Consider the following 144,179-nt stretch of genomic DNA (forward strand, 5'->3'; position numbering starts at 1 on the left):
AGCAAAGTCTTTCCTGATCCCAGCTCTGTTCATCTTGGCTTCTTTTAAAAACACAGCAAGCAAGGGTTACTCCAAGCGGAGTCTCCCTTTTTTCCAAAAATTGGGCCACACAGACACCCACCCCATCAGTGGCAGCACTTGGGCCCTAGTTGCAAACAGGATGTTTTGATTTGCATCAAGCACATTCAAAAATACGCTATTCTTAGCCGTCCACAGGATGACACCGGGGTAGGTAGCAAAGTCTTTCCTGATCCCAGCTCTGTTCATCTTGGCTTCTTTTAAAAACACAGCAAGCAAGGGTTACTCCAAGCGGAGTCTCCCTTTTTTCCAAAAATTGGGCCACACAGACACCCACCCCATCAGTGGCAGCACTTGGGCCCTAGTTGCAAACAGGATGTTTTGATTTGCATCAAGCACATTCCAAATCCACAAGCATTTACTCTCCCCAGGATGACACAGGGGTAGTAAATTCCTTCTGGATCCATGACTTGTTCATTTTGATGAACGTCAGTCTGTCCACATTGTCACTGGACAGACGCGTGCGCTTATCTGTCAGCACACACCCAGCAGCACTGAATACACGTTCAGAGACAACGCTGGCAGCTGGACACGACAAAATCTCCAAGGCGTAAGTTGCGAGCTCTGGCCATTTTTGTAGGTTTGAAGCCCAAAAGGAGCAAGGCTCCAGTTGCACAGTCATGGCATCGATGTTCATTTGGAGATACTCCTGTATCATCCTCTCCAGCCGTTGACTATGTGTCAGACTTGTTGTCTCTGGTGGCCTTGCAAAAGAGGGTCTAAAAAAATTATGAAAAGATTCCATAAAATTGCTGTTACCGGCACCAGAAAAGGTCCTACTGGTACGGGTAGACTGTTGAAGATGACGAGACCGTCCCATGTTTGTCAAGTTACAACTGGGAGATTCACTCCCTGCACCTGCACGGTTGTTTGGTGGAAAAGCCGAGCTAAGATCTAGTAACAGCTTCTGCTGATACTCCTGCATACGTGCGTCCCTTTCTATGGCTGGAATTATGTCACAAAATTTGGACTTGTACCGGGGATCTAATAGTGTGGCAATCCAGTAGTCATCATCACTTCTAATTTTGACAATACGACTGTCATGTTGGAGGTAGTGCAACAAAAAGGCACTCATGTGTCTTGCGCAGCCATGCGGACCAAGTCCATGCTGTGTTTGTGGCATAGAGGTGCTACCCGTTCTTTCTTCCTCTGACATCTGACCCCAACCTCTTTCAACTGAAATTTGACCAAGGTCTCCCTCATCCGCTGAGTCTTCCATGTCCATGGACAGTTCGTCCTCCATTTCTTCATGTTCTCCTGCACCTTGCTCAACATTTCGCCTGCTACTATGCGCCCTTGTCGATCCCTGTCCCCCATGGTCCCATGCCTGCTGCGTTGGTGATGATGAACGTCTGGACCTTCGTGATGTTGTTGTCCCTTGCGCATATGAATCCTCCTGTAGTTCCTCCCCTTCATGTTGTCCCACCCCCTGACTCCGAATAGTGTTTAGCGTGTGCTCCAGCATGTAAATGACTGGAATCGTCATGCTGATAATGGCATTGTCAGAGCTAAACATATTCGTCGCCATGTCGAAACTGTGCAGAAGGGTGCATAGGTCCTTGATCTGAGACCACTCCATCAGGGTGATCTGCCCCACCTCTGCATCTCGTTGGCCCAGGCTATACGTCATGACGTATTGCACCAGGGCTCTGCGGTGCTGCCACAGTCGCTGTAACATGTGGAGAGTTGAATTCCAGCGTGTCGCCACATCGCATTTCAGGCGATGAACCGGCAGGCCGAAAGACTTCTGGAGCGATGCAAGTCGCTCTGCTGCGGCGCTTGAACGGCGGAAGTGAGCTGACAGTTTTCGTGCCCTGTTCAGAAGGCCATCTAGGCCGGGATAGTGTGTTAAAAATTGCTGCACGACAAGGTTCAACACGTGAGCCATACAAGGTACGTGTGTCACCTTGCCCAGGCGAAGTGCCGCACCCAGGTTTGCAGCATTGTCGCACACGGCCTTACCAGGCTGCAGTTTGAGTGGAGACAACCATTTATTAAACTCGGACCGCAAAGCTGACCACAACTCCTCAGCTGTGTGACTCTTATTACCAAGACATGTCAAGCTAAAGACCGCCTGATGCCGTTGCGCTCTGCTGCCAGCATAGTAATGAGGGGTGCGTGATTCCTTCTGCGCAGTGAGAACGCTGGTGGCCTGACCAGGCAGGCTTGGGGCGGAGGTGGAGGACCCAGATGAGGTGGAGGATGCAGAAGCAGTGGCGGAACTTGGACAGACAGAGGATTGACACACAAGTCGTGGGGACGGCAAGACTTGTGCAGCAGACCCTTCACCATCTATCACCATAGTTACCCAGTGCCCAGTCAGCGACATGTAACGTCCCTGTCCATGCTTACTGGTCCAAGTATCGGTGGTGAAATGCACCCGTTCACACACAGAGTTTCTCAAGGAAGCGGTGATGTTGTGTGCGACATGCTGGTGTAGCGCGGGCACACCTTTCTTAGAGAAGTAGTGGCGACTAGGCATCTGGTACTGGGGCACAGCGACAGACATAAGGTCTCTAAAATCCTGTGTGTCCACTAGGCGGAAAGGCAGCATTTCGGTAGCCAACAGCTTACAGAGGGATAGAGTCAACCTCTTAGCTTTGTCATGGGTCGGAGGAAGTGGCCTTTTATTTGACCACATCTGAGGGACAGAGATCTGGCTGCTGTGTGTAGACGGTGTTGAGTAGGGTGTCCCTGGAAAAATGCAGGTTTGTGAGGAAAGTGCAGGCGGAGACATGATGTTGCCTTCATCCAACGTTGGTGCTATCGATGTCTGAGAGAGCTGTACACACTCACTTGTTTCCCCTTCCAAACCAACTGACGACCTTACAAGCAAACTGCCTGTTGCGGTTACAGTGGTGGAAGTTTTGCGTGGAAAAACAGGTGTGGCAGCTGTCCCCACAGTCCTAGAAGATGAAGAGCGCGCGGATGCAGTGGAAGGGGCGGGCGGTGGATGGTTCGCTCCGCTAGGCCGCATTGCAGCACGGTGAGCTTCCCACCGGGACTTATGATATTTATTCATGTGACGATTCATGGAAGAAGTTGTCAAACTGCTGAGCTTTTGACCTCTACTAAGAGAATCATGACAAATGTTACATATCACATGAGTTGGGCGATCTTTTTCGATGTGAAAAAAGGACCAGGCTAGGCAAGGCTTAGAGGCCATGCGACCTGTTGATCCACCCCGAATAATGCTCATAGGCAGAGTGGTGGCTGAGGATGCAGTTGTAGACGTGCTACCAGTGCTCCGACTCTGTCCAGGAAGGCGCAAGGTAACTTCGTCGTCGGTTGCATCCTCCTCCACCGCCTCTGTTGACCTCCTCGAGTGCCTGACTGGGGGTTGACAGTAGGTGGGATCTAGAACGTCATCATCAATTGTTGTGTTTGCACTCCCCTCCCCCTCAGACCGAGCCTCTTCTTGCCCTGACGGAATATTTAAGTTGTCATCCCAATCGGGTATCTGCGTCTCATCTTCATCAGTATGTTCCTCATTGTCTATAACCACAGGTGTTACAGTTTGTGACAAAGGGTCAACATTATGCTCAGAAACTTGGTCCTCACGGCCTGAATCTGAGTCACAAAGGTTCTGGGCATCACTGCAGACCATTTCCTGTTCTGTACTCACTGTAGCTTGGGAGCAGACCTCTGATTCCCAGGCTATAGTGTGACTGAACAGCTCTGCAGACTCAGCCATCTCAGTTCCACCATACTGTGCAGGGCTGATGGAGACTTCAGAGCTGGGAGAAATCAAGTGTGATTGGGATGACAACTCAGAGGACTGGTGTTTTTTGGATGCGTTACTTGAAGTGGCTGAGAGGGCACTTGTTGGACCACTTGAGATCCATTCAAGCATTTTCCTTTTTTGCCCATCATCTACCTTTCTTCCTGTTGTTCGTGTCCGTAAAAAAGGGAGCACATCGGATTGTCCACAGTAAGTAGTAGACATCTTACTTTTGCTGGTAGATGGTCTATCTTCAGCAGATGATAATGGAGCTTTGCCACCTTCCCCACGGACAAAACCTTTTTTGCCTTTTCCACCACGCCTCTTCCCCTTTCCACCAGCATCTGTCATTTTGCCACTCATGTTGATTGCGACAAGATTGTGGACTGAAAATGTGGTAGTAAAAATTGAGAGGTGGTGAAGATTGCAGTGGTGGTCTAGCTTTATTAACAGCAGAATAATAAAGAATAAATATCCCTGACAATGCAACTTAGTTATAATTAGTTGGAGTGTGCAACGCAGGCAGACGTGCTGCAAATGTCTTTGCACTAGTGGGACTATAGCAAAGTCCAATAGCCACGTATAGGATGCCACTAGGTACACTGAGTGTTTGCTAGTATAATGGCTTGGTTAGAATGAGTTGTAGTGTGCAACGCAGGCAGACGCGCTCTGCAAATGTCTTTGCACTAGTGGGACTATAGCAAAGTCCAATAGCCACGTATAGGATGCCACTAGGTACACTGAGTGTTTGCTAGTATAATGGCTTGGTTAGAATGAGTTGTAGTGTGCAACGCAGGCAGACGCGCTCTGCAAATGTCTTTGCACTAGTGGGACTATAGCAAAGTCCAATAGCCACGTATAGGATGCCACTAGGTACACTGAGTGTTTGCTAGTATAATGGCTTGGTTAGAATGAGTTGTAGTGTGCAACGCAGGCAGACGCGCTCTGCAAATGTCTTTGCACTAGTGGGACTATAGCAAAGTCCAATAGCCACGTATAGGATGCCACTAGGTACACTGAGTGTTTGCTAGTATAATGGCTTGGTTAGAATGAGTTGTAGTGTGCAACGCAGGCAGACGCGCTCTGCAAATGTCTTTGCACTAGTGGGACTATAGCAAAGTCCAATAGCCACGTATAGGATGCCACTAGGTACACTGAGTGTTTGCTAGTATAATGGCTTGGTTAGAATGAGTTGTAGTGTGCAACGCAGGCAGACGCGCTCTGCAAATGTCTTTGCACTAGTGGGACTATAGCAAAGTCCAATAGCCACGTATAGGATGCCACTAGGTACACTGAGTGTTTGCTAGTATAATGGCTTGGTTAGAATGAGTTGTAGTGTGCAACGCAGGCAGACGCGCTCTGCAAATGTCTTTGCACTAGTGGGACTATAGCAAAGTCCAATAGCCACGTATAGGATGCCACTAGGTACACTGAGTGTTTGCTAGTATAATGGCTTGGTTAGAATGAGTTGTAGTGTGCAACGCAGGCAGACGCGCTCTGCAAATGTCTTTGCACTAGTGGGACTATAGCAAAGTCCAATAGCCACGTATAGGATGCCACTAGGTACACTGAGTGTTTGCTAGTATAATGGCTTGGTTAGAATGAGTTGTAGTGTGCAACGCAGGCAGACGCGCTCTGCAAATGTCTTTGCACTAGTGGGACTATAGCAAAGTCCAATAGCCACGTATAGGATGCCACTAGGTACACTGAGTGTTTGCTAGTATAATGGCTTGGTTAGAATGAGTTGTAGTGTGCAACGCAGGCAGACGCGCTCTGCAAATGTCTTTGCACTAGTGGGACTATAGCAAAGTCCAATAGCCACGTATAGGATGCCACTAGGTACACTGAGTGTTTGCTAGTATAATGGCTTGGTTAGAATGAGTTGTAGTGTGCAACGCAGGCAGACGCGCTCTGCAAATGTCTTTGCACTAGTGGGACTATAGCAAAGTCCAATAGCCACGTATAGGATGCCACTAGGTACACTGAGTGTTTGCTAGTATAATGGCTTGGTTAGAATGAGTTGTAGTGTGCAACGCAGGCAGACGCGCTCTGCAAATGTCTTTGCACTAGTGGGACTATAGCAAAGTCCAATAGCCACGTATAGGATGCCACTAGGTACACTGAGTGTTTGCTAGTATAATGGCTTGGTTAGAATGAGTTGTAGTGTGCAACGCAGGCAGACGCGCTCTGCAAATGTCTTTGCACTAGTGGGACTATAGCAAAGTCCAATAGCCACGTATAGGATGCCACTAGGTACACTGAGTGTTTGCTAGTATAATGGCTTGGTTAGAATGAGTTGTAGTGTGCAACGCAGGCAGACGCGCTCTGCAAATGTCTTTGCACTAGTGGGACTATAGCAAAGTCCAATAGCCACGTATAGGATGCCACTAGGTACACTGAGTGTTTGCTAGTATAATGGCTTGGTTAGAATGAGTTGTAGTGTGCAACGCAGGCAGACGCGCTCTGCAAATGTCTTTGCACTAGTGGGACTATAGCAAAGTCCAATAGCCACGTATAGGATGCCACTAGGTACACTGAGTGTTTGCTAGTATAATGGCTTGGTTAGAATGAGTTGTAGTGTGCAACGCAGGCAGACGCGCTCTGCAAATGTCTTTGCACTAGTGGGACTATAGCAAAGTCCAATAGCCACGTATAGGATGCCACTAGGTACACTGAGTGTTTGCTAGTATAATGGCTTGGTTAGAATGAGTTGTAGTGTGCAACGCAGGCAGACGCGCTCTGCAAATGTCTTTGCACTAGTGGGACTATAGCAAAGTCCAATAGCCACGTATAGGATGCCACTAGGTACACTGAGTGTTTGCTAGTATAATGGCTTGGTTAGAATGAGTTGTAGTGTGCAACGCAGGCAGACGCGCTCTGCAAATGTCTTTGCACTAGTGGGACTATAGCAAAGTCCAATAGCCACGTATAGGATGCCACTAGGTACACTGAGTGTTTGCTAGTATAATGGCTTGGTTAGAATGAGTTGTAGTGTGCAACGCAGGCAGACGCGCTCTGCAAATGTCTTTGCACTAGTGGGACTATAGCAAAGTCCAATAGCCACGTATAGGATGCCACTAGGTACACTGAGTGTTTGCTAGTATAATGGCTTGGTTAGAATGAGTTGTAGTGTGCAACGCAGGCAGACGCGCTCTGCAAATGTCTTTGCACTAGTGGGACTATAGCAAAGTCCAATAGCCACGTATAGGATGCCACTAGGTACACTGAGTGTTTGCTAGTATAATGGCTTGGTTAGAATGAGTTGTAGTGTGCAACGCAGGCAGACGCGCTCTGCAAATGTCTTTGCACTAGTGGGACTATAGCAAAGTCCAATAGCCACGTATAGGATGCCACTAGGTACACTGAGTGTTTGCTAGTATAATGGCTTGGTTAGAATGAGTTGTAGTGTGCAACGCAGGCAGACGCGCTCTGCAAATGTCTTTGCACTAGTGGGACTATAGCAAAGTCCAATAGCCACGTATAGGATGCCACTAGGTACACTGAGTGTTTGCTAGTATAATGGCTTGGTTAGAATGAGTTGTAGTGTGCAACGCAGGCAGACGCGCTCTGCAAATGTCTTTGCACTAGTGGGACTATAGCAAAGTCCAATAGCCACGTATAGGATGCCACTAGGTACACTGAGTGTTTGCTAGTATAATGGCTTGGTTAGAATGAGTTGTAGTGTGCAACGCAGGCAGACGCGCTCTGCAAATGTCTTTGCACTAGTGGGACTATAGCAAAGTCCAATAGCCACGTATAGGATGCCACTAGGTACACTGAGTGTTTGCTAGTATAATGGCTTGGTTAGAATGAGTTGTAGTGTGCAACGCAGGCAGACGCGCTCTGCAAATGTCTTTGCACTAGTGGGACTATAGCAAAGTCCAATAGCCACGTATAGGATGCCACTAGGTACACTGAGTGTTTGCTAGTATAATGGCTTGGTTAGAATGAGTTGTAGTGTGCAACGCAGGCAGACGCGCTCTGCAAATGTCTTTGCACTAGTGGGACTATAGCAAAGTCCAATAGCCACGTATAGGATGCCACTAGGTACACTGAGTGTTTGCTAGTATAATGGCTTGGTTAGAATGAGTTGTAGTGTGCAACGCAGGCAGACGCGCTCTGCAAATGTCTTTGCACTAGTGGGACTATAGCAAAGTCCAATAGCCACGTATAGGATGCCACTAGGTACACTGAGTGTTTGCTAGTATAATGGCTTGGTTAGAATGAGTTGTAGTGTGCAACGCAGGCAGACGCGCTCTGCAAATGTCTTTGCACTAGTGGGACTATAGCAAAGTCCAATAGCCACGTATAGGATGCCACTAGGTACACTGAGTGTTTGCTAGTATAATGGCTTGGTTAGAATGAGTTGTAGTGTGCAACGCAGGCAGACGCGCTCTGCAAATGTCTTTGCACTAGTGGGACTATAGCAAAGTCCAATAGCCACGTATAGGATGCCACTAGGTACACTGAGTGTTTGCTAGTATAATGGCTTGGTTAGAATGAGTTGTAGTGTGCAACGCAGGCAGACGCGCTCTGCAAATGTCTTTGCACTAGTGGGACTATAGCAAAGTCCAATAGCCACGTATAGGATGCCACTAGGTACACTGAGTGTTTGCTAGTATAATGGCTTGGTTAGAATGAGTTGTAGTGTGCAACGCAGGCAGACGCGCTCTGCAAATGTCTTTGCACTAGTGGGACTATAGCAAAGTCCAATAGCCACGTATAGGATGCCACTAGGTACACTGAGTGTTTGCTAGTATAATGGCTTGGTTAGAATGAGTTGTAGTGTGCAACGCAGGCAGACGCGCTCTGCAAATGTCTTTGCACTAGTGGGACTATAGCAAAGTCCAATAGCCACGTATAGGATGCCACTAGGTACACTGAGTGTTTGCTAGTATAATGGCTTGGTTAGAATGAGTTGTAGTGTGCAACGCAGGCAGACGCGCTCTGCAAATGTCTTTGCACTAGTGGGACTATAGCAAAGTCCAATAGCCACGTATAGGATGCCACTAGGTACACTGAGTGTTTGCTAGTATAATGGCTTGGTTAGAATGAGTTGTAGTGTGCAACGCAGGCAGACGCGCTCTGCAAATGTCTTTGCACTAGTGGGACTATAGCAAAGTCCAATAGCCACGTATAGGATGCCACTAGGTACACTGAGTGTTTGCTAGTATAATGGCTTGGTTAGAATGAGTTGTAGTGTGCAACGCAGGCAGACGCGCTCTGCAAATGTCTTTGCACTAGTGGGACTATAGCAAAGTCCAATAGCCACGTATAGGATGCCACTAGGTACACTGAGTGTTTGCTAGTATAATGGCTTGGTTAGAATGAGTTGTAGTGTGCAACGCAGGCAGACGCGCTCTGCAAATGTCTTTGCACTAGTGGGACTATAGCAAAGTCCAATAGCCACGTATAGGATGCCACTAGGTACACTGAGTGTTTGCTAGTATAATGGCTTGGTTAGAATGAGTTGTAGTGTGCAACGCAGGCAGACGCGCTCTGCAAATGTCTTTGCACTAGTGGGACTATAGCAAAGTCCAATAGCCACGTATAGGATGCCACTAGGTACACTGAGTGTTTGCTAGTATAATGGCTTGGTTAGAATGAGTTGTAGTGTGCAACGCAGGCAGACGCGCTCTGCAAATGTCTTTGCACTAGTGGGACTATAGCAAAGTCCAATAGCCACGTATAGGATGCCACTAGGTACACTGAGTGTTTGCTAGTATAATGGCTTGGTTAGAATGAGTTGTAGTGTGCAACGCAGGCAGACGCGCTCTGCAAATGTCTTTGCACTAGTGGGACTATAGCAAAGTCCAATAGCCACGTATAGGATGCCACTAGGTACACTGAGTGTTTGCTAGTATAATGGCTTGGTTAGAATGAGTTGTAGTGTGCAACGCAGGCAGACGCGCTCTGCAAATGTCTTTGCACTAGTGGGACTATAGCAAAGTCCAATAGCCACGTATAGGATGCCACTAGGTACACTGAGTGTTTGCTAGTATAATGGCTTGGTTAGAATGAGTTGTAGTGTGCAACGCAGGCAGACGCGCTCTGCAAATGTCTTTGCACTAGTGGGACTATAGCAAAGTCCAATAGCCACGTATAGGATGCCACTAGGTACACTGAGTGTTTGCTAGTATAATGGCTTGGTTAGAATGAGTTGTAGTGTGCAACGCAGGCAGACGCACTCTGCAAATGTCTTTGCACTAGTGGGACTATAGCAAAGTCCAATAGCCACGTATAGGATGCCACTAGGTACACTGAGTGTTTGCTAGTATAATGGCTTGGTTAGAATGAGTTGTAGTGTGCAACGCAGGCAGACGCGCTCTGCAAATGTCTTTGCACTAGTGGGACTATAGCAAAGTCCAATAGCCACGTATAGGATGCCACTAGGTACACTGAGTGTTTGCTAGTATAATGGCTTGGTTAGAATGAGTTGTAGTGTGCAACGCAGGCAGACGCGCTCTGCAAATGTCTTTGCACTAGTGGGACTATAGCAAAGTCCAATAGCCACGTATAGGATGCCACTAGGTACACTGAGTGTTTGCTAGTATAATGGCTTGGTTAGAATGAGTTGTAGTGTGCAACGCAGGCAGACGCGCTCTGCAAATGTCTTTGCACTAGTGGGACTATAGCAAAGTCCAATAGCCACGTATAGGATGCCACTAGGTACACTGAGTGTTTGCTAGTATAATGGCTTGGTTAGAATGAGTTGTAGTGTGCAACGCAGGCAGACGCGCTCTGCAAATGTCTTTGCACTAGTGGGACTATAGCAAAGTCCAATAGCCACGTATAGGATGCCACTAGGTACACTGAGTGTTTGCTAGTATAATGGCTTGGTTAGAATGAGTTGTAGTGTGCAACGCAGGCAGACGCGCTCTGCAAATGTCTTTGCACTAGTGGGACTATAGCAAAGTCCAATAGCCACGTATAGGATGCCACTAGGTACACTGAGTGTTTGCTAGTATAATGGCTTGGTTAGAATGAGTTGTAGTGTGCAACGCAGGAAGACGCGCTCTGCAAATGTCTTTGCACTAGTGGGACTATAGCAAAGTCCAATAGCCACGTATAGGATGCCACTAGGTACACTGAGTGTTTGCTAGTATAATGGCTTGGTTAGAATGAGTTGTAGTGTGCAACGCAGGCAGACGCGCTCTGCAAATGTCTTTGCACTAGTGGGACTATAGCAAAGTCCAATAGCCACGTATAGGATGCCACTAGGTACACTGAGTGTTTGCTAGTATAATGGCTTGGTTAGAATGAGTTGTAGTGTGCAACGCAGGCAGACGCGCTCTGCAAATGTCTTTGCACTAGTGGGACTATAGCAAAGTCCAATAGCCACGTATAGGATGCCACTAGGTACACTGAGTGTTTGCTAGTATAATGGCTTGGTTAGAATGAGTTGTAGTGTGCAATGCAGGCAGACGCGCTCTGCAAATGTCTTTGCACTAGTGGGACTATAGCAAAGTCCAATAGCCACGTATAGGATGCCACTAGGTACACTGAGTGTTTGCTAGTATAATGGCTTAGTTATCAGTTGGAGTGTGCAGAGGACAAGAGGGTACAGTGGCAGGATTGTGGTGCTCTGGGTAGAGGAATGGAAGACTGCCTTTCTATTCCCTCCTAATGGTGAAATGCAGGTAGGAAATCCCTGACCTGGGCTACACAGACGCTGTTGCTGTTTGCAGGACCTGTCACCTATGGCTCTCTGACCCTGCCGGTTGGAGCCCTTAAAAGGACTGCTATAAAGTGCTCTCCCTAAGCTGTCTAACGCTGTGTATGCAGCGCATACAGCTGTATCGGCTATAGGACTCAGGAAGACGGAGCTGCGACAGTGATGTCTGACACCAAAGACGCAGAAGGCAGATAATGGCGTCCGTGAAGAAAATGTCCGGTTTTATAATGCAGGGACATGTGACATGCAGATCCTATCACACATGCCGTTGCTTCTCTGGCTCAAAGTCCACTTAGCTGTGTGTGTGTCTGGGATTGGCTGACATGCTGGCCCGCCCCACAAGACGCGCGCGCTTAGGGAAGGAAGACAAGAAAAAAAAAAAAAAAAAATGGCGATCGCCATTATAGAAACAGCAGTGATCTGAAGGCGCTGTTCACGCACACTATACACTGAAATGTGATAATAGTTTGATTCACAGAGTGACTTACACTATTACAGCAGAAACCAAGCTATGATTTAGCTGTTTTTTGGCTGCTAGAACCGTTCTCGAACGTTTCTAGAACTACCGAGCTTTTGCAAAAAGCTCGAGTTCTAGTTCGATCTAGAACATGCCCCAAAATCACTCGAGCCGCGAACTGGAGAACCACGAACCACGAACCGCGCTCAACTCTACTCCTCACTGCTCATTAGGTGAGTATTATAAAGTCATTGTTATGTTCTACACAGCGGCCTGGCCTCTTATATACAGTATTCTAACATGCTGTATATAAGAGCCCACTGGTGGTGGCCGCAGCTTATAGTCACCAAATCTGGTGACAGGTTCCCTTTAAGGCTATGCACACACACTGAGTATTTGGTGCAGACATTTTCTGCATCATATCTGCATCTTCTAGCCGCAAAAAAAGCACCAAAAACGAGTTGCATGCGTTTTTCATAGTGAAATCATTGGGTCGAAGGGCTGAAAGCATATCAATGCAAGTCTATGAGCGCAAAAATGAGGCCAGAGCGAGGCTCTCATAGACTTGCATTGAGTTGTGACCTCAAATGCTCCATGAAACACTGGAGCTGCTGGCAGGTCACAAATCACCGGTGAAGGTTAAAGGGAACCTGTCACCAGTTTTTTCAGTATTTAACCACAAGTGTCCCCTTCTGCAGCTCCTGGGCTGCATGCTATGAGGGTGCACCTTGTTCCCTGACTCCCCTTGAAGACCCCACAAATACCTTTCTAAAATCTGCCACCACGTATATAAATTAAAGAAGTTGTCCAGTTACCAAAACTGATTTTTTTTTTTTTTTTTTTTTTTTTTTTATTACTGCCTGGGTTGGTGATGTCGGGTATCTGATACACGCCTGACATCACTAACTCCAGGGCTTGATGCCAGGTGACATTACACATCTGGTAGTAACCCCATATATTACCCCGTTTGCCACCGCACCAGGGCAACGGGATGAGCTGGCGCGAAGCACCAGGACTGGCACATCTAATGGATGCGCTACTTCTGGGGCGGCTGCAGCCTGCTATTTTTAGGCTGGGGAGTGTCCAATAACGGTGAACCTCCCTAGTCTGAGAATACCAGACCACAGCTGTCCGCTTTACCTTGGCTGGTGATCCAATTTCGGGGGACCCTGTGTTTTTTGTTTTAAATTATTTAGTTAATTTAAAATAACAGTGTGGGGGGGCCTCTGTTTTGGATTACCAGCCAAGGTGAAGCTGCCAGCTGTGGTTTGCAGGCTGCAGCCGTTTGCTTTACCCTAGCTGGCTACAAAAGATAGGGGGACCGCATGTCTTTTTTTTTTTTTTTTTTTTATTTATTTTTTGGCTAAATACAAGACTAAGCACCTTAGTGCCACATGAAAGTCACAAAAGGGTGCCAGCTTAGAATATGCAGGGGGGTGGGACATTATATATGTCTTTCTTATCTATCTATCTATCTATCTATCTATCCAGCCCTCTATTTATTCATTCATTCATTCATTCATTCATTCATCCATCCCTCTATCCCTCTGTCTCTATATCTATCTATCAATCTCTATATCTACTCATCTATTTATCTTTCTTGCTGCTTCCGTTTTTTGCGGTCCGCAAAAAAACCCGGAAGGCACGCAGATGTCACACGGATGCCACTAGGATGCATCCGTGAAACAAAAGGACTGTTTTTTTTGTGGCCCGCAAAAACGGAACGGTCATGTGAATGTAGCCTTAACAGCAGTCGCTGCCTGCTGCCGATCACATGTGACCGTGTGCGGGCTGTGTGTACAGGAGTTCAGCTGAGTTCAGATCAGCTGACTCAAGTGTCGGCCGATCAGGCTGGGGTCACACGGGGATTACTGCGATCCCCTCGCATTACACTCGGCTCACGCTCAGTACAGCAGAGCTGAGTGTCATGCGTGTGTCCCTGCGACTGAGGTCCGACTGTGCGAGCAGACCTCAGCTGCGGGGGGCGATCCGGCACTCGAGGGGTGGGCCAGCACTGAGGGGTGGGAGGGATTTCTCTCCCTCTCTCCTCCGTAGTCCACCGATGTACCGCAAGTGCAGTGCGATTTTTCTCTCACCACATACACTTGAATGGGTAAAAGAGAGAGTCTTGCATTACAGTGGCAGCATGCTGCGATTGTTTTCTCGGTCCAATTAGGGCGGAGAAAATAATTGCTCATGTGCGCTGACACACAGGCTAATATTGGTCCGAGGGGAATGCGATGTTTGATCGCACTCCACTCGCACTGTTTTTCTCGCAGTGTGGCTTAGACCTTACTTGTTCTATGTCCCCCTGCATCCATCGCAGCGTGTGCAGGCTGGAGTTCAGCTGAGTTCAGATCAGCTGACTCCAGTGCTGGAGTGAACTCCGCTGACCTCACAGCCCGTACACGCTACAATGGATGCAGGGGGACACAGAACAAGTAATCGGCCGACACTGGAGTCATCTGATTACTTGGGATGAATTGAGCAGTAAAATGCTCTGGTGCTCGATGGGCGAAGCCCATGTCGATTTTTTTTTTTTTTTAAAAATTCACTAAAAAAACCCACAAACAAACAAACAATCACATTGTTTCTGGGCTCCCGCTGCATTTTTTATTGCTAAGGGTAACCCAAGCAGCTACTGGCTGCTAACCCCAGCTGCTTGGTGTTACTTTCACTGGCAATAGAAATCCAGGGAAGCATTTTTTTTTTATAAAGGTTTTTGCCTGAAAACTTTTTTTAAAAAAATGACGTGGGCTTCGCCATATTTTTGTATGCTAGCCAGGTACAGCAGGCAGCTACGGGCTGCCCCCAACCCCCAGCTGCCTATTTGTACCCGGCTGGAAACCAAAAATATAGAGAAGCCCTTTTTTTTTTTTTTTTTTTTTTTTTTTTTTTTTTTTTTATTTTCATGAATTTCATGAAATAATTAAAAAAAAAAAAATGACATGGGCTTTGCCGAATTTTTGAGTCCAGCCAGGTACAACTAGGCAGCTGGGGATTTGAATCCGCAGTGAAGGGTGCCCAAACTTTCTGGGCCCCCCGCTGCGAATTGCAGTCCACAGCCGCCCCAGAAAATGGCGCTTTCATTGAAGCGCCATCTTCTGGCGCTGTATCCAACTCTTCCAGTGGCCCTGGTGGCAGGTGGCACGCTGGGTAATAAGGGGTTAATACCAGCTATGTTTTACCAGCTGGTATAAAGCCCGAGATTCTTAATGTCAGGCCAAGTTTGACTTGGCCATTAAGAATCTCCAATAAAGGGTTTAAAAAAAAAAAAAAAAAGACCACACAGAGAAAAATACTTTATTAGAAATAAATACACAGACACAGTAGGGACTCCATGTTTATTACTCCCTCTCACCCCTCCACGATGGAGACATTTCTGTACTGACCATGCCAGGAGAGAGCGAGGGAAAAGAGAGAGAGCGAGGGGGGGGGAGGAAAAGAGAGCGAGGGGGGGGGAGGAAAAGAGAGCGAGGGGGGGGGAGGAAAAGAGAGCGAGGGGGGGGGAGGAAAAGAGAGCGAGGGGGGGGAGGAAAAGAGAGCGAGGGGGGGGGGGAGGAAAAGAGAGCGAGGGGGGGGGAGGAAAAGAGAGCGAGGGGGGGGAGGGAAAGAGAGCGAGGGGGGGGAGGGAAAGAGAGCGCGGTGGGGGAGGGAAAGAGAGCGCGGTGGGGGAGGGAAAGAGAGCGCGGGGGGGAGGAAAAGAGAGCGCGGTGGGGGAGGGAAAGAGAGCGCGGGGGGGAGGAAAAGAGAGCGCAGGAAAAGAGGGGTGAGAGGGGGATAAGAGGGGGGCAGAGAAGAGGGGGAAGAGGGAGAAGAGTGGGGGGAGAGAAGAGAGGGGGGAAAGAACGGGGGGGGGGCAGAGGTGCTCTGTCACCAACTGCCTCCACTCTGTGACTTGTGGTGCAGGTGACAGAGTGCAGACAGTTGGTCCCATGCAGCAGGACAGATGGCAGAGCACAGCGGTGACATGCCTGTCAGCGTCTTGCTGCTGGGAGGAGCAGATGATCACACTGCCCGACACCGGCCGCTCTCCTGACATCGCAGCAGAGCGGGCGGGTGGACAGTGTGATCACATACTTACGTGCAGGGGGGGATTCAGCTGAAGAACTCCCCCTGTACTGCACACTGGCGCCCCGTGCCTCACCATCTGCAGGACGCCGGCTCCACACTGACGTCCTCCGGCTCCTCCCCTCGATGCTGGGCTGTGATGTGCGGTAGTTACAATCTGAGTGGTGCCAGCCTCCTCTGACGTACCCGTCTTGTTTGAGAGCCCGGAAATGCCGGGACGTCAGAGGATGCTGGCGGCCACAGCTCCAGGGGGTCATGTGACAGGCACTGAGCGTGCAGGATAGCGCCGCTCAGTGCCAGAACTGGAAACAGAAGACAATGGAGAAAACGCCTAGAACGGTAAGTAGAACTCCTACAGAAAATAAAAAAAAATGGGTGAACCACCCCTTTAACCGTTCTGGTTGTATGGGCATTCTCTTTTTGCCACTCTTCGCCGTCCTCCTTTGATGATTGATGTGGACGACGCCTCCATCATCATCCATGTAGCTGGGCAAAATCGCGTGTCTGTGCAGAGTCATTCCCGGCTCACGCAGGCGCACTTCGCTCTGCCCCATTATGGGCAGAGCTGAAAACATAGGTGCGCTTGCGCGAGCCCGTGAACTCTCTGCGCATGCGCGATATTATGGGAGCTTACAGGTTTATAAAAACTGGTGACAGGTTCCCTTTACGACAGTGGGAAGTGAGTATAAGGCTAAGTATTTGCAGAAATTTCTGCACCAAATCTGCATCTTCTGGGACAAAAAAACCCTCCATGTTTTCTGTGCATTTCGTGTGGAAAAATATCGGCAAAAAACGCATCGAGAATGGACACGCTGCATATTATTTTCTGCACCAAACCTGCAAGGAGAAAATAAGTGACGTGCGCACTACCCTTTAGAATTTTCATTGACTTTGCTGGCATAAGGATAGGCATGCAAATTTGTAACAAAACTGCACCAAAAACACATACAAAACGTACTGTGTGCACAAGGCCTTAAACATTTGTTACATAGTAATGATTTTTTAAAACCAGAAAGAAATTCATATATGGCAGAATTTGGCTTTATTAAGGGGGTTGTCTGGTAATAGAAAAGAGGAATCTTTTGTAAACGGCGCCACAACTGTCGAGAGATTGGGTGTGGTATAGCAGCTCACCTTTGTTTTGGTTTTTGTAAACCTGCAGCTTGGCCCCATTCCCCTTCAACAAACAACAAATTACCTCTGTTGAAGGGGAATGGGGTCAAGCTGCAGGTTTACAAAAACAAACATTTCTTATCGGCCATGTTGTCCTGGAAACGCAGGGTAATTTCCCGTTTTACACGTTCTTATCATAGCATTTCTGTATGCAAGGTGTCGATTCGTATTGAATTGATGATGCCCTACAACTTTGTAATTCACTTTTTTTTCTCTGTCTCGTTCCATTTTTGAGATAAAAATGTTAACTCCGTTGTTTTCCACCAGGTGGCGCTATAGGTGGTTTCATTGCATAGCGCATGACTACTTTACTATACCTAGACACCACTTCTATGCCCATAGCTGCTGCCGTTCTCAAGTGAATGGCGGTGGACAGGATATGGGTGGACACACTGTATAGCAGTTTCCTCTTTCTCCTCAGGGTTCTACTGGACCGGACTTGGTCACCTTAGAACCCCAAGATCCATACTTAGATATTCCTGGGGCGTCTGACCGAAATGTTTGGAACTGTGATTTTGCCAATGGAATCAAACAAAAATGGTTTCATAGTTTTAAGGGTGAAAAACAAGTCTAATCTGACATGTTCATGTAGAGGTAACACAAAACCCCATGAGGGCTGTAAGTAACCCATATTACTGGAAAAATTCCTGCCTGATTCCTCAATCAGGCTAGTTCCCTGGATTAATGTCCCAGCACAGGATCCAGTATGGCCAGTTTAATAGAGCATCGGCTACAAGAAAATGAAGTTTTAGTCGCTTCTAGTCATTAGGGAGAGGTTACTGTCACTGCTCAATATACAGTGAGTGCTTTAATCCCTCCCCAACACATTGATTGACAGCTGCCATTGCTCACACTCGCTCCAGAGCAGGCTGTGATCGGTTCCGAACAGCTTTCTGCACCATCCTGATAACTGGACATGAGCGGCTTAAGGGAGAATAACACTTTTTCTCCCTGCAGCTGCTGCTTCAATATGCCGGTCAGACATGATACAAAAGCGGAAAGGGATATACGGATAATTCTGCTGCATTGCTGGTCAAGAAGATATAAAATAGAGATTACGGTATTGAACAAAAGAGAAGTTTCATTCATCTATGCGTTTCAGAGGTGAACAAACTCCGCTCTCTGTAAGGCCTCTTTCACACGTTCGTGAAAATCACGCACGTTTTTCACGGACGTGTCAAAGATGCATATTGGCCTCGGTGAGCCGTGTGTATGGCACACGTGTGTTATCTGTGATAACACACGGAGAACGGGAACTTTCTACTCACCTGTCCCTGGCGTCGCTGTCCGTGGTGCTGGTCTTCGGTCCTGCCGAGTCCCCGCTGCTGCTGCTGCTGCTTCCGGCCCACAGTGAAGTGAATATTCAATGAGCGGCGGTAGGCAGCAAGTGACAGCAGCGGCAGAGACGGGAGGGCTGGAGAAGGTAAAGATTTGGGTTTGTTTTTTCTTTTCTCACAGACACATGTCTTTTCTCCGGTGCGTGTCACACGGAACACATCCGTGTGGTCCGTTTGCGTTCCGTGTGACACCCGTGATGCCGGAGAAAAACGGACATGTCGGTGTGACAAACACACGTAAGTACGGAACAGACACGCGTTCCGTGCGAAAATAGTTACGTGTGTCCAAAACCATAGGAAAACATAGGTCTACGTGTGTACGTCAGAAAACTGCCAAACACGTACCGAAGGCACGTACGTGTGAAAGAGGAATAAGACACTAGGAAGGCTGCACATCTATTTTGTGGATATGTTCTGTTTTACTGCCCTCTGCTGGACATTAGTATGTACAACTACTCAGGAACATGTGGGTACAACCGAAAGCTTTACTATTTTGTTGCTTAGATATATATAATTTGAAAACATTAAAAGTGTTTGTAACATCACTTTATTAGGGGATTTATCATAATTCTTGTAAAAAAAAACCCCAAAAAATGTATCTGTCTTCCAAACCCTTGCTCATCCGCATACTGCACTGCAATTCACATGCACTAGTCTGACCTGCACATCAGGCTGAAGTAGCGCATGCTGTGATTTGTAGAAGAAAATAAGACCTACGCTGAAAATAAACCCTAGCATGATTTAACCGGACTTCTTGAGTATGCTTGAAATATAAGCCATGCTCCAAAAATAAGTCCTAGTAGTTACAGTCAGAACCTGCACTAGGGAATGTCAAACTGCCCAATTTTTCAGGGCCCCACTACGTCCCACATAACGAGTGAGTTTCTGTGACGCAGTAGCGATCCCGTTAGCGATCTCGTTATGTGTGACACTTACCAGCGATCAGGCCCCTGCTGTGAGGTCGCCGGTCGTTACAGAATGGTCCAGGCCATTTTCTTCAAAGGCAATGTCCTGCTGGGCAGGACACATCGCTGTGTGTGACAGGGTCACAGTGACTGCGGAGATCGCTATACAGGTCGCAACTAAGATCTGACTGTGTGACATCTCACCTGCAACCTCCCAGCGATCCCTATCAGGTCGCATCGTTTTCGGGATCGCTGGTAAGTCGTTGTGTGTGACTGGGCCTTTAGGGACCCCAACGTTTGTATTCCAAGGTTAAGGACCTTTGTTGACTTCAGTGATATGACTAAAGGTCTCTTAATTTTAGGAGTCTAAAGGGTGCATTACACGCTGTGACATCGCTAGTGATCTCGTTAGCGATGTGACACGCCAGATCGCAGATGCGATCTGCCAAGGTCGCACGTAGGTTGTGTTTTATAGCGCCGATCACGTGCAATCTCTGCAGATCACATCTGCGATCTGGTGTGTCACATCGCTAACGAGATCGCTAGCAATGTCGCAGCGTGTAAAGCACCCTTAAAGCTGAAGTGGAGACAGGCTGGTGTATGCATGCGTATAAAGAGATGGATGGATAGAAGATAGATACACACGTGTTACACACAGGGCTTGGAGAGTTATGTTGATATTCCAGAATGCAATATTATTATTATTTACTAGAAGGTGGCCCGATTCTACGCATCGGGTATTCTAGAATTTACGTATTGTGTAGTTCATGTATGATTTTTGTTATATATATATATATATATATATATAATGTTGTTGTGTGTAGTTACCAAGTGTTTGTGTAGGGGCTGTACATGTTCTGGGTGTTGTCTGGGTGTAGCGGGGGGTGAGCGCGGTGTTTTGTGTGTTGCGTTGTGTGTTGTTATTTGTGGAGCGCTGTGTGTCTGTATCGTTGTGTATGTGTGTTGTGTGGTTGGTGGGGGTGTGTGTTTTGGGGGGAGGTATGTTTTGTGCAATGTGTGTGTTGTGCGGTATGTGCGTATATTTGTGTGTGCCGCGGTGTTTGTGTGTTGGGTGTTGTGTGTCTGCTGCGTTGAGTGTGAGTCTGAGTCGCGGCCAATCCGTGCGGGGGGGGCGGATCCGAGGCAAGCGGCCAATCCATGCGGGGGGGCGGGGCCATGGCGAGCCCAGCGGCCAATCAGCTTTGTGTCACCGTAAGGACATAATTTTGGAGCAAGACAGACAGACAGACAGACAGACAGACTAAGGCAATTATATATATAGATAGAGCACCATTGATTCCATGGTGCTGTACATGGCTCTTGCATGGCTTCTGTCACTTCCCAGTCACCGGCTGCCGTGAAAAGAAAATATAGGTGCTCCAAGTGTGTTACCCCCAATATAAGACACAGCGAGCAATCACTTGTATAAGCTCACCTGCCTGCGTTGTGACCTGGCACCACTCCGTATTTGCAAGAATGAAGGTCTGCTGCTCTCACCGCTTTATTCATACGTGTTTCGGAGTCAGGTTGACTTCTTCATCCACGTGATAGTTGCAGCCAGTCACCAGCTGCAGCGGTCTTGTGCAGTACATGCTAGAATCACTACTGAGGGCAGTGATTGGCTGCAGCGGTCATCTGGATGTTTGTGATATCATCACTGCAGGTAACTAAACAAGGTCTGGGGTAAATCAGAGCATCGGTGCTATTGGTTATTTGTTGGGATCTTTTATTTCATCACACTTCCTGCTGTTAGCCAATTTTTGGACAATGCCATTAACCATGGTTTTGGTAATCTTATCACATCTAAGCCCCATGTGAATGTTTTCTGTGTAGACGTGGAGTGCTAGCATGTCAGTAAGGCCTCGGTTCCACTTGCGTTTTGCACAGGCGAGTGCAGTCCAATAGAACTTTGGATTCCTCTCACTCTAGTGCAAAACTATGGGGCAGTGTCCATCTACGATTGATTTCCCATGCCATGAATGAATCGGAGCATGCTGCGTTTTGCAGCGAGTCTCGGCTCACACACCCCCATACAAGTCTACGGGAGCGTGTGAAACATCGCACTCGCATGTCATCTGACCACAGTGCGATGTACGCAGAGACAGGCAGCGAAGGAGATGGGGAGAAAGTGTTCCCTCCCTCTTCTCCACAGCTGTGATCCGATCGCAAGCTCACATGACCCTCGGCTGATGCTCACCGTAGAGGCTATTAGCATATTACTTCTGATGCTCTTGCATCGGAAGCTATACACTAGTGGAACTGAGGCCTAATATGGATTATATAACTCATATTTTAGGTAAAGTCTTCGGTCCTTGACATCGCACATATGCTTTAAGCCCCCCATACACATTGTATAGTGGTCAGCTGAACGACTGTTTGGCCGGCAGCTATCTCACCCAACTGTCCCATACACAAGAGCCCTCACTCCTGTGTCATCTATTATAGAGCCGCTGCCCGACTGCTGGAGGTGGCTTTTCTTGCAAGGAACAAAAGGACTATCAGTCTGAAATCGGACTTGCTGGATGAGTCGCTCCATGGCTATCGGAATGGAGGTCTATCCTTTTCAGCAATGACTCCTGCCTTTGTCTTGGATGCAATGATAGCCGGAGATCGGTCTGGAGACCACATGGGCATCGTCATGGTGTTGCCCACAAGGTCTACAGACCAATCTCTGGCTATTTAGACAAAGGCAGGACTCATTGCTGAAAAGGACAGCCTTGCACTGCCCGCCTTGCTACGTGAGAGTGGTGACACAAGATCAATGAAACACCTGTCGCTGGACGTCTGGCTCGTAGCCCAATATTTTGCAAACGCCTTCTGATGGTTTGCATAGACTCTGATCCTTTGGCCCAGTATGTGACGTCCAATTTCAGCTATTTAACAGAATGGATCCATTGTTTGACAATACCATGAAGAGAGAACGTCACACTGGACCTAAACCTGGGATCATGGTGTGCGATGGCTTAATCTTCAGTAGCTGGACCCGTCTAGTCTTCATTCTAGGGGCATAAACAGTTTAGTATTAGACTGATTTAGTTGTGGAACCAGTGAGTGGTGCAGCCATTTCTCCAAAGTGTCCCAGGAGCAGTTTTTCGACAGGCCAACTTCAGGCCACATGTTGCTCGTCCTACTTGTAGTGACCTAAATATACTACCATGTTCTGCAGAGTCTCTGGACTTGTCTCCCACGAGCACACCTGGGTCATTATTGGTTGGTGATTACACAGGAGCTGCCAGCAGTGGATCTTGATGATTTTTCCAAGTGTAACCTTCCTCAGCCGACTATTAATAACCTTATTGACAGCAGCCAAGACGGCAAAGGGGGCTTTACACGCTGCAACATCGCTAATGATATATCGTCGGGGGTCACGTCGTTAGTGACGCACATCCGGCGCTGTTAGCGACATCGCACCGTGTGACACCGAGCGCAAAAACGTGAAAAATCGATGCTCGTTGACACGTCGCTCCTTTTCATAAAATCGTTGCTGCTGCAAGTACGATGTTGTTCGTCGTTCCTGCGGCACCACACATCGCTATGTGTGACACCGCAGGAGCGACGATCATCTCCTTACCTGCGTCCACCAGCAATGAGGAAGGAAGGAGGTGGGCGGCATGTTCCGGCCGCTCATCTCCGCCCCTCCTCTGCTATTGGACAGCTGCCGTGTGACATCGCTGTGACGCCACACGAACCGCCCCCTTAGAAAGGAGGCGGATCGCCGGCCACAGCGACATCGCAGGGAAGGTAAGTAGTGTGACGGGTGTAAGCGATGTTGTGCGACACGGGCAGCGATTTGCCCGTGTCGTACAACCGACGGGGGCGGGTGCGCTTCGCTAGCGATATCGGTACCGATATCGCAGCGTGTAAAGTACCCTTAAGTGCCGGGATTTCTGGGATGGCTTAGTCTACATTAGCTGGACCCCTCTAGTCTTCATTCCAGGTACACAAACAGTTTGATATTACACTAATTTAATCATGGAACCAGGGGTGCGGCCATTTCTCCAAAGTGTCCCAGTAGCCATTTTTCGACATGACAACATCAGGCCACATGTTGCTTGTCCTAAATGTCCATGTTCTGCAGCATCTCCGGACTTGTCTCCCATCGAGCATATCTGGGACATCATTGGTCAGAGATTACACATGAGCTGCCAGCAGAGGATCTTGATGATTTTCCCAAGTATAACCTTTCACAAACGACCATTAATAACCTTATTGACAGCAGCTAAGGCAGTGTCAGAATTTCGGTATACTCCAACTGAATATCTCGAGATGTTATTTCCATTTTTTTCATCATTTGCAGATCATTAAAGGAAACCTATCACCAGATTTTGGCCTTCTAAACTAAAACTGGCACCTTAAGCAGCGCCTGTGTTGCATTCCATAAAGGTTCACATTACCCCCTGTAGACCCCAAAAATCTAATATATAAAGCTGAGTGTATGTGTGTCCGCAAAAGGAATCCGCACCGTTGCATTTACAATCACAAAATTTTGCAGACACCCCATGTAACTCAGGGAACATCATAGACTATGTTTTGACAAGAAAATTTAACCCCGCACTTTAAAGTTACTCTCCAAAAAACATGCCTCCATTAAAGTGAATGGAGCTGCGAGCTCCAGGCTATTAATAGGAGCTATGATTGGTTGCTGTAGGAACAAAGGACATTCATAGTATAAGAAGCTTATGTGTGAGGTAATATGATGTCGGGTGAGAGACATGCACAGACAGACATAGATTGACAAACAGAGACAGACAGAGAAAGAGACACACAGGGAAAGAGACACACACAGAGACAGATAGGAAAAAAAAAAGCCAGAAAGAAAGTCACACGGGAAAAGAGACAGACAGAGGCAGATGGGGAAAGAGGTACACAAAGACAGATGGGGAAAGAGAAAGAGACAGACAGAGAGAGAGATAGAGACAGACACACAGACAGACTAGGAAACAGACAGAGACTGGGAGAGAGACAGTTACTATCCCGGGCAATGCCCGGGTACTACAGCTAGTACCTATATAAAATCTCCCTTCCTCTATGTAAATTGTCTGGTCTGATGGGCGTCCTAATCTGCGCCTCCTGTCCCTCCTTTTGGCTTCCTCCTGTGCTCAATGATGTGAATAACGCCTTTGACGCCATCCACGTAGGTGGGCAAAATTTCCATATTCCCAACTCGCGCAGGCGCACTTCGCTCCACCCTCTTGCGGGCAGAGCCGAAAACATAGGTGAGCATGCGCAAACCGGTGAGTTCTCTGCACAAGCGCGAGATTTTGCCCGGCGAAGTGGGTGATGTCATCCACATCCTTTGGCAAAATCTCGTGCCTGCGCAGAGAAGTCGCCGACTCGCGCAGGTGCACCTATGTTTCCGGCTCTGAGCGAGATAGGAATATATCTGCGCAGATTTCCTTTAGCACATTTATCTGTGATTTCCAGAATTCTCCAACTTTCCCTTCTCGGTGTTACAATTTCACTGTTGCGGACTTTACTTTTCACTCTTACGCCACCATTTCTGTTTTCGTATATAAACTGGGGCATTGTGTATGTGAAATGCAACAGACCCCAGATGTAATTTGGGTCAAGAGCTGTTTTTGTTTTTTTTTCACTTGCGCCACATTTACTATACAATTTAGCCCCTTTCTACACCTTGTCTATTAAGGGAACGTGCAAAAGGGACGTAACCGAACACTCAACACTACGCATCAAAAGTGTAGCAGAAATTTCAGGCACAAAGTAAGACGACAACTAACAGATGGACTTAACTAAATAGTCTTAAGGCGAGTCCGTCAACCCAACTGACAGTATAAATTAGGCACATAGGCTTGTAGGGGGACATAGCCCCTATATAAATTGCACCTTTAGTGCTCTAATCGCTGCCTCTGTTCTACATTAACTGAAGTTTAATCAAATCTTCTAATTAGTGTGCTCAGTGCACCTTGGGTGTGGCCAAGAAGCTGGGTGCACCGTCTTACCCACTGGTTCTGCATGCCCCCACCTCCTTCACTGGTGATTGACAGGTGAGAGCAGTGTCTGCAGAGTAAACTTAGGCCAGCACTGTCACTTGCCAGTTAGGTTTGCATGTCCTCACATACCTAAGGGGTGGAACAGCGCACAGAGCTTCTTAGCCACACCAAGGGTACACAAGGCCGCTAATTAGCATATCCATTTCTGTAGGACAGATGCAGTGATTAGATTACTAAAAGTCATTCGATGAGACCAAGGTCAGCAGAGGATTGTGGACATGTTGAGTTTCAAATTGCCCAATCTGTTGTTTTGAAGATTGATACGCTGCCATCAGAGGGATCACTATGTGCAGAGTGCCTTATGATCTATAGTCTTGTACTTAGTATTGACTTTAACAGGGCATGATACAGTCTTAAAGGGAACCGGTCATCAGATTTGGCCCCTATAAGCTGCGGCCACCATCATAGCTCTTATATACTGAATTCCAGAATACTGTATATAAGAACCCAGGCCACACTGTATAACGTAAAAATCACATACTCATCTATGGGACGGACCGGTCTGATGGGTGTTGCTGATCTTCCGTCCGGCGCCTCCTCTCTGCGGCATTCTCAGTCCTTCTTCTACCCAGCCCAGCATTGCGGTCCTGCGCAGGCGCACTTTGATCTGCCCTGCTGAGGACAGATCAAAGTACTGTAGTGCGCATACGCGAGGAAAGGTTAAGATCACCCGCGCATGCGCACTACAATACTTTGAACCGTCTCACTTCTACCCATCCCAGTATGGATGACTTGGCCTACGTCATCCACACATTCCGGCATTGCGGTCTTGCACATGCGCACTTTGATCTGCCCTGCTGAGGACAGATCAAAGTATTGTAGTGCACATGCGCATTACAGTACTTTGATTTGCCCTCAGCAGGGAAGACAAAGTGTGCCTGCACTGGACCGCAATGCTTCCCTGTGTGGATGGAGTAGGACACGTCTTCCATACTGGGCTGGGTAGAGGGAGGACAGGGATCGCTGCAAAGAAGAGGTGCCGGACCAGAGAGCAGCGACCCCCCCCATCAGACCGGAAAGCAGCGACAGCCATCGGACCGGACCGCCCCCTAGGTGAGTATAATAAAGGTCTTTTTTATGTTATACACCGTGGCCTAGACTCTTATATACAGTTTTCTAGAATACTGTATATAAGATCTCACTGGTGGTGGCCGCAGCTTATAGGCGCCAAATCTGGTGACAGGTTCCCTTAAAAAATGTAACATAATGCTGGCAAGCTGATAGTTGGCGTCTTGAGATAATCTCCTAATATTAAGGAACAAATAAAGTGCTCTTGGGCTTAGTGGGTGACAGATTGGTGCTTTGTGGCCTCCTACGAGGTCCGTCGGCCCTAGTAGGGTCCTGCCCCCATGAACTACTAGACTTTTGTAACTTAAGAAACCGAGTGATCAAATAAAATGACACATTACACACAATCTTCATTATTTACTCCAAATGTCTCACATTAAAATGCACTGACTGGTACACATTTTTACCAAAAATATATATTACATTTACTAGTTTTTATATTTAGATCAGTTTACGAAATAAAACTCTTGGTGAATAGAAAAATCTGTAATAGAGGCACAAAGATACGAGGCGGATGCAGAAGTCATGACCAACTTCAATTTTGGGAAGCAGCAAGGTCTTTGATCACATCCAGTAGATGAGCGTTCATGTCCGGCAGTAGTTTCCAGTTATCAGTTCTGACCTGAAACTGAGCGGTGCCATCCAGAACTTGGGTGGACATCAATATGTGGAACCTCGGGGGCAGGACTATACCAATCTTGTATTTATCACCATGATGTGACACCACAAATTTGGAGAAATGAGACCGCACAACTTCATGAAGAGACAACTCTGACATCTCGTAGCAGAACGTGCTTTCTTCGTTAGGTTTCCCATCATCTGGCTTTAGGGCAAGCCAAAGCTTGTCAAACAGTTGGCATCGGACATCCGGTTGGCAAGACGTGGGCAACGGAAATCGGACAAAAAGTTCTGGGAATGATATAGGTATTGGATCAAGTTGCGTATGATAAGTCAGTCCGTTCTGTGTGGTAAACGTGGCATTCACAACTAAGCAGGATGGATGAGGGTCTTTTGGGACCAAGTTGATGGTGACTACAGGTGGCTTTCGACCAAAATAGAGACAGGGAACATGGATATTGCCTAATGGTTCACAAAAAACATCTGCTACCTCAAACTGGAGAATAATACAGAGTAATTTTTGGTACTTTTCTTCAACATCACCTTTGAAAGTCAAATGATACTTCAAGGCAAGCAAGGAAGTTTGATGATCGGCAAGATATTGGCAATGTTCTTCGATGGTGTATTCAGTCTCCTTAGATGCTTCCGGATAAGTTGGTAAAACCTTTGTAGGATTGTCAACCGGACATAACTGGAAAATGGCCTTTGCCGCACTGTGAACAGTTAATAGGGTGGAGAAGTTCTCACTTTCTGACATAATTGAAGACAAGGATCTTTCTTTGGTTTGGCCTCCGGTAGGAGACATGTTGAGAACTTTCCCGAGCTTATCCTCAGAGACGTTGGTAAGGAGAATATAATACAAGCGCGATCGGTCTTGAATGTCAATGTCTGAAAAATGATGCGTTAGATATTGTAACAGATCCGCCAAGGACATGAAGACGGTATTGAGATGTTTATGCTGGAGGACATGTTTGCACACAGACAATAGAGCGCTACCCAGTCGCCAGTCTCCTTTAAGACACAGATCAGAGTGAGTCACCACCTTCCTCAGGAACTTTACTGTACGAGTTTGGGGAATGGTGTTCTCCTGAGCTACTCGAGAGAGAACCTTAAGATGCCAAGGAAGATTCTTCAGAGTCTTCCGATCCACAGGAAGGTCCACGATTTGGTTCTGTAAGGCTTTGGTCAGCGATACTGGCCAAATCTGAAACTCCAGCAGGATCTGAGTCTCATTAATCAAGTTGATAAAATAAGGGGCCAAGGTGCTGTTGTTCTTGTAAAGGTCGAGGAGACTTCTGGTCAGATTGTCCACGTGTTGCTCGCAAAAATGAAAGTATCGAACAAATAGGTAGGCGGCGCGGAAAAAAGTGGCAGTGATCTCTCTACTGGCGTTTTTGTCCACCATGCCATAGAGAGACATTAGGTGTTCGAATAAGTATCCGATGCCCCGCTCGGCATGAAAGCCTTCATTTTCAAGGTAGACCATGCTCAGTAGGTTCTGTCTGCAGAGCATTGTTTGGCAATCGTCAAAGATGTTGGGGAACAGGGATGAGGTCATTTGGACGGTGAGAAGGACGGGCAAGTTCTCGCCAGGGTTGGAGTTGAGGGGTCTGTTTTCTGGAAAGTGCAGTAGGCAGTCTAAATAGAATAACTTGATGGGCGTAGGTAGCAAAGGGTGTAGCGTCATGCCCACCAGCCTCTGGAGGAGGAAGTGCTCGTCCTCCGCTGTGAACAGACTGTCCGTAAACACTGCTTTCATCTGCAGGATGCTGTGAAAACACGCTATATCCTTTGTGCCAAATAACCGGACAAGTTGCGATTTAAAGATGGCGGGGGATATGGTGCGAACCATGGCCACCACCTGTATGACCTGCCAGAATAGAGTGTTTTGGCCTACGGATGTAAGGAGATAAGAGTCCTCTAATAAAAGAGCCAGGGTAGATTTTAGTTCTTTGGTCTCGCTGGTGGACGGAAGCAGGAACAGTTGGTCACCCGACGCGGCTCGTAATTCCTTCATGTCTTTTGTAGCGCTCCATAGGAAGCTGCCATTGCTCATTAGCATCTGTTTTATGGTTCCAGTAGACGGCCCGTCTGTGTGTGCCAAGAGCTGAACAGCGTTCTTCAAGGCTATGCTGTACAGTACTACGTACGACTGATGGGCGCTGCTGACCTCTTGTTGCTGCAGGGTGTATAACTGCTCCAGTCTCTGAGAAAGCAGCCCGGGGTAGCAATTTTCCAATTCCCGCAAGCATTCGCAGGCCGTGACCCGCAGACCCCGGTTAGTTGCCCCCTGCTTCTTGTCATTGACGTCCGACGTGATCTGCATCAGCAGCGAGGCGAACTCTTGTGCGGTTTTGCAATTCCAATTGAAGTTATCAGTGGTGATCAAAATGGTCTCGATGGCTAACAGGAGTTGGCATCTTAAGGGTATACTCTTCGAGGACGATGACATCTGTTGTAAAATATTCAGCAGGATCTCAGAGGTGACTTCGCCCGATGCCTTGTCTGGGCACAGGATTGTCGGAAATTCTAAGAACAGACTCAGCATTGACACCTGAAACATGAACAATGGATTTATTAGCACCATCACTGAGACTTACAGGTCAGATGGATAGGTTATAATTAATAATAAAAATAATTAGACAGATGAGATCTAGGGAGAGGTTTGTTGTCTTAGGTCTTCAAACTTCATGGCCTAGACGCCCCTATGCCTGTAGCTGGGGAGGAATCTCGTGCCTACACATACACATCACCGGCTGGCGCATGCGCACTTTGCTCTGCTGTACTGCGGACAGAGCCTAAGCCTTATGTGAACATGCGCAAGTTGGCGATGTGTCTGCGCCTGTGCAGGAGTGAGATTTCACCTGGCTACGTTGTCATTCACATAGCTGGGGAAAATTTCGTGCCTGCGCATATACATCACTGGTGAGCGCATGCGCACTTTGCTCTGCTCTACTGCGGACAGAGCCTAAAACATAAGTGCACAAGCGCGAGCTGGCAATGTGTCTGCGAAGGCATGAGATTTCACCAGGCTATGTTGTCATCCACACAACTGGAGAAAATCTGGCGCCTGCGCAGACATATTGACGGATTGCCCATACGCACTTATGTTTTATATACATCACTGGCTAGCGCATGCGCACTTTGGTCTACCCTACTGCTGGAGAGCCTAAAACATAGACTCTACAGCAGTAGGGCAGACCAAGGTGTGCATACGAGAGCCGGAGATGTATAAGCGCAGGCGCAAGATTTCCCTCAGTTTTGTGGCTGACAAGGTAGCCGGGCGAAATCTCACACCTGCGCAGACATATTGCCTGGCTCACTCATGCGCACTTATGTTTTAGGCTGTACCCGCAGTAAAGCAGGTCCAAAGTGCGCATGTGTGAATCGGTAATGTGTATGCACAGGTGTGAGATTTTCCACGGTTATGTGGATGACACAGGAGGAGTCATCCGCATTTTTTATCGTTTTATTTTTAATGGGTCAAAAGGGGATGATCTTTATTTTTTTTTAAAACTTATTACTGTGATGTGTGAGCACTACCATGCTCTGGTGCTCAGTACTCGTAACTAGTGATGAGCGGGCACTACCATGCTCTGGTGCTCAGTACTCGTAACTAGTGATGAGCGGGCACTACCATGCTCGGGTGCTCAGTACTGGTAACTAGTGATGAGCGAGCACTACCATGCTCGGGTGCTCAGTACTCGTAACTAGTGATGAGCGGGCACTACCATGCTCGGGTGCTCAGTACTCGTAACTAGTGATGAGCGGGCACTACCATGCTCGGGTGCTCAGTACTCGTAACTAGTGATGAGCGGGCACTACCGTGCTCGGGTGCTCAGTACTCGTAACTAGTGATGAGCGGGCACTACCATGCTCGGGTGCTCAGTACTCGTAACTAGTGATGAGCGGGCACTACCATGCTCGGGTGCTCAGTACTCATAACTAATGATGATCAGGCACTACCCATTTTCAAGAATGGAAGGACCCCCACCTGACATATCCATCAATGTCAATGACTGCTCACTTTCCCCAGTGCCACGAGCTCGCTGCCTGGGGGTACCTCTAGACTCTGATCTCTCTTTCAAGCCACACATCCAAGCCCTTTTCACCTCCTGCTGCCTCCAACTCAAAAATATTTCCCGTATCTATGCATTTCTTTCCCAAGAAGCTGCAAAAACCCTAGTGCATGCCCTAATTATCTCCCGCCTGGATTATTGCAACCTCCAGCTCTGTGGCCCCTTTTCTAACACTCTCGCAGCCCTACAATCTATTCTAAACTCTGCTGCCTGGCTAATCCACCTGTCCCCCGCTACTCCCCGACCTCTCCTCTCTGCCAATCCCTTCACTGGCTTCCCATTGCCCAACGACTCCAGTTCAAAACACTAATCATGACATACAAAGCCATCCACAACCTATCTCCTTCTTACATCTGTGACCTAGTCTCCCGGTACTTACCTGCACGCAACCTCCGATCCTCACAAGATCTCCTTCTCCTCTTCCCACCATCGCATCCAAGATTTCTCCCGTGCCTCCCCCATACTCTGGAATGCTCTACCACAACACATCAGACTCTCACCTACCTTGACAAGCATCAAAAGGAACCTGAAGACCGACCTCTTCCGACAAGCCTACAACCTGCCGTAACCCTCTGTCTGATATAGCACTAAACGACCAGTTCTACCCTAACCTACTGTATCCTCACCTATCCCTTGTAGACTGTGAGCCCTCGCGGGCAGGGACCTCTCTCCTCCTTACCTGTTTGTGTCTTGTATTGTCTATGATTATTGTACTTGTCCCTATTATGTATACTCCTTTCACATGTAAAGTGACATGGAATTGATGGCGTTATAATAATAATAGTAATATTTTAATTCTATAGTTTACAGCCTATTACCAGGGTCAGTGGTGGCCAGTTTCCTAGGCAACGTTTGCAAACTCTTTCTATAAAGCTTGTAAGAGCTGCTGAACCCATCCAGCCTCGGTGCCACCGCTTTAAGCATGGCGGAGCGCACAGTCCGGATCAAATCCTCAGTGAAGCCACTAGTCTGAGCTGTCAATCATGCTACTGAAAACAAATGATGAGACCCCCCCCTTTCATAGCCGATGGTGCACCCAAGCCCCTTCATTGGCACCGGACCAGTAACATATACAACAGTGGTAGGATTCCCGCAGGGACTAAGTCCCCTATATCATTACACTGCTGGTATAATATGCATTTTGGGAGTGATGAGCGCCTCAGTACAGAGCCGCTCCCAGTAGCTGAGTCTTATGGAACAGGGATATGCTGGAGGACCGGAGGAGAGCGGCGCTGGAGGACCGGGGGAGAGTGGCGCTGGAGGACCGGGGGGGAAGAGGCGCTGGAGGACCGGGGGGGGGAGGAGGCGCTGGAGGACCGGGGGGGGAGAGGCGCTGGAGGACCGGGGGGGGGGAGGAGGCGCTGGAGGACCGGGGGGAGGAGGCGCTGGAGGACCGGGGGGAGGAGGCGCTGGAGGACCGGGGGGGGGGAAGAGGCGCTGGAGGACCGGGGGGGAAGAGGCGCTGGAGGAGAGGCGCTGGAGGACCGGGGAGGAGAGGCGCTGGAGGACCGGGGGGGGAGAGGCGCTGGAGGAGAGGCGCTGGAGGACCGGGGAGGGGAGGCGCTGGAGGACCGGGGGGGGGAAGAGGCGCTGGAGGACCGGGGAGGCGCTGGAGGACCGGGGGGGGGGGGAGAGGCGCTGGAGGACCGGGGGGAAGAGGCGCTGGAGGACCGGGGAGGCGCTGGAGGACCGGGGGGGGGGGGGAGAGGCGCTGGAGGACCGGGGGGGAGAGGCGCTGGAGGACCGGGGGGGGAGAGGCGCTGGAGGACCGGGGGGGGAGAGGTGCTGGAGGACCGGGGGGAGGAGGCGCTGGAGGACCGGTGGGGGAGAGCGGCGCTGGAGGACCGGGGGAGAGCGGCGCTGGAGGACCGGGGGAGAGCGGCGCTGGAGGACCGGAGGAGCGCTGGGGATTATACTCCCACTTTATAGACCGATGTACTAACCTTAGTTTGGTCACTCAGACTTTCACTTTGAAGATCTTTTAAGAGGTCGTCCACAAAACCCTCCGAGGTCGCACCGAGTACGAAGGATTTGGGATTGGAAGTAAACATCGCCACATCCTTAATCCAACTGCTGTTACTTCTCTCCGCCATGATGCTGAAGAGGCGTCCGGATCAGAAAACCAGACCCTGAAAGTTAAAAAAAAACAAAAACAACCCACAAAATGTAAAGAGCTGATGCATGCTGGGAGTTGTAGTTCCCCTGCTACACACCCTTATGCCATATTTACCACTTTACCTATTATGTCAGCGCCATTCAGCTGTGATAATCACTGTATGCCTCGGAGGATAACGCAGAACGTCCCTTCACATGGCTGCGCCCAACACACTCTCTCTGTGATACCCGAAAGTAGCTAAACAGGAAGCTGCCTACCAATGACCGGAAATGATGCACACTGTCGGCCATCTTTGATGCGGGCAGATCGGTTTTATTTCTCTATGGGTTTATTTCCAAGTACAGAGATAAATATGCCATTTTTAACAAAAGCAAATGTAATACAGAAATGTTAACTAAAGTTCTGGGTGATAATGCCCTTTACGTTTTTTAAAAGCCTTGACTGCCCACAGTAAAGATGGCGTCCTGGATACTTTTTCTTTTGAAAATAGACTGCAGTCTCAGCCCATTCGAGCGCGGTGACGTAATGACGCTCTGCTTGCCCCTGCCCATCAGCCGAGGAAACCCTGTGTAGAGCTGCCAACGCCCGGTGGAGAGACGGGGAGAGAGTGAGGTAGGTGGGCGCCGTCACCCGCCGGTGAGAAGTCGGGGGGAGACTGGGGAACGGGCCGGTGTGAGTTGGCCGACTGTACCGGAGGTGAGGCCCGGGACGGCGCATACAGGGCGCCCGGCAGTGGGTGTCGGTGATCCGGGACTCCCGACTTCGCCCACAGAGGGGGTAACAGTCTTATTGGCCCGGTCTGTGCTCCCCCGGTCCGCCCCGGGCTCTGTTTGTGTCTGGGCCGCGCTCTCAGTTCCGGGTGTTGAGGTGGCGCTCGCAGCGGGTGTGTGGTGACCCGGAATCTGCGGTGGGCCGGCGGGAGGACTGAGCGGCTCTGATACTGCCGGTGCTCAGCAGGATGTGGCTGGATGGACGTGTCTGCCGCTGTTTCGGGGGTGACAACGCCCTGACATCTTGTTTGGGGGGAGATCATGATGCCCACGGCCCCAGAGGGGGGCAGAGGCCAGAGATTGGGGCGCAGCGGGGGTGCGCTGCACAAAAGAGGGGCATAGCTCGGGGAGGGCCCTGCACAAAACGGGGGCACAGCTCGGGGAGGGCCCTGCACTGAATCTGGGGATCAGTGTCTGCACATCAGGAATTGGGGGGGTCAGAGGCCTCCAGCAGTGCTGTGCCCGCAGGGTGGGGGGCTGTGCGTGATCTGGGGGTCTGTACCATGAGATTGACATTCATATTCAGCAATTATGGATCAGGCAGTGGATGGAGACTATAGGGGGGATGGGGAGCAGGGCGGAAATGCAGCAGGGAGGAGGCTGCAGGGGGGGAGGGAGGAGGGGCAGCTGCCTGCTATATGTCACCCTGCATCCAGACACTACGTCTATATGATGGGCCGTGTAGCGCCTTCTGGAGTGATGCTGCTGACGACCTGAGCACTGCTAATGCCATCTGCCAGGATGTGTATAGATAAGAAAATATACAAGATGCAGCGTCTTCAGTGGTTGATGCCTTTTAATGGCGACCTGAGAAGATAGTTACCGTTTTTTTTAATTTTTTTTTTATCTACTGGATAACACTGTACAGAGATTATTCCTGTATATATGAATGATTATTGCTTTCCAGATACAAAATGCTTTTGCTTAAATTTGATCTTCAGGTCTATGAATTTGGGCTGTAGACTGCAAAATAACTAAGTTATACTTAAACATTCTGGTCTGTGTAGTGACACGGCCACAGGGATGACTTGTCAGGTGGCCGCGGGGGCGCAGCGCTGTGGACGTCACATCGGTGCGTATATTATAGCGTTTGCTTTTGCATTTTGGACCCAGATTCGGAGATTTGTATTGTAAAGAACTCGTACAATTGCCGTTTAACAAGAATCCTCCACATCAGGATATTAGACACTTGATGTTATTATTGTTCATCCATTTTCTGTGCATGCTTTATTTTTCTTTACCCCCCCCATTCCTTACGTTTTTCTTTACCTCCCCCATTCCTTACGTTTTCTTTGCCCCCTTCCTTCCTTCCTTCCTTACCTTTTTCCTTCCTTCCTTCCTTACCTTTTTCCTTCCTTCCTTCCTTACCTTTTTCCTTCCTTCCTTACCTTTTTCCTTCCTTCCTTACCTTTTTCCTTCCTTCCTTACCTTTTTCCTTCCTTCCTTACCTTTTTCCTTCCTTCCTTCCCTTTTTCCTTCCTTCCTTCCCTTTTTCTTTATAACCTTCCTTCCTTCCTTCCTTACCTTTTTCCTTCCTTCCTTCCTTACCTTTTTCTTTATTCCCTTCCTTTCTTTCTTTCTTTCTTTCTTTCTTTCTTTCTTTCTTTCTTTCCTTCCTTCTTTCCCTTTTTCTTTATAACCTTCCTTCCTTCCTTACCTTTTTTCTTTATTCCCTTCCTTCCTTACCTTTTTTTCTTTATTCCCTTCCTTCCTTACCTTTTTTTTCTTTATTCCCTTCCTTCCTTCCTTCCCTTAGATTTATTTTTAATGAAAAAAGGTATCTGCTGTGGTAGTCAGGCCATGTAGAAAAAAAAAAGCTATATATGAACATACTTTATTTTTTCTTCCCTCTTTTATCAGTTTGTCCTGTTCTTATTCATATTTCCTGTATAAATAGCAGACAAATGTCTACCATTCATTGGGCAAGATTAGAGTTGAGCGAGTACCTGACTATTCGTACCCGCTATGCTTATATCGAGTACTGTCTAATACTCGCGTATTCATTCCTAATGCGTGTGTAATGCAAGTCACTGGAGAACACTCGCAATGTAACGAGTAACCCGAATCCTGTATTATTCGTGCGAGTAGCGAATAGTGCTGCATTCAGGTTACTTGTTACATTGCGAGTTTTCCCATTGACTTGCACACCTTACTCGGAATGAATACGTGAGTATTAGGGTATGTGCGCACTAGGCGTTTTTTTCACGCTGCGTTTTTATGTGCGTTTTTGTCTCAAAAAACGCACCCGCGGCTAAAAAACGCGACAAACTCATGCGTTTTTGCCGCGATTTGGTGCGTTTTTTGCTGCGTTTTTGCTCACTGCGTTTTTAATCAGCGCACAATGCCATTAAAGATTGTTGATGAAAAAAAAAGGTCTGATGTCATTTCCTTCTTCAAAATGTTCATTGTATGCAGGAGAGCAGACAGACAGCTGCAGAACTACAAGGCTCAGCATCCTCCATTCACTAGTGTATGCAGGAGAGCAGACAGCTGCAGAACTAGTGTATGCAGGAGAGCAGACAGCAGCTGGAGAACTACAAGTCTCAGCATCCTCCATTCACTAGTGTATGCAGGAGAGCAGACAGCAGCTGCAGAACTAGTGTATGCAGGAGAGCAGACAGCAGCTGGAGAACTACAAGGCTCAGCATCCTCCATCCAGGACTGTATGCAGTTTTTTGGCCAAAAAGAAAAAAAAAATGACATGGGCTTCGCCATATTTTTGTATGCTAGCCGGGTACAGCAGGCAGGTACGGGCTGCCCCCAACCCCCAGCTGCCTATTTGTACCCGGCTGGGAACCAAAAATATAGAGAAGCCCTTTTTTTTTTATTTCATGAATTTCATGAAATAATTAAAAAAAAAAAAAAAAAAATGACGTGAGCTTCGCCTAATTTTTGAGTCCAGCCGGGTACAACTAGGCAGCTGGGGATTGGAATCCACAGTGCAGGGTGCCCAAGCTTTCTGGGCACCCCACTGCGAATTGCAGTCCGCAGCCACCCCAGAAAATGGCGCTTTCATAGAAGCGCCATCTTCTGGCGCTGTATCCAACTTTTCCAGCTGCCCTGATGCCGGGTGGCTAGCTGGGTAATAATGGAGTTAAGGCTAGCTGTATATTATCAGCTAGCCCTAAGCCCGAAATTCATGGTGTCACGCCAATATTAGACATGGCCACCATGAATTTCTAGTAATGATAAAAAAAAAAACACAACACACAGAAAATTTTTTTTATTAGAAATAAAAACACAACACAATTAGTGACTCCATCTTTATTGAAACAAAGAACCCCCCTCCGCAGTAATCCTGGGTTAGGGTCCCGCGCCGTCCAATCCGGATCCAATATCATCTGATCGGTTTGCTGGAAGGCAAAGCGATCAGATGATGTGTCAGGATCCAGGATGTGAATCACATCACACATCAGCTGATTGTATAAAAGCCGATTATACAATCAGCTGATTCATCAGTAGAAAAAAAAAAATACTCGTGTGCTGTGCTGATTACCGGCAGCCCCTGCGGCGATCGATTGGACAGGAGTCTGATCCCGTCCGATCGCTGCAGGAGCTGCCGGTAATCAGCTGATGAAGTCCCCTGACGGCAGGATCAGCTGATAGCCGGCCGGGCAAGAAAAAGCCGGCGAGACTACGATCAGCTGATGCGTTAGGTGACTGCATCAGGTGATCCACCGCCAGGTCCTGCAAGCAAGGTTCTGCCCCGGGGAGACTCACACAGCCAGAGCGGCGGTACCGGGAGGAGATGGGAGCGGGCATGGCACCGGGACCCTGCAGACAGGTGAGTATATATGACATTTTTTTTTTTTTCTACTGTTCACTTTTGTTTTCGCCGCTGCCTCCACCTCCCGCCCAGACATGGCGCCGCCCGGCAGCATACATGCCCAGGACGGGAGGTGGAAGCAGCGGTGACGGTACCGGGAGGATTCACGCTTCTGTGTTTACCAACAGAAGGAATCCTCTTCCTGTACACGTCACTTTACTGCCCACCCCTTGCGTTTATAGCTGAGTTTTTAGTCATAGAAAACGCGGCTATATGCGTTTTTCATTGCGTTGTTGAACATCTCATTGAACTCAATGGGTGAAAAACGCAGAAATAATTGACATGCTGCATTTTTGTGGTCACCACAAAAACGCAGCTACAAAAAAAACGCTGTGTGCGGACAGCACTTATGAAAACCCATAGACATTGCTGGGGAAGCAATGTCACTGCGTTTTCAGCACAAAAACGCGGTAAAAACGCCTAGTGCGCACAAGGCCTTAGACAGTATTCGTTATGAGTATAGTGAGTGCGAATAGTCAGGTACTCGCTCAACTCTAGCCAAGATTGATAAATTACATAAGGAAAACAATCCCCCTGTTCTTGAGTTACTTGTTACTGGCAATCCACCATGTGGGTCGTGAAGTGGGACGTGTGATTATCCAAAATCCAGCTTTTCTGGGTCCTAGAAAGAGGAGTTTCTGCACTTATAGGAGCTAGAACGGCTGCTATGGGAGCAAAATGGATAAAGAAACGTGGGTGACTAAGCTACTGTCAGGGTATGTGCGCACTAGGCGTTTTTTTCACGCTGCGTTTTTATGTGCGTTTTTGTCTAAAAAAACGCACCCGCGGCTAAAAAACGCAGCAAAAACGCATGCGTTTTTGCCGCGATTTGGTGCGTTTTTTGCTGCGTTTTTACTCACTGCGTTTTTAATCAGTGCACAATGCCATTAAAGATTGTTGATGAAAAAAAAAAAAAAGGTCTGATGTCATTTCCTTCTTCAAAATGTTCATTGTATGCAGGAGAGCAGACAGCAGCTGCAGAACTACAAGGCTCAGCATCCTCCATTCACTAGTGTATGCAGGAGAGCAGACAGCTGCAGAACTAGTGTATGCAGGAGAGCAGACAGCTGCAGAACTAGTGTATGCAGGAGAGCAGACAGCTGCAGAACTAGTGTATGCAGGAGAGCAGACAGCTGCAGAACTAGTGTATGCAGGAGAGCAGACAGCTGCAGAACTAGTGTATGCAGGAGAGCAGACAGCTGCAGAACTAGTGTATGCAGGAGAGCAGACAGCTGCAGAACTAGTGTATGCAGGAGAGCAGACAGCTGCAGAACTAGTGTATGCAGGAGAGCAGACAGCTGCAGAACTAGTGTATGCAGGAGAGCAGACAGCTGCAGAACTAGTGTATGCAGGAGAGCAGACAGCTGCAGAACTAGTGTATGCAGGAGAGCAGACAGCTGCAGAACTAGTGTATGCAGGAGAGCAGACAGCAGCTGCAGAACTAGTGTATGCAGGAGAGCAGACAGCAGCTGCAGAACTAGTGTATGCAGGAGAGCAGACAGCAGCTGCAGAACTAGTGTATGCAGGAGAGCAGACAGCAGCTGCAGAACTAGTGTATGCAGGAGAGCAGACAGCAGCTGCAGAACTAGTGTATGCAGGAGAGCAGACAGCAGCTGCAGAACTAGTGTATGCAGGAGAGCAGACAGCAGCTGCAGAACTAGTGTATGCAGGAGAGCAGACAGCAGCTGCAGAACTAGTGTATGCAGGAGAGCAGACAGCAGCTGCAGAACTAGTGTATGCAGGAGAGCAGACAGCAGCTGCAGAACTAGTGTATGCAGGAGAGCAGACAGCAGCTGCAGAACTAGTGTATGCAGGAGAGCAGACAGCAGCTGCAGAACTAGTGTATGCAGGAGAGCAGACAGCAGCTGCAGAACTAGTGTATGCAGGAGAGCAGACAGCAGCTGCAGAACTAGTGTATGCAGGAGAGCAGACAGCAGCTGCAGAACTAGTGTATGCAGGAGAGCAGACAGCAGCTGCAGAACTAGTGTATGCAGGAGAGCAGACAGCAGCTGCAGAACTAGTGTATGCAGGAGAGCAGACAGCAGCTGCAGAACTAGTGTATGCAGGAGAGCAGACAGCAGCTGCAGAACTAGTGTATGCAGGAGAGCAGACAGCAGCTGCAGAACTAGTGTATGCAGGAGAGCAGACAGCTGCTGCAGAACTACAAGTCTCAGCATCCTCCATCCAGGACTGTATGCAGTTTTTTGGCCAAAAAGAAAAAAAAAAATGACATGGGCTTCGCCATATTTTTGTATGCTAGCCGGGTACAGCAGGCAGGTACGGGCTGCCCCCAACCCCCAGCTGCCTATTTGTACCCGGCTGGGAACCAAAAATATAGAGAAGCCCTTTTTTTTTTAATTATTTCATGAAATAATTAAAAAAAAAAAAATGACGTGGGCTTCGCCTAATTTTTGAGTCCAGCCGGGTACAAGTAGGCAGCTGGGGATTGGAATCCACAGTGCAGGGTGCCCATGCTTTCTGGGCACCCCCACTGCGAATTGCAGTCCGCAGCCACCCCAGAAAATGGCGCTTTCATAGAAGCGCCATCTTCTGGCGCTGTATCCAACTCTTCCAGCTGCCCTGAAGCCGGGTGCCTAGCTAGGTAATAATGGAGTTAGGGCTAGCTGTATATTATCAGCTAGCCCTAAGCCCGAAATTCATGGTGTCACGCCAATATTAGACATGGCCACCATGAATTTCTAGTAATGATAAAAAAAAAAAAACACAACACAGAAAAATATTTTTATTAGAAATAAAACACAACACAATTAGTGACTCCATCTTTATTGAAATAAACCCCCCAAAGGCAAAGCGATCAGATGTGTCAGGATCAAGTGCCTGAATCCCATCACACAGCAGCTGATTGTATAAAAGACGATTATACAATCAGCTGATGCATCAGTAGAAAAAAAAAAAAAATACTTATGTGCTGTGCTGATTACCGGCAGCTCCTGCAGCGATCGATTGGACAGGAGTCTGATCCTGTCCGATCGCTGCAGCAGCTGCCGGTAATCAGCTGATGAAGTCCCCTGACGGCAGGATCAGCTGATAGCCGGCCGGGCGCGAAGAAGCCGGCGAGACTACGATCAGCTGATGCGTCAGGTGACTGCATCAGGTGATCCACCGCCAGGTCCTGCAAGCAAGGTCCTGCCCCAGGGAGACTGCATACAACCAGAGCGGCGGTACCGGGTGGAGCTGGGAGCGGGCATGGCACCGGGACCCTGCAGACAGGTGAGTATATATGACATTTTTTTTTTTTCTACTGTTCACTTTGGTTTTCGCCGCTGCCTCCACCTCCCGCCCAGACATGGCGCCGCACGGAGCTGACATGCACAGGACGGGAGGTGGACGCAGCGGTGACGGTACCGGGAGGATTCATGCTTCTGTGTTTACCAACAGAAGGAATCCTCTTCCTGTACACGTCACTGTAGTGCCCACCCCTTGCGTTTATAGCTGCGTTTTTAGTCATAGAAACGCGGCTATATGCGTTTTTCATTGCGTTTTTAACATATCATTGAATTCAATGCGTGAAAAACGCAGTGGAAAACCCAGAAATAATTGACATGCTGCGTTTTTGTGGTCGCCACAAAAACGCAGCTAAACAAAACGCTGTGTGAGGACAGCACTTCTGAAAACCCATAGACATTGCTGGGGAAGCAATGTCACTGCGTTTTCAGCACAAAAACGCGGTAAAAACGCCTAGTGCGCACAAGGCCTCAGTGTTTTAGACCGGATACACACTTCTACATTATGTCCTATTCATACTAAGTACAATGATGGATGGTTTAAGCTGCTGCTGTTCTTGGAGCTTCTTCCTATAATTTTTTATGATGCAGCCCATTCAACGCAATGCTGGAGAAGTGTAGTATCCTTATCCACACTGATATGAAACTAATCGCTGTCAGGGCATGCTGGGAGTTGTAGTAGACCTTGAACATATTAGATTTCCCTTGGTGACCCTGCGGCCTATGGCCGGGCTCCGGTATTGGCAGCTTGTTCGCTCTTCACTTCCTGCAGCCCCTCCCGTTCTTATTCACAGTCGGCTCTGACGTACTGGGCAGGACCCGGGACAGTAAGAGAAGAGGAATGTCTTTTCTCCCCGGCTTGTGTGTCCACTGTCATTTTCATACAGTGAGCACAAGATATGGCTGTGATTTATCGGATCGGCGCTGGTAACGTGCGAGGTTCTTAGTTTACCGTTTGTGTGTGTTTGTGTGTGTTTGTGTGTGTTTGTGTGTGTTTGTGTGTGTTTGTGTGTGTTTGTGTGTGTGTAAAATCTCGTCACGGGTCACTAGTCACCTTTCTGCGATTATATTGCAACGCAGGTGACCATTTTTGGAACAGTCTTAAAAGTGAATGTATATTGGACAATAATCCTAGTGTCTGCTCTGGTTTGTATTGATCCCTCTGATCTGCCAGTTTTGTCTGTAGAAAGGATTGTGGTAGGGGAAACCTGAAAGGAGGTGATGAAAAAAATCAGAGACTTAGTATTGATGGATTATTTGTAAAGGGTTATCAGTATTAAAGGGAACCTGTCAGGTGCAATATGCACCCAGGACCACGAGCAGTTCTGGGTGTATATTGCTAATCCCTGCCTAACTGTCCCTGTATACACTAGCATAGATAAAGAGATCTATAGAAAAAGGATTTCTAAACATCTTTTACTGTATGCTAATGAGCGCAGGGACTAGTCCACTGGGCGTTGGTTCCCCTTTCCGGTCGGCGCCATTAGAATGTTAGTACGCCCCTGTGGGCATGAATAAATGTTAATGAATACGCAGCGTCACAGGATGATGACCTCTCCGCCAACATCATGTCTGACGGGGGATTTCTGCTCAGTGCGCATGACCCCGGAGTTACGTTCATTGCGCACTATGAAGCCGGGTGTACGTGTCCTGGCTTCACACTGAAGTAGTGCGCATGACCCAAACTCCGGGGTCATGCGCACTGAGCCGAAATCCCCCGTCGGATGCGATGGTAGCGGAGAGGTGAGTGAGATCATCCTCTGACGCTGTGTATTCAGTAGCATGTTAGCATACCCACAGGGAGATACTAACATGCTAAGGCTATGTGTCCACAGTAAAAGGTCCCTGCGGATTTTTTTGCCTGAAAATCCGCAACTTTCGCGGCAAATCCGCACCCGCGGATTTGCCGCGGATTTGCCGCGGATTTACCGCGGATTTACCGCGGATTTGCCGCGGATTTTGATGCGGATTTTTTTTTTTTTTTTTTTCCCCATTCAAAACAGAAAATCCGCACCAAATCCGCACCAAACAATTGACATGCTGCAGTTTGTTCCGCATCAAAATCCGCGGCAAAATCCGCAGCGGAAAAATCCGCAGCATGGGCACAGCATTTCCAAAATGCCATTGAAATGGCTGGGGAGTAGCTGTGCTGCAGATTTTCGGCAAATCCGCGCTAAATCCGCGTCAAAATCCGCGTCAAATCCGCGATAAATCCTGTAGCGTGGGCACATAGCCTAATGGAGCCAACCGGCAAGAGGAACTAACACCCAGGGGACTAGCCCCCTCGCTCATTAGCATACAGTAAAAGATGTTTAGAAATACTTTCTATAGATCTCTTTATCTATGCTAGTGTATACAGGGACAGTTAGACAGGGATTAGCAATATACACCCAGAACTCCTCGCGGTTCTGGGTGCATATTGGACCTGACAGGTTCCCTTTAAATAGCCAGTCTGACACCCTCATCCATCAGCAGTTGTCAGATCTGGCTGGCTGTAAACACCGGAGTCTGGTACCGCCGAGATCCTGACGCCGATACATACTGCCTGATCCACGGGCATGGAGTCACACTCAATGTACAGTTTCAGACTGGTATGTTTGACTCTGAAATGCTGCGGTGTTTCAGAAAAAATAGCCACCGGGGACAGAGGTGCACTATAGACTATTCAGACAGGAGGGTCCTAATCCCCTGTAGACGGGTCTCTGCCTATACACGGACAGACCTGCCGGCCATTGCCAGCGGGAGGGAAGAAGCTGTGGTCGGGCAGCATGGATCAGCCGTGAGGTTCCCTTTTAAATAGTAGCTGATCTGCGGTGCTCAGGAGCAGCCGCTGCACAATGAACCGAGCTGCGCAGCTCCTCTCAGTTCAGTCTTTACATCCGGTCACAGCTAATTTCACCTTTTTGTGAGGTTGCTGGGGCGCTGGATAGGGTATCAATATTGTATCCCCGTTACACAGGTTAAAAATCAGCCAAATGGGCGATTGTAAGAACTTGTTCTCATTCATGTGCTGCAAAATCCTGTCCCGAATACCTGACGAGTAAGGAAGCCGTCTCCATAGGCTGGTCGTGTCATGGGCTCTGAAATGAATGTTTCCTGTGGCACATTGCCCATGTACAGGGGTAATGCTGCCTCTATTGCTGATGCTGTATGGGGACTGAGCCATCATCATAAGGATTTCGCAGCCCCCATGCAGCTTGTAAGGCTACTTTCACACATCAGTTTTTTGCCATCAGGTTCAATCCGGAAAAAAACGGGTAAAACGGATCCAGTACCGCATCCGTTTTTTCCCCATAGACTTGCATTGTTACCGGATTGTACCGGATGGCTTTGCGGTGCATCCGTTTTTTTCCGGATGCGGCAAAATAAATAAATGCGGCGGCCGGAGGCAACGTAGCTTGCAACGTTTTTTTGTCCGGCAAAAAAACCGCATCGCGCCGGATCCGGCGCGATACGGCGTGTTTTACAATAGAAGCCTATGGACGCCGGATCCGGCGTAATGCGGTAAAAAACGGATGCGGCCGCCGGATCCGTTTTTCTAAACTGAGCATGCTCCAATGTAATTAACAAAACGGATCCAGCCAAAAAACGGATGAAAAGGATGCAAAAACGGATGCAAACCGTATCCACCGGATCCGTTTTTTAACGGATCCGGCATAACGGATCCGTTAAAAAACGGATCCGGTGGATACGGTTTTCACCTTTTTTTCAGGATCCGTTGGATCAGGAAAAAAAAGGACTGTGCCTGAATACAGAAAACTGATGTGTGAAAGTAGCCTAAGTAAAAAAAATGGCCTTAAAGGGACTCTGTCACCAAAGCTGCAGCCACCACCAGTGGGCTCTTATATACAGTAATCTAACATGCTGTATATAAGAGCCCAGGCTGCGCTGTAGAATGTAAAAATGACTTTATAATACCTAAATGGTCACTCCGGTGCAGATGGGCGTCTCCGTTCTCATGCGGCGCCTCCTCTTTCGGCCATCTTTGTCCTCCCTCTTCTGAAGCCTGTGTGCATGACGCGTCCTATGTCATACACACTCGCCGGCATTGAGGTGCCACTTTAATCTGCCCTGCTCATGCTTGACCTCCGTCTCCATTCCAGTCATTGTCTATAGGACTGACAGAAATAGCCGGGCACTGTAGACAGTAAAGCCGTATTTGAGAATGAGCACCCTGTCTTTCAGGATGGGGGTCCGCACAGTAAGGTTCCTGAGCCCTGTTCTTGTGATCGTCTGTCCCAGCGGTCAGACTTCTAGAGAGTAAAGGCCCCGTCACACGCAGCGATATCTCTAGCGAGCGTACCCGCCCCCGTCGTTTGTGCGTCACGGGCAAATCGCACAATATCGTTAAGAGCCGTCACATGGACTTACCTGCCTAGCGACGTCGCTGTTGCCGGCGAACCGCCTTCTTTCCTAAGGGGTTGGTTCGTGCGGTGTCACAGCGGCGTTGCTATGTGGCCGCCCAATAGAAGCGGAGGGGCGGAGATGAGCGGCCGTAACATCCCACCCACCTCCTTCCTCCCTCGTTGGCAGCGGCCGCAGAAAAGCTGTAGTTCGTCCTTCCCGAGGTGTCACACGTAGCGGTGTGTGCTGCCTCGGGAACGACAAGCAACCTGCGTCCTCAACAATCAACGATTTTTTGAAAATGAACGACGTGTCAACGATGGACGATTTGGTGAGTATTTTCCATCGTTAACGGCCGCTCGTCTGTGTCACACTCAACGACGTCGCGAACGATGCCGGATGTGCGTCACGGAATCTGTAACCCCGGCGATATAGATCGTTGCGTGTAACGGGGCCTTAAGTTATCCCCTTTCCATCGCATAAAGAATAATGTTTGGTTCTCGGAATAACCCTTTAAGGCCCTGTGTGCACTGGGAAATGACTTTTTCTTAAAAAAAATCCGCACCCTCTGGCAGAATTCCACACCCGCGGTTTGTTGGGGGTTTTTCCCGTGGGTAGGTCCCTGCGGTTTTTAACAATTATGTAATGGCAAAACCACAGGTACCTGTGGGGAAAAAAGTGACATGTTTCTTTTTTTTGCTGCAGAAATTCTGCAGCAAAAACCTATAGGTAAAAAAAAAAAACCTCAGTGCGCACGCAGCATTTTTAATTTCCCATAGATTTTGCTGGGGAAGGACGACAGGAAGGTTATCAGCAAAAACAGCACCTATTCTGCAGCATAAACAGCGTCAAAAAACGCAGTGTGCGCACAGGGCCTTAAGTTCGGAAATCCCCCCCCAAGGATCTGAAATGTAAATATATGCAATATTTGTGAATGCTTTAACCTCGGGACCCCAAGCTGTGCTGCAGACGAATCACAGGCGGACCCCGGCGGCTTCTCCCCGCCCGCTGACAGTGACTGACAGGCCTACCTATGTGCATTCACTATTGGCGGACAGGAAGAAGCCGCTGGGGAGCCGCCTTTCCGACTAGTCTGCCACATGGCTCGATCCACGGCGGTTATTAAAAGTATGTGCCCCCCCCCCTCTGAATTGCTGCAGCATTTGAGTCAAGCATACCCGGTTGTGATAATACAGCTAGTGGATATGGTGCATGTATCCACTATCAGGTTCCCTTTAATTCCACCCCTTGGGGCTTCATTGTGACAGCCGGCATCTGCCTCTGCCCCTGAGAACGGTCTCCTATGTGTGAGCGGGTAAGCTATTGCTCGTTGGCATGGGCAGCTGGCACCACAATGACGGCAGTTATTGCGTACAGTCACTGCAGGTCATTCACACACAGAGGACTAGCAATGAATGATAATATTGAGATGGCCCCAGAAGTAGTAATCCTGTGAAAGTTCTTATTGTCTGACGACAGCTCAGAGCCAACTGGCTGCAGCCGAGATCTGACCGGATTATTAGCCTTATCCATTGCCCGGTCTGCTTGGGTTTTGGTTGGTGACTTACTGGTTGTACCCTCCTGTTGCAGAAGATAATCCTGACCATTGTCTTCCCTGAACAGCGCCACTCTTGTCAGTAGTCTGTGTCTGGCATTGCAGCTCCGCTCCTCTCCCTTGAATAAGTGATCTGCTGCTTCTGAGTTAAAGGCATGTCTATAAGACAACCCCTTTAAAAAACGTATTAAATTATACAAATGACCTGTATGGCTCATTTCACAGCACCTGAGCGGTGATCATGGAGGCGTTGCAGCTATATGTGGTCTGTGCCAGTGAATTGAACAGGACACTTGTTACCACCACTTCATTCAAATTGCACTGCTGTGGAGGGACGGGGGCTGTGGATACCGCCTTTTAAAAGACCACCCCTTTATCCACACTCTGACAGAAATTCCGTTTGTTTAGATACGACTTTTGGATTGCAATTTTTCATTTGCGCTCATAGACAGGAGTAAAGATTCAGGAGTTTCTTTGGTCTTTGCTTCACACGGCAGGGAATGATGGGCCTCTATGGCATCTGGCCCGCTTCATATCCCCCTGTGTACTGTTAGTGGAGTTTACCTCTCCACTGATCTGGCAGCCTTTTTCCTGTTTTTCTCCTAGAATTACCGTAATCATTGTACATCCTGATGCTCCTTGTATTCCAACATCCCAAGGCGCAGCCCAATACACAATCTACATATCATATCTCATCTATAACCTTAAAGGGAACCTGTCACCACTTTTTAGCCTATAAGCTGCGGCCACCACCACCGGGCTCTTATATACAGCATTCGAACATGCTGTATATAAGAGCTCAGGCCGCTGTGAGAACATAAACACTTTATAATACTTACCGAATGGTTGCTGCGGTGGATGAGTGCCTAATGGCTGTCTCTGTTCTCCGATGCCGGCGCCTCCTCTTTTGGCCATCTTTGTTCTCCTTCTCTAGCCGCGGTGCATGACGCGTCCAACGTCATCCACACTCGCCGGCATTCAGGTCCTGAGCAGGGCAGATCAAAGTATTGTAGTGCACCTGCACAGGACCGGCGAGTGTGTATGAAGTAGCCGCATCATGTACACAGGCTTCAGAAAGAAGCCGAAGATGGCCGAAAGAGGAGGCGCCGACACCGGACAACGGAGGCGCCCATATGTCCAACCGCAAGACCGTTAGGTAAGTATGAAAGTGTTTATGTTCTGACAGCGGCCTGGGCTCTTAGGGCCCGGTGGTGGTGGCCGCAGCTTATACGCCAAAAAAGTGGTGACACGTGCCCTTTAAATATGGCAGGAACACTGAGAACCCACTATGCTTCATCTGGACAGGTGGCCGCAACCTGTGGCCCTCTACCTCTTGCAGCACATGCTTGGAGTGGTAGCTTTGCATATAATGTTGTGAGCAGTCCTCAACGCCAACATTTTGCAACCTCAGACCTCAAATACATGTAATTTGATGTATAAATGTCCTGTAGAGAGGACAGATGTTGTATTTCTGGGGCACTGACAATCACTGCATTGTTTTCTCATTGTTATAAGAGCGACGGAGCCAGACGAGGATTCCTACAGATTGTCCTTGCAACCTCAGGCCTGACCTCTCCAGAGAAATACTCATTGCTTGGTTGCAAACATGAAGATAAATTGTATGAGCAAAGCCGAAACGGCATCGGAAAGGCTTGACTGCTGCTGCACACCTCTTTGGATGTGCCCGATCCGCAGCATCTCTGCAGATTGTGTCCTCCTGAGAAGTGTGTGGCGCTCCAGCTAAACCCTACCCCCACGGCAGACTCGTTTTTTCCGCCATATGTAACTGGGGTTTTCACGTGTGCGGTACATGCAGCGTCAGAACGTTGGTTTATCTTTTGTGTTTTGGGTTCTTCTTGGTATAAAACAGCCATACTGTGAGCATTGGAGTCAGTCTGTTTTTCTTTTTTTCCTCCCATCATGTTTTATTGCAGCTTTTGGCTTGGAGAATTGAGATTATAGAGTTTCCATTGTAATGAGAACATGGAAATAGAATTGTGTCCATCACAAGTGATCATTTTACATCCAGACAAGCATAGACCGTAGGGATTACTGCAATGTGTAGATCCGTGTCCCTGCGGAGACTGTCATTGAGCATGTGCGGGTGATTGTCATGGACCCTTTGGACTGGAATTTACCTCCATGTGAAATTGGTGACGACTCATTGAGCTTTTCCCTTGTGGCTGAATTGTGAAATCCGCTCATGTGATTTCCAGCGGTAGATAAGGATTTCCCATGGTGTGGAAAGGAATTTCCTGCGTCTCGGAGCAATTTCTAGCAGATGGTCGGGATACTTTAGGGGTACTTCTCACATAGCGAGATCACTGCTGAGTCACAGGTTTTGTGACGCACCAGTGACCTCATCAGCGATCTCGCTGTGTGTGAAAAGCAGTAGCGACCTGGCCCCTGCTGTGAAATCGCTGATCGTTACTCACTGTTCTGGTTCATTTTTTGGTCGTTGGTCTTCTACTGTGCAGCACACATCGGCGTGTTTGACGGCGGGAGACCAACGAGCACCGACTCTGTGTAAGCAGTGTACGCTGGTAACCAGAGTAAATATTGGGTAACTGAGCAAAGCGCTTTGCTTAGCAACCCGATGTGTACCCTAGCTATGTATATAGGGAGCCAGCGCTTGCAGCCTGTAAGCAGTATACGATGATAAATATCGGGTAACCAAGCAAAGCTCTTTGCTTAGTTACCCGATATTTACCCTGGTTACCAAGCGCAGCATCGTTACACGAGTCGCTGGTGAGATCTGACGCTTTGACAGCTCACTAGCAACACTGTAGCGACGTACCAGCGATCCTGACCAGGTTGTAACGTGGTCGGAATCGCTGGCACGTCATTTAGTGAGACTGTACCCTTACTCCTGGGACTCAAAGTGATCGTACTTTAGTCAGCTCTCCTATGGATAGAAAAGTGTCTTTCAAGAGAAAGTGCCTTTAAAGGCAACCAATCACCAGGATTTTCGTATATAAGCTAAAGCCAGTGCAAGAATAGCACTATCAGGCTGATTCTATATACCTATAGTGGTCAGCTCAGATGTTTAGGCGTTCAAATCCAAGAAAGAAAATTAAAAAAAAAAAAAAATCAGCTACTTGATTGGCATTTGCAACGGAGCAGATCATATCTGGGTGGGTATTCAGATGGATTCCCGCCCCCCTGCCTGTTCCTCCCTCTCTCTGTTAAGTATTATACAAACGATTCACTGTGCTCAAGGACCTGTGTGAGGTCATACCCATGTGACCTGGTATCCAACTTTGTTGGCGGAGGCCCCACCACTTGTGGTCACATGGGTATGACCTCACACAGGTCCTTCAACAAAATGAATTGTTTATATAATACTTACCATAGAGAACAGAGAGGGAGGAAAAACAGGCGGGGGGGGGGGGGGGGGGGCGGGAACCCATATTCATACCCACCAAATATTGTCTGCTCAGTTGCAAATGCCAATCAAGAAGCTGATTTTTTTTAAAGTTTTTACTTTCTTGGATTTGAAAGCCTAAACATCCTAGCTGACCACTACACGTATGTCTAGAATCAGCCTGATAGAGCCAGTATAGCCCTGACTTTAGCTTGTATACGAAAATTCTGATGCTTGGTTCCATTTAAATGTTAAATATCCTGATTGAAAATACAATGCATTACTTTTACAATACATGACGATTTCTTGTACGGTTCCTAAGACTCCCCATATGCATTAGAATATGGACAGGTCTGTGCATTGGATCCCCTGACTCTTTCCCCCCCCCCCTCCGACAGATGTCAGGTGAGATAAGCATCTGGTATTCTCAATTTTGGACTGGCAATCATTTTGTAAGATATTCCACCCCTGGAGATGTCTGCCTCTTTCATGGAGAACATGGGCTCTCGGCAGAGTGAACGTTCCTGTGTAGAGTTGGGTTGGGCAAGATGGGTCTCGGCTAAACAATTGTTGGATATCAATCTAATGTGTAGAGGGCTTTAGTTTAAAGGGAACCAATCGCCAGGGCTTTCCTATATAACCTAAAGCCAGTGCTATACTGGCACTATCAGGCTGATTCTATACATACAGTGCTATACTGGCACTATCAGGCTGATTCTATACATACAGTGCTATACTGGCACTATCAGGCTGATTCTATACATACAGTGCTATACTGGCACTATCAGGCTGATTCTATACATACCTGTAGTGGTCAGCTTGGATGTTTAGGTTTTGAAATCCAAGAAAGTAAAGTTTATAAAATCATCAGCTTCTTGAGTGACAGCAGCTGAGGATCAGATATCTGGGGGTATTCATAGTTATCCCCTCCCACTGTTTGATTGTATAAGAATTATGCTAATTCTATGTAACTTTTCTCTTCCAGGACCTGTGATGAGGTCATACCCATGTGACCAGAAGGGGCAGGGCCTCAGCCAACAAAGTTATGAAGCAACAATTTCCTATTGGCTGAGGCCCCACTCTTTCTGGTCACATGGGTATGACCTCACCACAGGTCCTGAAAGAGAAAAGTTACATAGAATTAGCATAAGTATTATACAAACAGGGGGAGGGGATAACTATAAATTCACCCCCCCCCCCCCCCAGATATTATCTGATCCTCAGCTGCTGTCACTCAAGAAGCTGCTGATTTTATAAACTTGGGTTTCAAAACCTAAACATCTGAGCTGACCACTTAAGGTATGTATAGAATCAGCCTGATAGTGCCAGTATAGCACTGGCTTTATGTTATATAGGAAAATCCTGGTGATTGGTTCCCTTTTTGAGCTGGGGTTTTATGTAACAGCTGCATTCACAATTCTGCAGACTTCAGATCTAAAATTTACAAGTGGTCTTTGTTTTCTTGGCATCTGCTGAGAGCTGACTACAGTGATCTGCATTCTGAGAAATATAGTATGTATACCAGGAACTGTACAGGAGAAATCCCCTGCCCCACTGCACTGTCACGGGCAACTGACTATTCTCTCCTTAGGAGCAGGTTCATAAAGACTTTACCATTAATGGATCCTCATTACATAAATGTTGGGTGAATCTTATGGGAAAAGCAGCCTTCCATCCTTTAGGGATGGACATAGGGCGGGAGGGGAATTAAGGGTGGGCATATTTCATTTCAATGCGCCAGATCATTTGTTCTCACTATAGGAGGTGGGGAATAGAGCTGGAGTGATAGAGGGTTCAGATCTACAAATAGCTCTTCAGCTCATTTACATAGTCAAATACTGATTTCTTAGTAACTGAGGAATGACAGGCCATGAACGGTGTTGCTGGACTTGACTACTACCCTAGATGACAACACATGGACTCAAGGAACGGAATTCCCCCTCCACCCCCTTTTGCCTTTTTCCTTGCAAAACACAGTGAAATGACCCCTTTATGAAATTCGGTTGAAGTGATGAAGTCCTGACTGGTCCTATATGTTATCCATAGAGGATGACACTGGATCCGGCCATAGGGGCTTTAATTATTTTGATCTTTCAGCTTGTATCAGTCTGTGACCTGCACCATATTAATTTCTGCATCCCGAGTCCCTGCACAATTGATAGGTTTTGGCTTCCCCATTCCTACCTACCTGACCACAAGGAAACGGGTGAGAACATTTTTGGTGGGGTAGCAGCCTTTTTTTTTTTTTTTTAGAAGCCAATCAAGAAATCTCGGCGCTCTATCGCCAGTATTTGTATATAGTGCTCATATGGCCTCGTGCTTGTTGTACCTGCTAGTGTTGGGTGTGAACAATAATTAGGAGGGGCGTTCACATAGTTTTCGCCGTGTAGAATAACATAATGTCACACTTACATTGTTATTTTAAAGTCCTTGCAGGTTGTGTTACATAATGGTTACAGATATGTTTACGAGCTGGTTAGTGGAGCATTTGTGCTCTGCTTCCACCCTAGCTTGGTGTACGGCTAGATATATACTGTGTGTGTGTGTGTGTGTGTGTGTGTGTGTGTATATGTATATAATATATATAATTGCCTTATTCTGTCTGTCTTGCTCCAAAATTGTGTCCTTACGGTGACACAAAGCTGATTGGCCGCTGGGCTCGCCATGGCCCTGCCCCCCGCACGGATTGGCCCCTCGCCTGGGCTCCGCCCCCCCACGGATTGGTCGCTCGCCTCGGCCTGGCCCCGCCCTCCTCATGGATTGGCCGCTCGCCCCGGCCTTCCGCACGCATCGCCAGACATAACCTTGCGCTGCTGGGATCGTGACGGAGCCGGTGAACGCTGGTAACCATTATACACATCGGGTAACTAAGGTCCTTAGTTACCCGATGTGTATCATAGTTACCAGTGTACACCGGCTCCGTCACAATCCCAGCAGCGCCAGACATACCCTTGCGATGCTGGGATCGTGACGGAGCCGGTGAGATGTAGCAGGATGGGGGGTGCGCAGCATGGGGGATGGAGCACGATGGGGAGTGCGCAGCCATGGGGGATGGAGTACGATAGGGAGTGCGCAGCATGGGGGATGGAGCACGATGGGGAGTGCGCAGCATGGGGGATGGAGCACGATGGGGGGGTGGGCAGCATGGGGGATGGGGCACGATGGGGGGTGCGCAGCATGGGGGATGGGGCACGATGGAGGGTGCGCAGCATGGGGGATGGGGCACCAGGGCTGTGGAGTCGGTAAGCCAAACCTTCGACTCCGACTCCGACTCCTCAAATTCTCTTGCACCGACTCCGACTCCGGCTCCGACTCCGACTCCGACTCCTACATATATTGCTTATAGTTAGGTGAAAAATTTATTGTAGTACATGAATATGTGTATGTGAACATCAGACATTTAATAATTTTTATGATACAATAATCAAGATATTTGGATAGAACATAAATATATTTATTGGAATACAACTTTAGAACACAAAAAACTGTAATAAATTGTAAATATGTAATACACTATGTAATATACAGTAGATTACATATATATCTTGTGTGTATATACACTGTGTGTGTATATATATATATATATATATATATATATTACATATTTAAAATTTATTAGTTTTTTGTGTTCTAAAGTTGTATTCCAATAAATATTTTATGTTCTATCCAAATATCTTGATTATTGTATCATAAAAACAATTAAATGTCTGATGTTCACATTGTACTACAATAAATTTTTCACTTAAATATAAGCATTATACTAAATGTTATTATTTAGTAAAATATTCAGCACATTCTGCATTGCACTCCTGTCCCCAATTTATTATATATTTTAGGAGTCGGAGTCGGTGCATTTTATACCGACTCCGACTCCGACTCCGACTCCACAAAATGAGCTCCGACTCCGACTCCACGACTCCGACTCCGACTCCACAGCCCTGTGGGGCACGATGGGAGGTGCACACCTCCCCCAACACACACACACTGGGAACCGCAAACACCGCCCTACACAGACACCCACACACACAGACAACGCCGCGCGCACACACACAACACCCAACACACAAACACCGCGGCACACACAAATATACGCACATACTGCACAACACACACATTGCACAAAACATACCTCCCCAAAACACACCACACCCACACAAACCGCACAACACACACACAACGCTACAGACACACAGCGCTCCACAAACTACGCAACACACATACAACACCGCTCTCACCCCCCCGCCACACCCAGAAAACACCCAGAACATGTACAGCGCCCTACACAAACACTTGGTAACTACACACAACAACATATATATATATATTATAAACAAAAATTACACACACATTACACACACATATATAGTGCCTACAAGTAGTATTCAACCCCCTGCAGATTTAGCAGGTTTACACATTCGGAATTAACTTGGCATTGTGACATTTGGACTGTAGATCAGCCTGGAAGTGTGAAATGCACTGCAGCAAAATAGAATGTTATTTCTTTTTTTAAATTGTGAAAAGTTTATTCAGAGGGTCATTTTATTATTCAACCCCTCAAACCACCAGAATTCTGTTTGGTTCCCCTAAAGTATTAAGAAGTATTTCAGGCACAAAGAACAATGAGCTTCACATGTTTGGATTAATTATCTCTTTTTACAGCCTTTTCTGACTAATTAAGACCCTCCTCCCAAACTTGTGAACAGCACTCATACTTGGTCAACATGGGAAAGACGACAAAGGAGCATTTCAAGGCCATCAGAGACAAGATTGTGGAGGGTCACAAGGCTGGCAAGGGGTACAAAACCCTTTCCAAGGAGTTGGGCCTACCTGTTTCCACTGTTGGGAGCATCATCCGGAAGTGGAAGGCTTATGGAACTACTGTTAGCCTTCCACGGCCTGGACAGCCTTTGAAAGTTTCCACCCGTGCCGAGGCCAGGCTTGTCCGAAGAGTCAAGGCTAACCCAAGGACAACAAGGAAGGAGCTCCGGAAGATCTCATGGCAGTGGGGACATTGGTTTCAGTCATACCATAAGTAACGTACTCCACCGCAATGGTCTCCGTTCCAGACGAGCCCGTAAGGTACCTTTTCTTTCAAAGCGTCATGTCAAGGCTCGTCTACAGTTTGCTCATGATCACTTGGAGGACTCTGAGACAGACTGGTTCAAGGTTCTCTGGTCTGATGAGACCAAGATCGAGATCTTTGGTGCCAACCACGCACGTGACGTTTGGAGACTGGATGGCACTGCATACGACCCCATCCCTACAGGTTCAAGCATGGTGGTGGCAGCATCATGCTGTGGGGCTGTTTCTCAGCCAAGGGGCCAGGCCATCTGGTCTGCATTCATGGGAAGATGGATAGCACGGCCTACCTGGAGATTTTGGCCAAGAACCTCCGCTCCTCCATCAAGGATCTTAAGATGGGTCATCATTTCATCTTCCAACAAGACAACGACCCAAAGCACACAGCCAAGAAAACCAAGGCCTGGTTCAAGAGGGAAAAAAATCAAGGTGTTGCAGTGGCCTAGTCAGTCTCCTGACCTTAACCCAATTGAAAACTTGTGGAAGGAGCTCAAGATTAAAGTCCACATGAGACACCCAAAGAACCTAGATAACTTGGAGAAGATCTGCATGGAGGAGTGGGCCAAGATAACTCCAGAGACCTGTGCCGGCCTGATCAGGTCTTATAAAAGACGATTATTAGCTGGAATTGCAAACAAGGGTTATTCCACAAAATATTAAACCTAGGGGTTGAATAATAATTGACCCACACTTTTATGTTGAAAATTTATTAAAATTTAACTGAGCAACATAACTTGTTGGTTTGTAAGATTTATGCATCTGTTAATAAATCCTGCTCTTGTTTGAAGTTTGCAGGCTCTAACTTATTTGCATCTTATCAAACCTGCTAAATCTGCAGGGGGTTGAATACTACTTGTAGGCACTGTGTATATATATATATATATATGTATATGTATATATATATATATATAATATATATATATATATGTATATAATTACAAACTGCACCAGTGCACCCATCAGAAAAGGACCACAGATTGGCATGTGAGGCTCCCAGACCACAGCACAGTGGGCGCGCCTGTCATTTACTAATGCACTTAATCCAGCGTCTTGGCATTGTGTGCAAGAAACATGAGTGTGCACTGTGACCTATTTACAAGTAGGAATCCAGCCATGATGGGATTTGCAATTTTGGAGACCATTGTTGAGAGTAAACAAGGGCCACAACTTGATAAAACTTCGCACCCCCTTTTTAAGAGACCTATCATGAGGTCAAGTGTCCAGTTTTTGGTCTTATTATACTTTGGCTGCTCCCCTGAGTAATGTGTTGTTGTTTTTTTTTTTTTTAATTTATTTTTTAAATCCAGAGATTTTTTTTTCTTATTTACTGATCGTTGTTATGCTCTTCACCGGTGGGCATGGCGCTCAGGTTCCTCAAGGGTGTTTCATTAGACTGCTTTTATATACCGTAATTACCTGTTGAGCCATGCCCACTAGGTAAAAAAACGCTAAAAATTACCAGTAAATAAAAAGGCTCATATCTCTGGAACCATATGACGGATTTAAGAAAGAAAAACAAAAAGCGGAATACATACTCTAGTGAGAACAAAAGCTGACTACTTTTGATCTGGTGACTGCTCCCCTTTTGAAGGGGTTATTCAGTAATCGGAATTATTGATGATTGCCTTTTTAATAGGTGCTGATCTGCTGTACTCCAGAACGACCACTATGGTTTGCAGACCCTCGCTATTCCAGCTCTATACACTATGTATATCCCGCCGATGGGTGACCTACTAACAACTGATCGGTGGGGGGGGCAGGTGTCTGACACATCACTGATCCGATAGCAATAACTCACCCTGAGGAGAGCGCATCAATATCTTGGTCATCTCCTTTAATAAGATCTCAGGAGATCTTGTTGCTAGTGCTTTCTTGATAACTCTGTCGTGAGTGTGTGAGTGTGTGAGTGTGTGAGTCCAGTACTTTTGCACCATGACCGCTCCGGTATGAAAGAGGAAGCGATGACGCAGTCTTGGTGCAGAGAGGAAATGAACACTGGAAATATAAATATATATATATATTTATTTTTTTTTTATGTATGGGGTTTAGTGTGTCTGCTTCTGGTATGACCCATCCGGTCATGCACAGATGTCACTCCGCGATGAGTATCTGCTATATACGAGAACTTCCTTAATAAATGTATGATGGAAGAACCTCTAACAGGACAGTCCTGAGCTGTGGATATCCTGGACATGTGCGTAAGGTGGAGTAAGTGGGGAAAACTGTCAGCAGGAAAGTCTGTGACTCCAGCGTCTCCTCACTATAGCACTCCTTCTTATTGGAGTCACCTATATGTAGAGACATAAAGGCTGGATCTATAGGCGAAGGGGATAGATGAGAATCTAGCAGTATTTGAAGACTTGTAGTAGCGCCATTAATGGGGTTTTCTGGTTCCCATACTGCTGTGTGTTTAAACCCCTTCCCTCATGGCTTTACTTCACATCACCAGGTCAAGCGCTGAGTCTCCATTGCTGCTTCCGGTGTCTGTAAGGCCGGGGCCACATGGGGGGGGGGGGAACTAATGCGATCCTCGCATGAAACTCTGCTCACGCTGGCAGCACAGCGGGAGCAGCAGAGTGTCATGCGAGTGTCACGGAGACTGAGGTCCGATCATGCGACTGGACCACAGCTGCAAGGGGTGGGCTGGCACTGGGGAGGAGAAGGTTGGCTCTGAGGAGGGGAGGGCCGGCGCTGAGAAGGGGAGGGAGGGATTTATCTCCCTCTCTCCTCCGTTGCCGGCTATTGCCATTCTCACCCTGCACTTGCAGTACACCGGTGTTCTGTGAGTGCAGTGCAATTTTTCTCTCGCCCCATTGTTTTGAGTGTGTGTGAGAGAAACAAGGATTGCATTGCACCCGCAGCATGCTGCGATTGTTTTCTCGGTCCTATTAGGACTCTAATAATAATCGCTCATGGGTGCTGACACACAGGCTAATATTGGTCTGAGTGGAATGTGATGTTTTATCGCATTCCACTCGCTCCGATTTTCATGCCGTGTGTCTTAGGCCTAATTGTTTGCAGCGCTGACGTCACATCCACAGAGCTGCAGCCAATCTGTGTGGTCAGCGGCTCGTGCCGCCAGCTCGGTCATAGTTATTGGCTGCAGCACTATCGCTGTACCATCAGCGTTGCAAACAATAGCAACAGAGCACAGTTCAAAACCTTTTTAAAGGGGTGTTTCTTTTTTTTTTTTTTTTAGCTATCAGTGTAACTTACCATTTCAGTTGTCTTCTTAATTACCTTCTATTTCCAGTTCTGGCACTGAGCGGTGCTATCCTCCTCGCCGATCACATGACCCCCGTGTACTTTAGCTGCCCTCAGGACTAGTCCCTGCGCTCATTAGCATATAATATATGATCTTTAGAAATACTTTTTCTGAAGATCTCTTTATCTATGCTACTGTTTACAGGGACGGTTAGACAGGGATTAGCAATATGTATCCAGAAGTGCTCGTGGTTTAACCCCTTTACGACCGCCGATACGCCTTTTAACGGCGGTAAATAAGGGTACTTTTTCCGATCCGCCGCTTTTTAACGGCGGTCGGAAAAAAGGGTCTAGCGCCCCCCAGAGTCAGAAAATATCCGGGGTCTCAGCTGCCGGGGGTAGCTGAGACCCTGGAGATCATGATTCGGGCTGGTTTTTCCGGTCCCCGCTCACCTGATGATCGGTATACACCGTATACCGATCATCAAGTTATAGTAAATGACCGCGCCGGTAAAAAATGATTTATCTCCCATCTGGCATGATCAAACATGCCAGATGAGAGATAAATCTTTTTCCCGGTTCCCTCCGGTCCCCCGGTGTCCCCAAAGTGCCCTCCCCGACCCCCAACCCCCTCCCGAAAATCCAAGATGGCCGCGCGCACCGGCGATCACAGCAGCGCGCCGGCCGCATTTACAGTGTTCCTATGGTTTCTGTCGTATGTGCCATAACACATACGACAGAAACCTGCTCCCTAGGCCCTGCCGGGTCCCCCCCTACCCCCCCCCTGGTGTTCCCCGGTGTCCCCCGGTGTCATACATACCTGTCACAGCTCTGATCCCCCGCGGCCCCCTCCTCCGGCTCCTTCTCTGCAGACTCCGGTCACATGAGCAGAGCGCAGCTGTCAGCTTCCTGTGTTCAGGACGCTGGCTGCTCGCACTCTGCAGCTGTGACCCGGGGAGGGTGGGTGCAGATTCTTTGCACCCACTCTCCTCAAATGGAGGGTCTGCCCTCCTAGAAAATGAGGGATACGTTCCCTGAACGTGTCCCCCATATTCTAGAAGGTCCAGAGGCGACGTGGGACGTCCAAATGGATTATTGTGGATTTTTTTTTTTCTTTTCAATAAATTGGTCAATCAGGGAATGTTTTGGGGAGTGTTTTTTCAAATAAATTTTTTTTTGTTGTCAATTTTTTTTTTTTATTACTGTCAATTAGTTATGTCGGGTATCTGATAGACGCCGTGACATAACTAATTGCTGGGCTTGATGCCAGGTGACATTACACACCTGGTATCAACCCCATTCATTACCCCGTTAGCCAACGCACCAGGGCGCGGGATGAGCTGGGGCGAAGCGCCAGAATTGGCGCATCTAATGGATGCGCCACTTCTGGGGCGGCTGCGGCCTGCTATTTTTAGGCTGGGAAGAGTCCAATAACCGTGGCTCTTCCCATCCTGAGAATACCAGACCCCAGCTGTCAGCTTCACCTTGGCTGGTGATCTAATTTGGGGGGACCCCACGTTTGTTTTTTTTTTTTAATTATTTATTTATAAATAATTAAAAAAAAAAAAACAGCTTGGGGAGCCCTCCAAATTGATCACCAGACAAGATGAAGCTGTCAGCTGTGGTTTGCAGGCTACAGCTGTCTGCTTTACCCTAGCTGGCTATCAAAAATAGGGGGGACCCCCCACGTCATTTATTTTAATTCTTTTTTTTTTTTTTTTTTTTTGGGCTAAATACAAGGCTAGGCATCCTTTAGTGTCACATGAAAGGCACTAAAGGGCGCCAGCTTAGAATATGCAGGGGGGTGGGACGTTATATATGTTTGACATCTATCCATTCATCCATTGTAGCATTTTACGCTGTGTGCCCACAATCAGGGTTTGCAACGTTTTGGGCGCAGAGTGTTTTCCCTGCGTCCATAACGCTGCGTTGTGCAGTAGAAGCACAGTGGCAGGATTTTTAGAAATCCCGTGCCCACTGTGTTTCTTTTCTCCGCAGCATAAATCGACCTGTGGCGCAGCTTCCCGAGCCTCAGGATGTCAATTTATGCTGCGGAGATGAGTGTTCTCTGCACGTAGAATAGAACTAAAGTCCACAGCAGCCTGAACCCAAATCGTGGGCATGGGCAGCTGCGTTCTCCCCGTGGACAACACTCACATTTCTGCAGGAGGCTGACACTGGGTACTAGACGCCGTGTCGCTGGATCATGGCCACATAGCCTAAAGGCTACTTTACACGCTGCGATATCGGTCCCGATATCGCTAGCGTGGGTACCCGCCCCCCATCTGTTGTGCGACACGGGCAATCGCTGCCCGTGCCGCACAACATCGCGCAGATGCGTCACACATACTTACCTGCCCGGCGACGTCGCTGTGACCGGCAAACCGCCTCCTTTCTAAGGGGGCGGTCCGTGTGGCGTCACAGTGACGTCACTGAGCGGCCGCCCAATAGAAGCGGAGGGGCGGAGATGAGTGGCCGGAACATCCCGCCCACCTCCTTCCTTCCTCATAGCGGCCGGGAGGCAGGTAAGGAGAGGTTCCTCGTTCCTGCGGCGTCACACATAGCGATGTGTGCTGCCGCAGGAGCGACGAACTACATCGTTACTGCTGCAGTAACGATAATCGAGAATGGACCCCCATGTCACCGATGAGCGATTTTGCACGTTTTTGCAACGATGCAAAATCGCTCATCGGTGTCACACGCAGCAACATTGCTAATGCGGCCGGATGTGCGTCACCAATTCCGTGACCCTAACGACTCCGCATTAGCGATGTCGCAGCGTGTAAAGCCCCCTTAACAGTGAGAAATTTTTTGCTACAGCAACAGTTTTGTGAAGTACCTGTGGATTCAAAATGTTTACTATACTCCTGAATAAAATCCTTGAGGGGTCCAGTTTCCAAAATGAGGTCACTTGTGGGGGGTTTCTGATGTATAGGTGCCCAAGGGGCCCTGCTAATGTGACATGGTGCGCGCAATTTACTTCAACTTTTCCAAAATTCAAATGGTGCTCCTTCCATTCCAAGCCCTCCCATTTATCCAAACAAAGGTTTTTGGCCACATGTGTGGTATCCCTGCGCTCACAAGAAATTAGATAACAACCTGTGGGGTACACGTTTTGTTGTTGCCTCTTGAAAAAGTGAAAAATGTGTCGCTAAATCAACATTTTTGTGAAAAAAATGAATATTTCAATATGGCAACCTAAGCTTATCAAATTCTGTGAAGTATTCGTGGATTCAAAATGCTCAATATACACCTAGATTAAAGCCTTGAGGGGTCTTATTTCCAGAATGGGGTCACTTGTGGTGGACCTCCACTGCTTAGGCACCTCAGGGGTTCTCCTAATGCAACATGGCGTCCGCTATTGATTCCAGCCAATTTTGCAGTCAAATTGCACTCCTTCTCTTCTGAGCCCTGTAGTGTGCCCAAACAGTTGATTTCCACCACATACAAGATATCAACAAACTCAGGAGAAATTGCGCAATAAATTTCATGGTGATTTTTTTCCTGTTACTCTTGTGAAAAAAAAGCTACCTGGTTGAAGTAACAATTTTGTGGTAAAATTTTATTTTTTTATTTTCATGGCTCAACGTTATAAACTTCTGTGAAGCACCTGGGGGTTCAGGGTACTCACCAAACATCTAGATAAATTCCTTGAGGGGCCTAGTTTCCAATATGGGGTCACTTGTGGTGTTTTTTTGCTGTTTACGTACCTTAGGGGTCCTACAAATGCGACATGGTGCCCGCAATCTTTTTCAGCCAAATTTCCTTTCCAAAATTCAAATATTGCTCCTTCCGTTCCAAGCCCTCCCATTTCTCCAAACAAAGGTTTCAGACCACAAGTGAGGTATCACCGCGCTCATAAAAAAGTGGGTAACAAACATTGGGGTCACATTTTTGGAATTACCTCTTGAAAAAGTGAAAAAATTGATGCTAAAGCAACATTTTTGAGAAAAAAATGAAAATTTTCAATGTGACAACGTAACGTTATCAAAATCTGTGAAGTACCTGTGGATCCAAAATGCTCACTATACCCCTAGATAGAAGCCTTAAGGGGTCTAGTTTCCAAAATGGTGTCACTTGTAAGGGGTTTCTGCTGTTTAGGTACCTTGGCGGACATGTAAATGCAACATGGTGCCCGCAATCTATTTCAGCCAAATTTGCTTTCCAAAATTCAAATATTGCTGCTCCTGTTCCGAGCCCTCCCATTTGTCCAAACAAAGGTTTCTGACCACATGTGGGGTATCGGCGCGTTCATAAGAAAGTGGGTAACAAGTTTTGGGGTTCATTTTGTTGTGTTATTTCTTCTAAAAGTGAATAAATTTGGGGTAGAGCAACATTTTAGGTAAAATTTTATTTTTTGCTTTTTTTCATTCCACTTTGCTTTAGTTCCTGTGAAGCACCTGAAGGGTTAATAAACTTCTTGGATGTGGTTTTGAGTACTTTGAGGCGTGCTGTTTTGAGAATGGTGTCACTTTTAGGTATTTTCTGTCACTTAGGCCTCTCAAAGTCACTTCAAATGTGATGTGGTCCCTAAAAAAAATGGTTTTGTGAATTTTGTTGAAAAAATGGGAAATTGCTGATGAACTTTGACCCCTTCTAACTTCCTAACCCCAAAACATTTTGTTTCAGAAATTGCGCTAATGTAAAGTAGACATGTGGGAAATGTTATTTATTAACTGTTTTGTGTGACATAACTCTCTGGGTTAAGGGCATAAAAATTAAAAGTTTGAAAATTGCAAAATTTTCATCAAATTTCCGATTTTTTTTCACAAATAAAAGCAAAAAATATCGTTCTAAATTTATAACTATCATGAAGTACAATATGTCACGAAAAAACAATGTCAGAATCACCGGGATCCGTTGAAGCGTTCCAGAGTTATGACCTCATAAAGTGACACTGGTCAGAATTGCAAAAAATGGCCTGGTCATTAAGTACAAAACTGGCTTCGTCCTTAAGGGGTTAAAGGGACCTGACAGGTTCCCTTTAAAAAAAACAAAAAACAAAAGCAGCTGTGCTTCTCTTATTAGCGTGTGTGTGTGTGTGTGTGTTATTGTTTGCGTAATCTGATGGCTTTTATTCTGCGACACTAGAAACCAGCCCCCCCCCCCCCCCCATGATTGACACCTGACAGTCATTGCACAATCTATTGATGACCTGGTGTGAGCGCGAATTGTTTGTCAGAACGGCTGCACCCAGTAATCTGTGTGATACATCATTGGATTCAGAATCTCTCCTTGCCTACATTATGTAGCTGTCAGATGAGATAGCAAAAACCTGCTGACAGATTCCATTTAAGTTTCCGCTGCTGCTCTTGCGGTCTGTTATTGGCGATAGTACTGCAGCCAATCAGTAAGCTCAGTGGCTCGTGCTCAGTTATTGGCTGTCAGTTAGAAGAGACGCAGGGAGTAGCAGCAGAGACTCGGTGCTGGTGCGGTTTTCCGATAATGAAAACCCTTTAAGTCTAGCCTGTGGAGTCCATGCCCTCCTTCCAGCGTTGCCATTCATCTGTAAGCTGTAATTGCACCATTGAGGCATTATGAGGGCTGGTCCAGCCATAGACTCTCTCAGCCGGGTGCTGGAAATGTGGTGACTCACGTGTGATCGGCTGCCGCGTCACTGTTCATCTCTGTTTGGGCAACGGCTGCAAGTGAAGGCAGATTGGGCTGTGTCTGCTGACCTGTGCTGGGGATGTGACAGGCCTGCAGGGCACGCGCATGTAGGAGCAGGGAGCCGAGGCTCTGCAATCTGCTCCCCGCCTGCCGCGCTCCGCAGAATGCCGACATGTTCTGCAAGCTCATCGGGGATTTGCTGCCGTCAGATACTTTTTATTCGGTGTTGTTGATGACGAGTAGGCGATACTTAAAGGATACTGCCAGTAACTCATTATCTGCTGTCAAGGAGAACCCCTTTAATTAACCCTTGGTGTCATGCTGCCGAGCGCCCCTCATACTGGAATGGGAGGTTCCGCTGACATTATAGGATTTCCTGTACACGGGCGAGGTTTGCATGGCTGGAATCCCCCTGATTTAGCGCCACGGTGTCTATAAATGTCCCCATGGGGCGGTGACATGCTCAGCACCGCCACAGATGAGAGAACTGGAGATTTATTTTTTTTTCCCATCCATTGCATTGTGACTTTGCTCTTGGTGTATAGAAGGATATATTGTGCAGAAGGCATTGCGGAGCGATTACTTTGTTGTTGGTGACGTCAGATTTTACAGGACATTGATATTTTTACTGTATATGTGCTGGAAACTTCCATAAGTTTGTTGTATCCATAAAATGGCGTTTGTTACTCTGTAAAGCATTTACTGTTCCGATCGCTGACGCTCAGTGGAGCGCTCGTTTGTTCTGACTGAGCGCGGGCGGCCTGTGTACATTGTAGTCGGCTGGTTTGTTCATCTGGACATTAAAGGGGGTGTCTGACTGTAAAATTTTAGTCCATGGGTGGTTTGAAAATCAACAGACATAAAGGTGCTTTACACGCTGCGACATCGCTAGCACCCGCCCCCGTCGTACGTGCGACATTTGGTGCTTGCTGCTGTAGTGAACATTATCACTACGGCAGCGTCACACGCACGTACCTTGTCAGCGTCGCCGCTGTGACCGGCGAACAATCCCTCCCTCAAGGGGGAGGTGCGTGCGGCTTCACTAAGCAGCTGCCCAATAGAAGCGGAGGGGCGGAGATGAGCGGGACGTAACATCCCGCCCACCTCCTTCCTTCCACATTGCCGGTGGACGCAGGTAAGGAGAAGTTCCTCGCTCCTGCGGTGTCACACATAGCGATGTCTGCTGCCGCAGGAACGACGTACAACATCGCACCTGCAGCAGCACCGATATTAAGGAAAGGAGCGACGTGTCAACGAGCAACGATTTTGAACAATTTTGCGCTCGATAGTCGCTCCTTGGTGTCACACGCTGCTTATGTCGCTACCGGCGCTGGATGTGCGTCACAAACACCATGACCCTGACTATATACCATTAGCGATGTCGCAGCATGTAAAGCCCCCTTTGCTCTCCTTCCCATTCTCTCTACCCCCCCCCCCAGAACCTGATCCAACTCATGCGGCTACACAGAAAGCGCTATCTGCTCTGGAGTCACAAACCTGTGATTAATCAGCTGCAGCGGTCAAGTGATTAGTGACTTCCTAATGGGGTCCAGATCACTTCCGGAGCCCTATAGGAGGGGATGGCAGTATACGGTGGCTGCAGTGTCCTGCTGTATAGAGGGGCAGCATGCTTCGCTTTCCTATACATTAGAAATAGAAAAAAAAGTGTTTGCTGGCATATCCGGGCCTGACAGAGGCCACGGAGGGGGGCACTCCTTTTTGGCTTTGGGCCCATGAATAGGGTCTTCTGGCTGCGTTTGCGGTTTACACTGGGACGTTCACTGTGATGTGGCCCGAGCTTTACATTGTCCATTTTACAGCTGAAAAGAGGAAGAAAAAAATGAGGAAATGTTAAATGGCGATTTTATTTTAGTATTTGTGAATAGTAATGAACATAAACAGTAAAAAAAAACAAATGAGTTTCTGGATGGCCAATCAGGATATCCTTCCTGGAATACTTTATTTTTGGGCCTCAGTATTTACATCAATTAATAAGTAAAAATATATACAAATGACATTAGTAATGAATGGGCTGAGACTGGCTGCGGCTATGTGCGGCACGGGCATTCCCGTCGGGTCAGTATCATGTGAACGTACGCGGATATATTGATTCATACTTCATTCCCGGCGGTAATTGATGCAGGGAATGCGCTCGCTCAGGCATAAGTGCCTTACCCATATGTCTGCATCCAAATGTAGGTCATTCTGCGGGTCTGGGATGGAAGAGGGATGGCAGTTATGTCCATGATCACCCCCCCCCCACCTCCCCGATGCCTGTGTGCCCTGATAGAGCAGATGATGGGACATTTCCACTCTTGGATTGCTTTTGGATTCTGATCAGCTGAGGTGTTTTTTTTTTTTGTTTTTTTTTTTTTTTTTTTTTTTTTTTTTTTTTGTACCCCCCCCCCTCTTATTGCACAAGAATAATCTTTTTATATGGCTTTGTGACTTTATTTATTTTTTTAATTTTTGCTTCTTACCATTTTCTGATTGATCTTGGAGAAGACTTTCAACCTCAGCGACTATTATCCCATTTTCCTTTCATTCCTGTCAGTAATCTCTTGAAATGAAAGTCACACCTGAGCCCTTGATCACACGGAAACATGCAAAGTGTACATTACCTGGGAGGAGGCAGAGTTCTGTGCGCTCCTACCCTGTACCGATTGTAACGTAAGGGGTGCAATGTGTACATTACCTGGGAGGAGGCAAAGGCCATCCGTGCCCTCCTACCCAGCACTGATCGTAACGTAAGGGGGTGCAATGTGTACATTACCTGGGAGGAGGCCAAGACCACCCGTGCCCTCCTACCCAGCACTGATCGTAACGTAAGGGGTGCAATGTGTACATTACCTGGGAGGAGGCCAAGACTTCCCGTGCCCTCCTACCCAGCACTGATCGTAACGTAAGGGGTGCAGTGTGTACATTACCTGGAAGGAGGCAAAGACCATCCGTGCCCTCCTACCCAGCACTGATCGTAACGTAAGGGGTGCAATAAAGCTGACAGTTGTTTCCCACTTTCAGGGACTCCCAATCTCTTGTTTTTGCCCATAAAGGGAGTCTCACCAGATTTTTTTTTTTTTCCTCCCCATATGAGAGCTGGATAATATAGGGACAGAGACCCTGATTCCAGCGATGTGTCACTTACTGAGCTGTTTGCTGTCATTTTGAATGTTTTCTCTGGCAGCGCGCCAAGTAGTCCTGTAATGATGATCTGATGCTGATTTAAATAGTGGTGTTATGAAAACTACGCTAAGCAGACCAGTAAGTAACACATCTCTGGAATCAGGATCTCTGCCCCTACGCTATGCTTCTCTCAGATTAGGTAGCAAAAACCTGGTGACAATTTCCTTTAAATACATGTATTTTGTGGCATAAGAAATCATGTTTGCAATTGGGCTTCATTAAGTTTTGCAGTCTGGATTTTACGGACTCTTGATGCTTCCTTGTACATGAAACTTTGATGGGGTCTATGGTCATAAATGGGCTGCAATTAGCCCAAAGGACAGAAAAGAGTTACAAACGCTTGGCAGGATGAGCTCACTCACAGGTTCTCAGAAAACTCCTTCTGCAGCCAGCAATATACCACACAATACAGCGGCTGTAGAAGGCAAACTGTGCAACATTTTTGATGAAACTAAGATGCAAAAGTCATATTTAGTTCTAAATATATGCATTTAAGAAAAATAAAAGGCCCCTTGAAACTCTGAATAAACCTGCTGACTTTTGGGAGCCTAGTTGGCAATATACCATATTTTTCGGTTTATAAGACACACCCCAAGTTCAGAGCAAAAAAAGGTGAACCCCCCCCCCAAAAAAAACCCCAAAACAAAACATAGGGTGGTCAGTATTATAATCCAGTAGTGTCTTACCGGAGGGGGCAGCAGTGGTGGTGCAGTTGAGGGTCACGGGGCAGTGGATGTCCCAGAAACTGTCGGCTGAACTGGGGCAGCGGTGGCTTGTTCTGGGGGCAGCGGTGGCTTGTTCTGGGGGCAGCGGTGGCTTGTTCTGGGGGTGGCCGGGCCGGGGCAGCCCCAGCCCGTGCCATGGGCTGGGGGTGGCCGGGCCGGGGCAGCCCCAGCCCGTGCCATGGGCTGGGGGTGGCCGGGCCGGGGCAGCCCCAGCCCGTGCCATGGGCTGGGGGTGGCCGGGCCGGGGCAGCCCCAGCCCGTGCCATGGGCTGGGGGTGGCCGGGCCGGGGCAGCCCCAGCCCGTGCCATGGGCTGGGGGTGGCCGGGCCGGGGCAGCCCCAGCCCGTGCCATGGGCTGGGGGTGGCCGGGCCGGGGCAGCCCCAGCCCGTGCCATGGGCTGGGGGTGGCCGGGCCGGGGCAGCCCCAGCCCGTGCCATGGGCTGGGGGTGGCCGGGCCGGGGCAGCCCCAGCCCGTGCCATGGGCTGGGGGTGGCCGGGCCGGGGCAGCCCCAGCCCGTGCCATGGGCTGGGGGTGGCCGGGCCGGGGCAGCCCCAGCCCGTGCCATGGGCTGGGGGTGGCCGGGCCGGGGCAGCCCCAGCCCGTGCCATGGGCTGGGGGTGGCCGGGCCGGGGCAGCCCCAGCCCGTGCCATGGGCTGGGGGTGGCCGGGCCGGGACAGCCCCAGCCCGTGCCATGGGCTGGGGGTGGCCGGGCCGGGGCAGCCCCAGCCCGTGCCATGGGCTGGGGGTGGCGATTGCTGTGGGCGGTGAGGGCTGCAAAGAAATGGCACTTGGAGTCAGCGCAGATTGAGCACTTGGCTCAATGGCAAAAGGAGACCTCATCGCGCCACCTCCGGGCGTGATTTTCCTTAAGTCCGCAGCTGGGAGATCAACGGGCGGCGCATGAGCAGGTGAGAGCTTGAGCCGAGAGCTCAGTCTTTTCACGTGCCAACTCCAGGCTCCATTATTTAAGTCCTCACCAGAGACCCTGTACAGCTTCCGCAGACCCCGCACAGCCGCCCCAGCAGCAGCCGGCCTCTTGTGACCCCTCTCCATTTCCCTGGTAAGCTACATTCAGATTATAAGTCGCACCCCTCACTTTCCTCCCAAATTTCTGGTAGGAAAAGTGCGTCTTATAATCTAAAAAATACGGTAATATATAAGGGGGGGGGGGGTCTCCAGACTCTGATCCGATGAAAGATGTTTGGGGGAGATGAATGATGATGGATCCTTTTATTCTTCAGGGAGAGCCTCATCTTCCTATTCAGATAATGTGTACAGGGGTCAGGAGGAATTACCGCTCGCATTGCTTTTATTGTTTGGGGGTCATCTGTTACTCTATGGTGCATTGTGGCGCTACCTCTAAAATATTTCCTTATTGTGGGGAATGCCCTGGTTTTCCATTGTTCTGGGCAGATATGCAGAGGGCATGGCTGTGGATTTTAGATTTATTAGCAGTGACGACAGTGTAAATATTTGTACAAGTGGGTAACACAGAAGTGATTGCTGCATGTATTCTGTCATGATTCCCTGTGTGCATTGCGTGGCCTCTGTACTTCATCTGATGTCTGTTTTCCAAATGCATGTACCGTACATCCACGTTTCCAATTAATGTACTGTTGTAGCTTTTTTTTTTTCCCCCCCCCCCCCTTTAATTTGTTTTTCGGATCTTTCAGGTCTGCATTACGTCATCAGTGTGGAGACTGACAACACAAGATTGCAGCCATGCAGACTATTAAGTGTGTGGTCGTCGGGGATGGTGCCGTTGGTAAAACATGTCTCCTAATTTCCTACACAACAAACAAGTTCCCTTCAGAATATGTCCCAACGGTAAGTTCAGGCCAAGCCTCAGCCTAATATAATTTTCATCACTACGCACCAAAAGTGTAAAATTGCTTTATGGAAAAGCTGAAATCGCATCTACAAAACGGGATATTTAAAAAACCATCCCATTGAAAAAAAATAAGAAAATGTGGTATACAAGTGCCTGCACCAGTAATATCTGTAATTGACAATTTGGGTGAGCAAGGTTTCCATTCTGAAGCAATGCACCTCAAATGTACCTCGGTAGTAAAGGGGAGCGATGTAGCGTGGAGACTGGGGTTCTAGCATCTTCCGTGGAGCAGAGTCGATTTTCCGGCCCAACGGGACTCCCACGCAATCCAGCGGGGAAGCGGCTCATCGGCATCGGCCATCTTGGATGCTCAACGTCACGGAGCTCCAGCCACAGCAGAGAATTCCCTCCCCTCCCCCCCCCCCCCCCCCCCCCCCCGCGGTTGCGGTGTTACAGGAGACCCAGTGTGGGGTCCAGTTCCAGAGGAGTAGACCCTGGATACATGTTGGATGCCACTGACACTGGAGCAGTTTGTTGCTCTGCAGCACCTGGCAGACTATTTTGCCATCCCCCTGCTGTGCTAGATTATAAAGGAAGGGGGGAGGGGTTGAGGGCAAAATACCCCCCCCCCACCCCACCCCCCAATGTCTCCTACTCGGCTGGAATACAGGACTGAATATAACTTGGTCCCTCACCTACATACTTAGCTGTCACCCGGTGCCCTGACCCCTCTATCTGCTAATAGGACTGAGGTACTTCCTTGCTCTTAAAGGGTCACCGTCACATCTGCTCCTCTACTACGATCATTACTTGCCATGTGTCCTGCCAAAAATAAAAGCACAGATGATAAACTCAAGGAGTTTGCCAGAGGGGAACCCCCAGACACACCATGGACCCTGAGAGGCAGCCCGTCGACAACCGAAATCACGGACGGTCGCTGGTCTCACCCTCCTGATAGTGGGGAGCAGGTGAGGAGGACCTGACCCTTAAACAGGTTTTTGAGCAGCTACTCCAGGCCATATCCCTATGCAAGTAATCGCTGTGAGGGAAAATAGATGAGATGCACTCTGAAGTGGGACTGCTCCGATAAGACCTGCAGGACTTGAGGGGCTGAAACCAGAATAACCCACTTCGTGGACACTAATGCCTATGTCCTCCAAACTAACCAAGGTTGGCTGAATCCATGAACGCCCAACGACAGAAAGTGGATGACTTATAGAACAGCATGCGCTGGAACAACATCTGCGTTATAGGACTTCCGGAGTGCTCAGAGGGTCAGCAACCTGAGTGGTTTTGACCAATTACTCCAGAAACCGATCTGGGCACTGATTTTTCCGCAACCATTTCAGTGGAGTGGGCTCGCAGAGTTCCTACATAACCTCTTCCACCTGGAGCGCCCCCCCCAGACCCTTCCTGGCACGGCTCCTTAACTGCAAGGACAGGGGTACAGCTCTGCGTCTGGCCAAGCAGAAGGGCCCCGCTCAAGTATGATAAAGCCACTATTTCCATCTTTCCTAACTTTTCAGTAGATCTTCAGAAACAATGAGCCTGGTTTGTGGACGTTAATAAATCTCTTAAGGAGCGTGGCATCCTCTACTCGATAGTCTACCCTGCTCTCCTCCGGAGTATCCACGAGGACAAGTCTGTGTTTTTTTGTTTTTTTTTCTCTACCCTGGATGAAGCTTGTTAGTGGCTTTCATTGCACCCAGGATGCAGGGGGAAATGATTGGGCCTTTCTTTGATCAACTTCCCTGCCTTGACCAGCTATCTTTGTTCTCCGGGACGGGGAGGTGGAGCAAGTATCCTCCTTCTGTTCCCTCCGGTCGGTTGTACCGCGAAGCTACCTGGATAAAGGAACTCTCCGTCACTATGGAGGCTACAACATCTATACCTCACCATGATTGCAGTGGTGGTATCTCCTTGGTTGTTTGAACTGGAAGGCACAGGGCATTGCTCTTGTTTTTTCGTTCTTATGGTCACATGTTTGATTGTAGTGCCGGCTTAATGTGCTGTTGTCCGTTGTTGTTCTGCCAGTGACCGTGGCGCTAATCCTCTTCTTTAGCAGGATACGGTATGGAATTAGAAGTATTGGCGCACTGTCCGGTCTGTGGCCGCGGTTATCTGAGGATGGAGGTCATGGTCATGTTGGGTTCCGGCATTAAGTGCATGGTTCTCCCTGCTGATCCATAAATCTCTACGCTGGGACCTTCGGACCACTTGCAAGGACCATAAGGGGCGATTTGTCTTTGTGCACGCTGCCATTGACTCTTGTGAATATGTTGTCTTCTGCATTTCTAATCCTCCGCCTGCCAATTTAGCGATTTATTAAAGGGGCAGTCAGCTTCGCGTTAAACTATCCAAATGCCTATGTACTGTGCATGGGGGATTTTAATTTGGTCATTGTCACGAACAGCCGGGGAAGTCCCTCAGAAATCCGCAGCTGTTCACTGATTTGTTACACACGACTACTCTCTAGCGCCCCCCTTGTCTGCAGGCCACTTTTGGTACTGCAGGACAATGCATAAGATGAGGCTGCTGAGCTGATAATGCCAAATATTGGAGGTCTCACAGCAAGGGTAAATGTATATCTCTGATTCCTGCTAATGGAATATTTATATACCTCGGTACCCTTAATGATAGCACTCCAATAATTCTATGCAATAACAATTACGCTGCCACCACCCAGACTTTCTACAGGTAGCTGGGAACCCGTTTCAGATAGCATAAGGCCCTTCGGGGTTTTGGATTCGTATATAAAGCATAAGGAAAGAAACTCTTAAATTTTTATATATTTAATCCGAAAATAGGCAGTGTTTAAAGAATATACAGGAATTTACAAAAGGGAACAATACACATTACGGCATAACAGTTACATAAAATAAAAGGTATAAACGTGAAACTTACTAAGCTTGTGCCATAGAAGTGACGTCTGCTTATGGAGGGAGGGTCTCCAAGAGATGTTAGAATCGGCCAGCATCACCCTTCATGATGCCCTCCTCGTGCTGACTGAGCCCCAAAAGACAGGAACTGTCTCTTATGCTCTTGCTAGCCCCCCTTGCCTGTGACATCATTTTACAGTCACTTGTGGGCTGGGCTTGAGATGGTCACAAAGTTCCATAATTCTAGGGTTTTTCATATCTTTGCCCCTGGGTCACACAGGTGAAAGATATTAGCGTCATATTTAATATCTCGATTTTACAGTTACATTGATACCAAACACAACGCCTCTAGCACAATTTTACTGGCCAATACTAATTTGTCGTGATTCCGTCGATCTCCTCGTCAGGTGAGACGGTGCGCTGGGTTCCGCACGACGCAGGGATTCTGGCAATGTGTTTTTCATCTTTCTAGCATTAAAGTCGCACTTCAAAACCTGCTTTGGGAGTTTTCCCGCCAATATTACAAAGAATTGTCTTTCTCTGCAGCTTTTGGCTTTGGTTCTACCATCACCCAAAGTCATAAATACCTTAAGCTTCCAGGCCAATCAGATAATCGCCATGACGACCTGTGGCTGGTGAAGAAGAGGGGGATTAAGTCCCTTCAACAGCTCTACATGACAGTCATGGATAATGGTCTGGATAGATTTCGCTCTGAAAATATCCCCAATGTGGTACCCTTGAACCCCCCCACCCCCACCCCCCCAACTGCGCTCTGTTTATATGATTAAAGCCAGGAAAACAGGAGCTTTATAGGCAAAAATACATTTTTATTGATCACAAGTTTAAAAACAGCATATAATTACACCAATTGTGAAAAATAATTAAAAGTGCTATAGATGTTAGGGAAGACACCCACAAGCATGCAAGAGACAGGGGTCAGGAAAATTACTCCAAGAAAAGTAATGGGTAGCCCAAACAATCAGGGATCATAACAATGGTGCAGCCATTTGTATAACCTGCCCTTCAATCATCCAAGGTGGCTTAATAAATTTTAAGACGTTAGCTTAATAAATTAATAAATCATAATGGCTTACCCATGATTAATTGACCTCACACCTCGTCTCACACTTGAACAAAAACCCTCAACGCGCGTTTCGCGTCAACACTGACACGAAACGCACGTTGAGGGGTTTTGTTCAAGTCTGAGATGAGGTGTGAGGTCAATTAATCATGGGTAAGCCATTATGATTAATTTATTAAGCCAACGTCTGCCTCTAATTCACAACTCTTAAAAGGCAGAAAAGGTGTATATATCCAACCCCTCTGAGAACAGGCTACATTGGTTGCAGTCGCATTGGCACGATGTGCAACACTTGGACGCAAAATCTAAGCGCAAATTATTTTTTACATGGCAGTCATACTTTGAATTGGGGAATCAGTCCAGTAAGCTTTGTGGTCAGACAGCAGAACTTCTCTAATGCCATACTTCCAATTCGGAAACCTGACAGAAGTGTAGTCACCTCCCCGGCGGATATGCTTCAATACTTTAGGGAATTTTATAGCTCCCTGTATAAATCTAGGTGTGGGGCATCGATGGACGACTGTTTGGTGTATCTAGCTGATGTGGACTTCCCGAGGTTGACCACTGCTCAACAATCCTTTTTAGATGCTGACAGTTACTTTAGATGAACTTAAACTGCGATTGCTGATTTGGCTGTGGGTAAGGCCCCGGGACCGCATGGATTTCCTGTAGAATTTAACGGGAGGTATCAACTTTCGTCACCACCCCCTGCTAGACTCTCTAGAGGGTCTTGTGCAGACCACCCGGGGAGCTTCCCTTCCAGAATCCTGTTATGAAGCAGTCATAGCACTTTTAAGAGGGGAAGGACCCCCTGGAGTGCGGATCTTGTCGTCCCCTCTCCATCTTGTCGTCCCCTCTCCATCTTGTCGTCCCCTCTCCATCTTGTCGTCCCCTCTCCATCTTGTCGTCCCCTCTCCATCTTGTCGTCCCCTCTCCATCTTGTCGTCCCCTCTCCATCTTGTCGTCCCCTCTCCATCTTGTCGTCCCCTCTCCATCTTGTCGTCCCCTCTCCATCTTGTCGTCCCCTCTCCATCTTGTCGTCCCCTCTCCATCTTGTCGTCCCCTCTCCATCTTGTCGTCCCCTCTCCATCTTGTCGTCCCCTCGTCAATGTGGACTACAAGATCTGTACTACAATATTGACGACTAGGCTGAACTCTGTAATTCTGGATATTGTTAACCCAGATCTAACGGGCTTTATGCCTGGGAAGAATACTTCCATTAATATCAGAGGAGTTCAGTCGGTTGTCCAATATAGTACCATAGTGACTGACAACAATGGGTCTTGGCCTCGCTGGATGCGGCTAAGGCATTAGATTCCCTGAAGTTTCGGAACGTCCTGCTGGCCTGTCTTCAGAACTTCAGTTTTGGTCCCCCGATTCTGTGCCTGGATCCGGATGTTATACCGGGCCCCTAAGGGCAGAATGGTGGTCAATGGGATCTCGTCTGAATCTTCTTTACTAGAATAGGGGACTCGTCACTGGTGTCCCTTTTCCCAGGCGCTCTTTGCCATGGCCTTTGAAGCTTTAGAAAGTAAGATACTCTGACAGACTGATTAAGGGTATCCGGATTGCTGACCGGGTGGATACAATCTGCCTGTATACAGACGATATGACTTATATTTATGGATGAAGTGGAGCTGGTCACTTTGGTAAGAAGAGGTGAGGGCTACTGGTTCCGAATATGCAATGCTCCCCTATGAACGGACAGTATCAAAATAGAGGATGCCCTGAAATTTAATAAGGTTTGGGAGATTTGGCACTCCTCTCCTTTGACGTTAAGTGATAATTTTCTGAAGTGCCCGTTATCTCTTATATTATAGTAAGCCTAGTATGGTCTAGTTCTAATGTTGAACGCTTCTTGGTTGGCAGACACTGTCACTGATATTTTTTTTTTTTGTTCTCGGTCTTGTTAAGGTGTATTTGCACCTCAAGTACCTGGAATATGTCTTCTCCTTGTACGGAACTCTTACGTTTTGCAAGTTTGCATTATACATGTACTTATTTGTACCTGGTTGACTTCAGTTACTTAATAAACTAATTAAAAAAAGCCTTGGTAGTGAAGTACTGATAGAAGAAACTTCCCCCAACAACCTACCAATAAAAAAAATAAAAAAAGTTCGGGCCTATACCTACCAAATTCCATATTACTTTTTCACGCGTTTCGCACACTGCTTAATCAGGGGATGCAGGAACAGTATTGCTTACCACCGTGTGTATTTGTTGGGAACAACCTACAATGAAAAGGAAGTCGAGGCCTATGCCTACCAAATGCCATATTATAGTACAGTACGTTTTCACGCGTTTCGCATACTGCTTAATCAGGGGATGCAGGAACAGTATTACCATTGTGTATTTATTTTTTGAGAACAACCTACCATGAAAAAGATGTCCAAGCCTATACCTACCAAATTCCATATTTTAGCACAGTACTTTTTCACGTGTTTCGCACACTGCTTCATCAGGTGGTTTTGGAGCTGTATTAGTTGCCACCATGTGTATTTATTTGTTGACACCAGTTTATAGTTAAAAGACACTTCTAATAAGTAGCTATTGGCTATGGCAGGGAACCCCTTTGAAATCTATAGTGTTTTCAGCATCCATAGATTCGTGGATGATTTATTCCCAATGCGGTTTGTTGGTGGGCAGCGCTCTCCTCCCCATGTGATCAGATTCTAGTCTGCAGTCTCCAGTATTTCTACAGATCAGTCCTATGTCACTGCTTGTGGGATGTTCCTCTGTGTCACCGCACGATGGATAATGGCTGCATTCTGTATTCACAGGTATTTGACAACTATGCTGTCACAGTTATGATCGGCGGAGAACCTTACACCCTAGGACTATTCGACACAGCAGGTAAAATAATTCTAAATGATGAAGTACAATTGTTTAGATTGTGAGCCCCAATGGGGACAGCGTTCCTGATGTATGTAAAGCGCTGCGGAATATGTTAGCGCTATATAAAAATAAAGATTTGATTTTGTGACGTTCATGTAATCTGATAATCCAACAGCTGTTTGTAGCCACATTGAATATAGTGCAGAGGCTCACTCACCTCTGAGTCGTCCTCTTATGAAAGGGCATCTGCCCCTACATCATACAGCTGATGGGGGTAGGAAAAACCTGGTGACAGAGACCCCGATTCCAGAGATATCAATTAATAAGCGGCTTGTTGTAGTTTTGATCAAATCCGCTATTCTGCTGCAGACCTAGCAGTTCTCTGAATGCGGAGCCCTGTATAACCCGGCCCACACCACTGATGGCTTTCTGTGTACACTGTGCATAGGCAGCTGCCAATCAATGGTGGGGGTGTGGTTGGACTAACTGGCAGCAGATTTACTAGCCCTCTAGTGACTTAAACAGGGATTTTATCAAAACTACACTAAACAAGTAAGTGACACATCGCTGGAATCAGGATCTCTGCCCCTACATTATCCTGCTCTCAGGTTAGGTGGTAAAAACCTGGTGACAGATTCCCTTTTTAAATGTCCCTTATTGTATAATGCGAGGATTGTCAAACTGTACAAGGCTGAGATACGGGAAATATAAACTGTAGCCGACCCCAGTCCCCCTGCGGAGTATGTACCCGGAGTCCTGTGCTGCGGCCGTGCACGGTATATGGAATTACAGTGAATAATGAACGCTGAACTCTGCTTACAGGGCAGGAAGATTACGATAGATTACGACCCCTTAGCTATCCTCAGACAGATGTCTTCCTTGTCTGCTTCTCCGTGGTGTCTCCATCTTCATTTGAAAATGTGAAAGAAAAGGTAATGCGGTTTTCTATATTGTTCTATTGCACAATGCATTATCAGCTTGATGTAGTTTCCACTTTTTGTACTGGGGGTTTGGAGATGGCAGAATGGCTCCGCATCCATCAGAGAATGATCACAGGATGGGCCCGTCTGATTTGGTCGCTCTTTTATCCTCTGTAGAGAGCGGTTACATAGCGTCCCCCGTCGGTGACTGCGACGTACCACCATCCTGGTCCCCTATTGTGCCATTCCACACACGCATGTGGCGCCCCTGAGGCTTCCGTCGCCACAGAGGTACTGCACCTCAGCCAGAGGTGTGGTATCCCATCCTGAGTAAGAAGGGGGTCATCTACCGGTTCACAGACACCAACCTGCACACACCAATTGTTAGGACACACTCCGGGTCAGGGTTTAAGGCAGGTACTCACTTACTGCTGAGAGTAGCGACCAGTATACCTGGTTATGGGGCCTTCAGGCCAGTGAATGGGACTTAAGGGGTGGAGCTTGGCAGGGGGGAGTGTAGGAGGAGTCAGTAGGAAAAGTGGGCGGAGCTAGGCTTAAAAAGTGAACAGTTGAGAACTGGTTAGGACCAGTTAGGGGGAGTTCAGTCAGGTGAAGATCTAGTCAGTGAGGAGTGTAGCCAAAAGGAGGTTTTAGGTGAAGATCCTGGGGTCTTGCTAGGCCCAAGTGACGCCAACTGAAGGGATCCCAGAGTGCCACGGATGTGCGGGAGGCCTCCGTGGACTTGTTCCACCAAGAACACCTGGGTGGAGGGATCTGGTCGCAATAACGGAGAGGCTAAAGAAGAAAAACATTTCCTTTAGCAATCCAAAGGCCCAGGAGGTTGCTTCAGGCACCCGAGGCCACAACCTGCCACCCCTCACCTGCAAGGGGGAGCAATAAGAGGACCGAGGTCAGCCACCCTTTGGACAGGCTCGGTGGCGGAGGCGCAGGACAGTCTAGTGAAGGTCGGCGCTAGTGAGACTGCCAGGAAGGACACATTGAGGGGTGCACCGGTACTGACCCTTGAACTATTCGGGATCGGCGGAGGCCCACGACAGTGAATCCGGGCATACCACGGGTCAGCTGCAGTGTTTGAACAAACAGGGAGTAAAAACATCTTAACTGCAAGTCCCGTGTCGTCTGCCTTGTCCTGCACCTCGTCAACATCCACCATAGACTTTTCTAAAGGTAGCCCCGGGGTACCCGCTCCACCTGTGGAGAGCAAGAAACACCTCAGCTGCCACAACACCAGTCCCGGAGGTCCCATCCAGCAGCTGCGGCTCCAAAGCCGCAATCCACAGGTGGCGTCACGAATTTTACTAAACATTAACTACAACTCCCGTCATAATCTCCCCTTTATTATTAAAAGACACAACCAGGGTCACGGACCCCCACCACCGCTGACATCCCCATACTAGTCCGGCCCGGTTCCGAGTGTCTCTGGCCCTGCGGTGGGCGTGTGTGACACACACACACACACACACACACACACACACTCACACTCACACTCACACTCACACTCACACTCACACTCACACTCACACTCACACTCTCACTCTCTGTCCCCAGCCATGCAGACCGCGGCACTAACGTCCTCAGCTCCGCCCCCCGCACACCGGAGTCCGACAAAGAAATTCTTTTCTTTGTCACTGTTGTCATCCGTTGTACAACGCATCAGTCACGTGCGTCAAGCAACGCATGTGACTGATGCAAAACAACGGAAATGTGAACTTAGCCTTAAAGGATTTTCAGACTGCATTAAACTTTTCAAAATATCTAAAATGTTCATTTAAAATGAATGGAAAGTCTCCTCCTCTCCCCGTGTGATGGGGGCGTGATCAGCAAACTCATGTCAGCCGATGCAGCAATTAAGACTGGATGGCCGGCCAGCCTCCATCACATCCATACAGGAGGGGATGAGGCTCTGTCAGTGTTATCATAAGACGTCTGTAATTGGGTTGTCGGATCAGGTTTAAGAAAATGTATTAGGTTTTTACTCCTTTACATTATTGAACCATGCAGACTTTTTTTTTTTTTCCCCCACTTTTAAGCAACTTGATCCTTCCTGTGATTCGTAGATGTGACTGACCTGTTTCGTGACCCTTCTGTTTTGCAGTGGGTACCAGAAATCACTCATCACTGTCCCAAGACTCCATTCTTGCTCGTGGGGACGCAGATCGACTTAAGAGATGACCCCTCCACAATCGAGAAACTTGCAAAAAATAAACAGAAGCCAATCACTCCAGAGACAGCCGAGAAGCTGGCCCGAGACTTGAAGGCAGTGAAATACGTGGAGTGTTCTGCACTGACGCAGGTAATGAGGCCTTGTATATCGGGTGTGCAGGGACCGTTTGCACCCTCCACCCCTCCCATCTTCCTCTACACCTATTTTGAGGGAACAGTCCATATATCTAAAGTTTCCTAAAATTACAACCCTTAGTAGTGCCCCTACTAGCCGCTGATCCGCCGCGCCTCCCTCCAGTGATTAGCCCTGGCAATTGCACTACAGCTGCAGGTACTAGGGGTGCATTACACGGTCTACAATGGACTCCATGTCCTGCAGAGACCAAAGCAGACCTCCGGAGAGGACGTTCCCATTTGCAGTGGTGTAAAATAGAGATGACCAAATAAATTAAAGTGGAATTCGGATTTCTATTCTTCCATGCTGATCAAAATGTTGAGTTGTCCCCTACTTGGACAACCCCCTTCTCATTCCCCTTGTTCGCCCCCCGTAAAAATATGTAAGCCTATACTCTCTTCCGGTGTGGCCGCGGTTCCATCGATGTCTGAAACCGGGGTCCATGTGACATTGACATGTGGGCCCTGTGACCAATCAGTGCCGCCTTCCTTCTCCCCGCTTTTGGACATTTGAGCAGGAAGTCAGCGCTGTACTCACCTCCGGCTCATATGTCCGAATGTCTGACAGCTTGCGCTGAGAAGAATAGGCTCACAGTAATGACAGGTTTATAGTGATGACCTCCCACTATCCCTGTCAGAGCGGCTATGGGGCAACATGAAATAGGCCCTTGGCACTGCCATTGGGAACCTCTCTTTCTTCAGCGCTCTATTGGGAGACCCAGACGATTGGGGTATAGCTACTGCCTCCGGAGGCCACACAAAGCACTACACTAAAAAGTGCAAGGCCCCTCCCCTTCTGGCTATACCCCCCCGTGGTATCACGGGTTCTCCAGTTTTCAAGCTTTGTGCGAAGGAGGTCAGACATCCATGCATAGCTCCACAGATTTTAGTCAGCAGTAGCTGCTGACTATTTCGGATGGAAGAAAAGAGGGCCCATATAGGGCCCCCAGCATGCTCCCTTCTCACCCGTTGATGGTGTTGTAAGGTTGAGGTACCTATTGCTGGTACGGAGGCTGGAGCCCACATGCTGCTTTCCTTCCACATCCCCCTGGGGGGCTCTGAGGAAGTGGGATCCTGCCGGCCTCAAAGCTCTGACGCCGGGCTCCATCCACAGACCCATTTGAACCTGCTGGATACGGAGCTGGAGTACCGTTCAGGGACATGGCCCTGCACCATTACAGGTACTCTGTGTCCCCGTACACACAGGCACAGCACACTCCAGACTTGCTGGGTGTGCTAGTGCGCCGGGGACAGTAAAGGGTTACAGTCACTGCAGCTTTGCTGAGTGACTTTGTGTATTGGGAACTACCGCGCCGGACGCTCCGGGAGCGGCGGCGCGGCTGGGACTTGTAGTCGCCGGGGACTGGGCGCCGACCGCGCTTTTACGGCGGCGGCGCTTATAAATCCAGTCCCCGGCTTCTGCGGCCTAGTGCCGCTTCGTTCCCGCCCCCTCCCTGTCACTCAGGGAAGGGGACAGACGCTGAGCAATCAGCAGCGCCGAGGGCTGGAGCCTTATTTACATGCTCCAGCCCTCTCACTGCACACTGTCGGACGCCGGATTCCCGCTCTGACTTGGGGCACGCCCACGGCCCGCCCCTCCTCACACGAGCTGGGGAAGAAGCCGGCAGCCATTACTGCAGTCCGAGCTCGGACTTTCGGCAACCAGGCAGGACGGTGGCGACCATACACCCGCTTATAGGCGGGCGGTAAGCGGCACACATAGTGCTGACCCCAATATATACTGCAGTGTGTACATGTGTATTTTAACTGCATAGGTCGCTATATGCCCGCTTGGAGAGCGACACATCAGCAGCAGGAAAGCAGGTGTGCTAAGGCACAGGCTTTCTAGGCTGCTTGTATTGCACGTACTGAAGTGTTCATTTGTGTTTATGCTTGTATGCTATACACTGCACTGTACAGTCGCTAGTCTTAGCTATATTCTCCTGGAATGGCTAGACTACAGCAGCAGAAAACCAAGGGTGCTGGGGCACAGGTTTTCTATGCTGCTTGTATTGCAGGGGCTGCAGTGTGCATTTGTACTTGTGCTTGTATGCTATACATTGCACTGTATGGTCACTCTTCTGGGCTATATTCCCCTAGATGACTAGTCTACAGCAGCAGAAGAGCAGAGGTGCCAGGGCATAGGCTTCTATGCTGCTTGTATTGCTTGTGCTGCAGTGTTCATTTGTACTTTATGCTTGTATGCTATACATTGCACTGTACGGTCACCAATCTTGGCTATATACTTCTAGATGGCTAGTCGGCAGCGGCAAAAAAAGCAACACAGATTTTCAGTGCTGTTTTTACTACATGGGATGCTGTTCATGACACCGTCCCATTGTGTGCATGCTCCCCTGTAGCACTTCGTCTGCCGGGGTCTCTAGCACTTCGTCTGCCGGGGTCTCTACTAGTCGTGGCCAAAGAAACCACCTGTCATCCCTGTCCAAGGACAGGGACGGAGTTGCAGTTTCGACAGATATATTGTCATAAGATAGAGACTTGCAGTCCAGACAGGCCATGGGCAATCTTCCTGACCAACCTCATTTGGAACGGGGGGGTCCCAGGAGGACTCTCTGTATGATAAGGCAGCTCTCCAGGACTTTGATCCTGACATCGCTATCAATCCGGATACACCGGATGGTAACGCCATACGGAATGATCCTATAGCGTCCATCAATGGAAGGTTGGATCTTTCTCCCTCAGCTCCCCCAGTGGAGGAGTCAGCTTCACAGCAGGAGAAGTCCCTTTTCAGTATCTCAAACGGATATTGAGTATTTTTCTGGCCACGCTGACTTCAGAGAAGCAGTCCAGAAACACCACGCTTACCAGATAAGCGTCTTCTCCAAACGTTTTTAAGATACACGTTATCCCTTTTCCCCTGACGTGGTCAAGCGCTGGACCCAGGGTCCAAAGGTGGATTCTCCAATCTCCAGGCTTGCGTCTAGAGCCATAGTTGCACTGGAGATGGGGCTTCACTTAAAGATGCCATTCACAGACAGATGGACTCTGGTTGAAATCTGTCTAGGAGGCTATCGGCGTGTCGGTTGCTCCGGCATTCACAGCCGTATAGGCAACCTAACCTTTTCAGCTGTTCTTGCGCAGCTGGCCTTGAGCACATGTACATCTGTACCGCAGAGGCGTCCGTAACTCCGCAATGTCTGCACTGCGACTTACCCTATTAATGCTGTCCTAAAAGTACAGTCGAGGTTTCGGTCCTTCCCAAGCTCGGGCAGGTCCCAATTGTCCTCGTGCAAAAGGGCTACAAAACCTCAGACGGGCTCAGATTCCGGCCGGGCTCAATCACGCCCAAGGAAGGCAGCCGGAGGAACCGCTACCAAGGCGGTCTCCTCATGACTCTCAGCTCTCTCTCTCTCTCTCCGCATCCGCGGTTGATGGCAGACTCCCCCGCCTTTGGCGACATTTAGCTGCCACAGGTCACAGACCGGTGGGTGACGGACATTGTGCTCACGTGCACAGGACAGTGTTCTGTTCTCGTCCTCCGACTCCATTCTTCAGAACGGCCCCACCTCCCCACCGAGCAGATGCCCTGCTGCAGGCGGTGGACGCTCTAAGAGCAGAAGGAGTGGAGATCCTTGTCCCCCCTCAGGAACGAGGGCGAGGGTTTGTACTCCAATCTCTTTGTGGCTCCAAAAAAGGACGGCTCCTTCCGTCCTGTTCTGGACCTAAAACTGCTCAATAAGCATGCGAACGCCAGGCGGTTCCGGATGGAATCCCTCCGATCCGTCATTACCTCAATGTCTCGAGGAGACTTCCTTGCCTCAACAGACATCAAAGATGCCTATCTCCACGTGCCAATTGCTACGGAGCACCAACGTTTTCTACGTTTTGTGATAGGAGACGACCATCTTCAGTTCGTAGCTCTGCCATTCGGTCTGGCAACAGCCCCACGGGTGTTCACCAAGGTCATGGCAGCAGTGGTAGCAGTCTTGCACTCTCAGGGACACCCGGTGATCCCTTACTTGGACGATCTACTCGTCAAAGCACCCTCCCTCGAGGCATGACAACGCAGCCTGAATGTTGCGCTGGAGACTCTCCAGACTTTCGGGTGGATCATCAATTTGGCAAGGTCAAATCGGTCACCGACTCAATCACTAACGTATCTCGGCATGGAGTTCACACTCTATCAGCGATAGTGAAGCTTCCGCTGAACAAGCAGCGTTCACTGCAAACAGAGGTGCAGTCTCTCCTTCAAGGCCAGTCGCACCCCTTAAGGCGCCTCATGCACTTCCTAGGGAAGATGGTGGCAGCCATGGAAGCAGTTCCCTTTGCGCAGTTTCATCTGCGCCAACTGCAAGGGGACATTCTCCGCCAATGGGACGGGCAGTCAACCTCCCTGGACAGGAAAGTCTCCCTTTCCCAGACGGCCAAGGACTCTCTGCAATGGTGGCTTATTCCCACCTCATTGTCACAGTGAAGATCCTTCCTACCCCCATCCTGGGCAGTGGTCACGACAGATACGAGTCTGTCAGGGTGGGGAGCAGTTTGTCTCCGCCACAGGGCTCAGGGGACGTGGACTCAGCAGGAGTCCACCCTTCAGATCAATGTTCTGGAAATCGGGGCAGGGTATCTTACCCTACTAGCTTTCCAGCAGTGGCTAGAAAGAGAGCAGATCCGAATCCAGTCGGACAACTCCACAGCGGTGGCATACATCAACCACCAAGGAGGGACGCGCAGTCGGCAAGCCTTCCAGGAAGTCCGGCGAATCCTCATGTGGGTGGAGGACACAGCATCCACCATATCCGCAGTTCACATCCCGGGCGTAGAAAACTGGGAAGCAGACTTCCTCAGTCGCCAGGGTATGGACGCAGGGGAATGGTCCCTTCACCCGGACGTGTTTCAGGAAATCTGTCGCCGCTGGGGGGTGCCGGACGTCGACCTAATGGCGTCTCGGCACAACAACAAGGTCCCGGCATTTATGGCACGATCGCGCGATCACAGAGCTCTGGCGGCAGACGCCTTAGTGCAAGATTGGTCGCAGTTCCAGCTCACATATGTGTTTCCACCTCTGGCACTCTTGCCCAGAGTACTGCGCAAAAAATCAGATCCGATTGCAGCCGCGTCATACTCGTCGCCCCAGACTGGCCGAGGAGATTGTGGTACCCGGATCTGTGGCATCTCACGGTCGGCCGACCGTGGTCACTACCAGGCTGGCCAGACTTACTGTCCCAAGGGCCGTTTTTCCATCGGAATTCTGCGGCCCTGAACCTGACTGTGTGGCCATTGAGTCCTGGATCCTAGCGTCTTCAGGATTATCCCAAGGGGTCGTTGCCACCATGAAACAGGCTAGGAAGTCCACCTCTGCTAAGATCTACCACAGAACGTGGAAGATTTTCTTAACCTGGTGCTCGGCTCAGGGAGTGTCTCCCTGGCCATTTGCATTGCCTACTTTTCTTTCCTTCCTGCAATCGGGGTTAGAAAAGGGCTTGTCGCTCGGCTTCCTTAAGGGGGAAGTCTCGGCACTATCCGTGTTTTTTCAGAAGCGTCTAGCACGTCTTTCTAAGGTGCGCACGTTCCTACAGGGGGTCTGTCATATCGTACCCCCGTACAAGCGGCCGTTAGATCCATGGGATCTCAACAGGGTATTAGTTGCTCTCCAGAAGCCGCCTTTCGAGCCTCTGAAGGAAGTTTCCTTTCTCGCCTGTCACAGAAGGTGGCGTTTCTCGTTGCGATCACATCGCTTCGGCGAGTGTCTGAGCTGGCAGCTCTGTCATCCAAGGCTCCCTTCCTGGTGTTCCACCAGGAGAAGGTAGTGCTGCGCCCCATTCCGGAGTTTCTCCCTAAGGTCGTATCCTCATTTCATCTTAATCAGGATATATCCTTGCCTTCCTTTTGTCCTCATCCGGTTCACCGGTATGAAAAGGACTTACGTTTGTTAGATCTGGTGAGAGCACTCAGACTCTACATTTCCCGCACGGCGCCCATGCGCCGTTCCGATGCACTTTTTGTCCTTGTCGCTGGTCCGCGCAAGGGGTTGCAGGCTTCTAAAGCCACCCTGGCTCGATGGATCAAAGAACCAATTCTAGAGGCCTACCGTTCTGCGGGGCTTCCGGTTCCTTCAGGGCTAAAAGCCCACTCAACCAGAGCCGTGGGTGCGTCCTGGGCATTACGACACCAGGCTTCGGCTCAACAAGTGTACCAGGCAGCTACCTGGTCCAGTCTGCACACTTTCACCAAGCATTATCAGGTGCATACCTATGCTTCGGCGGATGCCAGCTTAGGTAGAAGAGTCCTGCAGGCGGCAGTGACACCCCCGTAGGGGAGGGCTGTTTTGCAGCCCTAACATGAGGTATTTCTTTACCCACCCAGGGACAGCTTTTGGACGTCCCAATCGTCTGGGTCTCCCAATAGAGCGCTGAAGAAGAAGGGAATTTTGTTACTTACCGTAAATTCCTTTTCTTCTAGCTCTTATTGGGAGACCCAGCACCCGCCCTGTTGTCCTTCGGGATGTTTTTGTTGTTTGCGGGTACACATGTTGTTCATGTTGAACGGTTTTTCAGTTCTCCGATGTTACTCGGAGTTAATTTGTTTAAACCAGTTATTGGCTTTCCTCCTTCTTGCTTTGGCACTAAAACTGGAGAACCCGTGATACCACGGGGGGGTATAGCCAGAAGGGGAGGGGCCTTGCACTTTTTAGTGTAGTGCTTTGTGTGGCCTCCGGAGGCAGTAGCTATACCCCAATCGTCTGGGTCTCCCAATAAGAGCTAGAAGAAAAGGAATTTACGGTAAGTAACAAAATTCCCTTCATACGCAACATTCAGCTGGAGAACCACAGGCTTCCGGCTGTTGGTATATAAAGTGTGCGGGGGGCCCCAACACCACGCATTAGTCCCTCGCAGCTGCTAGCGTTGCAAAGCTGTTACCCAACTTCCACTTATCAAAATTCGGATGTCCGGTTGCAGCTCTGACGACCTGGAAAACAGAAGTAAGTGGTGAGACGTGAAGTTATTGCAAGAATTGTGAAATGATACCAATAAGAAATGGTAAAAATATGCACAGCATAGCCGAGCGTGTCCCTCCCTGCACTATTCAGGACATGGAGCATCACACCGGATCCTGTCCAGCTCTTAGGCTATGTGCGCACGTTGCGTACAGTTCACTGCAGAAGTTTCTGCAGCGATCTGAAGAGCACATGTGCGCTTTAAATCGCTGCAGAAATGTCCGTAGTGAAGCTGATTCCATGCGCTCTGCCTGCAGCTCCTCCCATAGACAGAGCAGGAGCTGCCGGCAAAGCGCAGGAAAGAAGTGACGTCACTTCTTTGAACGCAGCGCTTCGGCAGTAGCCGAAGCGCTGCGCTCTAAAACGCCACGTGCGCACGGCCCCTGCACAATCTCCATAGACTGTGCAGGGGACGCAGGACACATGCAGTTACGCTGCGCTACAAAGCGCAGCGTAACTGCATGTATTTACGCAACGTGCGCACATAGCCTTAGTGTCTTTATGTGCTGCACTGCCCCCTACAGGCCCTGCACATGCACACACATGCCGCATCAGTTGTGCCCTTTAGTGCCCCTCGATGAGTTGCACCAAAAATCACCTTAGCTCTGCTGCATCTGTACCATAATCCGTGAATGTACATGTCCTATGTATCGTACTTTTTTGCTTCATTGGTACCAAAATACGACTGCTAAAAATGTAATGGGTTGTATGATCCAAACGTCACTGATGCTCCTTCCTATCAGCCAAAGGCACCCACCGAATTTAGGAGAGTCCAGTTAGTACCTTTTGATTGACATGTCACGCTTTTTCTTATGTTCTCTAATTTTGGCTTTATTTGTTTTTTGTTTTCTATGGCTTTTGTGTTCAGCAAACCCTCGTCCTGAGCTCCGGCTATTTCCTTCTTCTTCTTTTAACTTTATCTGTCAATTCACTTTTGTCATCAACCTTTTATGTTTGTTGCTTCTTAACAGTGTAAGATTTTCTCATGATTGATTTTATTTTTTTTTTTATTTTTTTTTAACTTTTAGCCCCCTAACCCCTTTTTTCCTTTAAACCTTTAGCCCCTTACCCTTTTTTTTAACCTTTTAGTCCCTAATCCTTTTTTCTTTTTTAAACCTTTTAGCTCCTAACCCATTTTTTTTTCCTTCCCCATTCTATACGTTTATCAGATTTAATTTGCACATTTCTTGAAGTTTGGTACAGTCCGTCACACTGGACACATCTTTGGTAGAAGGGCTACTAATAATACATGTAGAGGAGAGCTGGCGATAATTTGGCATCCCCTTGCCTCCCCCACACCAATTACTGGTTGCTGCACTCTCCAAACAGTTCAATGCTCACTTCATTGTTCTACTCGCCCATTTCCGTAGACTTTAGGTGAACTGTTTGTTGAGCGAATCGGCTGGAAATTAGCGAACTGTAGTCTCCAAACTCCTGTTCCCTGGATAGGTCGACATCCAACAGGACGTCCTCACCCTTCGGACGTTTGACACATTATGTATAACATATCCACATTGATTTCATGAAATTATTGACCATTTTAAGGGAATTCGTTATGACAAAAATGTACCTATCGTATAAATTCTTTTAACTATATATTTTTTTTTTTTTTCAAAAAATTGGCACTGTTTTTTTTGTTTTTTTTTTGTATGAGCACAATCTATATTTACACCTTTTTTACACTTCCTGAATTTTCAGCAGTTTCCTTATCAGCAGAGGCAAAATTACAATGACAGGTAACACCTCTATACACAGCTGATAACACTGGATCCAACAAACCTAACAGGCGATGACACAACTAACCCTGCTTAGATAGCCAGAATAGTCAGACGCAATACTATGTACATGTGGTGTTTCCTGCAACCTAAAGTTATAGCCTACAAAAGCCTCAGTGGCCAGTGTGACAATTGCAAAATTTTATAAAAGATATGGTTCCATATCACAATCTGTATTAAAAATGATACAACTTGCTATCATTTTATTTTTAATATAGATTGTGATATGGAAATCTTATTTTTTTTTTATTTTTTTTTTTTTATAAAATTTTGCATTTGTCACACTGGCCACTGACCAGGCTTTTGTGTACTCTAACTTTAGGTTGCAGGAAACACCACATGTACGTAGCCAGAATAGTCAGATGACAATACTATGTACATGTGTTGTTTTCTGCTACCTAAATTTAAAGTGCTCAAAAGCCTGGCGAGTGGCCAGTGTGACAATAGCACATTTTTATAAAAATTAACATTTTCATATCACAATCTGTATTAAAAATAAAATTAAGTTTATATAATTTTATTTTTAATACTGATTGTGATATGGAAAATTTATTTTATAAAATTTTGCAATTGTCACACTGACTAGGCTTTTCTGTACTCTAACTTTAGGTTGCAGGAAACAACACATGTGCCTAGTATTCGTAGTTGACTATTTTGGCTATGTACATATGTTGTTTCCTGCAACCTAATGTTAAAGTAGACAGACTGGTCAGTGGCCAGTGTCACAATTGCAAAATGTTATAAAAAATGTTCATATCACAATCTATATTAAAAATAAAATGATAGCAAGTTGTATAATTTTATTTTTAATGCAGATTGTGATATGTAAATTTTTTTTTTTTTTATAAAATTTTGCTATTATCCCACTGACCCCTGAGGCTTTTGTGTATTCTAAATTTAGGTTGCAGGAAACAACACATGTACATAGTATTGGTGTCTGACTATTCTTGATATCTGAGTGAGTGCAAAGGTGATTGTGATAGGAGGAGGGAGGGGTGCGAGGTCAGTTGTCATCACCTATTGTGAATGGATGCTGTGTATACAGATATTGCCTGTCCTTGTAATCCTGCATGTGATAAAGAAACTGCTGAAAAATCTTCCTAAAAAGATAGGAAGTTTAAAAAAGGCTCATGTACCATTGTGAAAATTGCAAGATTTTTTTTTCAATTATATTTTACCACAAATCTGATTTTTAAACTGTAGGTCTTTTTCTGATGACTCCTTCCCTTTTAAAGCGAGTCTGGATGAACCTCAGAAGATGGATAATCTTTGGGGTCTATGAAAGGTCTTGTCCAGCTTCTAAGTCAGCTTGGCTCCTACAGGGGTGTATCTGGATTGCAACGTTTTCAGTGTGTGGTTAAAGGGAACCCATCAGGTCCTGTATTCAGGGTGCATGTTTCTACTCCCTGCCTAACCGTCCCAGCCTATAGTAGCATACTTTTTTTTTTTTTTTTCTAAAGATCTCTATGTATTTGTAAAGATCCTTTATGATATGTTAATGAGGCTTGGAAGGGTGTTAGTTCCCTTGGCTAGTTGGCCCCCTTAGCATGTAAGCACGCTCCTGGGGGAGTACTAAAATGCTAATGAATGCGCAGCGTCAGAGGATGTTGCTCTCGCCTCTTTGCTGTCACTGCGCCTGACGCTGGATTGTGGCTCAGTGCGAATGATCAGAAGTCACCGGACTTCCACTCATGCGCACTATGAAACCGGGTGTACGCATCCTGGCTTCAACTGGTGTAGTGTGCATGACTAGAAGTCCGGGGACGTTCTGATCGTGCTCCCTGAGCCGAAAACCAGCATTGGACGCAGAGAAGCGAGAGCGACATTCTCTGACGCTGTGCATTCATTACCATGTTAGGGGCCTACTTACATGCTAAGGGGGCTGACTAGCCAAGGGAAGTAACACCATTGTGACTAGTCCCCGCGCTCATTAGCATATTATAAAGAATCTTTAGAGATACTTTCTTTGTCGCTCTATTGGGAGACCCAGACAATTGGGTGTATAGGCTATGCCTCCGGAGGCCGCACAAAGTATTACACTAAAAAGTGTTAAGCCCCTCCCCTTCTGCCTATACACCCCCCGTGCTCCCACGGGCTCCTCAGTTTTTTGCTTTGTGCGAAGGAGGCACAGCTCCACAGATTGGTCAGCAGCAGCTGCTGACCATGTCGGATGGAAGAAAAGTGGGCCCATATAGGGCCCCCAGCATGCTCCCTTCTCACCCCACTCTTGTCGGCGGTGTTAAGGTTGAGGTATCCATTGCGGGTACGGAGGCTGGAGCCCACATGCTGTTTCCCTTCCCCATCCCCCTCAGGGCTCTGGTGGAAGTGGGATCCTATCGGTCTCCAGGCACAGGAGACCGTGCTTCATCCACAACTCCTGTGGAGCCTGCTGGATAGGAGCCGGGTATCGTTCAGGGACATGGCCCTGCTACTTGGAGGTACTCTGTGTCCCCGTGGGGACCGCGCACAGCAACACTCCAGCTTGGCTGGGTGTGCTAGTGCACCGGGGACCGCGGCGCTGACCGGGTTAATATGTGCCATTACACACTCAGCGTTCCTGATTGTGTTTATGTATAGGGACTGCCGCACTGACCGCCGCTGCCATGGAAACACTGCGGCGCGGCTGGGACTTGTAGTGCGCCGGGGACTTCCACGCCGGCCGCGCTTTTACGGCGGCCGCGTTTATTACTAGAGTCCCCGGTTTTTTGCGGCCTAGTTTCCTTTCCTCCCGCCCACAGCCCTGACAGGCAGGGGAAGGGCGGGACGCTGCACAGAACGAGCAGCACTGAGGGCTGGAGCATGCTTTGCATATTCCACTCCCCTCACTGTGCACAGTGCAGGCACCAGTTCCCGCTCTTTCTGGGTCACGCCCACGGCTCCCTCCTCTCCTCAGGACGCATTCCTGTCAGCTCCTCGGACGCTGCAGAGGGGGACAAAATCTGGGAGACCCAGGCAGGGACTCTGGTGGCCTCACAACCGCTTTAAGCGGGTGGTAAGCAGCACCTGTGGTGCTAGCCCCATTGTGCAGTAGTGTAACATTATATGTTTATTTTACACCGTATAGTGCACAGTTGATTTCTGGCTATATACCCTATTGTGTTGCTCAGGGAAGATAATAGCATGGCGCCCACGAAAGGCAGGGGTGCCAAAACACAGGCTTATTATGTTGCCTGCGCCGCATGTACGACCCCGCTACCGGCAGGTTCCACTGACCCTCATTGTAGGCACTGTTCGGCCCCTGTGGCACTTACTCAGCCAGAGCCTCTGCTAGGGGGGGCCCAGGGGGAGCCACCTGCTAACACTGTTCAGGTGACAGGGACGGAGTTTGCAAAACTCTCTGAGACTATGGCTAAGATACTGGAAGCCTTGCAGTCCAGACCGGTATCTCAGCACAGGGACTCTGTTGATTCTTTGTTCCCTGGCCCACCTCAGCTGGACCAACAATGTCCTCCCGGGGTATCTCATGGATCCCAAGCTGAGGGTTCTGACACAGACCCCAGCCCCAGACCGACTAAGCGAGCTCGCTTAGATTTTCCCTCGACATCATCATATTGTTCAGGGTCTCAGCGAGGGGAATCGCTGGTTGATGACGCGGAAGTAGCTGATCAGGATTCTGATCCTGAGGCCGCTCTCAATCTTGATACTCCGGACGGGGACGCCATAGTGAACGACCTTATTGCGTCCATCAATCGTATGTTGGATATTTCTCCCTCAGCTCCTCCGGCGGAGGAGTCGGCTTCCCAGCAGGAGAAATTCCGTTTCAGGTTTCCCAAGCGTACACCGAGTATGTTTCTGGACCACTCTGATTTCAGAGAGGCAGTCCAGAATCACCATGCTTGTCCAGATAAGCGTTTTTCTAAGCGCCTTAAGGATGCACGTTATCCCTTTCCCCCTGACGTGGTCAAGGGTTGGACTCAGTGTCCCAAAGTGGATCCTCCAATCTCCAGACTGGCAGCTAGATCCATACTTGCAGTGGAAGATGGGGCTTCACTCAAAGATGCCACTGACAGGCAGATGGAGCTCTGGTTGAAATCCATCTATGAAGCTATCGGCGCTTCTTTTGCCCCAGCATTCGCAGCCGTATGGGCGCTACAAGCTATCTCAGCAGGTCAAGCGCAAATTGACGCAGCCACACGCACGTCCGCGCCACAGGTGGCGTCCATAACCACTCAGACGTCGGCATTTGCGTCTTACGCTATTAATGCTATCCTGGACTCTGCGAGCCGTACGGCGGTTGCAGCCGCCAATTCGGTGGTACTCCGCAGGGCCTTGTGGCTACGGGAATGGAAGGCAGATTCTGTTTCCAAAAAGCGCTTAACCAGTTTGCCAATTTCTGGCGAACGATTGTTTGGCGAGCGTTTGGATGAAATCATCAAACAATCCAAGGGAAAGGATACATCCTTACCCCAGCCCAAACCGAACATACCCCAACAGAGGAAGGGGCAGTCGAGGTTTCGGTCCTTTCGGGGCGCGGGCAGGTCCCAATTCTCCTCGTCCAAAAGGCCTCAAAGATCAAAGGAACTCTGATGCACGGCGGTCTAAGTCACGTCCTAAACAGACCACCGGAGGTGCCGCTACCAAAGCGGCTTCCTCATGACTTTCGGCATCCTCACTCCGCATCCTCGGTCGGTGGCAGGCTCTCCCGCTTTTGCGACACCTGGCTGCCACGGGTAAAAGACCGTTGGGTGAGAGACATTCTGTCTCACGGTTACAAGATAGAGTTCACCTCTCGTCCCCCGACTCGATTCTTCAGGTCATCCCCGCCTCCCGAGCGAGCCGAGGCTCTTCTGCAGGCGCTGGGCATTCTGAAGGCAGAAGGAGTGGTGGTCCCTGTTCCTCTTCAGCAACAGGGCCACGGTTTTTACTCCAACTTGTTTGTGGTCCCAAAGAAGGACGGGTCTTTCCGACCTGTCCTGGACCTGAAACTTCTCAACAAACACGTAAAGACCAGGCGGTTCCGGATGGAATCCCTCCGCTCCGTCATCGCCTCAATGTCCCAAGGAGATTTCCTTGCATCGATCGATATCATTGGACGATCTGTTGATCAAGGCACCCTCTCTAGAGGCATGCCAACACAGCCTCGACGCTACCCTGGAGACTCTCCAGAGTTTCGGGTGGATCATCAATTTTCCAAAGTCAAATCTGACACCGGCCCAATCGCTGACATACCTTGGCATGGAGTTTCATACCCTCTCAGCGATAGTGAAGCTTCCGCTGATCAAGCAGCGGTCACTACAGACAGGGGTACAATCTCTCCTTCAAGGTCGGTCACACACCTTGAGGCGCCTCATGCACTTCCTGGGGAAGATGGTGGCAGCAATGGAGGCAGTTCCTTTCGCGCAGTTTCACCTGCGTCCTCTTCAATGGGACATCCTACGCAAATGGGACAGGAAGCCGACGTCCCTCGACAGGAACGTCTCCCTCTCGCAGGCGACCAAAGCTTCCCTTCGGTGGTGGCTTCTTCCCACTTCATTATCGAAAGGGAAATCCTTCCTACCCCCATCCTGGGAGGTGGTCACGACGGACGCGAGTCTGTCAGGGTGGGGAGCGGTTTTTCTCCACCACAGGGCTCAGGGTACGTGGACCCAGCAAGAGTCCTCGCTTCAGATCAATGTTCTGGAAATACGGGCAGTGTATCTTGCCCTGAAAGCGTTCCAGCAGTGGCTGGAAGGCAAGCAGATCAGAATTCAGTCAGACAATTCCACAGCGGTGGCATACATCAACCACCAAGGCGGCACACGCAGTCGGCAAGCCTTCCAGGAAGTCCGGCGGATTCTGCTGTGGGTGGAAGCCACGGCCTCCACCATCTCCGCAGTTCACATTCCAGGCGTGGAAAACTGGGAAGCAGATTATCTCAGTCGCCAGGGCATGGATGCAGGGGAATGGTCCCTTCACCCGGACGTATTTCAGGAGATCTGTTGCCGCTGGGGGGTGCCGGACGTCGACCTCATGGCGTCCCGGCACAACAACAAGGTACCGGCGTTCATGGCACGGTCTCAAGATCCCAGAGCTCTGGCGGCAGACGCCTTAGTTCAGGATTGGTCGCAGTTTCAGCTCCCTTATGTGTTTCCTCCGCTGGCTCTGTTGCCCAGAGTGTTACGCAAGATCAGGGCCGACTGCCGCCGCGTCATCCTCGTCGCTCCAGACTGGCCGAGGCGGTCGTGGTACCCGGATCTGTGGCATCTCACGGTCGGCCAACCGTGGGCACTACCAGACCGACCAGACTTGCTATCTCAAGGGCCGTTTTTCCATCTGAATTCTGCGGCCCTCAACCTGACTGTGTGGCCATTGAGTCCTGGATCCTAGCGTCCTCAGGGTTATCTCAAGACGTCATTGCCACTATGAGACAAGCTAGGAAACCAACGTCCGCCAAGATCTACCACAGGACGTGGAAAATTTTCCTGTCATGGTGCTCTGCTCAGGGTATTTCTCCCTGGCCTTTTGCCTTGCCCACTTTTCTGTCCTTCCTTCAATCTGGACTGGAAAAGGGTTTGTCGCTCGGCTCCCTTAAGGGACAAGTCTCAGCGCTCTCTGTGTTTTTCCAGAAGCGCCTAGCCAGACTTCCACAGGTACGCACGTTCCTGCAGGGGGTTTGTCACATCGTCCCTCCTTACAAGCGGCCGTTAGAACCCTGGGATCTGAACAGGGTGCTGATGGTTCTTCAGAAACCACCATTCGAGCCAATGAGGGATATTCCTCTCTCACGCCTTTCGCAGAAAGTGGTTTTTCTAGTAGCAGTCACTTCACTTCGCAGAGTGTCTGAGCTAGCTGCACTGTCATGCAAAGCTCCCTTCCTGGTGTTTCACCAGGACAAGGTGGTTCTGCGTCCGGTTCCGGAATTTCTCCCTAAGGTGGTATCCCCTTTCATCTCAATCAGGATATCTCCTTACCTTCTTTTTATCCTCATCCAGTTCACCAATGTGAAAAGGATTTGCACTTGTTAGATCTGGTGAGAGCACTCAGACTCTACATTTCTCGTACGGCGCCACTGCGCCGCTCGGATGCACTCTTTGTCCTTGTCGCTGGCCAGCGTAAAGGGTCACAGGCTTCCAAATCAACCCTGGCTCGGTGGATCAAGGAGCCAATTATCGAAGCTTACCGTTCCGCTGGGCTTCCGGTTCCCTCAGGGCTGAAGGCCCATTCTACCAGAGCCGTGGGCGCATCCTGGGCTTTGAGGCACCAGGCTACGGCTCAGCAGGTGTGTCAGGCGGCTACCTGGTCGAGCCTGCACACTTTCACGAAGCACTATCAGGTGCATACCTATGCTTCGGCGGATGCCAGCCTAGGTAGAAGAGTCCTTCAGGCGGCGGTTGCCCACCTGTAGGAAGAGGCCGTTTTACGGCTCTCTTACGAGGTATTATTTTACCCACCCAGGGACTGCTTTTGGACGTCCCAATTGTCTGGGTCTCCCAATGGAGCGACAAAGAAGAAGGGAATTTTGTTTACTTACCGTAAATTCCTTTTCTTCTAGCTCTAATTGGGAGACCCAGCACCCGCCCCTGTTTTTTTGTGTACACATGTTGTTCATGTTGAATGGTTTCAGTTCTCCGATATTCCATCGGATTGAAGTTACTTTAAACCAGTTTATAATTCTTTTTCCTCCTTCTTGCTTTTGCACCAAAACTGAGGAGCCCGTGGGAGCACGGGGGGTGTATACGCAGAAGGGGAGGGGCTTAACACTTTTTAGTGTAATACTTTGTGCGGCCTCCGGAGGCATAGCCTATACACCCAATTGTCTGGGTCTCCCAATTAGAGCTAGAAGAAAAGGAATTTACGGTAAGTAAACAAAATTCCCTTTTGTAAAGATCCCTTTATCTATGCTACTATAGTCTGGGACTGTTAGGCAGGGATTAGTAATATGCATCGTGGTCCTGGGTGCATACAGGACCTGACAGGTTCCCTTTAATAACTACTATGCAGAGCGCTCTCCATTAATTTCTATGGGAGCTGGGAAACCTTGCCAAACCTACCTCTGCCATACATTTCTGGCCTGTTTTATGAGTATGCTATAAATGCAATAGACTGTATAACCCGTCCATCCAGTATGGAGAAAGTCGGGATATCTTGATTCAAAGCGCTGATGATTCTACTGTACTCGGAGGGCACCACCGGAGGGGTCTGGCATTGGCCTCCCTTCTCCACATTGAGAACACATGCACGCCCAGTTGAACCCACCGTGCATGGAATAGAAAGGAATATCTTTTTGCCTTTCCAGTTTTGGAAAAACTCCTGTCCCTCCCTAGGCTGCAATTTGTTAAAAAAAACAAACAACAAACAACCTGTCGGTCTTACATCTCCTCCCCTGGTCCAGCGAAGTCTCCACCGCTACTTCCTATGTCCCTTATAGTCTGCAATGCTGAGGTCATGGACAGCGCTGCAGTCAATCAGCGAGCTCAGTAGATGGCACACTGCTAAAGCTCGCTGATCGGCGGCTAGGTGATTCAGAGCTGGACCTGGGGAGGGTGTGTAGCACTTTTTTTTTTTTTTTTTGGGAGGGGGGGGGGGGGGCAAGCATGATGAATGTATCCCCCCAGCGAGGATGTCCACCTTCTACTCTAATCATACTAACAATAGCATGACGTCTCTAATCATTTACTTTCTGATGAGCAGGAATGACTTCATTTTTATTTATTTTTTTATTTTAATATCTGCTGCTAATTTCTTCCTAATCCTCTAACCTGGCTGCTCTTCTCTTTCCTTCCCTGTGTCTTGTAGAGAGGTCTGAAGAATGTGTTTGATGAGGCTATCCTAGCTGCCCTCGAGCCTCCGGAAACTCAGCCAAAAAGGAAGTGCTGTATATTCTAAACTCTTTAACCGTTTCCTCCCCGCTCTCTTTCTTTTTCTCTCGATGCTGCTTATTATGTTCATCTTCTGTAGCAAATCGAATTATTTAACAAGAACGACACAAATAACAAGCAAAAAAAAACTAATAAAAGCAAGATGTTGGCAAAACCTGTGCGTCTTTCCTTACCGACCTCCCCTCCCCCGTCCTCCCCTCCTTGCTGTGTTGCCTGCATTAGTTTTCTGCTTAATTGCTCACAAGGCAAAAATTGGACTCTCTTAACGGTTTCTTGGGTGGCCTAAATATTCACCCCTTTAAAAGTTGGGGGAAAAAAAAAAAATCTTAACACTTTTTATAGAATGCCTTTTAAAATTTAAGTATTACAGATCTTATGTGTAATCTTTTTGTTGGTAGGTGCATGTCTTGAGGGTGGACTGGTTAAGGAATGGTCACTGAATCCCTAAAGGGAATGTCCACCTGTAATTTTTGATACTGTGTCTTTATAGTGATCGGTGCTCCATATCCGATACAAAATAGCTGCTTACCTGCAGCCACCACTAGAGGGAGCTCAATGCTTAGTTACACATGGACCCTGATGATAGTAGGCTAGTAGGCTCCCTCTAGTGGTGACTATAGGTACAGCAGGATATTAAAGGTATGTCCATTGGGGGAAAAAAAGTACGGAAATACGCTTACAGTAATAAATTATACAAATCTATACTGTACTTCAGTTATCATAGGTGGTCTGATCATCAGCCTCTGAAGTTGTGTATTTTGCAGCTACAGCCTTGTACTTAGAGGGCGTTTCTTGTGCTGTCACCTCTTCTGGCTCCTTTTAATAATTCACAACTGTGAAATCGTATGGAGCTGCTTGACTGAGTAGCCAGCCAGCCCCCTTCAGCACTGATGATGTGACAGCCCCCTTTGTGTACGGGGCTGATGAGGTGACTGCCCCCTTTGTGTACGGCGCTGACGAGGTGACGGCCCCCTTTGTGTACGGCGCTGACGAGGTGACGGCCCCCTTTGTGTACGGCGCTGACGAGGTGACGGCCCCCTTTGTGTACGGCGCTGACGAGGTGACGCCCCTCTTTGTGTACGGCGCTGATGTGACGCCCCCCCTTTGTGTACGGCGCTGATGAGGTGACGGCCCCCCTTTGTGTACGGCGCTGATGAGGTGACAGCACAGGGCACCCTGTTGCATCAATCACAACACTTGAGAAGGGGACATTTTAGAATGGACTTTTTTTTTTCTCCAATGGACAACCCCTTTAAGCATCAGCTATTCAGGCACCTGGGATAGAAGACACACACACCATTGTAGAAACAGGAGCTGTGTATTGGGAGTAGAGTGCTAGAGGCAGAGGGTGCGATGATGTGTAAAGCATAGACTGACATGTAGATATCCTCTATATAAAGCATCACATCACTTTTAGCATTTGGTAATGTGATGCTGTGGAACTTGTGATGGGCTGGATTCATGGACCGAGTATAATAGAAGTCAATGGGAAGATCTTCGGGGAAATGCTCCTCCTTGACTTCCATTATACTTGGTGCTGAAGTGGAGCCCCCGTCCTAGTGTCTTTTGGAGTACAGCGCGAGGTCGTGCTCGCTCATCACTAGCTGTCATTTTTTCATTCTGGTGAATTATGGAGCTGCCATACCAGACACAGCCTGTGCATAAGGGCTCGTGCAGACGGTCCGATCTTACCCGTCCACATCGGAGCATGAAGCAGTCCTGCTCCGGTGGAGATTGCCGCAGCCAGTCTGAGATCAGACCCATGTGAATGCATGTGTGGAACAGCTTTTAAACAAAGCTCACCCCACTCCGTTGACTTCTGCATCTGGAGGTGTTAAATGTGTGCATATCATCCGCCTGGGTCATGTATGTGAGTGGCATGTATTCTAATGAATAGGACTGGTGCGCGATGCTTGCCTCCAGCACCTGCACCACGGCAGATCTCTCTAGAGGTGATGTCCCCGGTCCTGCTGATCTCCTCATGCAGAAGGGAGCAAAACTTGGACTAAATCATTAAAGAGTAGGTTCTCTACTCTGCAATAGTGGTCACATCTCTGTAAAACTGATAGGGAAGGCATTTTCGAAATATCTTTAGCCAATTCTGCCCCTGAGCAGCGCTATTGCAGTCCACTCATCCCCATGAAGGAACCTCCCCCTTCTTGAGCTCTGTGACCTCTGACACCCAATGAGGTTAGGTCAGGTCAACTTTTCGTTGACCCGACACCACCCAAGGTTGTCCGCAGTCTTCCTGAGTGACTGGGCTGTGGGTGGCTTTTCACCGCTCATCACAGCGCAGCATGTCGCGCACTACCCCCCCCCCCCACTGCAGAGCACCAAAAGCAGGAGTGATGCTGGGCTGTGACAAGCGGTGAGACACCGCCCACAGCCCATCACTCAGGAAGACTGGGGCTGGCTGTGGTGATGGCAGGTCAAGTGGAAGTTGATGTGACCTCACCGGATCCCAGAGATCACGGACCCTGGGGGTCACTTCATGGGGATGAGTGGACCACAATAGCACTACTCCGTGGCAGAATTGACTGAACAAGGCATTAGGGAAGGATTTGTCCAATCAGTTTTGCAGCAATGTGGCCACTATTAAAGAGGTGGCTTACTACTCTGCAAGTCCTGACCCCCAAGTATCTTGTGACTTTGCTGACTTGTAAAAAGGTTTTATTCTTTAGAGTTGGGGGGGAGGGGGGGGGCAGAGATTTTCTCTTTGGACTCCCCCCTGATGGGCACTCCTAGAGGATACAATTTCACCAGTTAGTTTAGCCTTGCTATAACATCGTACAAGTGATCTATATGGAGTCTTTAGGGGGGAATGTTGGAGATTATTTTGGCAGGACCGTCTATATTTTTGTTCCAAACCTTGTAAGCTTCCCTTTGTATATATGGCTCCTGTGTTACTGCTCTGTACTTGTATCCCCTCCCCGGTGGCCATGTCTGCACCCTCTGTAAATCACACCGTGAACATGGAGAGCTATGAAGGACTTGGTTGAAGAGATTTCTCCGAAATATGAACTGGTTACAGCCAAGGACTTTGGAGCGTTGTGCCAGTGTTCCCTCCGTGTGACACTCCCTCCCCGTCTCCCGGAGTCGTCCTCGCAGGTTGCCCATTCTGCTTGCCGCTTCCTTTTTTGAACTTTTGTTATTGACTGCGTCCCCATTCCAAAAATACACATAAGCCAAAATGTGACTGTGCAGAGACCCCTTTGTGAGCGGTGGTGCCACCCCGGCCCTCTCTGATGTGCCATATCGTAGATGGGTTAAGTTCTTCTTTTTTTTTTTTTTTTTATTTTTCACTATTTTGTGTTGCAAAAAAAAAAAAATCCTAAAATGAGATCGCCCATTTCTCTCTCTTTAACCCCTTCCAGAAAGGCCTAAAGAATGTATTTGATGAAGCGATACTGGCCGCACTGGAGCCTCCGGAGCCCAAGAAGAAACGCAAGTGTGTGCTGCTATGAACGCCCTTCAGTTCTCCTCCCCCCCCCACCTTCCCGTTTATCGTCCTCCAAAGCTGGTGTCGGCGTCAAACTAAAAAAATAAAATAAGAAAAACGACAAAAAAATAAACAGAAAAACACAAAAAATTAAAAAAATGTTTAAATCAAACTAAAGATTAAATATAAACTTTTTAATTTTTATTTTTCTTCCCCCCCCCTCCTTGCAATGATAACAAAGGACCCTTAGAGTAAGTGGTCTGGTCTGAATATTGCACGCCCAGCGACACTGATTTTGTTAGATTAGTGTGTATGCAGGAGAGAGAGAAAAAAAACTGATCATTGCATTTTTCCCTTTTTTTTTTTTTTTTAATTTTATTATATTTACGGTTTCTAATGTCTTATATTAAGAGCAAGGCATGCTTCATCCATAACAGACTAATTTTTTTAATCTGTTTATTTGGCCCACCTTTCCTTATACTTAGTAATAAAGGGACATTGCCTTAACGTCCTATATTAGACCCTTCCTCTTATTAGCAATGTTCCACGAAAAACTAATACCGCCGTGCCCAGGTTTGCTTTGGCGATGCATTCAGGGATCCTTTTTTTTTGGGTGATTCATTATTAAAGGGGTTGCCTCTTTAAACAGCAATCATCTCCTTTATAGGACGGTTACTAAGTGTACGGTCCCTGGGGATCCAGATCCCAACTAAGAATGTAGTTCCAAAGGCCTCTGAGTAAAAGCGATACTGACCATGTGCCCGCACATGCTCAGTACGATGCCATTCAAACAGGACTTTGGCACCCCTTTCCTTGTGGTCGATGCATGTCCTAGGCATCATACACTTATTACCAGTCATTTGGATATAGAGGGTATTTGTTTGTCATCCTCCACCCTCTTGGGCCTCTGTGAATAAAAGCGATACTGAGCATGTGCAGCAACCACGTGCCCGCACATGCTCAGTACGATTCCATTCAAACAGGACTTTAGCACCCCTTTCCTTGTGATTGGTGCACGTCCTAGGCATCATACACTTATTACCAGTCATTTGAATATAGAGGGTATTTGTTTGTCACCCTCCACCCTTTTGGGGTGAGCTTCCCTGGCGTCTCCTTTTTAGACTAAGGGCGCCCATTCGATAGGTTTGATATCCTAACCATTTAATACCCACCCGTTACTGGATAGATATTTCTTCCTTTCCACCATTACTAATCCCATCATCTCTACTCAGCGCCCCTGAGAATTTTTACAAAATATGGCGTTCTATGTATTTTTTTTTTTTTTTTTTTACCACTTTAAGGGACCAGTCAAGCTATTATTACCCATATAATGTACATTTTTTGCATGCAGATATTACCCGCGGGTCCTCGGGGGTGGGGTCCCAATCTGAATAGAAACAGGTAGACACCAGTGTTAAGGATTTTTACCAAACGCCCACTTTTTTTTTTTTTTTTGGTCCAGAGTTCTTTTTAATATGTAGGGAATATATTCCAACTTCCCAAAATTAATAACTTGTAGACTCATTAGTATTGAACCAATGCTTTGTTCCATGTTTCAGTTCTTTGTATATGCATACTTTTCAGATGTATTAAACATAAAATACCTTCACACATCTGCTCTGCCGCCTCTTATTCACCGGATACTGTTATGTGACCAGCGGAACGTAGCATGCTATGGTAGCAGCACACTATCAGGCCTGCACACTGTGTGCTGTCCTCAGGTAGGTACTATATGTACTGTAATATCACTCCACACAAGCAATTCTTCTGTTTACCTCTGTACACATGACCAGTAATGGAGACCACGGCAGCCACAAGTAACCTAACCACTGGAAAGAATTGGGACGGTGCTAATGTCCATTAAAAAACCCTTTTTTTTAATTTATTGGCAAAATGTAAAAACATCTATACATACATTAGCTATAAACTAGGGTCAATCTTTCTTTGTCGCTCCATTGGGAGACCCAGACAATTGGGTGTATAGCTATTGCCTCTGGAGGCCACACAAAGTATTACACTTAAAAGTGTAAGGCCCCTCCCCTTCTGGCTATACACCCCCAGTGGGATCACTGGCTCACCAGTTTTGTGCTTTGTGCGAAGGAGGCAACACATCCACGCATAGCTCCACTTTTTAGTCAGCAGCAGCTGCTGACTATGTCGGATGGAAGAAAAGAGGACACATATAGTGTCCCCAGCATGCTCCCTTCTCACCCCACTGTATGTCGGAGGTGTTTGTAAGGTTGAGGTACCCATTGCGGGTACGGCGGCAGGAGCCCACATGCTGATTCCTTCCCCATCCCTTTTTACAGGGCTCTGGGTGAAGTGGGATTTACCGGTCTCCAGGCACTGAGACCGTGCTCCATCTACAGCCCCTGGAGAAGATGCTGGATGGAGCGGAGTACATCAGGGACATGGCCCTGCTTCCTCAAGGTACTCTGTGTCCCCGTGCATTTGGCGCTCACACCGCAGCATGCTGGGTGTTGTAGTGCGCCGGGGGACATCAGCGCTGCGGCGCCTGTGCCATGGCCTCATTCAGCTTTGCTGAAGCAGGCTCACTTATGGGAATTGGTCGCGCCGGCCGCTGGGACTGCGGCGCGGCTGGCACTTGTAGTGCGCCGGGGACTTCAGCGCGGCCTGCGCTTTTACGGCGGCCGCGCTGATAACTAGAGTCCCCGGCTTTTGCGGCCTGCTTCCGTTCGTTCCCGCCCCCAGACCTGCCAGTCAGGAGAGGGGCGGGACGCTGGCCACTTCCAGGAATCGGTCGCGCCGGCCGCTGGCAGCGGCGCGGCTGGCACTTGTGGTGCGCCGGGGACTTCAGCGCGGCCCGCGCTTTTACGGCGGCCGCGCTGATAACTAGAGTCCCCGGCTTTTGCGGCCTGCTTCCGTTCGTTCCCGCCCCCAGACCTGCCAGTCAGGAGAGGGGCGGGACGCTGGCCACTTCTATGAATCGGTCGCGCCGGCCGCTGGAACTGCGGCGCGGCTGGCACTTGTGGTGCGCCGGGGACTTCAGCGGGCCCGCGCTTTTACGGCGGCCGCGCTGTTAACTCGAGTCCCCGGCTTCTGGGCCTAGTCTCCCTTCATTACCGCCCACAGCCCTGACAGTCAGGGTAGGGGCGTGACGCTGCATAGCACAGCAGCGCTGAGAGCTGGAGTATGTTTTGCATACTCCACCCCTCTCACTGTGTGCACTGTGAATCCGGATTCCCGCACTTTCTCAGCCACGCCCACGGCTTCCTTCTCTACAAGGACACCGGCAGCCATTAGTGTCAGTTTCTGTACGATACAGAGACAAGTGTGGAAGACCCTGGCATTCTGATAGTCACACAATCGCTGTAACAGGCGTTAAGCAGCACCTGTGGTGCTAACCCCACTAGTGCAGAAGTGCACTTATAGATATGCTTGTACTATATACATTGCACTGTTTGGTCGCACGTTGTATATACCCTCCTGGATTATGCGGAGGAGTTATCAGCATATTCTCTGTGTAAAACAAAGGTGCAGAACCACATGTTTTTCTATACAGCTGGTACAGCATGTACGGCTATACGGCCGGCAGGTACATAGACTCCCATTGTATGCACTAATGGCCAGGGGATGAGGACGGTGTCTGCAGTATTTACTGACAGTTTTTCTGAGACTATGGCTATGATACTAGAAGCCTAGCAGTCCGGACATGTCTCTCACAATATGGGCACTGTTGAATCATTGATCCATGGCCCCCCTCAGTGTGAATAACTAACAGCTCCGGGAATGTCACACGCATCCCAGAGTCACGGCTCTGCACGGACGTCAGTCCCAGACAGCCTAAGTGGGCTCGCTATGAGCGGCCTCGGTTTCATCAGGGTCCTAACAGAAGGACTCGCTGTGTAATGAGGCGGAAGTAGCGGCTCAGGATTCTGATCCTGAGACCGCTCTCAATCTGGATACACCTGATTGTGACGCCATAGTAAATAATCTTATAGCGTCCATCTATAGAATGTGGGTTATTTCTCACAGCTCCTCCAGTGGAGGAGTCAGCTTCACGTATTTTTCTGGACCACTCTGCCTTCAGAGAGGCAGTCCAGGAACACCACGCTTATCCAGATATGCGCTTCTCCAAACGGCTTAGGATACACGTTATCCCTGTCCCCTGACTTGGTCAAGGACTGGACCCAATGTCCCGAGCGGCATCCTCCAATCTCCAGGCTTGTAGCTAGATCCATAGTTGCAGTGGGAGATGGAACTGCAAACTCAAAGATGCCACTGACAGACAGATGGATCTCTGGTCGAAAGCCATCTATGAGGCTGTCGGCGCACCGTTGGCTCCGGCATTCTCTCCCTTGGGGCACTCCAAGCTATTTCAGCTTGTCTTACACAGATTGACACGGTTACACGTACATCTGTGCCGCAGGTGGCATCCTTAACCTCTCAAATGTCTGCATTTGTTTCTTACGCGATTCAGGTTGTCCTGGACTCTGCGAACCGTGCGGCGGTAGCCTCCGCTACTCCGTGTTTTTAAGCAGAGCCTGGTCTGCTCGTTAAGTGAATGGAAGGCAGATTCTGCTTCCAAAAAAGGTTGCCTAACCAGTTGCCTTTTTCTGCTGACCGACTGTTTGGTGAGCGTTGGATGTAACCATCAAACAGTCCAGGGGTAAGGATTCATCCTTTCCTCAGCCCGGACACAACAAACCCCAACAGAGCAAGAGGCAGTCGGGGTTTTCGGCCTTTTCGAGGCTCGGGCAGGTCCCATTTTTCCTCGTCCAATGTGGACTCAAAAGGATCAGAGGAGCTAAGATTCTTAGCGGGCTCAGTCTCGCCCAAAAAAGCGACAGTCTGAAAACCCGCTTCCAAGGCGGCTTCCTCATGACTTGCGGCCTCGGTCGGTAGCAGGCTCTCCCGCCTTGGCGATATTTAGCTGCCATAGGTCAATGACCATTGAGTGTGAGACATTCTGTCTCACGGGTACAGGATAGAGCTCACTTCTCGTCCTCCAACTCGATTCTTCAGAATTTCTCCACCTCCCGGCCGGGCCGCTGCTCTTCTGCAAACAGGGTGCACTCTATAGGCAGAAAGAGTGATGACCCCCGTTCCTCTTCAGGAACAAGGTCACGGTTTTTACCCCAAATTCTTTGCGGTACCTATAACAACGGGCCGTTCCGTCCCGTTCTGGATCTAAAAATGCTCAGCAAGCTCGTGGACACCAGGCGGTTCCGGATGGAATCCCTCCGCCATGTCATCGCCTCAAGGTCCCAAGGATATTTCCTAGCATCATTAGGCATCAAGGATGCTTATCCACACGTGCCGATTGATCCAGAGCACTAGCGTTTCTACGCTTCGTTATAGGAGACGAACACCCTCTGTTCGTAGCTCTACCTTCCGGCTAGCGACAGTCCAACTGGTCTTCGCCAAGGTCAGGGCAGCAGTAGTCACAGTCCTGCACTCTCAGGGTCACTCTGTGGTCCCGTATTTAGACGATCTACTTGTCAAGGCACTCTCTTAGGAAACATGCCAACACTGCCCGAACGTTGCGCTGGAGACTCTCTAGAGTTTTGGGTGGATCATCAACTTTTTAAAGTCAGATCCGACCCCGACCCTATCGATAACATATCTAGGCATAGAGTTTCTTACTCTCTCAGCGATAGTGAAGCTGCCGCTAGACAAACAGCATTCACTACGGGCTGCAAGCTCTTCTTTAAGAACCAGTCGCACACATTGAGACGCCTCATGCACTTCCTACGTAAGATGGTAGCAATGGAGGCAGTTCCTTTCGCGCAGTTTTACTGCGTCCACTACAATGGGACATTCTCCGCCAATGGGACGAGGAGTCGACGTCCCTCAACAGAGTCGTCGTTCTTTCTCAGGCGGCCAAGGAATCTCTACGGTGGTGGCTTCTTCTCACCTCTTGGTCAAAAAGAAGGTCCTTCCTATCCCCGTCCTGGGCGATAGTTACGACAGACGCGAGTCTATCAGGGTGGGGAGCAGTTTTTCTCCACTACAGCGCTCAGGGTACGTGGACTCAGCAAGAGTCCACTCTTCAGATCAATGTTCTTGAACACAGAGCAGTGTATCTTGCCCTACAATCCTTCCAACAGCGGCTGGAAAGCAAGCATATCCGACTTCAGTCGGACAGCTCCACAGCGGTGGCATACATCAACCACCAAGGAAGAACGCGCAACCGGCAAGCCTTCCAGGAAGTCCGGCAGGTTCTGATGTGGGTGGAAGACACGGCATCCACCATATCCACAATTCACATCCCAAGTGTGGAAACTAGGAAGCTGACTTCCTAAGTCGCTGAGGTGTGGCCGAAAGAGTATGGTCTCCTCACCCGGACGGGTTTCAGGAGATCTGGCGCCGCTGACAGAGGCCGGACGTCGATCTAATGGCGTCACGGCACAACAACAATGTGCCAGCTTCATGGCACGGTTTCACAATCATCGAGCTCTGGCGGCAAACGCCTTAGTTCAGCATTGGTCGCAGTTCCAGCTACCTTAGGTGCCACCTCTGGCATTGTTGCCCAGAGTACTGCGCTAGATCAAGACCGACTGCGGCCGCGCCATCCTCGTCGCTACAAATTGGCCGAGGATGTTGTGGTACTCGGTTCTGTGGTGCCTCACGGTAGGCTAACCGGGGGCACTACCAGACCAATCAGACTGGCTGTCTCAAGGGCCATTCTTCCATTTGAATTCTACGGCCCTCAACCGGATGGTGTGGCATTGAGTCCTGGAACCTAGTGTCGTCAGGATTACCTCAGGACGTGGTTGCCACCATGAGACAGGCTAGCATACCAACGTCCGCCAAGATTGACCACAGGACGTGGAAGATGTTCTTATCTCGGTGCTCGGCGCAGGGTGTTTCTCCCTGGCCGGTTGCATCGTCTATGTTTCCTTCCTTCCTGCAATCGAGGTAGGAAAATGGGTTGTCGCTCAGTTCCCTTTAGGGACAAGTCTCAGCGCTATCTGTATTTTTTCAGAAACGACGACTTCCTCAGGTACGCACGTTCCTACGGGGAGTTTGTCTTCTCAGCACTCCGTACAAGCGGCCGTTAGAGCCCTGAGGTCTGAACAAGGTTCTAATTGCTCTCCAGATGCCGCCTTTCGAGCCTTTGAAGGATGTCTCCCTTCCCGTTTTTCACGGGAAGTGGCCTTCTAGTAACGGTCTCGTCTCTTAGGAGAGTTTCCGAGCTAGCAACGCTCTCATACAAACTCCCTTCCTGGTCCTTCACCAGGACAGGGTAGTTCTGCGTCCGGTTCCGGAATTTCTCCCTAAGGTGGTATCCCATTTTCATATCAATCAGGATATCACCTCACCTTCTTTGTGTCCTCGTCCAGTCCATCAATTTCAGAAAGATTTGCATCTGTTGGTTCTGGTGAGAGCACTCAGGTTCTACTTCCCGCATGGCGCTCCTGCGCCACCCGGATGCACTCTTTGTCCTTGTCGCTGGTCGGCGTAAACAGTCGCAAGCTTCCAGATCCACCCTTGCTCGGGGGCTCGAGGCACCAATTCTTGAAACCTACAGTTCTACTGGGCTTCTGGTTCTCTCAAGGCCGAAGGCCCATTCTACCAGAGCCGTGGGTGCATCCTGGGCATTACGGCACCAGGCTACGGCTCAGCAGGTGTGTCAGGCACCCACCTGGTCGAGTCTACTTACTTTTACCAAGCATTATCAGATGCATACCTACGCTTCGGCAGACGCCAGCCTAGGTAGATAAGTCACTCAGGCGGCGGTTGGCCACCTGTAGGAGAGGGCCGTTTGACGGCCCTATCATGAGGTATTCTTTTACCCACCCAGGGATTGCTTTTGGACATCCCAATTGTCTGGGTCTCCCAATGGAGCGACAAAGAAGAAGGGAATTTTGTTTACTTACCGTAAATTCCTTTTCTTCTAGCTCCAATTGGGAGACCCAGCACCCGCCCTGTTTTCTCGGGGTTTTTCTGTTTTTTCGGGTACACATGTTGTTCATGTGGTATGGTTCAGTTCTCCGATGTTTCCTCGGATTGAATTGGTCTTTAAACCAGTTATTGGCTTTCCTCCTTCTTGCTTTGGCACTAAAACTGGTGAGCCAGTGATCCCACTGGGGGTGTATAGCCAGAAGGGGAGGGGCCTTACACTTTTAAGTGTAATACTTTGTGTGGCCTCCAGAGGCAATAGCTATACACCCAATTGTCTGGGTCTCCCAATTGGAGCTAGAAGAAAAGGAATTTACGGTAAGTAAACAAAATTCCCTTCTTTCCACACAGGGACAGAGCAAATGCTCTATAATAGTTCAATCAATATCAGCTTCACAATACAAATATAAACAATTCTGGTATGATAACTAAATAGCATATTTTATTATTAACCACTAGGCAAATGTCTTGGTGTATCATGCCTTCTAATTGGTTACTGCAACCTAAATCCATTGTAACTATATTTGTAACCAGTTAATGTAGGTTATAGCCCATCTAAGATATATACTTGCCTGTGGTTCAGATAGTCAAATTACATTACCGTGTAATGTGAAGCGTGCAGGCCTGTAATTGTTGTGCTGAGCCTGGCTGTCCTATATCCCGACGCGCGTTTCACTCAAGTGACCTGTAATACGATTTTGTGCATGAGGCTCCAAGGATTACATTTTTTTTTCTTTCCTCCCCATGAAATGGTCACTATGGACTGAAGGATTGAACATGGGTGTCCAGGAATAGAAAAAATGCACCTATACTACCCATAGGTTGTGTGTGATATTGCAGCTCTGCTCTATTGAAGGGTATGGGAGCTGAGCTGCAAACCACTCACAACCTTTGGAATGTGGTGCTGTGCTTGGCAGAAAGTCTTTTTGGGGGGAGGGGGAGAGGAGGTAGGACTGCTCTAAATACAAATTATGACATTGCATGTACGCAACAAATGAGCAAAGTTTATGCCACTTTTCTAAAGTCCTTCCTACCATTTTTAAATTTTTTTTATTTTTAATTTACCATTTTCCTGCTGCAAAGTGTCTTTTAAACCCTCTTGTCTAGCTGAATACTACTTCAGAATTGGTACGTTATCACAGATTCTGTTTAGTTCTGACAACTTGCCTTTTTTTTTTTTTTTGGCCGTCTGTGTTGGAGATGCCACTGGGAGAGACATCCACAGCTCACATCCAGCCTATCTTATAGTAAGAGACAGCCGGAGCTCACATCCAGTCTATATTACTGGGAGAGACAGCCGGAGCTCACATCCAGTCTATATAATAGTAAGAGACACCCAGAGCTCCCATCCAGCCTGTATTACTGGGAGAGACAGCCGGAGCTCACATCCAGTCTATATTACTAAGAGACACCCAGATCTCATTTTCAGCCTATATTATGGGAAGAGACCTTCCCAGAGCTCCCATCCAGCCTATATTAGAGAGAGAGAGAGCATGCACGATCGCTCATATCCAGCTTATTTTACAATAAGAGACCCGCACAGAGCTCACATCCAACCTGTATCACAGTAAGAGACCTGCACAGAGCTCACATCCAATCTGTATCACAGTAAGAGACCTGCACAGAGCTCACATTCAACCTGTACCAGAGCTCACATCCAACCTGTATCACAGTAAGAGACCTGCACAGAGCTCACATCCAACCTGTATCACAGTAAGAGACCTGCACAGAGCTCACATCCAACCTGTATCACAGTAAGAGACACGCACAGAGCTCACATCCAACCTGTATCACAGTAAGAGACCTGCACAGAGCTCACATTCAACCTGTACCAGAGCTCACATCCAACCTGTATCACAGTAAGAGACCTGCACAGAGCTCACATCCAGCCTGTATCACAGTAGGAGACCTGCACAGAGCTCACATTCAACCTGTATCACAGTAAGAGACCTGCACAGAGCTCACATCCAACCTGTATCACAGTAAGAGACCTGCACAGAGCTCACATCCAACCTGTATCACAGTAAGAGACACGCACAGAGCTCACATCCAACCTGTATCACAGTACGAGACCTGCACAGAGCTCACATCCAACCTGTATCACAGTAAGAGACCTGCACAGAGCTCACATCCAACCTGTATCACAGTAAGAGACACGCACAGAGCTCACATCCAACCTGTATCACAGTAAGAGACACGCACAGAGCTCACATCCAGCCTGTATCACAGTAAGAGACCTGCACAGAGCTCACATCCAACCTGTATCACAGTAAGAGACCTGCACAGAGCTCACATCCAACCTGTATCACAGTAAGAGACCTGCACAGAGCTCACATCCAACCTGTATCACAGTAAGAGACCTGCACAGAGCTCACATCCAACCTGTATCACAGTAAGAGACCTGCACAGAGCTCACATCCAGCCTGTATCACAGTAAGAGACCTGCACAGACCTCACATTCAACCTGTATCACAGTAAGAGACCTGCACAGAGCTCACATCCGGCCTGTATCACAGTAAGAGACCTGCACAGAGCTCCCATCCAACCTGTATCACAGTAAGAGACACGCACAGAGCTCACATCCAGCCTGTATCACAGTAAGACCTGCACAGAGCTCACATCCGGTCTGTATCACAGTAAGAGACCTGCACAGAGCTCACATCCAACCTGTATCACAGTAAGAGACCTGCACAGAGCTCACATCCAATCTGTATCACAGTAAGAGACCTGCACAGAGCTCACATTCAACCTGTACCAGAGCTCACATCCAACCTGTATCACAGTAAGAGACCTGCACAGAGCTCACATCCAGCCTGTATCACAGTAAGAGACCTGCACAGAGCTCACATCCAACCTGTATCACAGTAAGAGACCTGCACAGAGCTCACATCCAACCTGTATCACAGTAAGAGACACGGAGAGTGATAGAAGAAGGGTCTTAATTCCGCGCCAAGGACACAATGGATCCAGGAAGAGATTAATGCTTCTTTAATAACATGCACAAGTCTACGCGTTTCTGGAGACACAGCTCCCTTCATCAGGACATTGGCAAGAGAACATCAAATCGTGAGATTTGATGTTCTCTTGCCAATGTCCTGATGAAGGGAGCTGTGTCTCCAGAAACGCGTAGACTTGTGCATGTTATTAAAGAAGCATTAATCTCTTCCTGGATCCATTGTGTCCTTGGCGCGGAATTAAGACCCTTCTTCTATCACTCTCTGTTATCAGCCAACTTTGGGACTGCTGCCTGGACCTGGATCTTATATATGCCTGTATAGTGGTTGTGACTGGCACAACCATTATAGGTGAGTGTGTTTTTATTACATATCTTCCTCCCTTTTTGGGGTAAGACCCTATTGCGCTTTTCTTTCCACAGTTTCTCATCTACAGTAAGAGACACGCACAGAGCTCACATCCAACCTGTATCACAGTAAGAGACACGCACAGAGCTCACATCCAACCTGTATCACAGTAAGAGACACGCACAGAGCTCACATCCAACCTGTATCACAGTAAGAGACACGCACAGAGCTCACATCCAGCCTGTATCACAGTAAGAGACCTGCACAGAGCTCACATCCGGCCTGTATCACAGTAAGAGACCTGCACAGAGCTCCCATCCAACCTGTATCACAGTAAGAGACACGCACAGAGCTCACATCCAGCCTGTATCACAGTAAGACCTGCACAGAGCTCACATCCGGTCTGTATCACAGTAAGAGACCTGCACAGAGCTCACATCCAACCTGTATCACAGTAAGAGACACGCACAGAGCTCACATCCAGCCTGTATCACAGTAAGAGACCTGCACAGAACTCACATCCAATCTGTATCACAGTAAGAGACCTGCACAGAGCTCACATTCAACCTGTACCAGAGCTCACATCCAACCTGTATCACAGTAAGAGACCTGCACAGAGCTCACATCCAACCTGTACCAGAGCTCACATCCAACCTGTATCACAGTAAGAGACCTGCACAGAGCTCACATCCAACCTGTATCACAGTAAGAGACCTGCACAGAGCTCACATCCAGCCTGTATCACAGTAAGAGACCTGCACAGAGCTCACATCCAACCTGTATCACAGTAAGAGACCTGCACAGAGCTCACATCCAACCTGTATCACAGTAAGAGACACGCACAGAGCTCACATCCAACCTGTATCACAGTAAGAGACACGCACAGAGCTCACATCCAACCTGTATCACAGTAAGAGACCTGCACAGAGCTCACATCCAAGCTGTATCACAGTAAGAGACCTGCACAGAGCTCACATCCAACCTGTATCACAGTAAGAGACACGCACAGAGCTCACATCCAACCTGTATCACAGTAAGAGACACGCACAGAGCTCACATCCAACCTGTATCACAGTAAGAGACACGCACAGAGCTCACATCCAACCTGTATCACAGTAAGAGACGCGCACAGAGCTCACATCCAACCTGTATCACAGTAAGAGACCTGCACAGAGCTCACATCCAACCTGTATCACAGTAAGAGACACGCACAGAGCTCACATCCAACCTGTATCACAGTAAGAGACCTGCACAGAGCTCACATCCAACCTGTATCACAGTAAGAGACACGCACAGAGCTCACATCCAACCTGTATCACAGTAAGAGACACGCACAGAGCTCACATCCAACCTGTATCACAGTAAGAGACGCGCACAGAGCTCACATCCAACCTGTATCACAGTAAGAGACCTGCACAGAGCTCACATCCAACCTGTATCACAGTAAGAGACACGCACAGAGCTCACATCCAACCTGTATCACAGTAAGAGACACGCACAGAGCTCACATCCAACCTGTATCACAGTAAGAGACACGCACAGAGCTCACATCCAACCTGTATCACAGTAAGAGACGCGCACAGAGCTCACATCCAACCTGTATCACAGTAAGAGACACGCACAGAGCTCACATCCAGCCTGTATCACAGTAAGAGACCTGCACAGAGCTCACATCCAACCTGTATCACAGTAAGAGACCTGCACAGAGCTCACATCCAACCTGTATCACAGTAAGAGACACGCACAGAGCTCACATCCAACCTGTATCACAGTAAGAGATACGCACAGAGCTCACATCCAACCTGTATCACAGTAAGAGACACGCACAGAGCTCACATCCGGCCTGTATCACAGTAAGAGACCTGCACAGAGCTCACATCCGGCCTGTATCACAGTAAGAGACCTGCACAGAGCTCCCATCCAACCTGTATCACAGTAAGAGACACGCACAGAGCTCACATCCAGCCTGTATCACAGTAAGACCTGCACAGAGCTCACATCCGGTCTGTATCACAGTAAGAGACCTGCACAGAGCTCACATCCAACCTGTATCACAGTAAGAGACACGCACAGAGCTCACATCCAACCTGTATCACAGTAAGAGACCTGCACAGAGCTCACATCCAACCTGTATCACAGTAAGAGACACGCACAGAGCTCACATCCAACCTGTATCACAGTAAGAGACACGCACAGAGCTCACATCCAACCTGTATCACAGTAAGAGACACGCACAGAGCTCACATCCGGCCTGTATCACAGTAAGAGACCTGCACAGAGCTCACATTCAACCTGTATCACAGTAAGAGACCTGCACAGAGCTCACATCCAACCTGTATCACAGTAAGAGACGCGCACAGAGCTCACATCCAGCCTGTATCACAGTAAGAGACCTGCACAGAGCTCACATCCAACCTGTATCACAGTAAGAGACACGCACAGAGCTCACATCCAACCTGTATCACAGTAAGAGACACGCACAGAGCTCACATCCAACCTGTATCACAGTAAGAGACACGCACAGAGCTCACATCCAACCTGTATCACAGTAAGAGACCTGCACAGAGCTCACATCCAGCCTGTATCACAGTAGGAGACCTGCACAGAGCTCACATCCAACCTGTATCACAGTAAGAGACCTGCACAGAGCTCACATCCAACCTGTATCACAGTAAGAGACCTGCACAGAGCTCACATCCAACCTGTATCACAGTAAGAGACCTGCACAGAGCTCACATCCAACCTGTATCACAGTAAGAGACACGCACAGAGCTCACATCCAACCTGTATCACAGTACGAGACCTGCACAGAGCTCACATCCAACCTGTATCACAGTAAGAGACCTGCACAGAGCTCACATCCAACCTGTATCACAGTAAGAGACCTGCACAGAGCTCACATCCAGCCTGTATCACAGTAGGAGACCTGCACAGAGCTCACATCCAACCTGTATCACAGTAAGAGACCTGCACAGAGCTCACATCCAACCTGTATCACAGTAAGAGACCTGCACAGAGCTCACATCCAACCTGTATCACAGTAAGAGACACGCACAGAGCTCACATCCAACCTGTATCACAGTACGAGACCTGCACAGAGCTCACATCCAACCTGTATCACAGTAAGAGACCTGCACAGAGCTCACATCCAACCTGTATCACAGTAAGAGACACGCACAGAGCTCACATCCAACCTGTATCACAGTAAGAGACCTGCACAGAGCTCACATCCAACCTGTATCACAGTAAGAGACCTGCACAGAGCTCACATTCAACCTGTACCAGAGCTCACATCCGGCCTGTATCACAGTAAGAGACCTGCACAGAGCTCACATCCAACCTGTATCACAGTAAGAGACCTGCACAGAGCTCACATCCAACCTGTATCACAGTAAGAGACACGCACAGAGGTCACATCCAACCTGTATCACAGTAAGAGACACGCACAGAGCTCACATCCAACCTGTATCACAGTAAGAGACACGCACAGAGCTCACATCCAACCTGTATCACAGTAAGAGACCTGCACAGAGCTCACATCCAACCTGTATCACAGTAAGAGACCTGCACAGAGCTCACATCCAACCTGTATCACAGTAAGAGACACGCACAGAGCTCACATCCAACCTGTATCACAGTAAGAGACACGCACAGAGCTCACATCCGGCCTGTATCACAGTAAGAGACCTGCACAGAGCTCACATCCAACCTGTATCACAGTAAGAGACACGCACAGAGCTCACATCCAGCCTGTATCACAGTAAGACCTGCACAGAGCTCACATCCGGCCTGTATCACAGTAAGAGACCTGCACAGAGCTCACATCCAACCTGTATCACAGTAAGAGACCTGCACAGAGCTCACATCCAACCTGTATCACAGTAAGAGACACGCACAGAGGTCACATCCGGCCTGTATCACAGTAAGAGACACGCACAGAGCTCACATCCAACCTGTATCACATTAAGAGACCTGCACAGAGCTCACATCCAACCTGTATCACAGTAAGAGACCTGCACAGAGCTCACATCCAACCTGTATCACAGTAAGAGACCTGCACAGAGCTCACATCCAACCTGTATCACAGTAAGAGACCTGCACAGAGCTCACATCCAACCTGTATCACAGTAAGACCTGCACAGAGCTCACATCCAACCTGTATCACAGTAAGAGACCTGCACAGAGCTCACATCCAACCTGTATCACAGTAAGACCTGCACAGAGCTCACATCCAGCCTGTATCACAGTAAGAGACCTGCACAGAGCTCACATCCAACCTGTATCACAGTAAGAGACACGCACAGAGCTCACATCCAACCTGTATCACAGTAAGAGACACGCACAGAGCTCACATTCAACCTGTATCACGGTAAGACCTGCACAGCTCACATCCAGCCTGTATCACAGTAAGACCTGCACAGCTCACATCCAACCTGTTTCACAGTAAGAGACCTGCACAGCTCACATCCAACCTGTATCACAGTAAGACCTGCACAGAGCTCACATCCAACCTGTATCACAGTAAGAGACACGCACAGAGCTCACAACCAATCTGTATCACAGTAAGAGACACGCACAGAGCTCCCATCCAGCCTGTATCACAGTAAGAGACCTGCACAGAGCTCACATCCGGCCTGTATCACAGTAAGAGACCTGCACAGAGCTCCCATCCAACCTGTATCACAGTAAGAGACACGCACAGAGCTCACATCCAGCCTGTATCACAGTAAGACCTGCACAGAGCTCACATCCGGCCTGTATCACAGTAAGAGACCTGCACAGCTCACATCCAACCTGTTTCACAGTAAGAGACCTGCACAGCTCACATCCAACCTGTATCACAGTAAGACCTGCGCAGAGCTCACATCCAACCTGTATCACAGTAAGAGACACGCACAGAGCTCACAACCAATCTGTATCACAGTAAGAGACACGCACAGAGCTCCCATCCAGCCTGTATCACAGTAAGAGACCTGCACAGAGCTCACATCCGGCCTGTATCACAGTAAGAGACCTGCACAGAGCTCCCATCCAACCTGTATCACAGTAAGAGACACGCACAGAGCTCACATCCAGCCTGTATCACAGTAAGACCTGCACAGAGCTCACATCCGGCCTGTATCACAGTAAGAGACCTGCACAGAGCTCACATCCAACCTGTATCACAGTAAGAGACCTGCACAGAGCTCACATCCAACCTGTATCACAGTAAGAGACCTGCACAGAGCTCACATCCAACCTGTATCACAGTAAGACCTGCACAGAGCTCACATCCAACCTGTATCACAGTAAGAGACCTGCACAGAGCTCACATCCAATCTGTATCACAGTAAGAGACCTGCACAGAGCTCACATCCGGCCTGTATCACAGTAAGATACCTGCACAGAGCTCACATCCAACCTGTATCACAGTAAGACCTGCACAGAGCTCACATCCAACCTGTATCACAGTAAGAGACCTGCACAGAGCTCACATCCAGCCTGTATCACAGTAAGAGACACGCACAGAGCTCACATCCAACCTGTATCACAGTAAGAGACCTGCACAGAGCTCACATCCAACCTGTATCACAGTAAGAGACCTGCACAGAGCTCACATCCAACCTGTATCACAGTAAGAGACCTGCACAGAGCTCACATCCAACCTGTATCACAGTAAGAGACCTGCACAGAGCTCACATCCAGCCTGTATCACAGTAAGAGACACGCACAGAGCTCACATCCAACCTGTATCACAGTAAGAGACCTGCACAGAGCTCACATCCAACCTGTATCACAGTAAGAGACACGCACAGAGCTCACATCCAACCTGTATCACAGTAAGAGACCTGCACAGCTCACATCCAGCCTGTATCACAGTAAGAGACCTGCACAGAGCTCACATCCAGCCTGTATCACAGTAAGAGACCTGCACAGAGCTCACATCCAGCCTGTATCACAGTAAGACCTGCACAGCTCACATCCAACCTGTATCACAGTAAGAGACCTGCACAGCTCACATCCAACCTGTATCACAGTAAGACCTGCACAGAGCTCACATCCGGCCTGTATCACAGTAAGAGACCTGCACAGAGCTCACATCCAACCTGTATCACAGTAAGAGACCTGCACAGAGCTCACATCCAACCTGTATCACAGTAAGAGACCTGCACAGAGCTCCCATCCAACCTGTATCACAGTAAGAGACCTGCACAGAGCTCACATCCAGCCTGTATCACAGTGAGACCTGCACAGCTCACATCCAGCCTGTATCACAGTAAGACCTGCACAGCTCACATCCAACCTGTATCACAGTAAGAGACCTGCACAGAGCTCACATCCAACCTGTATCACAGTAAGAGACCTGCACAGAGCTCACATCCAGCCTGTATCACAGTAAGAGACACGCACAGAGCTCACATCCAACCTGTATCACAGTAAGAGACCTGCACAGAGCTCACATCCAACCTGTATCACAGTAAGAGACCTGCACAGAGCTCACATCCAGCCTGTATCACAGTAAGACCTGCACAGAGCTCACATCCAACCTGTATCACAGTAAGAGACCTGCACAGAGCTCACATCCAACCTGTATCACAGTAAGAGACCTGCACAGAGCTCACATCCAACCTGTATCACAGTAAGAGACCTGTACCAGAGCTCACATCCAACCTGTATCACAGTAAGAGACCTGCACAGAGCTCACATCCAACCTGTATCACAGTAAGAGACGTGCACAGAGCTCACATCCAACCTGTATCACAGTAAGAGACCTGCACAGAGCTCACATCCAACCTGTATCACAGTAAGAGACCTGCACAGAGCTCACATCCAACCTGTATCACAGTAAGAGACCTGCACAGAGCTCACATCCAACCTGTATCACAGTAAGAGACCTGTACCAGAGCTCACATCCAACCTGTATCACAGTAAGAGACCTGCACAGAGCTCACATCCAACCTGTATCACAGTAAGAGACCTGCACAGAGCTCACATCCAACCTGTATCACAGTAAGAGACCTGCACAGAGGTCACATCCAACCTGTATCACATTAAGAGACCTGCACAGAGCTCACATCCAACCTGTATCACAGTAAGAGACCTGCACAGAGCTCACATCCAACCTGTATCACAGTAAGACCTGCACAGCTCACATCCAACCTGTATCACAGTAAGACCTGCACAGAGCTCACATCCAGCCTGTTTCACAGTAAGAGACCTGCACAGAGCTCACATCCAACCTGTATCACAGTAAGAGACCTGCACAGAGCTCACATCCAACCTGTATCACAGTAAGAGACCTGCACAGAGCTCACATCCAACCTGTATCACAGTAAGAGACACGCACAGAGCTCACATCCAGCCTGTATCACAGTAAGAGACCTGCACAGAGCTCACATCCAACCTGTATCACAGTAAGAGACACGCACAGAGCTCACATCCAGCCTGTATCACGGTAAGACCTGCACAGCTCACATCCAACCTGTATCACAGTAAGAGACCTGCACAGCTCACATCCAACCTGTATCACAGTAAGACCTGCACAGAGCTCACATCCAACCTGTATCACGGTAAGACCTGCACAGCTCACATCCAGCCTGTATCACAGTAAGAGACCTGCACAGAGTTCACATCCAGCCTGTATCACAGTAAGAGACACGCACAGAGCTCACAACCAACCTGTATCACAGTAAGACCTGCACAGAGCTCACATCCAACCTGTATCACAGTAAGAGACCTGCACAGAGCTAACATCCAGCCTGTATCACAGTAAGAGACACGCACAGAGCTCACAACCAACCTGTATCACAGTAAGAGACACGCACAGAGCTCACATCCAACCTGTATCACAGTAAGAGACCTGCACAGAGCTAACATCCAACCTGTATCACAGTAAGAGACACGCACAGAGCTCACATCCAACCTGTATCACAGTAAGAGACACGCACAGAGCTCACATCCAACCTGTATCACAGTAAGAGACACGCACAGAGCTCACATCCAGCCTGTATCACAGTAAGAGACACGCACAGAGCTCACATCCAGCCTGTATCACAGTAAGAGACCTGCACAGCTCACATCCAACCTGTATCACAGTAAGAGACACGCACAGAGCTCACATCCAGCCTGTATCACAGTAAGAGACACGCACAGAGCTCACATCCAGCCTGTATAAGGGCTCTTCTCCACTTGCGATTTCTATGTGCGAGTGTGATCATATAGAAAATCGGATCGCCCTCACACCATTGTTAGTCAATGAGGCCGTGTCCTCTTGCTAAATGTTTTACGGCACGTCTCGTGCTCTCAGTGAAATCGCAGCATGCTGCAATTTCACCGAGTCTCAGCTTCGCACCCCCATGCAATTCTATGGGAGCAAGAAAAAAAAAATCAGAATCCGGGTGGCATGCACATGTCATACAGATGGCTTACGCATGTCACACGGATCCTTGACACTTGAATACCGCGTCAGACTGGCTACCGGAGGAATCTCCAGTAATACCAGGCCTGGCCGCGGTTACATGCACTGAGCTCCAGAGTGCAGCCCGAACAGGGAGCGCCGAGTGAATGATTCCCCGGCGATTGCTGTTCAGTTCAGCACAGCTGCAAACAGACCGGGCTGAACTCTGGAGCTCAGGTGACCGCTCGGAGTTCAGTGCAGGTAACCGCGGCCAGGACTGGTATTACTGGAGATTTCTCCAGTAGCCAGTCTGATGCAGTATGCATAAACACTCTCATAGCATCCGTATGACATGCGAGTGCTATGAGAGGAAAAAAACCACACCGTACGCAGACCACACGCAGGACATACACCGGACATGCAACTCATATTTGTAGCAGAGTGTTGCTGTGAATTTGTAAACGCAAGTGGAGAAGAGCCCTAACTCGAGGAACACATAGCGCTCCCATCCAGCCTATATTTGAGATAGACGCACTGAGCTCCCATCCAGCCTATATTACTGGGAGAGACGGAGAGACACCCAGTGCTCACATTCAGCCTATATTATGGGAAGAGACACCCAAAGCTTACATCCAGCCTGTATTACGGTAAGAGACCTGCACAGAGCTCACATCCAGCCTATATTACAGGAAAAGACCCGAACAGAGCTCACATCCAGCCTATATTACTGGGAGAGAGACACCCAGAGCTCACATCCAGCCTATATTACTGGGACAGACACACAGAGCTCACATCCAGCCTATATTACAAGAAAAGACCCGAACAGAGCTCACATCCAGCGCATATTACTGGGAGAGAGACACCCAGAGCTCACATCCAGCCTATATTACTGGGACAGACACACAGAGCTCACATCCAGCCTATATTACAGGAAAAGACCCGAACAGAGCTCACATCCAGCGCATATTACTGGGAGAGACACACTCAGAGCTCACATCCAGCCTATATTATGGTAAGAGACTCAAAGCTCACATCCAGCCTATATTACCGGGAGATACACAAACCTCACAACTAGCCTATTACTGGGAGAGACACAGAGCTCACATCCAGCCTATATTACTGGGAGAAACACACAGACCTCACATCCAGCCTATATTACTGGGAGAGACGCACAGAGCTCACATCCAGCCTATATTACTGCGAGAAACACACAGACCTCGCATCCAGCCTATATAACTGCGAGAGAGACACACACACACACACACACACACACAGCTCACATCCAGCCTGTATTACTGTGAGAGACACTCCTACAAGAGAAAAATCTGGATCAGGCTGCAAAATGCGCATCAGGGAAGATTGCAGCCTGAAATTAAAGACAACCACTAACTGCTTGTAATTTCTAAGATAACCCCACTGGTCAGCTTGATTTTACGTGTCCTAAGGCTAAGTTCACATTTCCGCTAAAATCTATCAGTCACAATCCGCTGCTCTTGTAAACAGCGGAATCCGTTTAGCGGATTCCGCTGCTCCCATAGACTTGTATGAGCAGCGGATTGTGACTGATGATGCTGCGTTGCACCCTCCGCACGACTGATCAGTCGTGGAACGACTGACCGCCGGGCGGGAGGAACGCAGCATGTAACGTTTTTTGAGCAGCGAGATCCGTCGGATTTCGCTGCGCATGCTCTCTGGCTCCCTGCACACGTCACCAGCTTTGGTTGGTTACCCGATATTTACCCTGGTTACGGTGCAAGGAGCCAGCGCTAAGCGGTGTAGGCCCGTAACCAAGGTAAATATCGGGTAACCAAGGTAAACATCGGGTGCTTTGCTGTTACCCGATATTTAGGCTGGTTACGTGTGCAGGGAGGCCGACACTTCCCCGCTCGGCTCCGCCCCCTCCCGCACTCCGCACATGTATGTACACACACACACACACACACCTGTCCCCAGCCATGCAGACAAGCACTGCCACTGACACCCTCGTCTGGCCCCGCCCCCCGCTCGGCTCCGCCCCCTCCCGAACTTTGCATGTGCACACACATACATACATACATACATACATGCACATACACACACTCACTCACTCACAGATACACTCACCTGTCCCCAGCCATGCAGACCGCAGCACTTCCACTGACATCCTCAGCGCCTGGCCCCGCCCCCCGCTCGGCTCTGCACCCGAACTCCGCCCCCCGCACACAACGGAATCCGACAAAGAATTCTGTTCTTTGTCATCCGTTGTACAGCGTTGAACAGCGCATCAGTCACATGCGTCAAGCGACGCATGTGACTGATACAAATCAACGGAAATGTGAACTTAGCCTAAGCCAGGGTGTATTCTCATGCACATGACAGTATGGAAGAAAATTCTTGAGATTCTTCAACACTTCAACCAGACGTCTATAGAAAGCCGTATACCTAGTGAGGCCTGGCTGCAAAATGTCTCAGGCATCGCACAAGGTCACCGCGCAGTACTAGACACCACCTGTGGACAGATGGGGCGCTATTTATTTATGCAGCTATGTTTATCAAGTCCTGCACAAGGCTTTAAATATATGTACGAGAGGCGATCCAAAAGTAATAATAATCAATAATAAAATGAATATATTAAACAAAAAATGTATTTTTCTACATAGTCTCCTAACAAGTCTATACATTTAGTCCATCTCTTTTCTAAACTTCGAATTCCCTTCGAAAAAAATTCTTGATCTTGACCCTCAAAAAAATCCCCAACAGCGGTTATCACGTCGTTATTGTCATCAAATTTGTTGCCCCGGAGGTGTTCCTTGAGGCGAGGAAAGAGAAAGAAGTCACTGGGGCTAGATCTTGCGAATAGGGGGGGTGTTCCACCAGTTCAAAGCCCGCTTCTTGAATTGTTGCCATGGCAACTGCAGCTTTGTGAGCCAGCGCGTTATCTTGGTGAAACAGCACTCCAGCCCGCAGTTTGCCGCGCCTTTTCTCCTTGATAGCCTCCCGCAATCTTCTTATTTGTTCTGCGTAGTAGGAGCCTGTAATAGTGGCTCCCTTCTCCAAATAGTCCACCATAATAATTCCTCTTCAGCATCCCAGAAACGGACGCCATAACCTTCCCCGCTGAGCTTGACACTTTGAATTTCTTCGGCGTCGGCTCGTTTGCATGTCATCGATTGTTGTTTAGTTTCGGGATCAAAGTGGTGGATCCAGGTCTCGTCCATGGTCAAAAAACGTGACAAAAAATTCTCCTTGTCTGCTTGGAACTTTTTGAGATTTGCTATTGAAATGTCAGCTCGTTTCTTCTTTTGCTTGTCGGTTAACATTTTTGGCACCCAACGCACGGAGACCTTTCTCATATGCAATTCTTTTGCAAGGATTCTTTGAATACTGCCATAAGATCCCTGTGACCTCAGCTACATGCCTGATAGTCACTCTTCCATCTGCCAATACAACGTCTTCAACTTTTTCACGTTTTCTTCATTGAGGGACGTGGATGGGCGTCCTTCACGATGTTCATCTTCCGTCGATGTTCTTCCCAGCTTCCTTGGCCCAGCGTGCAACTGTGGAATATGGAGGAGAAAAGTCCCCCAATGTTTCTACCAAGTCGCTGTGTATGTCTTTGGTAGTCATTTTTTTTCAAGCAGAGGTATTTGATGACAGCTCTGAGCTTGTTTTTTTCCATTTTGATGTTCACTCCTCGGCAGTTCATATTCAAATGAATGTAGCTCCCGGGAATCGTGGCCTATTTTAAGTGATTTTTTTTTTCCTGGACTAGTGGGTACCTAAGAGAGAAGAAAACATTTTATTTTAATTTCTGTGTGCAATAGAAATAACCGATTATCATTACTTTTGGATCGCCCCTCGTACAATTCACCAGTTTAATTGAAGCCAACACCTTCTATATAAATCTGCACCCACTGAATTCATACAGTCCTGTTGGTCACACATTCTTGGTTCCATTTTCTCTGGATTTTCTTATACATGGGCAGCGGAGGTGATTCCTGCTGCTGTGCAGCCTAATAGTCGTCATCGGCGCACTAGACGTCTCAGCAGGTAAGTTGTGTTTTCTCCAGGATAGTGCTAGGAACAGAAGCCTTGTCATTGGGGTCCTATGCTGACCTGGAGCCTGGAGTTCAGATTAAAGGGGCAGAACTGTTATGTCCCTCCATGATTTAGGAGACCTGGCTCACATCTGGATATTTGGATCTCAAAAATGTTTCTGTCCAATAGAGGAGTTAAGGGCCGATGAGCAGCCAGAGATCTACCTCTATGAAAGTCTATTGGATGGGCTCTCAAGAGAATTAAAGGGAATCTGTCACCAGGTTTTTGCTCCCCCATCTGACAGGAGCATAATGTAGAGACAGAAGCCCTGATTCCAGCGATGTGTCACTTACTGAGCTGATTGCTGTCATTTTGATAAAATCAATGTTTTCTCTGCTGCAGATCTAGCAGTTATACAGAGCTCGTGCATTTGCTGGACTATTTGCAGCACGCCAAGTAGTCCTGTAATGATAATATCCTGCTGATTAAACATTGATTTTATGAAAACTATACTAAGTGCCCAGTAAGTGAGATATCGCTGGAATCGGGATCTATGCCCCTATGTTGTGCTGCTCTCAGATTAGGGGACAAAAACCTGGTGATAGATCCCTTTAAAAAAATAAATAAATATCTGTAAAGGTGTACTTAACTTTTTTTGTATACAGATCTGCAGTGGAGATAGGGGAAAGCATCTAAAGTCTTATGGAGAGCAGGGATAACAGAAGCAGGGAGGTTGTATACAGATCTGCAGTGGAGAGAGGGGAAAGCATCTAAAGTCTTATGGAGAGCAGGGATAACACAAGCAGGGAGGTTGTATACAGATCTGCAGTGGAGAGAGGGGAAAGCAGGGAGGTTGTATACAGATCTGCAGTGGAGAGAGGGGAGAGCATCTAAAGTCTTATGGAGAGCAGAGACGACAAGCAGGGAGGTTGTATACAGATCTGCAGGGGAAAGAATTCAAAGTCTTATGGAGAGCAGGGACAACAGAAGAAGGGAGGTTGTGTACAGATCTGCAGTGGAGAGGGGAAAGCAGGGAGGTTGTATACAGATCTGCAGTGGAGAGGGGAAAGCAGGGAGGTTGTATACAGATCTGCAGTGGAGAGGGGAAAGCAGGGAGGTTGTATACAGATCTGCAGTGGAGAGAGGGGAAAGCATTCAAAGTCATATGGAGAGCAGAGACAACAGAAGCAGGGAGGTTGTATACAGATCTGCAGTGGAGAGAGGGGAAAGCATTCAAAGTCATATGGAGAGCAGAGACAACAGAAGCAGGGAGGTTGTATACAGACCTGCAGTGGAGAGGGGAGAGCATTCAAAGTCTTATGGAGAGCAGAGACAACAGAAGCAGGAAGATTGTATACAGATCTGCAGTGGAGAGGGGAAAGCATTCAAAGTCTTATGGAGAGCAGGGATAACACAAGCAGGGAGGTTGTATACAGATCTGCAGTGGAGAGGGGAAAGCATTCAAAGTCTTATGGAGAGCAGAGACAACAGAAGCAGGGAGGTTGTATACAGATCTGCAGTGGAGAGAGGGGAAAGCATTCAAAGTCTTATGGAGAGCAGGGATAACGCAAGCAGGGAGGTTGTATACAGATCTGCAGTGGAGAGAGGGGAAAGCATTCAAAGTCTTATGGAGAGCAGAGACAACAGAAGCAGGGAGATTGTATACAGATCTGCAGTGGAGAGAAGGGAAAGCATTCAAAGTCTTATGGAGAGCAGAGACAACAGAAGCAGGAAGATTGTATACAGATCTGCAGTGGAGAGGGGAAAGCATTCAAAGTCTTATGGAGAGCAGGGATAACACAAGCAGGGAGGTTGTATACAGATCTGCAGTGGAGAGAAGGGAAAGCATTCAAAGTCTTATGGAGAGCAGAGACAACAGAAGCAGGGAGATTGTATACAGATCTGCAGTGGAGAGAAGGGAAAGCATTCAAAGTCTTATGGAGAGCAGAGACAACAGAAGCAGGGAGGTTGTATACAGATCTGCAGTGGAGAGGGGAAAGCATTCAAAGTCTTATGGAGAGCAGGGATAACACAAGCAGGGAGGTTGTATACAGATCTGCAGTGGAGAGAAGGGAAAGCATTCAAAGTCTTATGGAGAGCAGAGACAACAGAAGCAGGGAGATTGTATACAGATCTGCAGTGGAGAGGGGAAAGCATTCAAAGTCTTATGGAGAGCAGGGATAACACAAGCAGGGAGGTTGTATACAGATCTGCAGTGGAGAGAAGGGAAAGCATTCAAAGTCTTATGGAGAGCAGAGACAACAGAAGCAGGGAGATTGTATACAGATCTGCAGTGGAGAGAAGGGAAAGCATTCAAAGTCTTATGGAGAGCAGAGACAACAGAAGCAGGGAGGTTGTATACAGATCTGCAGTGGAGAGGGGAAAGCATTCAAAGTCTTATGGAGAGCAGGGATAACACAAGCAGGGAGGTTGTATACAGATCTGCAGTGGAGAGAAGGGAAAGCATTCAAAGTCTTATGGAGAGCAGAGACAACAGAAGCAGGGAGATTGTATACAGATCTGCAGTGGAGAGGGGAAAGCATTCAAAGTCTTATGGAGAGCAGGGATAACACAAGCAGGGAGGTTGTATACAGATCTGCAGTGGAGAGAAGGGAAAGCATTCAAAGTCTTATGGAGAGCAGAGACAACAGAAGCAGGGAGATTGTATACAGATCTGCAGTGGAGAGAAGGGAAAGCATTCAAAGTCTTATGGAGAGCAGAGACAACAGAAGCAGGGAGGTTGTATACAGATCTGCAGTGGAGAGGGGAAAGCATTCAAAGTCTTATGGAGAGCAGGGATAACACAAGCAGGGAGGTTGTATACAGATCTGCAGTGGAGAGAAGGGAAAGCATTCAAAGTCTTATGGAGAGCAGAGACAACAGAAGCAGGGAGATTGTATACAGATCTGCAGTGGAGAGAAGGGAAAGCATTCAAAGTCTTATGGAGAGCAGGGATAACAGAAGCAGGGAGGTTGTATACAGATCTGCAGTGGAGAGAAGGGAAAGCATTCAAAGTCTTATGGAGAGCAGAGACAACAGAAGCAGGGAGGTTGTATACAGATCTGCAGTGGAGAGAAGGGAAAGCATTCAAAGTCTTATGGAGAGCAGGGATAACAGAAGCAGGGAGGTTGTATACAGATCTGCAGTGGAGAGGGGAAAGCATTCAAAGTCTTATGGAGAGCAGGGATAACAGAAGCAGGGAGGTTGTATACAGATCTGCAGTGGAGAGAGGGGAAAGCATTCAAAGTCTTATGGAGAGCAGGGATAACAGAAGCAGGGAGGTTGTATACAGATCTGCAGTGGATAGAAGGGAAAGCATTCAAAGTCTTATGGAGAGCAGGGATAACAGAAGCAGGGAGGTTGTATACAGATCTGCAGTGGAGAGAAGGGAAAGCATTCAAAGTCTTATGGAGAGCAGGGATAACAGAAGCAGGGAGGTTGTATACAGATCTGCAGTGGATAGAAGGGAAAGCATTCAAAGTCTTATGGAGAGCAGGGATAACAGAAGCAGGGAGGTTGTATACAGATCTGCAGTGGAGAGAGGGGAAAGCATTCAAAGTCTTATGGAGAGCAGGGACAACAGAAGCAGGGAGGTTGTATACAGATCTGCAGTGGAGAGAAGGGAAAGCATCTAATGTCTTATGGAAAGCAGAGAAAATAGGTGAATGATGATGAGGAAATATGGAGAGATAATACTTACAGTCCTGGAGCTGCTGTTATAGAGGAAGATGCCAGCACCCTGAATACACACCGACCCCACTTTCTAACCTGTATTGTTAAGAAGGAACAGAGACCCCACCCCACTACAGAAGATTCTGAAACAAGGATCAGGCTGTAACTGTATATATAACTGAACCTTTTGCGATTATCTGTAACCAATTACATATGTACCATTCATTTTTCCATATCTATGAAATCCAAATCCTTTAAATTACACACAAAAGCTGCAAAAGTGGCGACTTCCGAATCTGCTCCGTGTATATTCAGTGCTGTCTTCGTGCAACCTCTCTACCTGTGTTAATTTTACTGTTCTAGATTGATAACCCAGATATTTTTTTTTATTTATAAAATTTGTCAAATTCCACAGGAGTCAGATTGGGATCTGCCCTGTATGAGTTTATATTATCATATAGGTTAGTTTGATAGAACGTCTAAACAATTAGTGGTACCCAGCTCTTGCCAGCATTGTTGTCATTATTGCCCAGAGCAGGGAGCGCTCACGTTCTCTGTATGTGGCTTCCATGAGACAGGCATGGTAAATAAAGGAGTCAGGACCCCGCCTACTGGACTCCTGTGATCTAATTAGCATATGTTGGTTAAAATGTTAATTTTTTTTTTGCACATAAGGGGCAGGTTTTTGATTCTGTTTATGTACCTTGTCTGTTCCTAGCAAATATCAACAGACTCCTTTTAGGTGGGGGCTACGTGGTGATTTTGGTGGTGACACAGATATTTATCAGTGCAAAATATACCTACTTTTGCACAAAAATGAAAATGTCACCATACATTTCTCTTGCAAAGGATCCAGCATGTCGCTCGGCTTCAGTTATAAATAAAAGCCAATGAACACTTTGAGCATATGGTTTTTTAGCCACTTCTGATATAAATAGAAGTACCCCATTTCTGTCACCAGAGGGCAGCATTGCACTTCATAATCTTGGTAGACTGCAGAATTCAGGGACAGGTTGCAGAACTGAACCAGGGTGATGGTTGGACTTAGGGGCCCTTTGCACACTACGACATCGCAAGCCGATGCTGCGATGCCGAGCGCGATAGTCCCCGCCCCCGTCGCAGCTGCAATATCTTGTGATAGCTGCCGTAGCGAACATTATCGCTACGGCAGCTTCACATGCACTCACCTGCCCTGCGATGTCTTCCTAAGGGGGCGGGTCATGTGGCGTCACAGCGACGTCACACGGCAGGCGGCCAATAGAAGCGGAGGGGCGGAGATGAGCGGGACGTAAACATCCCGCCCACCTCCTTCCTTCCGCGTGGCCGGCTGGGACGCAGGTAGGAGATGTTCCTCGCTCCTGCGGCTTCATACACAGCGATGTGTGCTGCCGCAGGAACGAGGAACAACATCGTACAGTCGCTGCAGCCAAAATAATGAAAATGACCGACACTACACCGATCATACGATACCGACGCTTTTGCGCTCGGTAATCGTAGTTAAAACGATTTACCCACTACGATGTCGAGAGCGACGCCGGATGTGCGTCACTTTTGATTTGACCCCACCGACATCGCACCTGCGATGTCGTACTATGCAAAGGGCCCCTTAGTCTATCTGCCTTATATATCCACAGGTACGTCCGCAGGTTTCCCGCAGCTGCTCCCCGGAATCCACAGCGATTTTTAGCTGTGGTAGTACAGCGAAACAGCTACGGTAAACCGGCGGATATTCATGCGGCTTATCTGCGGAAGTCCCGGCCTCTATCTCCATAGTGAAGGGCCGCGATTTCTGCGGGTAATTCCACAGAAATAATTGACATGCAATTACGTGCAGCTGCAGGAGATACGCAGCATGTTCTGCAGCCGCACATACCGCAGCATGGACACAGCACTCCCCATGTCCCATAGGATAATGGGGAATGTCTGTACTTGCTGAAACCTGCGGATTTTCCACAGATAAATCCGCAGGTTTAATTTCCCGTGGCCACATAGCCTTAATGCCCATTTACACACAACGACATCACTAACGAGATATCGTCGGGGTCACGGTGTTGGTGATGCACATCCAGCCTATACATATATACAGTACAGACAAACAGTTTGGACACACCTTCTCATTCAAAAAGTTTTCTTTATTTTCAGGACTCTGAAAATTGTAGATTCACATTGAAGGCATCAAAACTATGAATTAACACATGTGGAATGAAATAGTTAAAGTGTGAAACAACTGAAAATATGTCTTAGGGGTACTTTGCACACTACGACATCGTAGGTGCGATGTCGGTGGCGTCATGTCGAAAGTGACGCACTTCCTGCGTCGCTCTCGACATCGTAGTGTGTAAATCCTAGATGATACGATTAACGAGCGCAAAAGCGTCGTAATCGTATCATCGGTGTAGTGTCTGGGAATTCCATAATTACGCTGACGCGACAGTCAGATGTTGTTCCTCGCTCCTGCGGCAGCACACATCGCTGTGTGTGAAGTCGCAGGAGCGAGGAACATCTCCTACCGGCGTACCGGCTGCAATGCGGAAGGAAGGAGGTGGGCGGGATGTTTACGTCCCGCTCAACTCCGCTCCTATTGGCCGCCTGCAGTGTGACATCGCAGTGACGCCGCACGACCCGCCCCCTTAATAAGGAGGCGGTTCACTGGCCAGAGCGACGTCGCACGGCAGGTGAGTGTATGTGAAGCAGCTGTAGCGATAATATTCGCTATCGCAGCTATCACAATGATATCGCAGCTGCGACGGGGGCGGGGATTATCGCGCTCGGCATTGCAGCATCGGCTTGCGATGTCGTAGTGTGCAAAGTACCCCTTATATTCTAGGTTCTTCAAAGTAGCCACCTTTTGCTTTGATTACTACTTTGCACACTCTTGGCATTCTCTTGATGAGCTTCAAGAGGTAGTCACCGGAAATGGTTTTCCAACAGTCTTGAAGGAGTTCCCAGAGATGCTTAGCACTTGTTGTCCCTTTTGCCTTCACTCTGCGGTCCAGCTCACCCCAAACCATCTCGATTGGGTTCAGGTCTGGTGACTGTGGAGGCCAGGTCATCTGGCGTAGCACCCCATCACTCTCCTTCTTAGTCAAATAGCCCTTACACAGCCTGGAGGAGTGTTTGGGGTCATTGTCCTGTTGAAAAATAAATGATGGTCCAACTAAACGCAAACCGGATGGAATAGCATGCCGCTGCAAGATGCTGTGGTAGCCATTCTGGTTCTGTATGCCTTCAATTTTGAATAAATCCCCACAGTGTCACCAGCAAAACCCCCCCCCACACCTCCTCCTCCATGCTTCACGGTGGGAACCAGGCATGTAGAGTCCATCCGTTCACCTTTTCTACAAAGACACGGTGGTTGGATCCAAAGATCTCAAATTTGGACTCATCAGAGCAAAGCACAGATTTCCACTGGTCTAATGTCCATTCCTTGTGTTCTTTAGCCCAATCAAGTCTCTTCTGCTTGTTGCCTGTCCTTAGCAGTGGTTTCCCAGCAGCTATTTTACCATGAAGGCTGCTGCACAAAGTCTCCTCTTACCAGTTGATCTAGAGATGAGAATGTGTGTCCAAACTTTTGGTCTGTACTGTATATATAATATATATATATATATATATATATATATATATATATATATATATATACACACACACATACAGTGGAACCTTGGATTACGGGCATAATTCGTTCCGGGAGTGTGCATTTAAACCAAGTAAAGGGTGCTTTACATGCCGCGATCTTGCCCGTCGGTTGTGCGTCACGGGCAAATCACTACCCATGGTGCACAACATCGCTTACACCCATCACATGGACTTACCTTCCCTGCGACGTCGCTGTGGCCGGCGAACCGCCTCCTTTCTAAGGGGGTGGTTCGTGCGGCGTCACAGCGACGTCACACAGCAGCCGTCCAATAGCAGAGGAGCGGCGGAGATAATCGGGCGGAACATGCCGCCCACCTCCTTCCTTCCTCATTGCAGACGGCCGCAGGTACGACAAACAACCTCGCTACTGACCAGACAACAATTTTTGGTAAATGAACGACATATCACAGACCAACGATTTTTGCCTCTTTTGCGATCGTTTAAGGTCGCTCATAGCTGTCACATGCTGCGATGTCGCTAACGGCGCCGGATGTGCGTCACAAACACCGTGACCCCGACGATATATCGTTAGCGATGTCGCAGCGTGTAAATGGCCCTTTACTCTTATATCAAAGCAAATTTTCCCATAGGAAATAATTGAAACGCGGACAATTCGTTCCACAACCCAAAAATATTTACTGTATTTATATAACTTATTACAGTAATACAAAGTAATGTCCTGTATTCATATAACATTATTACAGTCACTAATACATAATATTGTACAGTAAAAAATATGTAAAACACATTAGCTTCCAATAGAATTGTTGGTGTGCGGGAGGCACTATAGAGAGAAAAAAATGATGTATAAATATGATAAATATGATACCTTTATTCTAGTACAATACACAAAAAAAAACACCCCAAATCTATTCTCCCCAAAATAAGGGTAGAAATAAGCCAAATGTGGGATAGGAATTCACAGGCAATTGGATTACAGTACAAGCAATAGCAGAAAGAAAGTACAATAATGTATCCACAAATGCAAATTGATAGACATGCTGTATAGTATATACTGTATACAGTACATATGTACAGTCTGTACATATGTACTGTATACAGTATACACTATATAGCATGTCTATCAATTAGTTACCTCCAGAGCGTGGTGAAAGGACGGAACCGGAAGTGTGCACGGGGAGTATTTGCTCTTATTGCAAATCATTGCTCTTAAACCAAGTTACAAATTTTACCTGACAAATTAACAATGTGATCAAACTGTGGATAGTTTAGCACATGGAGCAAATAAGAGTTGTTTTAATGTTTATTGCCATAACATGTTATTTAATTTTTTGCAGTGTGGAGACACCTTGTGGCGATGTCATGATATTTGTTATACCTAAATCTTTATTTTTTTATATAGCGCTAACATATTCCACAGCGCTTTACATAAATCAGGAACACTGTCCCCATTGGGGCTCACAATCTAAATTCCCTATCAGTATGTGTTTGGAGTGTGGGAGGAAACCAGAGAACCCGGAGGAAACCCATATAAACACGGGGAGAACATACAAACTCCTTGCAGATGGTGTCCTTGGTAGGATTCGAACCCAGGACCACAGCGCTGCAAGACTGCAGTGCTAACCACTGAGCCACAAGACTGCAGTGCTAACCACTGAGCCACCACAAGCTTGCAGTGCTAACCACTGAGCCACCACAAGACTGCAGTGCTAACCACTGAGCCACCACAAGACTGAAGTGCTAACCACTGAGCCACCGTGCCGCCCTATAATTGTCTAATAAAATATACATATTTTTCATATTATTTTATTTTTATAGCACTTTTATAAAAAAAAATAAATAATAATATTAATAATAAAAAAATCTTTAACATACTTAACCATTCATTATTCCAACAACTATTGTAGATTATTTCATTTTTTTACATTCAATCTAGTGGCTGAATTTTGCTTTACTCCCTGTAACTTGTGTATGGCTTCAGAGATTGATTTCTCAGCGCTGACACATCAGATTACTACCAGACGGGTATCATTATTATTTCTGATATTTGACCTATAACTAGTTTCAGTAGTAAATTCGTCCAGACTGGTTCCCTTTTAGACGTTTTGACAATAGGATAAATCCTGTTGTTAACCCTTTCCGTTATATTTTCTACATATCCTTCATTTGCCGTAAACATTGAATGAGCAAACCTGCTGAAATCACATTAGGTGTCACTTTTTTTTTTTTGCTTTACAGACAAAGCAAATAAGCAGTCACACATTCATTTCCATTGCAAGAAGAGTAATTTTCCCATATTCTGAATATGAGCAGCCTAATTGCAGTTTTCAATTTTTTAGTGGTGCGTTACACCAGATTTGCCAGCAGAGGGCAGCAGAAGCTAAAATGAAACCATTCAATAGACTCTCCTCCAATATACACTGTATGGAGGAAAGTATGTGCCTCATTCCACATCACACCTAAATCCATAGACATTGATATGGAGTCGGTCCCATTGGAGATATAACAGCCTTGACTCTTATGGGAAGGATTTCTACAAGATTTGGCAGAATTTTGCCCCTTCAACCAATTTTTAAAATAATGAGCTCAGAGCATTCTCGCTTCTCCATCAAATTGCAGCAGCACAATGCAGTCAGGCGGGTAAATGTTCTCCTACAATCACCAAACCCAGACTTGTCCATCAGATGCAGAATGATCCGTCACTGCACAGAACCCATTTCCTCCAGAGTCCAGTAGTGACGGCTTTACACCGCATTTAGCTTGGTGATGTACGGCTCGGCATTGTGCTTGGTGATGTACGGTTCAGCATTGTGCTTGGTGATATACAGCTCGGCATTGTGCTTGGTGATGTACGGTTCGGCATTGTGCTTGGTGATGTACGGTTCGGCATTGTGCTTGGTGATGTACGGCTCGGCATTGTGCATGGTGAGGTACCTCTCAGCATTGTGCTTGGTGATGTACAGCTCGGCATTGTGCTTGGTGATGTACGGCTCGGCATTGTGCTTGGTGATGCACGGCTCGGCATTGTGCGTGGTGATGTACAGCTCAGCATTGTGCTTGGTGATGTACGGCTCGGCATTCTGCTTAGTGCTGTACGGCTCGGCATTGAGCTTGGTGATGTACGGCTCGGCATTGAGCTTGGTGATGTACGGCTCGGCATTGTGCTTGGTGATGTACGGTTCGGCATTGTGCTTGGTGATGTACGGTTCGGCATTGTGCTTGGTGATGTACGGCTCAGCATTGTGCATGGTGAGGTACCTCTCAGCATTGTGCTTGGTGATGTACAGCTCGGCATTGTGCTTGGTGATGTACGGTTCGGCATTGTGCTTGGTGATGTACAGCTCGGCATTGTGCATGGTGAGGTACCTCTCAGCATTGTGCTTGGTGATGTACGGCTGAGCATTGTGCTTGGTGATGTACGGCTCGGCATTGTGCTTGGTGATGCACGGCTCGGCATTGTGCGTGGTGATGTACAGCTCAGCATTGTGCTTGGTGATGTACGGCTCGGCATTCTGCTTAGTGCTGTACGGCTCGGCATTGTGCTTGGTGATGTACGGCTCGGCATTGAGCTTGGTGATGTACGGCTCGGCATTGTGCTTGGTGATGTACGGTTCGGCATTGTGCTTGGTGATGTATGGCTCGGCATTGTGCTTGGTGATGTACAGCTCGGCATTGTGCTTGGTGATGTACGGCTCGGCATTGTGCTTGGTGATGCACGGCTCGGCATTGTGCGTGGTGATGTACAGCTCAGCATTGTGCTTGGTGATGTACGGCTCGGCATTCTGCTTAGTGCTGTACGGCTCGGCATTATGCTTGGTGATGTACGGCTCGGCATTGAGCTTGGTGATGTACGGCTCAGCATTGTGCTTGGTGATGTACGGTTCGGCATTTTTCTTGGTGATGTACGGCTCGACATTGTACTTGATGATGTATGGCTCGGCATTGTGCTTGATGATGTACGGCTCGGCATTGTGCTCGGTGATGTACGGCTCGGCATTGTGCTTGATGATGTACGGCTCGGCATTGTGCTCGGTGATGTACGGCTCGGCATTGTGCTTGGCGATGTACGGCAGGCACGGCATTGTGCTTGGTGATGTACGGCTCGGCATTGTGCTTGGCGATGTACGGCTCGGCATTGTGCTTGGCGATGTACGGCACGGCATTGTGCTTGGTGATGTACGGCTCGGCATTGTGCTTGGTGATGTACGGCTCTGCATTGTGCTTGGTGATGTACGGCTCGGCATTGTGCTCGGTGATGTACGGCTCGGCATTGTGCTTGGCGATGTACGGCTCGGCATTGTGCTTGGCGATGTACTGCACGGCATTGTGCTTGGTGATGTATGGCTGCCGCAGCTGCTTGGCCACTAAGCTCCCGGTGGGCACACTGTTTGTGCTGATGTTATCAGAGGAGGTCTGGACTCTGCAGTAATGGAATCAGCAGAGTGTTGGTGACTTTTCTGCTCCTCACACTCTGCCCCCCCTCCCCCGTAACGTTACAGGGTCTTCGCTTCATGAATGAGTTGCTGCTGATTCTTCCACTTCTCAATAATATCATCACAGGTGATCGGGGAAGGATTAGGAGGAAGAAATGTCATAAACGGATTTGTTAAAGGGCTCGTTCTCTTTCAGATTTTTTTTTCTATAAAGAAAATTGAACACCGTAAAAATTAGCTGTAAATAAAAAGACCCAAATCTCTGGAACTGTATGGCTAATTTATAAACACCCCACCAGAAAATGGGAGACTCCTAATTAGAAGGTGAAGGCACATGTTGGCAATATGTTGTTTCTAGTAATGTGGAATCTACTTTAATGAGCCCATGTTACTACCATGGTTCCCCGAAAATAAGACCTACCTCGAAAATAAGCCCTAGCAGGAATTTTTTAGCTTTTTTGGAGTATGCTTAACATATAAGTCCTACTCCCAAAAATAAACCCCAGTTGCGGTTCAAAAATGAAATGTCCATGCAGCTAAAAGAGGTAAGGACTACTACAAGACAATTCATGAAAGAAGGCAGACATCCCCCAGAGAGAGAAGAAACCCCAAAAGAAAGCAGACACCCCAAAAGAGAGAAAAGAGCCCCAAAAGAAAGAAGACAGCCCCAAAAGAAAGCAGACAGCCCCAAAAGAAAGCAGACAGCCCCAAAAGAGAGAAGACAGCCCCAAAAGAGAGAAGACAGCCCCAAAAGAAAGAAGACAGCCCCAAAAGAAAGAAGACAGCCCCAAGAGAGAGAAGACAGCCCTAAAAGAAAGCAGACAGCCCCAAAAGAGAGAAGACAGCCCCAAAAGAAAGAAGATAGCCCCAAAAGAAAGAAGACAGCCCCAAGAGAGAGAAGACAGCCCCAAAAGAAAGCAGACAGCCCCAAAAGAGAGAAAACAGCCCCAAAAAGAGAGAAGACAGCCCCAAAAGAAAGCAGACACCCCCCAAAGAGACAAGACAGCCCCAAAAGACAGAAGACAGCCCCAAAAGAAAGCTGACAAACCCAAATGAGAGAAGACAGCCCCAAAAGAGAGAAGACAGCCCCAAAAGAAAGACGGCCCCAAACAAAAGACAACCCCTAAAAAAACAAGACAGCCCCAGAAGACAGCCCCAAAAGAAAGCAGAGAGACTCAAAAGAAAGAAGACAGCCCCAAGAGAGAGAAGACAGCCCCAAAAGAAAGCAAACAGCCCCAAAAGACAGGCCCAAAGGAAAGAAGACAGGCCCCAAAGAAAGAAGACAGCCCCAAATAGAGAAGACAGCCCCAAGAGAAAGAAGATGGCCCCAAACAAAAGACAACCCCAAAAGAGAGAAGACAGCCCCAAAAGAAAGCAGACACCCCCCAAAGAGACAAGACAGCCCTAAAAGACAGAAGACAGCCCCAAAAGAAAGCTGACAAACCCAAATGAGAGAAGACAGCCCCAAAAGAGAGAAGACAGCCCCAAAAGAAAGATGGCCCCAAACAAAAGACAACCCCTAAAGAAACAAGACAGCCCCAGAAGACAACCCCAAAAGAAAGCAGAGAGACTCAAAAGAAAGAAGACAGCCCCAAGAGAGAGAAGACAGCCCCAAAAGAAAGCAGACAGCCCCAAAAAGAGAGAAGACAGCCCCAAAAGAAAGCAAACAGCCCCAAAAGAAAGCAAACAGCCCCAAAAGACAGAATACAGGCCCAAAAGAAAGAAGACAGGCCCAAAAGAAAGTAGACAGGCCCCAAAGAAAGAAGACAGCCCTAAAAGAGAGAAGACAGCCTCAAAAGAGAGAAGACAGCCCCAAAAGAGAGAAGACAGCCCCAAAAGAGAGGACAGCCCCAAGAGATAGAAGACAGCCCCAAAATAAAGCAGACAGCCGCAAAAGAGAGAAGACAGCCGCAAAAGAGAGAAGACAGCTCCAAAAGAGAGAAAACAGCCCCAAAAGAAAGAAGACTGCCGCAAAAGAAAGCAGAGAGCCCCAAATGAAAGCAAAGAACCCCAAAAAAGAGACGAGAGCCCCAAAAGAAAGCAGAAGACTGTCCCCCCCCCAAAAAATTGCACTCACCAGACTCTGAACAACTACAACTGGAAAGTGCTGATGGTGAATGGGCTCTCACACAGAGATCTGAGTTGCTGTCAGGTCCCTCTGTTGCAGTATTCCTCCGCTCTCACTAACTTCGCGAGTAATACTGCTTGCAGCCAGCAGGCGAAACGACCGCGGTATTGACTGTACGGAGCACAAGCACATATACGACACTTGGTTTATTCTCCTGTAATACCGCCATCGTTTTCTAGTGTATGATGCGGGACGTGTTCACATGTTAATGAGTCACGTGAAGGTTGTGACACGTGAAGTCACTCGCTATTTAAGATTCCCTCCAGCCCGAGATAATTCCCCGTCTTAAAGATGAAGCAGCCGACTCTCTTTGATACACACATTGAAAACCATGAAAGGTCTTTGTAATCTAAAGATAACAGAAAAAGATGTTCTGTCCGCTGACATAAACTGCGAAGCGGAGAGCGCGGAGGGCGGAGGGCGGAGAGCAGATTGAAAACGTTAGCTCTTTAATGAAGGAAATGCCATAAATAAGTTCAAAGGACAGAAAGATCTATTTAAGGAGACAAAGGGGATTTAAGGATACTAAGAAAAACACCGGGGATGAGACCCACCGTGTAACCCCTTCCTTACCAAACACGGCTCTTTGGGGACATAGTAACCCTACATAGTGCCATATTGTGGGTCGTTGGATCAATTCTCCTAGGAATGGACCTCCAGGTAGACTATCCTACTGACTACTGAAAGGTTGCGTGAAGAAATAGGTGCAACCTTAGGCTACTCGCCACCTCGCCTTATGGATTGTAGATACTTTGCAGGTCTGATTTGACTATTTGTGAATTTGGTCATTATCCAGCGCCCATCATCTTCTTTCTCAATGGATCTAGTCGGGGGACTCGAAGACTTCCCAATCCCTTCCCACAGCGATGTGTCTGCAAGCATTTTTAGGTGGCAGCTGAGTACACATGAAATGAAGGCACTCATGTTTTATGCAGCAGGCTCCGCAGCGCTGCGGGCGAACCATTTATACAAGGCTTTCTCCAATATTTTTCAATTCAAATCTTTCATTTTCTAAGGATTCGGAGGCTTTAATAATAAGACAGGAAACTGGAAGAACCTCCCTTCCCAGATGAGAGCTGGGTGGTGTCCGGCTGGCGCCCCTACGTGACCCTATTGTCAGGAGAACAATAAACAACATGTATAGCTCTGTCCTGTAAAACAGAGAGCTGGCGGATCCTCTATATACTACACCACACCATAGAGCTGACAGATCCTCTATACTATTGTGCCGGCCCCTTGCCAGCAGCCGAGCTGCTCGGATCCAGACCCGCGGTGGCTCGAGGGGCGTCCGGACCTGGGGGTCGTACGGCCACTCAAATGATGGGGGGTATTTACAGGGGATTGTATTTAGAGTTTGTGACGCCACCTGTGGTGTGTGGTAATGTGGAGTACTACCGCTGCAATTGGGAGTACCCGGGTGCGATGGAGTGGGGCAGCCGGATGTTAGAACCCTCCACGGGTAGGGGGGATGCCCCGGCACTCGGTGATGGTGTTCGGGGAATGCCGTGGGGAGTGCAGGGGGACACTCTTGTACTCACTCAGTCCATAAAGCTGACACCGACAACCGGATAAACCAAAGTTCTGGACACCGCTGCCGCTGAGGGGAGCTAGTTTGGGTCCCGTCCCCGATGGTCCTGCTTGGTGATTTGTGACCTTCCTTCTGGCACTAAGTTCTCTCTTCTCTTGGTCCCGGTAGTATAAAACTAGTCGGGTCCCGCTCCCCAGTGTGGCTAACTGTGGGAGCTTGCTCTCAGGCTTCACGCTTGGGATTTTCTGGACCGTTTTTGTGGAAGGTCCTATCCCCTTCGTTGCGCTAATACCCCGATTTTGGAGCGGGTGGAGAGCGGATCTTGAAGGCTCTGTTCACGTTGGGTAAATTGTCAGGTTGCCTGAAGCTACTCCCTGATCTAGGGTCCACGTACCTCGTCATGCTCTGGTGCCAGCCTGGTGATGGTACAAGGCCGCCGGCTGTCCTCCTCGACAGTTCCGTGTCCCTTGTCACGATCCCCTGCGACCGGGGGTCCAGGTCCTCGAGGCCCAGACCACTGTCTGCTACCTAGTCGCTTCCAAGGAGCCCGGCTCCTGACCTCCTCTCTCCTTCACTTCCTCACTTCACTCTCCTGCTCCTGGCACTCCTGACCTCCCATTAACCAACCACCCAAGCACCCAAGTGGGCGACCTTATTCCACTCAGGCCGTCCACTGGTGTGTCTGGTGGGTGTGGTGCAGAGTGTACCTAGGATTTTATTAGCTGTTGTCAGCAACAACATGCAGCTAGGGACCCTAAACCTAGGAGGAGGTGGATATTGCACGGGAGGGCAGAGTGTACAATACCCTGTGACGACCTGATAGTCCAGGAGCGTCACACTACACCACACCGGAGGGCTGACAGATCCTCTATATACTGCACCACACAGGAGAGCTGACAGATCCTCTACATACTACACCACACAGGAGAGCTGACATATCCTCTATACTACATCACACAGGAGAGCTGGCAGATTCTCTATACTACACCACACAGGAGAGCTAACAGATCCTCTATACTACACCACACAGGAGAGCTGACAGATCCTCTATATACTACACCACACGGAAAAGCTGACAGATCCTCTATATACTACACCACACAGTAGAGCTGACAGATCCTCTATATACTACAGCACACAGGAGAGCTGACAGATCCTCTACATACTACACCACACAGGAGAGCTGACATATCCTCTATACTACATCACACAGGAGAGCTGACAGATCCTCTATACTACACCACACAGGAGAGCTGACAGATCCTCTATACTACATCACACAGGAGCGCTGACGGATCCTCTATATACTACACCACACGGAAAAGCTGACAGATCCTCTATATACTACACCACACAGGAGAGATGACAGATCCTCTATATACTACACCACACAGGAGAGCTGATGGATCCTCTATATATTACACCACACAGGAGAGCTGATGGATCCTCTATATATTATACCACACAGGAGAGCTGATGGATCCTCTATATATTATACCACACAGGAGGGCTGATGGATCCTCTATATAATACACCACGCAGGAGAGCTGAGGGATCCTCTATATTATACACCACACAGGAGAGCTGATGGATCCTCTATATAATACACCCCACAGGAGAGCTGAGGGATCCTCTATATATTACACCACACAGGAGAGCTGATGGATCCTCTATATAATACACCACGCAGGAGAGCTGAGGGATCCTCTATATATTACACCCCACAGGAGAGCTGACGGATCCTCTATATAATACACCACACAGGAGAGCTGCTGGATCCTCTATATTATACACCACACAGGAGAGCTGATGGATCCTCTATATAATACACCACGCAGGAGAGCTGATGGATCCTCTATATAACACACCACGCAGGAGACCTGACTGATCTTTTATACACTACACGACAACGGAGAGAGCTGACGGATCCTCTATATAATACACCACGCAGGAGAGCTGATGGATCTTTTATATCATACACCACGCAGGAGAAACGACAGATCCCTTATATAAAATACCACAGAGGAGAGCTGAGGGATCTTTTATATAATACACCACACAGGAGAGCTGATGGATCCTCTATATAATACATCACGCAGGAGAGCTGAGGGATCCTCTATATTATACACCACACAGGAGAGCTGATGGATCTTTTATATACTACACCACACAGGAGAGCTGATGGATCCTCTATATAATACACCATGCAGGAGAGCTGACGGATCCTCTATATTATACACCACACAGGAGAGCTGATGGATCTTTTATATACTACACCACACAGGAGAGCTGATGGATCCTCTATATAATACACCATGCAGGAGAGCTGACAGATCCTCTATATTATACACCACACAGGAGAGCTGATGGATCCTCTATATAATACACCACACAGGAGAGCTGATGGATCCTCTATATAATACACCATGCAGGAGAGATGACGGATCCTCTATATTATACACCACACAGGAGAGCTGATGGATCTTTTATATACTACACCACACAGGAGAGCTGATGGATCCTCTATATAATACACCATGCAGGAGAGCTGACGGATCCTCTATATTATACACCACACAGGAGAGCTGATGGATCTTTTATATACTACACCACACAGGAGAGCTGATGGACCCTCTATATAATACACCATGCAGGAGAGCTGACGGATCCTCTATATTATACACCACACAGGAGAGCTGATGGATCCTCTATATAATACACCACACAGGAGAGCTGATGGATCCTCTATATAATACACCATGCAGGAGAGCTGACGGATCCTCTATATAATACACCATGCAGGAGAGCTGACAGATCCTCTATATACTACACCACACAGGAGAGCTGACGGATCCTCTATATTATACATCACACAGGAAAGCTGATGGATCTTTTATATACTACACCACACAGGAGAGCTGATGGATCCTCTATATTATACACCACACAGGAGAGCTGATGGATCTTTTATATACTACACCACACAGGAGAGCTGTTGGATCCTCTATATAATACACCACACAGGAGAGCTGCTGGATCCTCTATATTATACACCACACAGGAGAGCTGATGGATCCTCTATATAATACACCACGCAGGAGAGCTGATGGATCCTCTATATAACACACCACGCAGGAGACCTGACTGATCTTTTATACACTACACGACAACGGAGAGAGCTGACGGATCCTCTATATAATACACCACGCAGGAGAGCTGATGGATCTTTTATATCATACACCACGCAGGAGAAACGACAGATCCCTTATATAAAATACCACAGAGGAGAGCTGAGGGATCTTTTATATAATACACCACACAGGAGAGCTGATGGATCCTCTATATAATACATCACGCAGGAGAGCTGAGGGATCCTCTATATTATACACCACACAGGAGAGCTGATGGATCTTTTATATACTACACCACACAGGAGAGCTGATGGATCCTCTATATAATACACCATGCAGGAGAGCTGACGGATCCTCTATATTATACACCACACAGGAGAGCTGATGGATCTTTTATATACTACACCACACAGGAGAGCTGATGGATCCTCTATATAATACACCATGCAGGAGAGCTGACAGATCCTCTATATTATACACCACACAGGAGAGCTGATGGATCCTCTATATAATACACCACACAGGAGAGCTGATGGATCCTCTATATAATACACCATGCAGGAGAGATGACGGATCCTCTATATTATACACCACACAGGAGAGCTGATGGATCTTTTATATACTACACCACACAGGAGAGCTGATGGATCCTCTATATAATACACCATGCAGGAGAGCTGACGGATCCTCTATATTATACACCACACAGGAGAGCTGATGGATCTTTTATATACTACACCACACAGGAGAGCCGATGAACCCTCTATATAATACACCATGCAGGAGAGCTGACGGATCCTCTATATTATACACCACACAGGAGAGCTGATGGATCCTCTATATAATACACCACACAGGAGAGCTGATGGATCCTCTATATAATACACCATGCAGGAGAGCTGACGGATCCTCTATATAATACACCATGCAGGAGAGCTGACAGATCCTCTATATACTACACCACACAGGAGAGCTGACGGATCCTCTATATTATACACCACACAGGAAAGCTGATGGATCTTTTATATACTACACCA

The 144,179-nt window shown here is 48.2% G+C and overlaps 2 protein-coding genes across 4 annotated transcripts; one reads left to right on the plus strand and one right to left on the minus strand.

Moving 5' to 3' along the window:
* Positions 1-26,838: 26,838 nt before the first annotated feature.
* AP5B1 (adaptor related protein complex 5 subunit beta 1) lies at positions 26,839-33,532 on the minus strand. Its single transcript, XM_075329069.1, has 3 exons — positions 33,432-33,532; positions 33,137-33,322; positions 26,839-29,668 (listed from the first exon to the last, which is right to left on the minus strand). The coding sequence occupies exons 2-3, from the start codon at positions 33,284-33,286 to the stop codon at positions 27,032-27,034; spliced, it is 2,787 nt and encodes a 928-aa protein (XP_075185184.1). The 5' UTR covers positions 33,287-33,322; positions 33,432-33,532; the 3' UTR covers positions 26,839-27,031.
* A 285-nt stretch (positions 33,533-33,817) lies between these two features.
* On the plus strand, positions 33,818-102,702 carry CDC42 (cell division cycle 42). 3 transcript variants are annotated; one of them, XM_075328296.1, is made up of 6 exons: positions 33,818-33,921; positions 69,891-70,044; positions 76,789-76,861; positions 77,666-77,775; positions 79,880-80,077; positions 101,027-102,702. In XM_075328296.1, exons 2-6 carry the CDS (start codon positions 69,940-69,942, stop codon positions 101,114-101,116), a joined length of 576 nt encoding a protein of 191 aa, XP_075184411.1. In that variant the 5' UTR covers positions 33,818-33,921; positions 69,891-69,939; the 3' UTR covers positions 101,117-102,702. The 3 variants fall into 3 exon arrangements, with proteins under 3 accessions (XP_075184411.1, XP_075184410.1, XP_075184412.1); XM_075328295.1 differs by lacking the exon at positions 101,027-102,702 and adding an exon at positions 97,570-97,806; XM_075328297.1 differs by lacking the exons at positions 33,818-33,921; positions 101,027-102,702 and adding exons at positions 33,927-34,005; positions 97,570-97,806.
* The last annotated feature ends 41,477 nt before the right edge of the window (positions 102,703-144,179 follow it).

The sequence above is a fragment of the Anomaloglossus baeobatrachus genome, chromosome 11 (genome assembly GCF_048569485.1).
Source record: "Anomaloglossus baeobatrachus isolate aAnoBae1 chromosome 11, aAnoBae1.hap1, whole genome shotgun sequence".
NCBI lineage: Eukaryota > Metazoa > Chordata > Amphibia > Anura > Aromobatidae > Anomaloglossus > Anomaloglossus baeobatrachus.

Coding starts and splice junctions, on each gene's coding strand:
- AP5B1 (XM_075329069.1), bottom strand. CDS start 33,286: ATGGCGGAGAGAAGTAACAGCAGTTGGATTAAGGATGTGGCGATGTTT. Junction 29,669..33,136: donor GTCTGAGTGACCAAACTAAG/GTTAGTACATCG, acceptor TTCATGTTTCAG/GTGTCAATGCTGAGTCTGTT.
- CDC42 (XM_075328296.1), top strand. CDS start 69,940: ATGCAGACTATTAAGTGTGTGGTCGTCGGGGATGGTGCCGTTGGTAAA. Junction 76,862..77,665: donor AGGACTATTCGACACAGCAG/GTAAAATAATTC, acceptor CTCTGCTTACAG/GGCAGGAAGATTACGATAGA. Junction 77,776..79,879: donor TTGAAAATGTGAAAGAAAAG/GTAATGCGGTTT, acceptor TCTGTTTTGCAG/TGGGTACCAGAAATCACTCA.